This window comes from Corvus cornix, chromosome 3 (assembly GCF_000738735.6).
Source record: "Corvus cornix cornix isolate S_Up_H32 chromosome 3, ASM73873v5, whole genome shotgun sequence".
Lineage (NCBI taxonomy): Eukaryota > Metazoa > Chordata > Aves > Passeriformes > Corvidae > Corvus > Corvus cornix.
Window position 1 is genome coordinate 80,048,106 of NC_047056.1, and position 134,213 is coordinate 80,182,318.

The 134,213-nt window shown below is 39.8% G+C and overlaps 2 protein-coding genes across 17 annotated transcripts; one reads left to right on the forward strand and one right to left on the reverse strand.

Annotated features, from left to right (window-relative positions):
- Positions 1-47,158: 47,158 nt before the first annotated feature.
- Positions 47,159-91,426, forward strand: CEP162 (centrosomal protein 162). 9 transcript variants are annotated; one of them, XM_039568802.1, is made up of 31 exons: positions 47,164-47,420; positions 47,516-47,580; positions 48,078-48,163; positions 49,010-49,114; positions 53,773-53,911; positions 57,307-57,417; positions 59,907-60,056; positions 62,722-62,874; positions 63,138-63,324; positions 64,269-64,321; positions 65,536-65,651; positions 66,640-66,670; positions 67,044-67,166; positions 67,839-68,030; positions 68,197-68,278; positions 69,125-69,389; positions 70,561-70,828; positions 72,490-72,629; positions 73,424-73,651; positions 74,244-74,381; positions 75,287-75,399; positions 76,179-76,284; positions 76,582-76,708; positions 77,599-77,762; positions 79,170-79,274; positions 80,317-80,541; positions 81,649-82,319; positions 83,134-83,275; positions 84,269-84,367; positions 87,202-87,336; positions 89,030-91,426. In XM_039568802.1, the coding sequence occupies exons 4-31, from the start codon at positions 49,055-49,057 to the stop codon at positions 89,246-89,248; spliced, it is 4,542 nt and encodes a 1,513-aa protein (XP_039424736.1). In that variant the 5' UTR covers positions 47,164-47,420; positions 47,516-47,580; positions 48,078-48,163; positions 49,010-49,054; the 3' UTR covers positions 89,249-91,426. The 9 variants fall into 9 exon arrangements, with proteins under 9 accessions (XP_020439254.2, XP_020439249.2, XP_039424736.1 ...); XM_020583660.2 differs by having other exon boundaries at positions 47,163-47,580; positions 70,561-70,810; XM_020583659.2 differs by having other exon boundaries at positions 47,164-47,580.
- Positions 91,427-91,848: 422 nt separating this feature from the next.
- MRAP2 (melanocortin 2 receptor accessory protein 2) lies at positions 91,849-115,872 on the reverse strand. 8 transcript variants are annotated; one of them, XM_039568805.1, is made up of 7 exons: positions 115,756-115,872; positions 110,717-110,811; positions 109,906-110,064; positions 107,059-107,163; positions 106,510-106,659; positions 101,512-101,611; positions 91,849-96,722 (listed from the first exon to the last, which is right to left on the reverse strand). In XM_039568805.1, the coding sequence occupies exons 5-7, from the start codon at positions 106,634-106,636 to the stop codon at positions 96,329-96,331; spliced, it is 621 nt and encodes a 206-aa protein (XP_039424739.1). In that variant the 5' UTR covers positions 106,637-106,659; positions 107,059-107,163; positions 109,906-110,064; positions 110,717-110,811; positions 115,756-115,872; the 3' UTR covers positions 91,849-96,328. The 8 variants fall into 8 exon arrangements, with proteins under 8 accessions (XP_039424739.1, XP_039424738.1, XP_010402981.1 ...); XM_039568804.1 differs by having other exon boundaries at positions 110,717-114,596; XM_010404679.4 differs by having other exon boundaries at positions 114,597-115,872.
- Positions 115,873-134,213: the final 18,341 nt, after the last annotated feature.

The following is a 134,213-nucleotide window of genomic DNA, read 5'->3' on the forward strand; positions in this document are numbered from 1 at the left end:
GTATCTCATGTTGAAAAAAGCAGGATTTTCTCAGTCTTAGAAAAAGCAGGATCTTCTCAGTCCTCCTATGTTTCTTGACTCCTGTGTCACTTTATTTTCTTTTTTTTTCACATAGTTTAAGCCATTCCAGAATGGCCAAGCATCGACAAGAAGACAGAAGAAAAGATGGACAAGAGATATGTCTGTCCTTAGGAACTGAACTGAGCTATGTTTAACATCCTTAAGCAAACACAGCTGACATGCTCACAGTTTGTTTATGCATTTCAGCATTCACCACAGAAACCAAGCTAATGTGCACTGATCTCACTTCTCACATTGTAATATGTAACAAAAAGCTAAAATTTAAGATATGTGTGCACAGTCCTGACATCTCCAAACCATGGCACAGGGGCAAAGTAAATATTGCCCAAAAAAAAGTCTTTTCTTGTGAGGCCACCATAGTATCTTTCAACAAGTTACTTAGAAGTGTAAATCCTGAGGCTGCAGGGATGAGGGCCTGCCTCTGTATGCTGACCAGCTTCATTGGACTGTTTACCAAAAAATTCTGTTATAGAGGACTCAAGGAGAAAGGAATTTTCTGCTTTTACATATTGTTAAAATAAGGAAACGCAAGGTTTCCACCCTCTTTCTTCTGAAGAGTACAAAAAGAGCTTGAACCCTGTATTTTCCTGCCCTCAGTGCCTGAGGATGGTCAGTTTAATTTGCTAATAGTGACATAGTTTGGGATGCTGCTACCTGCTGGCAGCCAACCATGAGGAGGGCTTAGGGGAAGGAGAAGGGACAAGAACCAAGATGCTTTTGCTAATTAACTCACTGTGCTGGAAGAGATAGAACAGAGTTCCCTTGTACTTACTGTCAGAAACTGTTATCTTAATCATACACATACACTGTTGCTGGTCCTCTCCACCATTAACAAAATCCTTTCATTTCATACCAGAGCAGTGGAGAGACCAGACTTTGCACAGGTGCCAGGCTAAAGTACTCTCTGTTCTTAGATATGCTGGTTCACATGGCTGGCTGCTTTTAAGACGATATGTTCAAGCTGTGCTGGGAATCCCTGCCAGATCTCTGTTGGTAGAGATTGGCTCACATCCCAACTGCCACTCCAGGGTAAGTGACATGAGCCATTTTCTTCTCTGTCTTGCAGCTGATTTTTGCAGAAGATTGTGGCGGTGCAAGTGGCTGCAGCCACCCTGACCCTGGAAGAAACTCCAGAACCCACAGCTTGGTGGTCAGGCACCAAGGTTTCATAACTTAGGGTGAGAACCCATAATCCTCCAATTCTGTGATCTATATGTTTTTGTATGATTGGTTCATGTTTTCCCCTCTCACTTTTATGTATGGCATTATAAATATTCATTTGCCTTAGTTAATATGTATAAGTTCTAGAACAGTCTGTGTTACTTGACACCCCATTGGTCCCTTCCTTAAGTCCCTCCTATGTGTTAATCCCATTGGTTCCCTCAACCTCAACTCCACCTCCTTCCCTTTATCTCATTGGCTGTATCCCTTATCCCCGCCTTTCCTATCCCCACTATAAGCTCCCTGAACACCCTCGGATTTTTGCCTTTCCTTTCCTGGTACCTTCACAATAAACCTTTTCTGTGGAATCCATACGAGGAGTCCCCTCCCTCCTTCTTCGTCTCTGCTGGCGTGCCTTCCATCCAGTTCAAAGACAGCTCCCTCGGGTGAGGAGCTCATCCCTTCTGCGTACAGTTTGTGAGTAAGCTGCCTTGAACCAGAGGGGTGCGGCTAGACCTCCGGGCTCTTTTTTGGCTAGTGTGCACACCTCTCAGAAGATGGTTTGGTTTGTTGCACAGTTGAGCCCCAGAGGAAGTTACAGGTTATACAGAAACACTGCAACTAAAAGAGTAAGAACAAAGCTGATGGAGCCATCACACCCAATTTGGACTGCCCCAGCTGCTTGGACCCTGCCCTTGTTACTACTTTACAACCCCCGACAGAAGGATTAGGCAGAGTTGCTTTAACTGGCAAGAATGAAATAAGGTTGTAAGGGAACATTACCAATGCACGATGAAAAATGAAGATGGATGGTCACATTAAAAATACAGCGGTCACGACATAACTGTTAATAACCTCAGTGAATGTGATCACATTTCTATAACCACCTCTGCTGCCTGAGCATCTGTACTACTCATTTCTTTCCCTGGTGCTTGAAGGCCCAAGTAGCTGGGATCAATATCCGGCCTTTGCTGAGAACTGCAGTACATGCATCTGCTCAGCTGATCGATCACAGGTCGGATCCACCACTTGAGTACCCAGGAATATTTGCTTTAGAAACATTAATTTGCTACTGAAGTAAATGCTTTGCCAAGGTATTCATTCCCAGATGAAACTCACATCAGCTGGAAATGCCAGGCTCTCTGACCTGTTGCTCTGAATGGAGCGTCCCTCCAACTCTTCTGGGAAGGCACAAACAGAGGTAAAACAGATGCCCTTCTTCTCCTGCTTTGTATCTTCTGCATGGCTGAGGTTCCCACATAATTTCTAGTCCTTAGTTCCCACATCTTTATTAGTACTGAGTTTTGGATCAAGACCCCTAGTCTTCCTGCAGCTGTAACAACAGCAGCAACTTAGTGGTAAATTCTGTGAGAAGGATTATGAAATTCATTGATAAATGTTCCTGTATAGTGTGTCAGATTTGAAGTATAACTGAATGGGAAAAAAATATTTTTACTCCAAAAAGAGTTTTTAAAAAATGTGCAGTGTGTTGCGTGGCTATTTGCTCATTTTTGTTGCCCAAGGAACCAGTTTTAGTTATATTCATATTTCTTTTGTCACAGGTTTGTTGGACCAGGTCTGGTGGTGGCTGATGGATCTGTTTTTATGACATCGCCAAGTCCAGAGTCAAGAAGTGTGAGGTGGGAGTTCTGGCACTGTGGTCTAATAAAGAGGGGAGAAATACATTCAAAAAGTGAATGTAGAAGTTTGAAAGAGAAATAAGAGTTTGAGAGATGCAGTGGGGGAACTTTTCTCCTTCTCCCTAAGTAACTTTCATCTATCATGCCCCTCAGGATGGCAAACAGCCCTAGCCAAGTGATTGTATCCTTTCTCTTTGTGACTAAAACTTTGGTGTTTTGCTGTATTTGTGACCAGCAACGGTTGATTTTTTTAAAAAAAAAATTTTAAAATAGAAAGAAAAAAATAACAAAACTACTCATTCTTTAACTCATGGAATCTGGCTGTGCCTGCCACTGAAGTGGGAAGAAGGAGTAGAGAGTATTTCTCTGCATGAAGGAAGAACAGTAGCCTTCTCAGTATGTTGCCAGAGTAGAACCTACAGAAACTGTTAAGTTCAACAGCATGTTCAAGAAACTATACTTTTTTTGCTTATCCATTTTTAGGATTTTTTTTTAATGGTCAGATTTGGCTTGAATCTAATACCACTGACTTCAAAAAGAACAGAAATAATCCACTGGTGAGTTCTGCAAACCTCGCTTTTAATTGTCATCAAGAAGGGAAAATGCAGCCCTAGAAGAGCAATGGGTTGAAGTTGAAATCAAGGATATCTGGAGTCCTAGGTTCTTGTTCAAAAAGCCCTTGGATGAAGTGGTGACTCAGAGGCATTACAGCAGCAGGGCCTGGTATCATGCACACATTAGAGATGCCAACCAGTTCTCAGGGTAAACTGGGAATAACTAAGAATTCTTAGTTGGCAAAGAGAGATCAAGGACTCGGGAGCAGCTCATATTTCACAGATTGGAAATACGCACTTCTGGAAGTAGGCTGCTGGGTTTTTACTGCAGGCAGCTAAATAAAACAGTGGAAAAAGAAATAGAAGTGGCCACTCATTGACTCTTGAATTTTTTCTTCAGCTGACTCTGCTCTAGATGAACGGCAGCAGCAGTGTTTTGGTGGGTAACTGGGATGTCCAGGGACAGGAAGAAGGGGCCAGTCAGAGGTTGCTGCAGCTGGTAGCTGGTGGTTACCAGGTCTCCCAGGATCCTGGTTGCTTCCTTGCCAGTGGAACAGTTGGACACCTGCATGTTGCAGTATTCTTTCTCCCCTTGACTTTTAGAGTTACGTGGTACATACACTGGAGTTTTCAACTAGGTGAGGAGCTTCATATACTCAGTGAGAAATCAGGGATGGTTGGAGACTTCAGTTTGTCATAAATCCACTCTCCTTGTGGGAGCAGTGGACACAGTAACACCCAGCTGATCCCCCACTCACTGTATGAAAGACAATAGCTCCTGCTCTACTCACCGTCTACTGACTCAGATGTCTCCTTGGTGAAAATGGTTGTGGCAATACAGGATTTCCACACAGGGAGGAAAGGCTAGTGGACAGGCTGGCAGACTTAACCCCTGCAGGTACCTATTGTCCAATTCTTGGGAGAGAAGTCTCCTAGAGTAGGATACTTCAGCTTTGTCTTCAACTGCAGGACAGATGGAGAATCCTGAAGAAGTGCTTCAAAGAAGCCAAGTACAGGTCTTTCCCTATTCCATCCTACACATTAGATAAACTGACCCTAATATACTGCCTCCCATCTCTGGTTTCTTCTTAAACAAGTATAATCCAGATGGATAAAATTTGGAACAGGTATTTGGATCAATATGGATTGCAGAGTCAAGCCCACTGTCTCACTTCCTTGATACATTGTCGTATGTTTTACACCTCCAATGACCCTCAGAAGATTTACTGAACCATGCAGTTGGTGTCAGTAAACTTACTAAGTGAAAACCCTGAGAATTTAGAAAGAAAATAATCAAAATCTTCTTCAGAAAAGCATTCTTCTAGGGCTGTGTTAAGTTATGTTTGTGAATTGTCATTGAATTCAATGAATTGTGATTGATATCAATGGGGCTTTGGATGGGATGAAGAGACAAACTGCAAATTGTGCAAGCTGACCCAATTCATCAGAAAATACAATTAAGCCTGGTCCTCAGTTGTACCAGCTGTGACTGGGGACATTACAGGATGTTCCCTGTCTCAGCTGCTTCTAAGTGTTCCCTGGGGGTCTGGGGAGTCATGTTGTTTACTACTGTCAGTGTGTAGAGATGCATCAGAAACTGACATTGCATTATAAGTCATTTATCCATGAGTCTTCTGAACTGAATTGTTATTACCGTACCCTTCCTGTTTCACTTATGAAGCCCCTAAAAGAGCAAACAGAAGCACTTTGTCACCTCCTCCAGGAAGCATATTCCCATCCCATCCAGCAAGCTGCTGCCAATCTTGACACCTACCCCCATGTACAATTGGTGTTTTTTATAAATGTTGTCCACTTTATCTTTTGATAGCTACAGCCCTGCTTTGTGTATCACAAATGCTTAAGTAAATAAATTGACCTCAGATCTGTAACTTCACAAAGCCTCATTATAGTCTGTAAGCTTCACTGAAACCTTACCCCGTAGTACTTAACATCTGTGATTCAGGGTGTCAAAGTGTTAATCGGCTGGCATGATCAAGATTAAACAAGTAGATTATTTTGATATTCTTCTGTAATATATTAAAAGTGAAATCTGATCCGCTGGCCCTTGAGGTTCAAATCTCAGCACATGCAATTATACAAGGAGTTCCCTGTAAAAGTGATCTGGAGAACTGAAAAAAGCAAGTCCTTCCCAGATGTGGTCTTAGCAGTGGACCATAATACATGACATCAATGAGTTAAACTAAGGAAACTAGTGAAGGCAAACATGTTGGTTTTAAGTTTCAGATGAGGATTTTGCTTATGCCCACCTCAGGAAATGAATATTGCATTCATAAATTGTTTTTCTTATCCAGGAGATGAACCTTAACATTTTTCATTCAGCCCCAGAGTATTAGATTTCTTTAACACTTTGCCACATTAAAATATGTTTTCCATCTGAATCTGATGATGCAATATCTGAAGAAAAAGTTGGCTGAGTGGCATTCCATAACAAGCAATAAAAGTTTATGATGCACAGAGTATGATAATTGGCACAAAATGAATTGAATGCTTCCTCATGGATAATATTTGATAAGATATAGCATGTGTAGCTATCATAACATTTCAATCAACCCATGATTGCTACTTTAAACTGTATTTATTTTATTGTCTCCATAATGGATTTTACAGTGCCAAAAATTGGTCTGACTTCACTGGAAAGATGAAAAATCAGTGTGTTGTTTTCCCTGGTGAATTTATTTCCCACTGAAATCCTTTTCTCTTATTTTCTTCTCATTTTTTTCAACCCACCTCCTTGCCGTGAGCTGTTGACGTATGATTTGTTGAAAGTCGAAGCTAGTGGACACCAGCATTTTATTTTTTCCCTCCATTCTGGCATTATATTTGCATAGGGGCTTTTACAAGGTTAATTAAACTATAATGGGGAAATCATTCATGGACAATGTGCTTTCCCGGTTTCCAGATTTTATAAACCTCACACCTGTTTTTCTTAGGTTTTTGTGCTACGTCAGCCTATAAATCCTCGTATTTCCCAGTGTAGTTTCTTATGAAATAAAACTTTTTTCCCTCCATTTGCTCAACTGTTTTCAATACTTGCAGTCAAGCCTGAAGTTGTCAATCAAGGAACAGCTTATCAGTCTGAGCTTTTCCTTTTCAAGCTTATACTCAGTGACTTTTGAGACCTGTCAACACCCAGTTGATTTTAGCCTTAACAATAAAGTCACACTCTATCTCCCACCTAGTAGCTTTAGATTAAATTCTGATGTCATATACGTCATATTTACATAGTTAAAACTCATAACAAAGCAACCCACAGGCAATAGGATGTAATAACCATGCAACAGAGCCATTTCCTGTCCCCTTTTTTCTCTCACACTATGTTTCGTGTAGTTTATTGGATGTGAATGTTTTGAAAATGAAAATCGTCTGGGAGAAAACTGCTAGCCAGGCGTGAGGTTTAGAAGAATTCAACTAAAAGAATATATAGAGTTGTAAATGCATGGCCACCTCTGGTATTGTAAAATAGAAACTCTTTCAATATTCCTTTCATTTCCACAAGAAGAATAGATGGGAGGCCACAATTATGTGCTCCAGCAGTCGATTTTTAATATCTTTAATTCTGCTCATATTAAAGGAAAACAATTAACTTGGAGTCAGAAAGCCTTAAACACCAAAAGTTTTACAGTTTTCATTTTAAAGCACAAAGGACCTACTTCAAATACAATGCAATGGGAACTTTAACCACGGGCTATGTTTAAAAGACAAATCCACCATGGTACTTTAAACAATCAATTAAGGCAAGTTTAACAATTTTTTTTCAGCCTCGCAAAATAGCCCTATTAAAAGTAAGAAAATAAAAACCACTATGTGCTTCTCTCTCTCTCTCACACACACACAGAGTATTCTTTAACCAGAGTATTCTTTAATTCATATCAAGAGATTGTCTCTTATCTAAAACTAAAGAAAAGAGTAAGCCTTAAGCTTATGTGGACTTCATGTAGAGCAGTGCAGTACTTTCTGCAAACTGTTTTTCCAAACAGAACAATTGAAATGCTGCAATTTGATTATTGCTAGGACTCTGTTTGAAAGCAAAATATCACTTCAAACTATTTATTGAGAGAGGTTTGTTTTTCACTATATTGATTTATTTTAGAATTTGAACTGAATGCCCAAATAAGAGACTACAAATAGTGAAGGAAAAAAGCATCAGTTTCTACCAGAAAGCCGAAGAGTCTTCCATTCTGATGGGAAGAAAGACCCTGTGTCTCTTCCCTTATACCCTTGCTGTGCCCTTCTCCATGATGTTCCAGCATAGAAATGAATGGTCTCTTAATGCTGAAGAGGGCCACTCCAGGGGATCCAGTTGCTAAAAGCTTACATGTAGGCTGGACTAAAATGCACATGTCTGTTTGCATCGTGCAAGGCTTGCATCACAGGTTGTGTGCAGTGGGCTTGCCCAGATGTATGGCCGACATCCAGATCCTACAAACCTCGCTGCTTCTGTTTTCCTTGCTGCTGCAACTTCTACTATTGTTCCAGCAGCTTTCTTTGCAGAGGCTAAATTAAACTGGTTTTGGGCTCAGACAGCTCTCCATGGACTTGGGAGAACAGTTTTATTTGTGCTGAGTTCCCCGGTTCTTGCTCAGTAAATAATGGTTCATTTCAAAATGAATCATGTGTCAAAGCCCTGGCTTTCTAGTTTGTTCTGAGTGCTTTATTCCTCAGCAATTGGCAGCCTAAATTCTTCAGGAGGGACAGCTTGTTACACGGCAGGCCCCACAGAAAGAGGACTGGATGGGTGACTCTGCCTTAGACATCAAATGTGAGCTGTTGGTGCTGGGAACTGCAGAAAATGGGAATGGTGGGGGTATAAATAGGAGTGACACTTGTGAGACACCCTTTGGCATGATTGGAGGACTTCTGCTGAAGTACTGAATCTGGTCTTGGATGCAGCATTTCAAAATTATGTGAAGGGAGGGACTCAGAGAAAGACAATAAGAACAAGCAGAGATTGAAAAATAAGGGATGAGAAGAAATTTCATAATGCTTAGCAAAAAAAATAAAAAAAGAAAAACTGAGATGAAAAATGGTAATAGGCTTTGAAGGCTTTGAACGGCAGCTGCCAAAAGAGAAAAACCTATTCTTGCTTTTTTCACTTCTGTTTAGATGTGGCAAGCAGTAACATGCTTAAATTGGAGCAGGGAAGAATGAGGCCAGGCATTAGGAAAACCCATAAGGATCTTTAAACACTGGAAGGTGTTTCTGAAGGAGGTTGTGCAATTTCTAGTACTGGCAGCATTTGTAAGAAGCAATGCATTTGTAAGATACAGTTTCAGCACAGAAGATCCTGTCTTGAGTCAAAAAGATGGATAATGTCCTCCCACAGCTTCTCACACCTTTGCTATCTCTAAGTCTATGCTTGGCCTTTGTCTCTCTTCCTAACTCCATATCAACACCTGTTCCTTCTCCTAAACCATCCTGCTCAACCCCGCCGACCCTCCTAAGGTGAAGTTAATTGTCAGCAGGCAGTAGCACTCATTGGAAAAAGCTACCTCTATTCCCCCAGCTCCTTCTGGTGTTTCCTGAAAGGAGCTTACAACTGCAGGGAACAGATTTACCAACAGCAGTAGCAGAGAAGGAAACTCACCCAAGGTCAATCTACTGGTCAGCAGCTCAGCAGTTATCTTGGGCCTTCTGTGCCCATAGACTTGTGAATCCAGTGGATCTTGTTATGTCTGTCAGTCAACTGGCCTTCAGTACCAGGGCTTGGCTATCTCTACAGAAGGAAAAAATACAGGGGTATAGTTAACATGTGTAACTCTAATGCATAACACATGTAGCCATGTATGTAGCCAGAAGGTGTTCATTGTGCTTGCTGGAGTGATGATTGCCTCAGCTTGCACCACATTTTTTTGTGCCACTGCTGCATTTCCTCCATCAATTGCCTGTTTGGCCACAGAGCATGAGTGCTTCTTTCTTCCCACATATGAAACAACTGGTCTCATGCCAGCATCAAACCCACTGTGGACCTCCCTGTACCACAGGAGACTTCAGGATGTCACGCAGCCAGTCTGACATTCAGACTTGCTGAGCTCTTGCTGAGCTTTTGCACAGCGCGCTGAAATCGGCAAGAACAACAGATGTTCAGCAACTTTGGAAATCAAGCCAAGAGCATTTGCTGGGGTTGGTCTGATGGCAGAAGGATCCTATTCTGTGTATGTGATTTAAAGCCTAAGCTGTAGACTCCTTGCTCCTCAAAATGGACATGCCGTGTACACTGAAATTGCAATCTAAGTTTCCTGACTGCTTTAGTTCATAAGCAAGGAGGTTGATATGAAGCCTCTAGAGAAGATATGAAGCCTACATAATGAAAGACTTGACTGAGTTGACACAGACTGCTTAGGCCTGCAGCAGGCAAACTTCTATGGGCAATGAGGTTTTTCTTTCATAGAAATTATGCGTTCCCATAGAAATACATGAGCTGCTGCTCATTAGAGAAGCACAGGGCCACTGAGCAGCCTCTGTCTCCAGACTTGTCATGGGCTGACATTAATGAAGGTGGGGCACAGGACCTGGTGCCTCTCATAGACAACCCTTTCACAATACGGTGGTTCCCATCTTCAGACCGTGTACTAATCCTGCTGTACGTCAGCTGCAGCATGCTGGGTGGCAACCTTGGCTCTGGGGTGGATGGTGTTGACTACCTGGTGTGAGCTACCCACAGGATACCAAATCCTTAAGGACCCAGTGGGAGAGCTTTTCTGCTAACCTGAAGTAGAATATGCATATATGTGAGAAACAGCATCTTCCCTTCTTGGTTTTTAATCTTTTGAGCTGACAAAATAGCTGAGCAAGAGCTCATGTTAATACCTTGTGTATTTCAGTCCATAGTGGCAATCAGCCATCTCAGCTTTGCACACAGAATGATGCTGAGGAATGAAGTCCCTGCTACCCTCTCTGCTAACAGTGACCTGGGTGTGCCAGGGCTTGTCTCCAGCAGGTGGGGGACACTGGCCACATCTCTGCAGCCTTGACGCTTAGCTCTCAAAAGCCTTCCGTACCGCCTTCTTACTAACAAAGCTTTGTCACAAAATTTCAGAGAAAGTATGTGTTTCTTCTCCACTTTCCTTACTTTCTTGTTTATTTAATCAGAAGATTTCCTTATCTCATCTACCAAGATTTTAATTTGTCTATGATAGAGGGACTTTCTTTTAATGTATCATTTGTACCGTGGCTGAGAAAACAGTGGTCTGAACCACTAGTATTCTTTAAATATTAAAAGTAGGTGTTGATGATAAGAATAATAAACCCTTAAGGCTTTATATTTCAGGAAATCACGAATTGGGTGTTCCATGCTTGCAGGAAATATTGGGAAAAGGAAGGCTAGAGGTGACTTGCTTAGGAAAGAGATCTCTACATTTTCTTCATGAGTGTTGCATCATGCATTAGGCTTTCTGATTCCTTGGAGAATGAGGTGTAGCATGTACAGTGTGGAAAAGAGACATTGTACATGAGAAGTTTATGATGATTACAAGGGCAGAAGCCAGGGTGCAGTGCGACTTTCCTTCAGATAGTCTTCTACCAGGCAGCCTAGTAAGGAAGACACACAGGGTTAATAAAGCAAGTAAAAGAGAGGAGTAACTGAAACAGTTGGAGGAATGAGGCAGATTCACATTCAGCATGCCCAGTTTGTCTTTATCAGATGTGCAAGTGATAAAATGATCAGGATAACAGAATAGCCTCAGACATGGCAAACTGTTACACAAGTCAACTCCGTGTGTCACGTTATTGAGTATTTATGAAAATTAATGTGAAACAATGGAAAAATTCCATTGTTAAAAAATGACCTGTCAATTGCTTCTACCATTGTTTTCACTACATCACATGAAACAAAGAACATTTGGAGTCCAGGCCTCTGCTTCATTTTCAGCTTGTCCCAAGCTTGTGATATGTTTTTGCAAATTTATCAAGATGAAACAAAATGGTGGTTGCTTCTACAACCAGCATCTTCCAGCACACTCTACAAGGACGCTGGAGTGAACTGTCTCTTCTCAGAAGAGCATTGCTTTCTCTGTTGTGGAGATAAGGATGTTCTCCTGTCCTCAGTTATATAAGGCAAGTCCTGGTTTCTTTTCCACTAGGATCTAGGCCCACAGACACGCTATAAAACAGCAGAGCAAATGGTTGCAAGCCAGAATTGGGGCTAAAGCTCCATTTCTCTACTGAAGCCAATCAGACCTAAAGACCTCCCTTGGCATCATCAGCATTTATCACGGATCTAGAATTCACACACAAGGATATCTGAGATTAGTATGTTTTTTCTCTACACTTTGGGTAGAAGATATCAGTGGTTACAATGAGGTAATGACTGGCCAACACTGATTTTCCAGTGACCTGTAAGGACGCTTGCTCTTGATCTCAATTCAGCACTCCTGCTGCTATGTTTTCATACCCTTTTTTAACTTACAGTCTTGGACTGGATCCCACACATCCACACTTAATTCTCTTAGGCTACATGTAGAAAATGCTGTACCCTTTCTGAAAAAGCCCTTTTTTCTAAATTACATTTTAGTCTTCAACATGTTTTACTCCCTTTTTGTTCACTTTCTTTCTCCCCTCCATAAATTAGCTTTCCCTACAGAACACACACGTCTCAACAGACACATTTAGCCTTCATTTGCACCTTGGGCTTTCTGCACGTTATGCTCTGCCACTCCTTGCCTTTGTCTGGGGGCCTCCTCTCTCCTTCACCATGCCTGTTCAGGGCCACAAAAGGAAACCTCTGACCAGTGTCAATTCCTCCATACCTGCTCTTTCACTGTTTCACATCCCATCCCTCCTACTTTCCGGAGCAAAGGATAAAAAACAATGTTACAAATCATACTCTTGACTTGGGGTTTTTCCCTCTTTGATCCTGGCACCTTCCAATCTCCTTTAATCTTATCAATACCTCCTCCATATGCCATTTCAGAAGTCAAACAAAATATGCAGTGTATAATCATAGAATCATAGAATGGTTGGTTAGACAGGACCTTAAAATCATCTAGTTCCATCCGCCGTGTAATTGGCAGGGACACCTTTCACTAGACCACATTGCTCAAATGCACTTTTTCCTTGCTTCCTGCTTTTGACAGCTTCCTTGCTCTCGGAATTTAAGTTGCCAGGGCTCTTTTTTAGTGTCTGAATATAATTTTTCTTGGTTCCCCTCTTGGCTTCAAAAGTTTTGGGTGTGCTTCTGCCCTTTGCCTATGCAATTTATCTTACAACTTAAGATATAACTGAGATGAATGAAGACCTGGGCAACTGTGACCGAGTGAGAAAACTGATCATTTGAGGAAAATAATGCCACAGACTTCTAGGAACATCTGAGGAAAAAAGTTCCTTTGCTATTTACATAGCTCTTCCTTCCAAAGACAGCTGCAAAAGATAGCTGTAAAGACAGTGGGGGTTTTTTGTTTGTTTCCCAGGCTCAAATGGTAGATTTATACAGCAATCTGAAAAGAGTTCATCTTGGCTCTAGATACATTCAGTTGTCACCTACTGTTATCTCCAGAGATAAACCAGTGACACAAGCACAGTTCTGAACACAGATGGAGTCTGAACATAAGTCAGACTATGCCCAACAGTCCCAGAACAAGTTCTCCCCCATCCTGGGGTCCCACTGGCATGCCCAGCACAGGCAATGCATGGGTTTAAACAAAACCAGGAGGGTTGGAGCCAGCCTGGATATTTCAAGTACCTGTTCATATTGCTTTGTCCAAGCTCATTGTCCTTCATAATTGCCATCACATGTTTCTACGTGCAAGGTGACTGAAAGATAGCTTTATATCCGTTCTGCTATTTGCTTAAGCTGCATCACAGTATATATAGCACAAGCCCCTCACAGCTGCACAAAAGTGGGAACCAAAGTGTTCAAAACCAAGCACAATCAGTAGCTTGGACTAATTTTCACGAGCAGTTATATTCTAGTTGTGTGTTTTGTGAGGGAAAGTAGTTAAAATCAGCTCTCTACTACTACTTATATTAACTATAATGTTTTCCCTGCTGCAATTGTGTCTCTTCATTTAGGTATTGTTTCATTAAAGCAAAAATGGATTATATCACATTTTAAAGTAACATTTCTTTATTTTTTTCCCCCAAATGTAGCAATAACACTACCTCAACATGGCAGAAGAAAATACATTATTTAATTCTTTAAAAGTTTAGAATGGAATTCAAGCTATGTACATAATTTGTCTCAGATTGTTTCTCACTTTAATGATAACACTACTTCTTTTTCACGTGTTTGTTACTTTCATTTTTAACACTCTAATTTCAAACTTGCCACAAGGAAACTTTCACAATTCTTGTACTCAAGGGAAGTTGATGTTACTTCACCAGAGACATTTCTATTTCAAAGTTAAGATGAAACAATTCTGAATAGATAGCAGGATGAAGTTATAAAATGAAAGACACTGCTGCAAACTTCACAGCACCGCTATAAATCAGGATTTTTCAATCTCTACATCACATGACCACCGTGGTTCCCTACTTCCTCAACGAATTAAGAATATCTATCAAACAACAAATCTTTCCATTGATAGGGAATATTGTATCCAGGCTCAGTGAATTTATATCCAGATGCTAAAATGCAGTAATATCAAGATCCTGAACACAAATAGAGTTTAAAAGTATCCTACATTTTTTTCATAATTTTACCCAACATCACCCAGACAAAACAAAATTACTGCCTGAAATCAAAGGACTTGAATTTTGCATGACTAGTGCCAAGAGTAATTCATTCAGCAGGAGGACTGGGGACTTTGGTAGCCATTGAAATAGCTCTAATGCCCACTACCTTGTGCATGGCTAATTATTGCTATAGTGCTCCACTAGGAAGATATTTTAATGGGTTAAACAATTCTGGAGGACTAGACAAACATGTCTACACAGATCTCCATCTGCCTCTCTTGGTCGCCTCTTTCTAGTTTTCAATAGAACTGTGTTTTCTTTCTGCATCAAACCATCAAAGGAGGCTAAACACAGTCAGGGAATCCATTAGAAACCTCAAACCATGGTCCAACCTGCTAAATATTTATTGAATTTGGAAAAATGTGAGACAAATTTAGACTGAACTTGGGCTGATTTATTGTGTTTGGCAAAAGGTTGTTTTGTATGATTATGACTCTCAAACCAGACAAAGCTACGTGGTTTAATTTGAATGAAACTAAAGCTTAAATCAAAGCTGGAGAGACATAACTGGAACAAAAGTTGTTGGATTTTTCTTTTCTTTTTTTGTTCTTTTTTCTTTTTTTCACAGGAACAAAAGTTGTTTTGGTTTGGTTCTTTCTTCATCTTGAGCCAAACTCTATAAAATATTTTATCTGTGCTTTTTGTCTGCTTGCACATATGAAAATGGAAAATCATGCTGATTTTTAGTACAAGGTTTTTCCTGATAATTATTTACCTATTTTCACCAGAATGTAAGAAGTCCTACAATTTTGTCAATGTTGATTTCTTCATAGCAAACAGATTCTTCCAGAGCAGAGAACTAAAATATACAGTCTTTCAACCAAAAAGACAGAGGGAAACTCTTATGCTTTTATTGAAGTGGTTAAAACAAATTACCATTCCAAATGTTAAATTACAGGGAATAGGCACGTGAAAGCAGCAATAAAATAGCAACAGAAAGATTTAAAAAAGGCTAATTCTGCTATTCTGGAATTCACTTGCATTGCAAAATTTATAGCACTTCCTTTTTTCATCATCATCGTTATTACTTGGAATGATCAAGTGGAATGTTGTTTTCCAGACAGAGGTTTTGTAGAAAGTAAGTTGCAAAGAGTTTTATTTTCATTTCATTAATACTTTTGCATAGACTTAATTTTCTCCTAGAGAAATAAATAATCTGAAATTTAAATATATTCATACCTTGAAGCTAATGCAGATACATAGCCAACTACTCACAAAAACGGACCTGAAATAGCAACATATGAAGAACTTGGGCAGGTAGCACTACATTTTTTCCTCACATGTTTGCACAAACTAATTTCTTTTTGGGGTTGAATTGTAAAATTCACCAAAACAAACACAATTTTGCTTTGAATTGCAGATGTTTTCCTTGACAGAAAACTGCATTTAATTTAATTTAATTTGATTTAATTTAATTTATAATGCAGTTGATGCTGGAGTAAATATAATTGTACTTCAATTTGTCTTAAGAGACAATTAAAATATATTTAATATTTTCATCACTGGAGGCTAAAGAAGAACATATTGGCATCACCATGGCCACATAAAGCAGAATACAGTGTAGTTACGAATTCATTTTCATGACTGGATGTAGAATGAGGACCTTTTTGGTGTCATTCAAAAAAATCTAGTGATTATGTTTGAGTTTAAAATCAACAGGGTTTTTATGCAGATAATAAGACTATGTAAAAATGCAATGCAAAATGCTTAGGAAAGAGATGGTGAGAAAAATGTACCTCAGAGCTTCATCCTGGCCTTGTTTCTCCCTCTAATCCCATTACCAGAGCATGCCCCTGGTGGAGTTGGATGCTTGTGTACAAGCTGGCTGTCCTGCCCAAACCTTCCTGTGTTCCCCTGCAAGGCTGATGGGGACACTGGCAAGGCATTCTGCTGGGGCAGGGGCCATAGCAGCTGCTCAGTGTCAACAAATCCAAGACATGGCATGGCAGCATGGCCACGTGAAGCCCAGTGTAAAGAAAAACCCTGCAAAGTTTCAGTACAACTGATGCAACAACTGCATCTGCTTGGCAGGCAGCTGCTGGCCAACACCCAGCCGAGCCAGGGTCTCCCCCTCGCCTCCGAGCGATGTCCTGCTGCTCACGGGAGTGACGCTTCACAGCCTCGCCTTTTGCAAGGTCCCCCCAAATTAAGTGTTTGCAGAATAAGAGCAGAAAGGTAAAGCAAGGCGATTTTATGCTCCACCACAAGTATATCTAAAATAATACCCACTCCCACTGCAGCAGGAGAGGAAGGCTAGCTGTAATTAAGCTGCTGAAGTATAGCGCTTTCATTCATTAAACACAATTCTTTGATTTAGCGCTCAACACAAAACACCCACAGACCACAGGAAATCTCTGGGCTAATTCTGCTGCCCTTTCACCTCTCACACATTCGAGCTTTCTGCTTTCTTCCTCCTGTCCATCTGCTTTAATCATTAGCAACAGCCTTGTGCAACACCTCTAACAAGTAAAGTCAGCTGTCATCAGAGCATATTTAAACTCTGACTGTTAGTTTCCACTAAATCAGCTCTATGCCCACAGGCCTCATTAAGCACAGAGAAGGGCAGTAGTTGCAGGTCCCAAAAAGCTCTAGGGGCAGCCAGCCTTCCCCAGGCAAAATTGTGGTCCATGCAGTCCACGGACCATGTTTATCCTTTCCTGAGCTTTCCAATAGCTTTGAAGTGGAAATGCAGTTGCTGCGGAAAACAGTTGCTGCATGACCGGCATGCTGGGGCTAGGCCTGAGGATGGAGGATTTGCACTGCAGGCATTTCACTGCCAAAATATACTATCGTTGGGAGGGAGAAACAAGGGCAGCCCTTGACAGTGGTCTAATAGGTTAAGTACAGAGAGGACTGTAGCACAAGACCTGGAGAGGCTTTGATTTTACTTGGGAAATGAGCTTCCCTTTCATAACGTGCTTGCTCTTCACAGCACGGTGACTGTAGGAAGAGAATGAAGGCAATGACAGGGGAAGCTCTTGATGTTCAACCAGAAGAGACTGATGGGAGAAGAGGTTTGGAAAAGTCACAATGCTTATCCTTAAAAACAGCACTCAGAGCACATAATGTGAAGATGCAGTCCTGCATTGTGAAAACCTTTACACACTTGGATTAGCTCTGCTGGAGAACAACAGATGAAATTTAGAGATGTCATGGAAACTACTGAGTTAACCCAAAAAAAAAAACCTGGCATCAGGTAACCAGGCAAGCTTGAAGGGATACCAGGGCACTTCAGTTTCCATTGTCTTAGAAGAACCTTTGGATTTTTCTGCCTGTACTCCTAAGTGTACACATATTATCTGCTTTGCACATATCCTAGAGTGTTGAGTCAACCATTGGGTAGGCCTAGAGAAAATATATCAATGGAAAAAAGTCAGGCATTGATCCTGTATATTAATTTTAAGGGTATGTGTAGGTACACATCTTTGGACCAGATCCTCAAATGCTGGGAATCTATATACTAAAATTTGAGAAAATGCCAAGACAGGCAACCTAGACAACCACACATAGAATCATCAGAATAGTTTGGGTTGTAAGAGACCTTTAAAAGTGATCTAGCCCAACTCCCCTGCAATAGCAGGGACATCTTCAACTAGATCATGTTGCTCCAAGCCCTGTGCAATCTGATCTTGAATGTTTCTAGGGATGGGGCTTTCAGTGTTTTGCCATCTTCATGGTAAAAAATTTCTTCCTTATATCTAGTCTAAATCTACCCCCTTTTAGATTGAAACCTTACTTCTTGTCTTACCACTAAAGACACTACTGAAAGTCTATTTTCACAGCTTTTTTAGAAATGCTCTTTAAGTATTGAAAGGCCACAGTAATGTCTCCCCAGAGCCTTCTCTTCTCCAGGTTGAACAAATCCAGCTCTCCCAGCCTTCCTTCATTTGAAGGGTGCTCCAGCCCTCTGATCATCATCCTGGCCCTCCTGTGGACCTTCCCCAGCCAGGTCTGTGACTTTACTGGGTTGAGGACCCCAGAGCCAGATGCAGTACTCCATAATCTCTTCCCTTGGCCTGTTGGCCACTGTCCTTGTCATGCAGCCCAGGATACACCTGGCTTTCTGGGCTGCAAGCGCCAGTTTACATCCATTTTTTTCATCCACCAGCACCCCCAAGTCCTTCCTGGCAGGGCTGGTCTCAATCCCTTCATTCTCCAGCCTGTGTTGATACCAGGAGTTGCTCTGACACAGGTGCAGCACCTTGAGCTTGGCCTTGTGAACCTCAACAGGTTCACATGAGCCCACTTCTCAAGCTTGTGCAAGTCCCTCTGAATGGCATCCCATCCCTCAGGCATGTCAGCTGCATCACTGACATAGCACCTGCCATTCAAGAGAATACATGGGTTGGGTGTCCTCAGTTTGGAAAAACAGCAGCAGAAAACTGGTATTACAGAGCAACAGACAGCATTGTAAGTGGCATGGCAAAGAAAAATAAGAAATTATTATTTACTGCTTGGATGTAGCCACACACTGTCTTTGAACCTACTTTTTGCCCTGTGCCACCTGTGAAATTTTCAGATGGTTAAAATGCCTGCACAGAAGTAGTTTTTAACACTACATGTGGGTAAGCTATGGAGTCCAAAAAGAATCAAACAGATTTATGGGAAGTAGGTCTATCTCAGGTTATTGATTGCAGTGGGTGACAGTGTAGGGCATCACTAAGGCACTGATAACTAAAGACTAGGAAGATGGGTTAAGCTCTACATGCCTTGCATTAGTATTCTGTCCCTTCATGCCTGCTGCCAACAACTGTTAGAAACAAGATACTGTGTCTGAGTGATCTTCAGCTTTTTGCAGTGCCAACACCACGTTTATGTTCTCCTGAGAGTTTAACAACTCATAGGACATCTTGCCAGGTATTGAATTCAAACATTAAAGTTATAGACTGAAACAGTACAAAGCAAACAAATGAATAAGCAGTGAAAACTTATGTTCCCATCACAGGATTGCCAAATTATCACCTGATATCTTGAATAGTACTTTTAATCTCCAGCATACTTTACTTATTAGCTGGTGGAAAGGTGGCAAGTCTACGAAGGAAATTACCCTGAGCTTCAGAAAATAAGGTATGCTTCCCTTAGGGCAGCAACAGATTCAGGTTACCCTGACTATACACTCTATAAATGGGTATATTGAATGAAATAAGTTTGAGTGTTTCAATTAAGTTGAATCACTAGCATTAATACAAGCATAATTAAAGTTATATCAGCACCTCTGTTCTGAAACTGCATCTTAGCAGGTCAGTTTCAAAAGTGTGTTTTGGACAGAAGTTCCATCAAGTAAAAAAAAATCTGTGCTGAGGATGGTCCTAGAGGTGCTCCAGAAGGTGCAGCTACACTCAGAGCTCCTGACTTCAGATGCCAGGCTCCTTCCCTCCACCTCCCTCTGGAAAAGCCTGGAGCTCTGGACCAGCCTCCCAGTAAAGGCACTCTTCCATATATCTGCTGAAATGAATCTGACTGGATTCTGCTTTCTTACACCTCTCTAAATGGCCACATTTTAAAATACACACATACACAGTGCACATGATAACATCTCACATTTGGTTTTTGCAATGTAATGGTTTTGCTTGCTCTGTTATGGTTTCTTGCACCAGATGTAGGAATGTTGAGACATATGGAAAACAAAATCAGCTACAGCAGGAATGAGCTTCCAGTCGTCATTGTAGGTTCCTCAGAGATAGGTGAATAAGATTAAAGACAACATCAACCAACTGGCAGAATGATTCTATGGAGCACCAGCGTTTCTTCTTTCCTTGTCAGCTCCCACAGCCAGTAACACTGTAATGCTGCACAATGCTTGCTCAGTTCTTCAAAAGAAGCAATTCCAGAAGAAATCCTATGGTGACAGTCAGTAACTATATAAAATCTGTTGTGAAAGTTGCAAGATAGCAATTAAAAGAAATTTAAGGCTCTTCACAGCCCAGTTTGGGTCTCTTCACCAAACACTTAGGGAGGTTAAGCTGACCTCTTATGAGCATTCCAGCCTTAGAGGTGCTACATAGAACAAATATCAGCAGACAAAGTTTGACACTCTATACTGAGGGAAAATTTGGACACAGGGTGAAAAAACTAGTGATGATCTGCTTAGTCCTAGTTTACAGCTTAGCACAGTACCCTACACTGCACCCCCCAGCCTTACCAAATACCATCAGTTCCTCACCTCTGTCTGCCTGGGAGCTTCAGTGCAAACATGGACACCCTTGAACTAGCTTTAATCCCACCAGCCTGCCAGTCTGTGGCTATGGACCAGCACAGGCACAGTAATGGCTGCAGAGAGCCCCTTGGGGGGCAGAAAACACCCACTGCTCTGACATCTGCTCTGCTTGGCTGCTGCCATCCCTGAGGTGGACACATGTGGAGCAATGCCTCTGGCTCAAACAGCTGGCCAGAGCCTTTCTGAGAACTCCCCTGTTCCTCCACCCTGAGCTCTGTGCGGCAGCCTTAGCAAGCGGTGCTGCTGAGAAGCTTGGAGGTGGCAGGATGCGTACAAGTGGCTGTGGCAGTGCAGAGAGCAAGGTGGCTGCCTGCCCGAGGGCTGAGCCAGCCTCTCAGTTGGGTTTCACAGCCCCAGCCTCAGCCTCCTCTCAATACCTCAGCCACCTTGTTCAAAACTGGCTTAAGTATGTCTGCATCATGCTGCCAGCTACACTCACCATCCCAAACACACCGCAAGCACTCTTGGCTCCAGAGATAACCCACTGCCTGTGGTCATGCACAGAAAACTCTGGTTTTCAAAAGCATTGACTCAACCCTTCAGGCAGGCATTAGGATCACTTACAGAAGCATACAGAATACTTTGTTTCAGTGCTCAATGGTCTGTTTGTGTGTTTACCAACTGGAGGGGATTGTAGCATGCAATTTTGCCAAGGCAAAAAGGTGTTCCAAGAAGACCAGCAGCAGCTGTAAGCAGGCTCTGGGAATTAAATAATGGCATCTTATAAAACTTCACAAATTGAGCCAATAAGTGTGCAATAAGTCAGTTTTGAAATTACTGTCTTATATCAAGTTTTTCTAATAAAAGTCAAATTTGTGCTTAGAAAAGCTTAAAGCCCATATGTAGGAAAACTTTACAACTCTAATGGGAGCCATGATAGAGCAGCATGTTAGTAAATACATGTGTAAGCAGCACAGTACAAAGAGAAAAGTAGCAATATGTTAATTATCTCCCTCCTGTATTATTTTTAGTTGTCACTGTGGATGCAACTGCAGGGAAACACATGCACATTCTGACAGTTGCTCTGTTCCACAAGGAATAAAATGTGAAAGAGAGAAAACAGAGACTTTTCTTCTATAAGAATTCGTTACATGTCGGTTCAGAGATAGAAATAACCTTTTTATGTTCTCAGAGATTGATCCAGAAGCAACTTTTTTTAAAGGAGATATATGGGTTGGAAAAGAAAGCTGTCTCATGCTGGAGAACTAGTCCCTAGGGATAGGTTCCTTACTAACAGCCACAGGTTCTCACTTAACTTGGATGTGTTGCAAGCAGTTGTGCTTGCATTGACAGAGGGGTAGTCTCTCACATTCCAAAGGCCTCTGGCAGGCTCACCCAGCAAGCTTGGGGCCAGCCTGGAATCGAGGTCTCCACCAGATGAAAGGAGAGCAATGCTGCTGTTGCTTTGCAGGTGTGAGACTTGGACACTGTGCAGAAGATCTGTCCTGCTGCTGGAGGGGTTCCAGCCATTCCATATGGAGCACCGCCGAGTAATGACAACCCATCCACTGGCTAACTGCATTTCCCAAATGAGCAAACTTTCCATGGCCTGAAACAGAAGTGAGCAAACTCGTTTTGCTTGCGTTTTTCCTTAGCCACAGTACAGTACAAGGCAGCACCACTCTGTGCTGTCTGAATGAGGTAACCACTACTCTGTTGGTTGAGGTATAATAATAAAAGTTCATCTGAAAGGATCTAGGCAAGCTCTTTGAGGCCCTCTCATCTGAGCTTTTAGAGAAAAAAAACATCTAATAGAGCACCAAGATAAAGGACACTGTAGGCTTTTTTCCACTGAAAGACCATACCCTTAAATTGGAAAGGTGGAAAGACAAAGAACTGAGCAGTTTACAAGGTTTCAGATGCTGAGTTAATCTAGCAAATGATGGGATAAGTGGAGCCCATTACCCATGCAGTCATCCCTACATCCACCAAACCTCATCAAACTACTGCAGGATAGAATCACCTTCTCACCTAGAAAACATTAAACACAGTAGGCAAATAAACAGAAATGTTTCCCCAAAGTTGTGCATAACTAAACTGGAGATGTTGCATAAAAAGGGTGATGAAGGACCTAACACCAAAAGGACATTCAAGGGTACAAGTCTTAACAAGTCCAGAGTTAATAATCTAAGTTCCACACTAGGATGAGCCTTTAAGATATAGCTTCATCATTTCTTAGTTTATATGACTCCAACTCAGCCTATTGGATTTTTGTAATTTTGATTCTTAGGCACTTGAACCATGCATCACAGTGCATAAGCACCAATCCTAATATTGTTATATAGATAATGTCTAGAAGCTGGGCATTACAATGCCTAATTCTTTTTAAGGAACTACACTTGGACTTAATGTAGTGGACCTGGTCAACAGTACATTATATATATATATATATTTAATAATTTTGAGTTACTAGACAAGGCCATTTCAAATATTTCCTTTGCCTTTGAGGTCAAAAAAAGAAAAAAAAGGTAACTTACGTAACCTTTCCTTATCACCAGGTCTTCTTTAGACCTACTGTTCTGCTTATAGTAATGGACAAATTATATCCTCTTCCTGTGATATGGTGACTAAAACTGTATAAACAAGTGTTTCAGGTAGTAACATGTAAACAACAGATCAGGTCCTCCCACTCTGCAAATATAACAGGACCCTAACATTTCCTGGGCCACAGTGAGGATGTTAGCAAACTAACTCCTCAAACAGACTAGAAAAAATCACTTTACCTGTTATATTCCACATCACTTTGGTCATCACAAGACTATGCAAGTATGGAAGCCTCTTTCCTTAGCACAGTATCTGTCATATATGGCCCATTGTCTGGATGAGAGTTGGGGATGTGACAGTGCTTTATTTTCATTGTTGGGCTCTTCCTTTGCTTTGCTTTTGAGTACAACAGAGAGCTTGGATGTGTTGGAAAGACACATACCCTCACCTTCTGTCAGGTGCAGATGGTCCTCTGTTCTTCTAGTGGGTTATTCCACAGGTATAGAAGGTCCCTGTCTCAGCAAGTCTTCAAGGTGAAGACCAGCAGTCATTCATAATATTTCCTCCCTGACATTTTGGCAAGTTCTCTGGAAAACCTGAGGTCAGGTCCTGCCTGTTTTCTGAAGACAAGAGTCAGCACCTCAAACCTGGTTCATAATTCACGGGAAAAACTGTTTTCCTGCACATCCTTAAGATGGAAGACCTCCCTACAGCTCCTTGGACCAGGTTTTGGGTAGCCTAATTTCATATAAATCCCTGTGCTTAGGGTTTCCTGTGGTAGGCTGTAGGCCTTTGGGCATCCAAGGCAATACAGAAACACTTAAAAATGGGTTTTGGAGACAAATGGGGCTTACTGACCCTAGGCCTGTAGATTTCCACTCCTAAAAGTGTGGGGTTTTTTCGATGTTTTATTCTACAGCATGACCAAGATTGGCAGGAAGTGTCCTGGCTGACAGCAAATTACACAACGACCTGCTGCAACTAGCTTGAGCTAAAGTACTTGACTTTCAGTGGGATTTTTCAGCTCTAGCACTCTCGATCCAGCTGCTGCTCTTCCATTTTGGCTGCAATACCGCGGCAGAAAGCTGCAGCCTCCACTGCGTGCAACAAGAGGAGCATCTGGGGATATTTTTGTCAGATGAAGTGAGAGGGGCTAAGATAAATAAGAATCCCAAAATCCAGTACCTGAAATAGCAACCCTTGATTACACCTTTGCAGAATTTTATCTATGACATTGCAGATTTTTCACTCTTTCCCTTGATTTTTTTGTGTGTGTATATACAACATGAAATGGAAGGAGGTTCTGGAGCAAATAGCACAGTTTGGTTTTGTATAATAATTCACACAAATCTGTGAAGCTGTAGTAGAATTTGATTTGCATTCTGTTAGTACAATAAATACATAGTGTTTTCAAAAATATTTTTATTTTTCCATGAAAATATTATACTGTCTACCCCTACCTTTAGAAGCTGTTTTGCCTTTGAGATGCTAAGGCTCCACAAATGTGTAACCCAGAGGTTTCTTCCTAGAATGTCACAGCATGCTCTGCTCCTAAAATGGAAAATATCACTGTCTGCATATTTCATGATATTCTGGGGAATATGAAGTGAGCTCTTTTATGGACTAGGACAGAGGGGCATTGGAACAGCATGTGCAGGAAGTCACAGTGCAACCACTGGGGATATGGTGAAATACAAAAAAACTCAGATTTCTACTTAAAGTGCTATCTGGGAAGCAATTTCCCAATAATGTAAGAAGATATATGGATAGTCTGACCTAGTTTTTTGTAGAGACTCACTGCAGCTGAGTATTTCCTGTACTGACCTGGATCCAATATCATAGAACCTAATAAATCAGTCAATATTTCAGGTAACTAAAATATTAAAAGATGCCTTAAAGATTTAAAATTTTTCCACACATCATACTCCAGCTTAACAAACAAAGGTAATGTGAAACATGTAAAAAGTCCTCTCCTTTTATTAATTTTTCATTCTTTTTTTTTTTTCCTTGAAAGCTATCCAACTAAGCAAGGAAGCCATGGCCTTAGAAAGTGCTCTTCTCTTTACCAGAGTGTTCAGAGACAATGTGTGTGGCACATTTAAGTGATACATAATCCCCAGTTCTTTCCCTCAGTCTCTAAGGAATAAAAACATAATCTCTTGTTGTGGTAAGAACTATTCCCCAGAATACAGATTTCATCTATACAGTGTATCTAATGTTGCTCCAGTGATTAAGCATCCTGTTAAGTTCTTATCTGTTCCCAAATATAGGATTTTCTTCTGTGGTTTGACTCAAGAATCCAAATTTTCATTTGTGTCACATAGGCTCCATGATGACCCCTCAGTTTTCCTATGTGTGGTGACTTTATGAAAGCACCCAGGAATAAATACACTTGGAACAGAACCAACTAATTTCACTTTGTTAGGCTTTGCTGACCATGGTGTAACTGCACAGGCATCATGGTGCTTAGCCCAGGAGAATCTGTCCATTTAAAAAAAAAACTAAAAAAAAAAAAAAAAAAGCCTTCCTATTGTTTTCCTAAAACAAAAGGATCCCAGCTTCATAGAGCAAAGGCTTTTGTAATAATCCAGCCACTACATTTCTTGGAAGTTCAAGAAACAGTTAATTCAACATGATCTCTTATAAAAAGCCTAGTAGCAGAAGGCCTTTTGCTTTACTCTGGGTTTTAGTTAATTTTATACATGACAAAGGATGACATGCTATTATGGAAAATGTCATAATTCATTCCAGCCCATTTGCAAGCCAAGAATTCCAGGATTTGTATAATTCTTTTGTAAAATGGCCAATTTCATGCAGAGCATGCAAACATTCAGAATTGCAACTGTCAGGAGACAAAATTTGCCAACAGCCAAATGAAAATAAATTCAAAAACATTTCAATCACTGTCTTTATATTAGGTAAGCACAAAACAAAAATTTTATGAAAAGAAATGGTTGTGACACCAAAATAATATTTTGTCATTGGTCCACAGATATTAATTCAATCCCAAATCCTTAAAACTCAAGGCATTTTTCATGAAACTCTGATGGAGTCTTCTATGCTTTCCAGGTTTACTCCCAGCCCTTCAGAGAAACAGGCAAATGAAAAGCCCTTGGTATAGCCATAGCCAACAGCCTAGTTACAGATTTTAGGCTTGGCGGGTTTTTTCTATTTATAAATATCCTAAGAACAAGCTGTAATTTGACCGCTTATTTCTTTAGTGTAAAGTAATTTCATTTTCAGGTTGCAGACTAGACACAGAATATTCACTGCAAGTATCAAGCAAAATCCATCTAAGATTTGAGCTAAGATTTCAGGTCATCACTGACAAAGCAGCAGACTAAAGCCTAACTGTGCTTCCATGAAATTTAACTATATAATATTGCTATGCTTATGGATGTACTCAATGCTAGAAGATAAGTAGTTAAGCTTTCAGCTGGATCAAGGAACTTGTCACATGAGGAACATCAAAATGTTCCTTGGCATTGTTTTTACTTTAGAATAACAAATAAAAGGAGTTTTTATTGCATTCATTTGTGCTGTTGCTTTTTTAAAATGAATTCAGACTTGACAGCATAAGGTTTATGAACACATCAGGTTTACAAACACACAGTTTATGAACACATTTTGCTTTAAACAAATCACTTATATACTAGGAAATCTTAAAAAAATGCCAATTGTTCACAGTGACATTTTATAAAAATATTTTTATTTCCTAATTAAAATAGGATATTTTATTTCAAAATATCTTTCTATTTGTTTTTTATAAAAAAGGGTTAGAAAGTCCACAGATCAATAGGCATTTCTACTGGTTTAGGATTTTAACTGTGCTATCCACCAAAACTGTCTGAATGGTTTAGGTTTGGGGTAACTTCATCCCCACCCTGTTACTCCATCCCTGCCACTGAAGTCCAAACAAATCATCTGTTCTGGAAGAGCTCAACTGAAAAACAAGACAGTCACAATCTCCAGTGTGAAATTAGCTGGAATTTCAGCCCACCTCAGTGCCACTAGTGCTGCGGTGATGCCCATGGGATGGTGGTGGTACCATAAGGTACCACCCTTCAGCCAGCCAGAGCACACAGCTGGGGGCAGAACACCTTCAGCCACTCAGTAATATTCTGTTGCCACAGGTGAGTCAGAGCCTGAAGACTCCTCAGGGCAGAATTGCCACTTCAACCCAACCTTGCTCTGAATCTGGCCAAGTCAAGCAGCTGCAACCCTACATTACTCATTTGACAGGCAGGTCGATCCTGTAAGTTGTTGAGCACATATAGCAGTCCATTAAACAAACCTTGATGCATGTGAAGAGTCCTCAAAGTCAATGGGAATACTGCAGCAACTGAGAGATTTTGGTGTCAAGGATCCCATCCTTCCTAGTACTGGTCCATTCCCAGTACGTGGGAATTTTGCCACTGAATTCCACTGGTGTTGGGGGGATACACCAGGGTCAGGTCAACGCTGTAACAACCTGGAGGAAAACATGCTTTTAACCACACCATCTGTGGTTTAACCCAGCACTGATGTTCTGCTACAGAAAAGTTTCCTGCATGCAAAATCTGTATTTTCACTTTGTAATATTGCAATTACAGTCTGCAAGTGTCTGCTTGGATCCACTATGAAAGTGGGATAAAACTGGAACTACTTGAATGAAAGGTGCTGCATGTTTGCAATGGTTTAAAATGCCTTTTTCTCCTAACTCCTCACAATATGCATCCTCCTGGCTAATCCTGTGAATCCAGGGAACAAAAAGCCACTTCACAGTCTGTTTCATCTGGATAATGAAATATCCAGAGGAATTAGTTTGGGCAAATGCTTTGATTTGGAGTTCTTTGAAGGCAGGACAAGTTAATAGTGTCACTGGTGAAGATAATCCAAGGAATTTGAGATAAACAGGAGCTGAAATGTCTCTGGTTTAATGGATAGCTGATATTACACCTTGGTTTTCTTTGTAAAAGTCTTCACTTACAGAGACTGTCAACAACAATGGATATAGCAGACTGGAGCTTCCTCATATCCAGCAGACAATCCTGCTCTTTCCCAGCTATCACATATTTGACTTGCAGCTACTTTGCAATGTCTGCTGCCACACACGAGGGCCGACCTACCTAAATTTCAGTGCATGTGGCTAGTGCTGTTCCATGAGCAGTGAGAGCTGGCTGAAGGCTCTACTGTGGAGCAGAAGGAAAGGTCACTACTGAAATAGCTTTCCAACTACAGGCCCTGTCTACAGGGGCAGATGCATCTTCTCACACACACTCTGCATCCCTCTGTGATCAGGGGGCTCCAGGAGGAGCAGCTGGGTCCACCTATATGTAGAAACAGAAAAAAAGTGCAGACACACCCCCACCCCTATAGGTAGAAGAGATGGGTGAAGAGAAGGGGAAATGAAAATGGATTGGGAGAAGCCATGCTCATTACAAGGGTCTGAAAGCCAGTTTGGGTGATTTTTTCCTCTGGTTTAAAAATGCCTTTTTGAAAAGAACACATACAAGTCATTTAGGAAAAGTGTCTTTCAAGGTAGTGATTAAAAGAGAAGGATATGAAAGCAAAGCCAGACAGTGACTCCAGGCAAAGGAGCACGTATGTATCAACGTTGTTTTATCTGCAGAAAAAAACAATGCAATATTGGTCAAGTGATTTCTCTCTGCTGAAGACCGCAAAAATATTAATTGAACAACTTACTTGGCAAAAAACTCCGGCTATTATTTAGTCAGCTGTAGTTACAGCCTAATTTGTGCCTGTTTCCATTCTCATTGTTATGAGAGCTTCCCTCAGGAGCTAACAGTGTGACATAGTACAAAAATGCTTTTATTTATTTTATATTATTGCCTACACCCAAATGCTTGATAATTGTACTAGGTTTTTTCAACATGACAAGAGGAACATGCCGAGTGAGAATTTCAATGGTAAAAATTATTTAAGAAGAAAAAAATCTTGTTTTCCCCAAATCCCAGCTTCTTGGACACCAGCAAATAACTGAGTAGAAAAACATCAGCCAGAAAGAAGCATTTGTGACCTTGACAGTGCATTAACTGGCTTTAATGAGATGACAAAGTACTCCGAATCCAGCTGTCTACAGCAAATCTTCCAGATCATCAAGTTGAGGGTACTTCCAAGTCATAAAACTGGCTGAGTCTCCATACCGCCCTGAGATCCCCATTTCAAAGCATCCCTACAATGTCCTCTTTTCACATACACATAAGGCACACATGACATTTTTTAAAGGCCCAGAAAAGTAACCAGAGTGTGAAACAAAAAATGCAATAACGTCCATGGGTATTCAGGGCCACTGGAGTATTTCCTCCCTTTATTTTTTTGCTTTTTCCTTCTGCTTTTATCCTCCTCCTGGCAGCAGCCCTTTCTTGCTCTCGACCCTTAGCTATGCTACCTCTCTGCTGCAGCCCTCCTCCCACCCCCCAAACATCCCCACACATCCCTGCACATCCCTGTACATCCCTGTACATTCCCACACATTCTGTGGCAGCCAGCAAACAGTCAGCAGCTGGCCATGGCCTGCGTACCCAAAAGGGAGCAGCTGAAATATTCCCTCCAGGGTTTCCCTTCAGCATTGCCATCAGGAAACTTGCTGCTGACAAAGGCTCCGTGCCGGCCCCAGGAATCAAACAGTGGCCAAAGAGCAGGGGCTCTCCCTGTAGCCCAAACAAACACAACTTATTGTAATCCCTTGCTGCCTCCTGTGCTTATACAGTACAGACCTTCTTGGGTTACAAGACACTTTGAAGATCTCACCTTCTCCCATTACTTGTCTTTTATATAAAATGTCCACAGATGTGAGTCTGCTAGTGTGTCAGAGGGCTGCGGTTAATAATTTATAAACCATTACTTCCTATCGGGCACATTGTTTAACGCAGGGCTGTATGGCAGCACTGCCTTGCTGCAGGAGCACCCTCTGCTGACTCCCACGAGGGGCCGCAGCCATGAGGCCAGTGGTGGCCACCTTGGGCACCTGCTGGGGGACAGCCCCTGACTGCAGGGAGGCTGCATCTCAGCTTCTCCAGGGTCACAGAGACTGTTAAAACCCTTGCTCTGCAGCAAATAGCAAAGCTTAATGTCCCAGCAAAGATCAAATGAAAAGGACTCAAGCGGGAATTCATTCACCTGTTACCCACAGAAATGCCAAGCAATGCAACTCCAACTCATGAAGCATCCCCTGCAGAAAACCCAGCATATCTTCTGTGTGCACGCTCCAGCAATCACACTGAGAAGATTAGTGATTACAAACACAAAACATTAATGGCTCTCTAGGCATACCCTTACTGATCGGAGGAAGAGTTTGTCTGTTGAAATCTTGTCTGCTTTTTCAGACTTGTGTAATAGAAGATATTTCCCTCCCTCAAAAAAATGATGAAAATGTTATTACCAGCAATCCTTTATTATACAGATTAGAAGGGCAGGTTAAAAAACCTCAGCTAGAGGCATGTCCTCTTTTAGTTAGAAACCAAACTGACCTTGTCCTGCCTGAAACCTTTGGCTGCTTATCTCCAGTCTGTGGTACAGGAGCCCCTTTTTGCACCAGCAGAAACCATGAACAGTTGCTGGACACCCTTCATGATAGGATAGAGGCCAAGGCTTCAAGACCCTGGCTAGGCTATCTCTCCCTCCACACTGCTGCTTGTGAGCCCCAGATTTCCCTTTCCTGCTGTCCTCATGCTGGGGATGCAGCTGGTTGATGCAGAGTGGGAAGCATTGCTGGGCAGCCTTGGCAAGTGGCATGACACGTGAAAGCTGCTGTGCTGATGCTCACACACTGTCACAGACTCTGTGAGATAAAGCACAGCACCTGAGATAAAGGCTGCTGCACAACCAGGAATACCTGCAGGGACTGCTGTTACCAAATTTCATTACACTCGGCTTTCTCAGATTATCATACGACAGGGGGAATGGCTTCAAAGTGAAAGCAGATAGGTTTAGATCAGGTATTAGAGGAAATTCTTTACAGTGAGGATGGTGAGGCACTGGAACAGGTTGCCCAGAGAAGCTGTGGATGCTCCAGCCCTGGAAGTGTTACACACCAGACTCAGTGGAGCTTTGAGTAACCTGGTCTAGTGGAAAGTGTCCCTGCCCATTGTAGGCAGGGTGGAACTAGATCATCTTTAAGGTCTCTTCCAACTCCAGACATTCTATTATTCTATTATAGAATTTGTCTAGGTGGTCTGCTGTTAACAGGGCAGGGATACAGGAAGATTTGTGACAAATGCTGAATTCTTTCCCATTCACTCATCCAGGGAGAACCAACACTTTCACAGAGGACAGACTTGAACCACTGCAAGGACAGACAGTAAGCCAAGACCAACCACTATAAGAAATACTGTGAGTGTTACACTGCATGGAGAGGCAATTTATGGATCCCTGCTTCTGTGTATCATGATATTTTATATTTTTAATGGAGGTGGAAAGCATACTGACAGCTTTCTTCTGCCAAAAAGTACCTGTTAAGAGACCTTGGGTTATACTTAATTGGAAAAATGTTCTGGTTGATCCAGCTTTCAGATTTTAATTACAATTCTGTTAGTGAGTGTATCAAAACCACACATACCATCTCTCATCCACATCTATTGTGAACAGCCAGTCATCAGGTAGGGACAAAGGGCTGTTTTAAATACACCTTGTTTCACTAGAGCTTGTTCCAAAGCAGCATCTAACAAACTCCCTGACTCACTCAGGCCAGCATCCACAGAGAATGAGGCTCTCTGACAGAACAACCCCCTTGCAACAGCAGTAAGAGGATTAGTTCTGAAGGTCTTTTATTTAAGAAGAACAGTAAAATGTTAAGAAGTGCCAAGATTTTTCTTTTGCATATAAATCCCCTCACTTTTTTATTTCAGGGGTCATGCACCGCTGAGGTATGTGGTAAGGAAATAGCATCTTGGACTTGCCTTATACTGAAAAATGAAACAGATCTTCAATATTCCATGGAGAAGAGCGTGTGCATCGTTTCTTGAGAATAAGCCCTTTGTGTCTCTATTATTTTTACAATGCACTTTAATGACCTGAAAGCATGTGTGTGCCTTCTTAAATCATCACATACAAAACTACATTTTGACTGTAAAATATATTAAGAATCTTATAGAGGAAGTTATGCCATGTGTGGGGGGTTTTTCTCCCTTTTCAAAGATAGGATGAGTTTTGTCTATATTACAAGGACAAGCTCCAAAAATGAAAGAAAACTAAAGTGGGAAGGGGAAGATGGTTGGTTTGGTTTTTTTTTTTAAAGAATAAATCCTAGCTCTAGACACCAGTGTTAGAAAAGTCACCCTTACCAGATGGCTAATACAGACTAGGGAAAATAGCCAACTTGATTTCAAATGTGAGAGTGATTTTTAAAATGAATGATAGAAACTACTTCAGATTCATTATTTTAAGGAGGGAAACTCATGTGTTTAGCTTATGGGTCTGGTTTGAATAAAAGTTTGTCTTTCGTGAATAGAAATCATATGTGATTCAGGCAGTGGCCTGGACCATTTGCTAATACTAATTGTTGAGGGTTGAAAGTAGGGTAGAAGATTGTTAAAGTCTTCCCTGGCAGTAACTTGATCTGTGGAAATGTACTTTACAGGAACTGTGATGAGGTTTACAGCTGGCAAAAGCTTGTGATAGGATGGCCACATGACTTCACATCTCCCTTTTAATAATGGAATAAAAGCTCCATGACACGAGTCTGGTAGGTAAAGGATGGCAGGGTTTGTATAAACTGAAACAGGAATATATATTTTTATAAATATTTCACATCTTGAAAGATACTTGGTGATGTGGCTATTTTGAAATAATATTATCACAATATGCTGAAGTAAATCTGGCAACTTAGAAAACCACCAGCTGAGGCCAGATAGGCTGCTGAAGTTCTCACATGAAACATTGGTGGTGAAAAAAAAAAGGTGTGAGATTTTAATCACATCAGTTTGCCCTTGCCCAGTCTCAACAGAAACCTGGTCAGTTGGTAAACACTTCATTTGCCGATAAGGAAGAGCTCTAAGCTTAGTTAAAAAGACAAAATGTGATTATTCCACCTAATTTACATGTTAGCACCAGTACCCTGGTAAATTCTGGAGTGAAACCTTATCTTCTGTTTCTGAAATGCCAGTGTTGCACTATATTCAACCTTCAGCCTCAGCCCATAGTGTAGTGTTGGTATTCACATTCACATCCAAGCTTGCTGGAGCTTACTGCTGTGTGAAACACCTAGGGCATGACTCAGCTGCCCAAAACCAGGTTTTGGTGCCCTTCAAAATGCCCTTCTGTGTCTGAGAGATCCCCAGTGGGCTGGCAGACATGGTACACAACCCACTGCGCTTCATGTCCCTGCCTCCCCTTCCAGAGTGGCACCCAGCTGCCTCGGGGAGGCACACACAAACAGAGGAGCATCACAAACAGAGCCAGACACCAAGGGCTGAAGCACTGAATCAAATCCTCTACATGGTGTAAACCTGCTAAGTGCCCTTGGCGTCAGGCATTACAGGGACCTGTAACAGAATTGTGGCTGGAGGGCAGAACGGAGCTGTGGGTTTGATGCCCATGTGGAATGCCACAGCTCCTTGCCCATGGAGAGCAAGAAAAGTTTAGCCCCAGTCAAAGGGATGAGTGGCTTTTGGTTAGTGTTCATACCAACAATATGTCATTCGTGAGCTTGTCCAGAACAATTTCAGCCTGCAGTTCCAGTCAGAGAATCACACACTTATTTTCACTGCACATCCAATCCGTATCACTGTGTTTCCTGAAGCTTTGTCATGCTTGGGTAGACAGAAACTATTGTTTTCACTAGTATTTGTATTGTTTCACATCTGGTTCATAATAATTCTCATGCTATTGTCAGTGGAATTGCTCTGCCATTTCCTTTCATGATGTGCTTGATGGCTGCTCTGGAAAACAGTTTATTTACAGGTTCAAGAAGATGCCGTTGGGTGTATTTTCCATTTGGCAAACTACAAAAGTAACATTTACAGTTATAAACACCTGCATAGACTAACACATATGTTGTATAACTTTCTTCACAGAGAGGTATACAGCATAAATGTCATGTAAACAGCCTTCCACAAATCAAAACGAACACAGAAAAAACCCGACTCTTAGGGAAATAAAAACCACAGAACTGCGAGTTTTTCAAACTTCACTTCCATTCCTTCCCAGTCCTAGCCATGGTTACTTCAGATTTTCTCCACTGACTCTCTTTTGAAAGTAGTGAATATTGTGTACTCATTTTATATGCTATTGAAAAACTCCAAAATTTCAAAAACACTGATTTTTTTTTTTAATTAATGACTTTATTTCTTTATCTATTTGCAGAGTAGCAGCTGACTGAAAATACTCTGTGTTGTGTCCTGCTCTGTGTGGCCCTACAAGAAATTTCAGTGTGCTCTTCTTTGGAGGAAGCTGAGCTCCTTGGTTGAGTCATGTCCACAGCTAAGGCTGGCACTAAGTTCTTTTACCTTTTGCTGGTTCTCACCTGAACGTGCTCTGGCATTTTTAGGCAGAATAGTGTCCTGGCCCTAAACACAGCTAATCAGTTTTCAGACCTATTGTTCAGCTGGAGAGCAGATATAAATGGAGTCGGATATGTAATAGTTACTTGTGAATAAAGACTGCAGCACCCCTGACTGTGGGGTTTCCAGAAGATTGTAACAAACTCACAGTTGCCCACAGCAAAAATGCCACATTAGTGACTGAAATCCACCTCTTTTCTGCATATCTCTCAAAAGGGATGGAGATGGCTGTGGGACAGACCTTTCCTGCTCTAATTCAAAGACCAACATCTCACTTCTTTTCCTGGCCCTCACATTCCCATAGAAACACATCTTTTTATTCCTGCTCATTGTATGTCCTTCAGTCCTCTTCCATTGACATCCCCAAGGGAAACTGGCACAAAAGGTCCAAAAAACCTCATATCCCTGCCTGTGGAGGGTGGGGTCCTACCCTGTAGAACTGTCCTGCCTCTGCTCCTGCACACTTCCAGGAGGTGCTAAGTAACTCCAGTGGTATGGAGAAACAGATCAAAGGACTAGCAGTTCATAGCTGTTCATTACGGACAAGGCTGCAGCATGGACCTCTGGGCAAGGTCTTGGAAAGAACTGATTTAACTTAACTGGGTCTCCAGAACTGCCAAGATTACAGAGAAGAGCACCAAGACCACCGAAAAAGAACAAGACAGAACAAGCCACCTGAGCGCCACACTTCCTAAGCCATGCCTGTCTGCACGTGTCAGCCTTTCACAGGCAGTTGGGTACAAATGCTGAGCAAGGAATGTTGGCCTTTGCCGGGAATATGCTTTAGAGAACAGCATGGACAAAGGCTATGAAAAGCTTTCACGAACAGCACAGAAAACAGGAATTAGTGAAATTCCTTTCCCAGCTGTAATTCGCATGTGTTTTAAGCACTATTAACACAGACAAAAACAAATTTTCAGATAGTTTCTGTAATAGCAAAAGAGGTTGCTCTTGTAACAGGTTAGGATTCAGTGTTTCATTTCTTCTGTGCACTATGACTTACATCCAGCCATCTTTTAGCTGGCTCTGTCAGCAAGTCCTAACTCCCTTTTAAGCCTCAACCCCTGGCACTCGTAACTAAAGCAGTGAGACCAAGTCCTTAAACTTATCCACTAAAGGTGTTGGCTTTGAGAGCTTTCTCCAGAATTATGTCAACCCTCCACTTATCACCTGTCTTCCTACCTCCTGCAAGTGCCCCTATTCACCACACTTTGTATATAGCCTGGGACTTTCAGAGATCATCATGCAACGTATTAATACCATTCTAATCTGCTTCTTCACACATAACCCCTCAATCACAGCTTGTGATTCCAACCATCAGGCTTCATAATCTTTGCAGCACATTACCAAAAAAAAAAAAAAAAAAAAAAAAAAAAAAAAATTCATTTTCATTCTATCTTATCCACAACATGTGCAAATATTACCTCATCCATTCTTGAGCTGGCTCCAGAGATTAACTCAAAGTTGACATGACAGATGTCTAATTTAAAAAATAGTCCATTTCCTGGCAGTTGATTTTGTTGTCAGCTTTGTTTTAAACTTCAACTTCGGGTGTGACATTGCTACCAGAATTTCATATTTTTAAATACCATTTCACTTTCAAAGGCTGAAGCCAAGGATGATGTCATGTGTGCTTGTAGCTTAGCACATATCTGCAGTGGGAGCTTAAAGATTAAAAAAAAAAAATTCCTTCCAAAAACAAGAGCAGGATACATAGGAAAAAGATTTTTGTAGGAAAGCAACATGACACTATTTAACCTTCTGATTAGGTAAAGCATTACACGAGTCTGCTAATTGAGGGAACATCACTTAAGCAGTTTACTAGGCAGGAAGCAGCTGCTGACGCCTGTGGAAAGCAGGCTGCATGAGGTTTGAAGCAGCTTCCTTTGAAGTGAATGGAAAGAGTTTTACTGAGCTCAGTGGAGGTACTCTGCATTTGTACTAACGCAATTCCAAGTACAATTTGACCCATGGGGATGAAGGGCACTGGCTAAATGAAAAAATAGCATGAATCCTTTGTTTATGTTACAGAAAAGCTCTTATTGTATGCAATATTACTAAGAAATAAAACATCCTTTGCAGTGAAAGAGTTTGTTCTTCCTAATCCAGTATTATTGTTATGCATGTGTTAAATCATAGGATACACATGGTTATAAAAGCTGATTTATTAACTAACTAAAAATCAGAGGCATCCACCCAAGCTCCATGCAGCATCTGCTGGGACTAATGTCCCTCAAAAACATCCCATATGTCAAGGAGGGTATAGGTTCAGAAAAACACTAATCCCAGCTTGTCAAAAGGAGTGAAAGAAAAACAGGTTTACCTTTATAGACTACAGTATTTTGTTTGTTTTCATTAAACACTCTTACTGATTTTTAACATCTGTATTTGTTAACTTGTCTAGTTCTTTCAAACGTAAGAGTACAAACAGTGCCATATGTGCTCGCTGCTGGCATTTCTGTTCCCGCTCCTAACATTTGCTTCTAGAGACAGGCTTATCTCTGACAACTCAGTAAACATGGCTCATGATGAAATCTGAACTATGCAAGGTAGTTTGCTGCCTAGAGAAGGCAGAAGGGACACGTGGAAATCTCTCTCTTAAAACCTACGGCAGCCCCTGTGGCAACGTCGGTTCAGCTGAAGCCGAGCTGACAGATGGGGGGGGACTGCGTGTGGCCAGCTCTGTTGTCGCTGGTCATTAACTTTCTCATCGCTTGCATTTGCTGCTCAGAGCCCGCACAAGCAGGTGGGAAGGTAAACTCCAGTGACTTGCACATCCTGATGCTCTATTATCATATAAGCTGGTTTAAAATGAAATCAGTAGCTCCCCACAGCAAGTTTGCCGACCTCAAGTCACAGCTGGTCAAGAAGAAGTGGTTTGGCTTCAATATATTAGTACTGCCACAGAAAAGAGTGCACTTCTGAGCTCTTTAATCTAACAGAGGGGGTCTCACAAGTTGGAAGGCTCAAGTCAAACACATTTAAGTGCTGAATTAGATGGGTTTTTATCAAAAGAAGTAATCATTATTACTGACCAGAACCAGTTACTAGGGAAAGCAATGTCTTTATGGCTGCTTTCCTGGAGGGCAATTCATGGTCACAGAAGTTATCAGTTCCAGTACCACAGTACTTCCAATAGACGGGACATCAGACTTATCTACTCTGGGAAACCACCAAGCTGTAGATACATAACTCACACTCCCCAGAAGTGTAGGGAAATGATAGTCATGCTTCTTCTTTCACTATGGGACCAATTGAGAAAACAAATTCCTTAAATTCTGCTCATTTTTGGCAATTTGAACAGTCTGCTCAGAAAAAAAAAAAGACTCATTTAAGGCATTTCCCATAGACTGCGCTCATTTTGAAAATTCAGGCCACTTTTTGCAACTATTAATCTAATTTCAGGCTGATCTCTTTTCCAAAATATTTTGACTTAAACATTTTTTCTCCTGTGATCAGCTTGTCATATCTAATTTCAATTTCTAATGTATGCCCCCCTGGTAGGCATGTAATCTTGGAACCTGGCCTGGAATTATCCAACCTAATTCTTGGCAGAAAATTTCCAGCAGCATGAAAATGGGTACCTAATTAGAAATTATTCTTAGCTTCTTTTCTTAGGTAGTTTGCACCTTCACACATAGATACTGACATTAAACATTTGTCTATATTTAGAATTATGGGAACATATGTGCCTTTTGTCCTCAAAGTCTGTCCCCTTTGCATTCAAGATCTATATTTCATACTATGTCTCTTATAAACTGTGTCCATGTTATAGAGACATGTTCACCTCTTCTGCTTCATTCTCCATGACCCAGGGAAGCACTCACTCCACCTGTACATCAGAGCATGTGTGTGCACGTGTGTGTTCACGCTCACACACTCACTCTTTAAAGACATGCAGCAATTCTGCCTCCCTCTCTCCAGCAGATGCCACAGGAAATAGTGATCCTGTAAAAAGGCTGGGGAAGCAGAGGTAGAGAGAAGGGGTGGTAGGTTCATGTATGCATACATGTCTTCAAAGGAAAAGAGGAATGGTTAATGGAATATACATAGGTTTTTAAATGGAAAACGAGAAAGGAAAAATAAAGGAATGCAAAAGTTTACTTGTCAGAGGCAGAGGACACAGACAAATTAGGTTTGTGAATATAGAACTGGGGACAGATTCTGCTGTTCGCATGCAAGTGTTTATATATGTTGGGGTAAGAGAGAACCATGCTGCAAATAGAGAAAAACCTCTCCTGATCATCTCTGGACCTATCCCGTGTGAATCTAACAGCAGCTGGATGAGGCAGCTAACAGAAGATGAGGTCAGGCAAGACCTATGATACAGTCTTGGCTGAGTGAACACTTCCCAAAGACAGGAATCCAGTGTTAGGTGAGGTGCTTTACAGTCCTTCAGAAGTTGAGTAAACAATCTGTCAGAGACACTGAGCATCACCACTACTCCTGGAGACTTTCTGAAGCCTTGTTCAACATTTCATTAATAAAAGTGTATGAAATTATCCCTTCTGCCCTGGTACACTTCACTACAGGAGGCACCAGCAACATGAGCTGATCAGAGAATGCACAGGTTCATGTACATGTAGTCAATATCTTTTTCTTGTTCCTCTTTTTCCTGCAACATGCCTTTCACTCCATTCTTCATTAGCCTCCATGACAGTTAACTTTTGGCACATCAGTAAGAATGTGTATGTTAATCTGATTAGACTCAAAGTCCCCTAAAGTGGAAAAACAGCACCTGATGAGATTGTCAAAAGATTCTAGGCAATGAAACATCTCCTGGGTGTGGACTGTGGCTTGTGTAAGTTTCTGAAATGAGGGGCAGGTGTCTGGGAATGCTACTGCAAAAAAATATATGCAGGGGATTCTAATTCATATCACTTTTCTGAATTTGGACCTGTTTCCAAGTCCAGCTATTGGGTGGGTTTTATCATTTATTACATTTTGAACTCGACACTGTGAAGATCAAATAAGCAGCCAGTCATCAATTAACTTACCAGAGCAAATACTTCAATATTCACCACACATATGCATTGCAGGCATAAAGGGGGGTGGTGAGGGGTGGTGGTGTGGGGGGTGTTGAGGGGTGTGCGCACATGTAGAAGGAACCAGGGAACGGGCTGCTCAGTGAACACACGTTTTCAAACATGTGGATTATACACGCTTCTTCTACTTATTTTCCCCACATCTTTCACTCCAAATGTAGGCAGATACACATACACACAGATGCTCACCTTTGATATAAAATTGGGCCTGGCCCTTGCTGTGAATGTAATTTTCTTCTACTCAGTGGCTCTCTTAAACGCTCTTCTGTAAATGGTCTGAGGGGGCCACCAGGTAAGGGAATTTTGGCCCACCATGTTTTAAACCGCATCACACATTAGAGCCAGAAGCAGCAATAGCTTCTCATTGTAAATTGTGCCTGTTATTGTAATTTATCAGGATCAAACAGTTGCTGGCAGCCCTTTCCATAATATCCAGTTTCAGTGTCTATATCAGCATCGAGCAAAATCAAACATGGCTTGCGAACAGAGGTTTAGCGATAAATAAATCACTCAGGGAGCTTTAAAGAAACAACTCTTCACACACACCAATGTTATGATACTTGTCTTTATTTCTCTTCCAGCTTTCCTTTCTTTTCTTTGTCTTTTTTTTTTTTTTAATTTGATTCACAGTGTTCAGATGACATGTGTTTTGCCTTATGTAGCCATTTGGAGTACAGGTGCATGACTGTGTTTTTGATGGAGTGTTGCTATTCTGGAGTGCTCCATCCAAAACACAATCCCACACATGTAATCCAAACTGCAGAAGATGAGCCAACCATCTTCCCTTTTCCATGATAATTAGACATTTTTTTTCATTTAAAGTTACATAGTTATTAGTTGCAGATGCTATGCTTGAACAATATTGTTGAATCTTAAAAGGCTTTCACACCATGCTATTTCATCCCTCAGAATGGAGGAAATGAACAAAAAGTCCAAGCTTATCCAACTTTAAATTAAATAAATTCAAATATTATTACACTGTGAGACAATTGTGACACTTAAATACCTTTAGTATACATGTAAAAATCATAGCCTAATATTCAACTAAATATATATAGCAGCTTGCCAGGGAAGGTTTGTTGTAATTAATGGATTCGTGGAAAAGCAGCTTCCAGTTTTACTAATCCAGGCAGGCCACACATCTAAGTGTCTTTTCTTTGAAAACATTTCAGTTTCTTATCACATTAAGAAAATGACCATTCCCAGAAGTCTGAAACAACAAGAAAGAAACCTCAATAGGTTTTAAATCCTTAAGCTAGGTATTATTTTCCAGACAAATGCTTGCAAAAGACTGTTTTCACAGGTCTTAATATACACTGTCTGAACCTTGGGACTGCTGGTGTTTATTTCTGGTACGTTAGGAGCTAATAGGTGATTAGTGGAGTAGATATGGAGAGAAAGAGAAGACACAGGAGAGCAGGTGTCATAGTCCTTTGAGGCTAAGCTTTAAGGACTGTTTTAGTCCCACGACAAGCCGATTTCTTGGTGGCATTTTTGGTACTAGGTGGGTGGTAGACAGACACCAAAGGTTCCACTGCTGGAAATCTCTAAGTAATGACAGGTCATATCCCTAAAGCACTGTTTATGGGGAAAAAAAAATAAATCTGCCTGCCCACATTTGAATTCCAGAGCAGTGAGGTTTTCTATTCCATAGTACCTATCTGGCTGGCTCTTGTTTCATGTACACAGAACATCAGTTTGGATTATCTTTTTTTCGAGGTAAGGAAACATTAAACCAAAAAGCAGGACACGTGCTGGCTGCAGAAAGCTTGCTTCACTTGGTGCAGAATGGAACCTCCTTATGCCAGCACAAGGCAACAGAGGTGTTGTGCTAAAAATGTGCTCCAGGTGAGAGGCCTGCACATACCTGAAATGTCCCCGAGCAGAGCTGGGGATGTGGCCACAGAGGAGACCTCAGATTTCCCTGACTTCCTCATCCCCCGTCTCTGTACTAACAGCATCTGTACAAACAGCATGGGACTGGGCCCTCTGTCTCCACGAGTGAGAGGATGATGAGTGAGACAGCTACATTAAATTGACAAAACATGTAAACTTGCTTCTCACAGAGAACAAACTTGTAATAGCCACCCTGTTCCCCCCCACCAATACTGGTTAACACATCCCAGGGTTTTTGTTATTACATGTGAACCTGGTTTTGAGAGGGTTATTCCTTCACTGGCCAAAGACAAAAAGGGGTATCCATGTGCACTAATCTACTCTTTTTCCATTCATCAGGGGAAGAAGGCTTCCTATACATTCACCTGTGAAGTCCATGGATCAGCTGGTGGAGCATAACTTGTATAGGCAACAATTCCTGGCAAGAATCTGAATTTGCCCCCCCAAGCTTTTAAGACCTGATGCTCAGTTCCCTGTGATGGAATGTAAGACTGAACTTCACAGAGAGATTTCAAAGAAAATTAAAAAATGTGGAGCAGTTATCTTCTGATGAAATTACAATGAGAAAAAACTTAAGGAGAAAGGTAAAACAGATAAATATCACACTCCAGATCTCCTGCCCAAATGTACACTGTAACTATCTTTAGCCTGATGAAAAATACCACTTACAAGCCACTTAGTTCACAGACATACACACATGAACATGCTCAGCCTGGCATGGGGGCTGAACCTCTGGAACAGTGCAAACTGGTGTTAGATTAGCATTAGTTATCACACCTGTATGCATCTCCTGTTCCATGCCACATCTGCCCCATGGGAGACAGACCTGGAGTTACCAGAGAAATGCCACAGCTACACACAGGGAAAGAGCAGTTTAGAGGGACTTTCCTCATATGCCTCCAATATGAGGAACAAGCACCACATTCCTCAACTGCAGGGCTAGCTTGGAGCACACTTAGCAGTGGGCTTCAAACAGATAACACTCCCAGCCTCTGATGTAGACGAAGTTCAACACTGTGGATGCACAGTAACTTCAAAAACATTTCGACTGATTTTCCTGAGGAAATGCACAAATCTCTCTTTCGATCTCTTCCAACCCAAAATAAGCACTCTACACTGAACGAAGGAAAGCACAATCCTTGGCCAAGCGGGTGTTTCAGGCTTCCACCTCTCCAATAACAGATCATTTTTAAATTAACCCCCCCAAAAAACTTAAGACCTCCGAGTTGCATTAAACACAATAGTTTGATTCTTTTTCTGGACAGTAGGATAAAATGCCATGTTATGACTAGCTGTATTTTAGGGGAGAAATCTCCTGTGTCCATCCCTAAGCGACCTAACTTTCTGAGGAAAATGTTGAAAATTGCAAATCAGTCCTTTAAGATCTTACACTGTTTCTGTACCAACAAAGCTAATTGCACTTGCCACACTGTACTTTTTCAGATACGTATCTCTAGAGAAACGATGTCCCCCTAAATCAGCTTTTTAATATAAACACACATGCATGTGCTGTTTGTTGTACTTTAAAAATACAAAAAACAAAAAAAAAGTGGAGCACACAGAAAGTTCTTCAAACTGCATTTGGAGAGTGACCTAAGATGTGGGAAAGTTGTCTATTGCTTATGTTATTTTTTCACCCACTTTTGAGTGCTTTGAGGCTACATTTCCCCTGAGTTATGACAGATATTGCCACCCACCTTAGTTCTTCCTGCCTCTGCCCTAACAGAACCTCTTTGTTGTTTTATCTAATCAGATTCAGAGGCCCTGCTAGAGTTGGCTCTTTCAGACTGTTCAAAGCGGTTATATTTCTTATTTCCCAGGCTTCAGAAGAACTAAAAATAACTAAGTGAAAATCTGAAATGCAAAGCTAATATTCCTGCCAGTGTTAAGCAGATATGTGGTGAGGATAAATGAAAGATGTTACAGATCTGAAAAATTTTAATAAATCAGAACACTTAATTTTTCTCTGCAGAATTCTCTGAGTTTGATCTTTCCTAAGCCACCAAGAAATTTTTATAAAAATATTTACCCTAACTTTTTCTGAACAGAACACATGCAGCGTGTTTTCACACAAAGACAAAAACTTATTACAAAATTTTCTATATGCAAAGGAGAATATTCAAGGCAGATGAGGCTTTGCAGTTCAAATGATCTGAGGTGGAAGCGACCCAAGTTGTTTCTCCAGTCCCACAGAGTAGGAATTTGCAAGCATGTTGCCTGATGCCAAGAACTGAGAATTTTCACTGGCAAAGAAGGACCTACAATAGGCACAGGGCAGCATCACTAGAGTAGTTCAAAAGTGCTACAGTTGATCAAACCTGCCATATTTGTATCTATCTTTGCACAGTATTTTTCCCAGGATTTCTCAAAAGCAACAGAAGGGATCTTGCTCCACTAGCTGGATTACACAGTGGAGCAATGTTTTCCAACACATTTATAGAGAATCAGGAAATTAAAGAAAAAGCGGTGTTAAATGTTGGCAAATGCACTTTAATCTGAGAGTGATAAGCACCTTTAATTATTGACTGAAAACAATCACCTTCTTGAAGGAATTTTTAATTATTTATAGTTGCTGGCGATAGCAGAGTTTCCTCTATGATGGTGAAGGATTTATTCCTGCAGCCACTAATTACAGCAACTTTGCACTCTTCCAGAGAAACGGAAAACTTGGCAGTACAGGGCACAACATTAAGGCAATTAAACATTTACACAAATAAGCCAGAGGGAGGATCCGTTTTCAAAAAGCATGAGAAACAGTGCATGTCTGCTAACTTCCAGAAAACGGGAAATGGCCAGCAACAGCCCAGCTTCCAAACTCTGAACTTTGCAGCTCCCTTCCAGGGATGCAAGCAAAAATAAGATTTGTGACCAGTCTGAGTCTCTGGAATAATTTGAAACATGACACAGAACTTAGTTTCTCAGTGGAGAAAATTCCTGATGGAAAAAACCCCTAGGGTGAGACGCTGAGTTCAGGCTAGCTACTGTAACTGAATCAACCAAAAATCCAACCCTTGGGATCTGAGGACTTGTTATCAGTGATGGACCAAAATGAGACCTGCAGTGAACCAAAAGTGAAAGTATTAAAAATGTTCTTTTAAACTAAAATTATAGTTATGTGAACTATTTTATAACTAATCCTAATTTGACTATCATTTCTCCCACATGGAATACAGTTCCACATGATTCTGTTCGTTTTCTATGCAATTTGTAGTTATGGAAAGCTTTTCTTTTTTCTGATGTGCATACTGGAAAGGGCTTTTATTGCATTGTCACTTAAGGAAGTCTCATCACAGTGAGCATACACAGAGAATGCAATTTTAACTTCTTAGTCCACTACTGTTTGTTTGCTTTTGATTCAGTAGGAAACTGTTAACCCTTAAAAAAACATAGCCAAGAATATGGTGAAATATTTATTATCATAATCTCATATTTCACATATTTGCAAGTTCAGTACTGAAATACTATCTGATGCAATGCTTCAGCCAAAGTGAATGTGGCAGAAGTTTTTGGTTTTTATTCGATATCTTTTTTCCATTGACTTTTATGGATGATACAAAACTGAAATCAGACAACAGAATAAAAGTGTGGATATTTCATTCCTTTTAATTTTGCCATTAATCTTTTGAAATCATTACACTAATCCATTAAGCCTCATATTTGTGCTGTTTAGCAAGAAAAAACATATGTGTTATGTGTGCACATGCCACACATTTAAATGAGAAGCCAATGACTACAGCGGCAAAATCTGATTTTATAGAAGTCAACAAAAGCTTCCCACCCATGTCAGCAGAGCCTGAAATCTACCTTATAATTTGGGGCTCTGTCCAGCAGGATCTATTTTAGAATTTGCATCCATCCTTTGCTTTATTAGCACTGGTGCCCAAATTGCCATGTTCCTGGCTGAAATTCATGGCTCTCCCATTTTTTAAGTTCTGCTGTTTAGAGCACTTGAGAAAACTGCTCCAACTGGTTGGCATTAGAAGGAAATGAAAATCTTTTAAGTGGCTATTGTGCATGTTATTTGAATGCACTGGATGACATTTCAACACCAGGCAATGCCTCCTCTCCACCACAGTCATCAAGAGTGGTTTATGTTTTTTTCTTTCCCATATGGGCACTGAGGTTTCCAACAGCATTGATCCCTCTGCACATTTTTCTATACTTTGTACAAGGCTCTTTGAACATATTTCTGCAAGCAGAAAAGCTTCTATGTGCAATGGGGTTTTAGCAGCTTGAAGGACTGAGCGCTTGATGTGATTATTTGATCATATATGAAGTAACTCTCATGATCAATGAATGATGTCACAGCTATCACTTTGAAGTTAATAGTAAAATTTGCATTGGCTTAAATCCGAGCAGGATCAAGGCATGAAGTATGACTGACATTCTTTTAATTAATTTCCATATTTCTTTTTAAATTCTCGTGCCTCACTCCATCCTTCTTCATGCGACAAGAGAAAAGAGTAAATGTTGGAAACTGACGTTTTCACCATCAGTAGGCTGTCATGTGTAACACATTGTTCTAGTATATTAGTTTATGTGGGCATTCTGTCCTTGATCAGCTCCCACGTTTCCCACAGACAGCAGCAGAAGTTGCACACAAAGACGAAAAAAATACTTTGCAAATGGAAACATAATACTCCATCTGCAGACAATAGGCCTGACTGAAAGAAGTGCTGCAGCACCTATAGCAAAGTAATTCCTCTAGACTTGTGTGGAAAATACAGAGCCCATATTTCTTTGCTTCTTTGAATTTAATCTGTAATTTATACTTGCGTTAAAAAAATCTGGGACACATAAAGGCCATATTGGAAGCACTGTCTTTATCTCTCAAGCTAACAGGAAATGAGAGACAGTAATAGGACTTTAACTGGTTTCTCACTTGCAGTAAGTATCCAACACTCGTCAAAGAAAACTTCCTTTCAAAATCTTTTCGTTCCAAGTCTGCTGAACAGGGAAACAAAATGTGTTTGTGTGTGTGTGCGCGTGTGTGAACAATGTCCATTTGTATTCTTAACTGAACTTGTTTTATTTTGCCATTTACTAAATGCTGGCATAAAAATTCCTAAAGCAACGTGACTCTCACAACAAACACAACTGACAGACCCTTGCTGGAGAGCACATGCAAGCACAGACTGCAATTGTTCTGTGGTTATTTGAGAGGCAGTGGTCAGGGAAACAGGGGTCATTAATTTCTCTGCGTATTTTAAACATTTCCAGAGATGTGCTAAAATGTATTAAAAGCACAACGGCCGACATCTGAGGATGAAACATTAGGAAAACTTTAGAAGGGGATTTCTGTGAAAAAGCGAGAAGGGATACTTTGAGTTTGACCCTTGCCTTAGGGAATGCAACCCACTTTTAACTCTTTCCTTCTTGCTTTTCCGAAAGATCAGCTGAAGGATTTCAGAGAATTGCGTGAGGTCGAGCTGCAAGGAAACCTGCTCTGACCGTGTGACTGTGGGGTGTTCTAGCTGCTAAGGGGCTTCGGTCGCAGCTCAGCCGGTGCGACTGTGACACCAGGATGGCTCCTGAATGCTCGGAAAAGCCAATTCCCTGAACCCCGTCCGGCCCTGACCGCGCACGGACCACGACCACTACCCCGCACCCGCCAGGGGGCGCCGCTCCGCACGCCCGGCCACTTCCGCAACTGCCGCCCGTCGGCACCGCCCGGGCCCGGCCCGGCCCGCGTGTCCCGCGGCGGGATTGAGTAGCACCGGGGCCCGTCCCCTCCCGCCCCTCGTGCCCGCCGGGACCCGCTCCCTCCCGTCACGTGTGTCCCACGGCGGGGCGGGCAGAGCAGAGGGAAGCCGGTGGATTTGGCGGAATCACGTGGCGCGGTCCCTCCTGGCGGGCGGGACGGTGGCCGGGAGGGTTTCCCAGGCAACCGCGCCGCCGGCGAGCGGCGCGGCTGTGGCGGAGCGGGCCCCGGCGCGGTGCAGGTGCGCGCCCAGCGCCCGGGGCTGCGCTCGGCTCCGAGTCGCGTCCTTCCCTCCCCCGCCGCTCCCAGGAGCTCCCGTCGGGCCTTGGAGCCGAGCCCTGCCCGCCCGTCCCCGAGTCCCCGCGCTGCCGTGCGCCAGCCGTGCGCCAGCCGTGCGTGTGCTCCACGGAAAGGAGAAGGAGGATCAGGTCACGGCTGGGTTGATTAAAAGGTTACTTGAAACGTGTTAGGCTGTTTAAGCTTTCCCCCATCCCCGTGGTTTAGCCATACCTCCTCAAAACTTCCGCTTTTTGCGCTGTGTTGTAGCATATATACCAGCAAGTGCCGCCTTTGTTTCGTGCACAGTCATTTGTGAGCCTCCAGGTCTGAAGGTATGGCTGAAAAGTGTATTTGCTAATGTTAACGTTTGCCTATGATCTTCTGTTACGGAAATTGTCAACATATTTGCTGTCCTTTGAGTTACATATTGTTAGTTTTTGTAAAAGTTGTAATTTTAAGGTAGGCAGAAGAAAGCCGTCATTCTAATGTAGGTAGAAGTATGGATAATGTCAGAAGAAGCACTTTGTTTTTCTGGCAAGGCTAGAATTAAATATTCCCCACTTGCTGAAGTAGCTGGCACAGTTAGTAAATTACTAAAGCATCTTGCGTTTAACATCAAGTGTTCTTTGATGTGAAAGTATAAAAGGATACTGGATTATGTGTGCCCTGAGAGGTAACATTCCTAATCTCCTTACCATGTTTTCAGAGATATTGTCCAAATGCTTACATAAGGACATCGTGCTCTATCCAACGCCTGGGCCGTCTGCTATATAACTTTTTTCTTCTTTTTTTTTTTTCTTTCTTTTTTTTTCTTTTTTAACTGCCGAAGCCCAAGTGTCGGGTGGTCTATGGATGGATAAGGAGTGAAAGCAGGAAACAGTTGTCACAACTCACCTGTCAGAATCAATTTACTAGGTAGGTAACAGTCCTGTGTACTGAGTGGGCTCCATACTGGGAGAAGTTTTATTTAGTGGTAAAAGCACTTTTGCAAATGTTCAGCCCTTTTATGTTTACATCGTGCTTCTCAGCCTAGAAGATGCTGGTGCAGTTTAATGCTGCCATACATATGCAGTTTTGAAGGCAGCCATATGTGCTGAGCAGGGTGATACACGAAAGCTTTGCAGCCTTTTGGTTGTGGGGCATATTTCATACCTGAGAAGTTGATGCAGACTTAGGGGAAGGGGAGGGGGACAAGTGTCATTGGCTTTCTGTGTCAGGGCAGATCAAACCAAACGCCATTCTCTAACCTGAAAAAGATTTACATGTATTTATTGTTTACTAAATCCAAAGCACAGCAGAGATGATGAAACAAAACTAATAATGGCAGATGTCCCCAGTGTTGGAGAAGAAACATAGAAAGGAATTAAAAGCCCTTAAAATTAATTGGAAATACTACTGCAGTGCAGTAGATTCTCATTTTATTATTAACAAAATGCTTAATTGTGGGTTGCTAAGAGGGCTGTTTTTGAAGAAAAATGTAGAGATGCTGAAGTGAATCACATTTTATTTATCCCTCCAAGTTTAAATGCTGGAGCTGGTGTTTAGGAAATAAGTATTTTGCTTATAAGGAATTTGTGTGATCTAGATATGTTTGTACTGATGGTTGCAATCAGTAAAAAATTTCAGTAAGGGATGGGAGAATGGTGTTTGTCATCTCTCAAGATTTGGAATGGGTTTTTTTTGCTTATAGCTCTATTCAAGCAAATCATTAGGTTACATCAATTTCAGAATGCATTTAATTAACTTTATTTTAAATTTTAGTCTTTTGGACTCAGTTGTTTGGAAGGTAAAATCCATTTGCAAATTATGGCTCATCGATTTTCAAAGGAAGAATTAGATCAGCAGTTTGAAGAGTTTCTGAAAGAGGTATGTTTGAGACCAAGGTCACATCCCTATTCTCTCTTTAAAAGTGGGGAAAATTTAATATGGAAGAATATGAAATGTAAGATTCAGCTGTGCTTTTATCACATAATTAATGTAGCTGTCTTATGTATGGGTCTTTGCAAGGTCGTAGTTGCTAAGCTTAATTCATACTATTTTGCTGTATTGAAATCAAGAGAACAGTTTTGTAAATAAATAAATATTTTGTCATTGCTAGGTTGTATCTTCAGAAAGAGCCCTTGGTTCTTGATTTTTGTTTCAATTTTATTGTTGCTGCTACTTAGTACCAGAAGCTTCAAATTGATGTATAATTGAAAATTAGGAAAAAAAACCTCTGCCTGTATATAAACACAAGCTACATTTTTAAAATTTCTTATTTTTCTGTGCAATGCTTACTTTCACTGAATTATGTTTTAAAATTCTTGTATAAAATGAAGCATGCTGTAGTGATTAGAAAATTTGAATTAGATTCCTTTAGTTCCTCGTGGTGCTTCATGATTTTGAGTACTGGCAAAATCATGCAAGTCAGTGGGTTCTGACTTAAGCTCAGAATTATCAGACACAATCTAAATGCCCCAACTAGGTATGTTTTTTTCACTGAAAATAGACCTGTAATTTCAGAACTTGCCCTCTGGTCTATCAGACACACAGTGTGGTGACCCTAAAACATAAATACTGCCTACATAAGGACTTCACTGCATTTTAATTCTGTATATGAGCATAGCTAGTGATGGCAGATAATATTTCTGGAGTCTCTGTTATACATAGTGTATGCTTGAAATTTTTTTGATGTAGAGACTGTTACAATTTAATGGCTTGTGAAAAGTAATTTAATTTGATGATGTAATAAGCACTTTGAATTCACTGAAATTATTAATGTTAGTAAAATTAGAAAAATAGTCTTTGCATTTCCTTCAAAAGTTCTTAACTTACTGTTGTTACAAAGGGAGTTGCTCTGGGGAAGAGAGAGGAGTTTTATTCTTTTATTTGTTATGCACAGCTGTCAAAACTCTGCATGTGATTCCTTCTAGTATTTTATTCCTCATTTGACATACTCTTCTTCCTTCTCAGCTATTGCCCACATTGAGAGTGCTCGTTAAAAAAAAATTGAAATACCTGTATTGAATTATTCTAAGTGGCATTTGGAGTGTCCCAGAGAATGCAACTTTAACAATTCATGTCTTAATTGTTTTTTATCATTTCAATCCAAAACTGTTTTCAAACTGCTAATCCAGTTATTAAAAATATGCAGTGTTTTTTGCCAGCTGGATACAGACCCAAATAACAATGACGTTATCTACTCTCTGTTACTTTTACACGTGTCTTCTGCTATGTCCTTCTTCTTGCTTTTGTTTTTTATAGAAAGTGTGTGGCCTTTTAATATTAGAAAGATGAGAAACTGGTGTGCTCCATTGCTTGAAATCTCTCTGTAAGTGATGGTTGAGAGTGTAACAGCAGGTGGGGAATAGTAAAAACAGTTTCACAGTAGTTTGGGGAAGACTTAATATTGTTTAAGCAAGTTTTTCAAAGAGAAAATGGAGCAGGATTTTTCCCTTTTAAATAACTTAATAAATCTGTGTTTGGGGTGAGGGTGTGTATATATGTTTGTGATTAAAACACATGAAGTTAAAAGAGAGACTGTATATACAGCTGATGATGCAGGTCTAATATGAGGATTAAACTAAGTCTTTTAGCATATACACTGAACTTTAAAAGCTATCAGTGGATTTTCTAGACTATTATCATTATACAGAGGGAAACACAGTTGTGTAATAACAGTGACTGCATGTAGGATAAATCCTTTAATGATTCCCTCTGCCTGGTTATGCTTATTCCCAGCCTCTTGCCAAGACAACCCGTTGTTATCTATAATTCTTCCCATAATCCTTCCTCCTCCACTGTCTGTGTTCCTGTGGTCCATCCACTCCTCACCATCAGTATCTTGTTTTGGTGTGCTTCACCTGTTGTCACTTGGATTTCCCTTAAGCATCGTCTGTCATACTGTTTTAGCTTCAGGTTTTCAGAGTGTTTGCTGTGTTGGCTCTGAAGTTCTCTTGGGACATGCAGCATGAGGAAGTCTTTCTAACACACAGTACTTCAGTTAATTGAATTAATTGCCTTTTATTGATGACCCAAAGCAATGTTGTGGAAAAGCCATTGTCTGCTTCTAGTATTTTCAGTTGACTTTTGTTCTATTTGATATTCATGGATACTTGAGAAGGAGGACTTTCAAAAGGAAAGGCTGTATCATTTTTATTAGAATATCTGTAGAATAGTATCTGGAAGAAAAACACCACACATTAAGCCATGTTTGAGAAACATTTTAAGTTTTTATTAAAAGATTGAATGTATTAACATATTATTGTGCGATAAAAGCATGTTTTGGAGTAGACTTATTTAATTGAAAAATACTTGTTTCATTAATTAATTAGGACAACTGGTCATGAAAGTCTGAGTGTTTTAGATCAAATTCTGTATTACCTATCTTTTTTAAGTTACTTCACATGCAAAGGAGATGGTAAGCTGATGATGTGCCATATAGTTGTTCTAGTTCTTAAAACAGTCTCTTTTGGCTTTTATTTATGTTGAGATTAAACAACTGACACTTTTTGTGTGTTTGTGTGTGTCTGTGTTCCTGGAAGGCTGACAGGCTGTCTTACAGAGGAGGGGAAGGAAGAAATTGGTGCCACTTACTGGTGCTGAGAAGTCATTACGGGTCCAAAAAGCTGGATTGATTGATTTACCTTTTTTTCAAAGGAAGGAAATAAAATCTGGAAGTTTTGCTGTTGAGACAACTGACGTGTTGGGAAAAACGCACCAGAATTTTTGTGTCGGCATTTCTTTCCCAGCTGCTGCAGCCTTACTGTCTGCGGTTGACAAGATGGCTGGACATAGAAAGTTTCCAGAACTTGAGCAGAACCTGTGGGAGTTGCAGGTTATTTGGTTACAATGCACTAAGGAGTATGAGTGTCATTGAAGTTCTGTTTGCAGAGCAGAGGATACTATCAGTTGTAAAAGAAACAGCAAGTGATAACAGAGCTTGCATCAAGCACCTGTCAGTGCTTCCAGCTAGCAGGAGGCAGTCTGATGTTTGGGGACAATGGCACTAGTACTTGTGTTGTGACTAGTGTGAGGAAGTTGTTATTTATGGGGTACTTTTTAGGAATCTAAACCTAAAAGATGGTTAAACCTAAAGAATCACTTAAAGAGCCAACTTAAGGAAATTGCAATACATCTTGTTGTCTAGCAGTTTCATAATTTATTAAAATTGTGTTTTATTAAAGTGCAAGGCTCTTTTATTAAAGTGCAAGTGCAAAGCACCTCTTTCTTTCTGAGACATATGACAGGCATTTAGTTTTCTCAAGTGAAACTGTAAACTCTAAAGATGTTCTTGATCAGAGATATTATTAGGAATACTTTATTACAATTATTTTTGCTTAAATTACAGTTTTATGTGATTGGCATTTGATTTTTAAATGTTCTTGTTAAGCCTAGAGAAGCTGAAGCATTAGTCATATAGTAAAGGTAGGCTTTTATGGCAGTGTTTTTAATGAAATAGGAGGCAGTGGATTGCAGAGGCTTGTTTTAATAAAACATACCCTTGTGTTTTACATGTTAAGTATCCACAATCCTGTTTCCTGTAATATTCGGTTTATACTATCACCTTTTCTTATTTATGACTATTACAAAAGTGAAGTTTTTGAAATTTTCCCATGTGATGCATTTCATATGGGAATTCTTTCTTTTGTACCATTTGCTAACTCTGTGCACTGTGTTCTTTAAGACACTTTAGGACAGTTGGCTTTAACAGATGTAGCTAAAAATTTAGATAAAAAGTATTGGTTTCCCCTTAACCTCAGTTTGCTTCATGAAGAATACGTAGCACATAAGGTTGCAGTGCACTATTTTAATGAATATTTTCTTGTTCAGTGTGTGGATAGCTAATTGTGGCTCTGAGCCTGCTGTAGGCCACAAAGAGCTTTTTTAAAGGAAAAGAGCAGAGGTTCGTTGTCTTTTCCTTCCTGTTACTTTTCAGTAACTTAAATTCATATGGTGTCCGTACTCATAGACTTTTTTTCCATTTATTTAAGCCATCAGTCAAAATCAGCATGGATGACTAACACATATGGAAGTTTAATACACAGTTGGGTAGGAATGGCTCTGGCATATCTATTATATTCAATGAATACGAAATGTACAATTAGTTCTGAACTTTGATTTGCTGACAGCTAGAGTGTTGCTAATACACATTTATTTTTCGAGTATTAATAATAATGTTCACATACAAAGCAAGGACAAGGCAAAATTGTTTCTGCTCTACTTTATTATCTTCAGGAAGGTAGTCAGAGTTTTGGTTCTTATGTGTTGTAACAAATGGAACAAGATCTGATTACGCTGTTTATTGGAACATACATTCTCTGAAGTAGTCAACTTTTCATATATCCAAATGGGATTATTAAAATATGCACTATTATGCCACATGAATATAGTTATTGTTTCCTAATCAATTTTGTCATGCATATACAAAAAGACAAACAGTGGGGAATAATGAGAGGCATCTGGACTCAGAAGTCCAGAACTGAGTGGCTGAAACAATGTAAAAATGTAAAAGCTCTCTTTAATCTTGTATGCAACTGATTCAGTCTCTTTCAGATGATTCGCTTGGAAATTCAAAGAAAAAGTCCAGCATTCTTGAGAGATTGGGACAGCCCAGGAAAAAAGAGAAGAAGAAAAAGGATTCAGTGCCATGGTGGTTATCTGAGGAAGATTCGGATGATGGTGGTAAATTTACAGTTTTACAATGTTTTGGCCACAGGGGGTCAGACTAGTTCTTTCTCATAATGTCTGTTAGGCCTGGTTTCAGATCAAGCTGATGCCACTCAAGTGTTTTAGAATGCTACAGTGCAGGTTTGTAAAGCATAGAAGTCAAATAGAATTGTATATTTTTAAATGGTTCATGTTCAAGCTGTATGCAAGCTTTCTGCAGGTTTTTTCTGTAGCTTTTCATTTAATAAAACTTGTAAAGAATAAGCACGTTATAAATAGTAAAATAATTAGAAAATATAACTTAGGAATTCTGCGGAAATATTGGTATGTGTGTTTTGTAGTTAGCCTGTTCTTTATACTGACTTTTCGTAGCTTTCTGTTTTCGAAACTGTAGTGGAAAAAGACTGATTTATATAAACTTATGCTAACTGCAACATTTGTAATAGGTTGGAAAAGCACAGAAAACCCTTTCAACACCAGCTGAATCCAAGGTGTATGTCTTCAGTATTCTCATCATTTTCCTTGCCAAGAACCATGGCTTAAGGCTAAATGGGCTGTGATGACATGATTGCTGGTTCAATATTGACACGGTCACATACTTCTGGAAGAAAATATATTATTGTTTGCAAGCTTTCCACCTCTATTTTTTTAATTTCTACATTGTCTTCTTGTTGCGTAGTAAAGCCTATGAGTAGGGAGTTTCCACAGGCTGATGGCCTCTCCTTCTTGTAGTAACTGGTGGTTTCTTAATTGTCATGATTTGTATTAATTGCAAGTGGACCTTAACAGAAAGTTACAAAAATCAGTTTTTCATCTGACAGAGTTAAAATACTGCTGGTAGTCTCAGATTTTAAGACTAACTGTATCCTGTCAGTGTTGTCTTAGTGGGGAGTCAAATCCTAGTCAGCAGTTGTGTCATTTTAGGCTTAACCCTAATAGGTGGTAGGTGGACTTCTTATCTGTCTTTGGCCTTTTAAAATGTTGCTGTAAAACTCAGATGGATATGAGAAAGTTCTTATCAGGTAGTTGTGAGATACGATGATTTCCTTAGAGCTTTTCAAATAATGTAAGGACAGAGTGTTCTTGCTGGGAAATGGGAGAATTAAGAGGTTAGCATGACCTTGTTTATCTAGATACTATCAAAGAAAATTTTCTGGTGACTTTAGAAGTTCAGCATGTTTTCATGGTTTTTCTGAGATGCTTGAGGCAACCCAACTTTGATACTTCTCATGGTACAAAACACACTGGAATAGGTTCTTAAAGGGCAGGGTGATTACAAGTTTTAGAGAACAGTGCTTGTATGGATTAAGTAAAATTCAAAACAGAATCACAAGAAGCAATGTGATTGTATCAAGATGTTCCATCCAAATGATTTCTACCACTGTTATTTTTAAGATTAAGAATGTCTTACCTGCTATGCAGGTTAACTAGAGGTAAAGCTATTAGAACTGAAACAAACCTGATCTACAATTTACTGATGTATGAAATATCTGGTAAACTTTTTCAAGTTTCTCTTAAAAAAAACCTTCTTATTTAATAGAAAAACATTCAGAAGGTGAGCCTACCCAGTTTTGCCAGTATGGAATCAATTTACATGCAAAAGAAGTTAGCCTGTCCATACTGTTGATGAGAGGCTGGATTTCTTTTTTTTTTGGAGGGAGTTGAAGGTAATCTGTGTGCAATGCATTTTGGCTCCAAGATCTAACATCTTGGCAGTTGGACATAAAAAACCTGAGAATACAGTAGTGTACGCCAACTGTGCCAGATCTGTGCACAGAATTCTTCCCTGAACACCATTTTTGCCAGGCAGATTAGCTGTATTTCATTTACTTCTCTGTCACCACTCTGTGTAGAATACCACGCTCATGGAGCATATGCAGAAAGCCATCTCCTACCTAGTACTTTAATATTGCCTTTAATTCCTGCTAGAGGGCTTTCCATTTTCTGTCTTGGCAAGAAGGGGGTAAGTCTGTGGCATGAAGTGGTTGTGTCATCCCATGAGGAAAGAGCTGTATTTGTCACACTGGACACTCGCAAATGGTAGCAGTTGCAGAATGTGTACCATGATGAATGCCTTTCTGCAAGATAGGGTCTAGTTTTAGGACAATTAACCTAGAGTCATAAAAGAGCCATTTGCAGAGGCCAACTTGGCCCCCTTTGGGATAAACTGAGTCTTCCTCTGCAGTTTTATGTGGCTGTAATTTTAGTTTGTGTAGATGTACTTGTGTTGTAAAATGACAGGTCAGGTGACTGTAAGGAATTCAGTGTGGGTAGACTTCCAGAACTGCTCGTATTTTCTTCTGTGTATCTGTCTTGCATGCTTCCAAGTACTTTGTCAAATACCATTTTGCCATGTCTAATGTTCTCAGCATGTGTATGTTGTGTGGTGTGTTGCTCAGACCTCTTAAAAGTGGATGATGGCACAGCAGCATTGCAATGTAAGTTACTGCACTGGATGTCTGAGAAGATGATGATTTAGACTTGCGGTTCTTTGTAAGGTTATATGTAGATGTCCCCTAAATAGCAAAATAATTTCCTATGGGAGAAAATAATAATATTGCTGTGATGCTAAAAAACATGAAAATAAGCTGAATTTAATTTCTGGATAGTGTAATGTCAGCATGCTTCAAAATTTTGTGGAGATCCTTGTGTGTCCTTCTGGGCTTGAACCTTCATGTTGGTTGCAGATAGGACATAACCAATATACTCTCAGCTAATAGCAATAGTATTTTTTAAGTTGTTTTATCATCATGAATCATATAAATGCATAAATCTTACTTTCACTCACAGTGTGGCACTGCATTCATTACAAATACATGCTCCATATGTATAAGTTTATGTCTTTGGGTGTGACTGCATAGAGATAATGTTATCTGAAGAAAACCTGGATAATTAGCTTGTGTAATACACCAAGCTGATATGTTGCTTCCCGTTTGAGGTTTTGATTTTGAGTTACTTTGTTACCTATATCATGCTTTCTTGAAAGAGAAGATGATTAATATGGGCTCTACACCTTTTTATTGTCTTGTTCTTTTTTTTTTCCCAAGGCTTGTTACAGAAGTGCCAGGAAATAAGTAGAGAGTTAAACTAATAGCCTGTTTTTACTTGGTTTTGTAGATTAATGGTAACAGTGTAGACTACTTCTGTTTGTTTGGCTGAGAAGTATAAAGGACATTTTAAAGTAACTCTACTAGTTATTCTAGGCATGTTTAAACTATTTGTTCTTCAGCTTTAAACTGAAATGTGCAAATTATGATTCAAGACACTGTCTTCCATATTGGACAGGTTAGAGACCTGAGTAATGTCCTTTCTACTTGCTTTTGTCGTTTAAATGATAAAAAGAAATTGGATACTAAGAATTCCTGTCCTGTCTTGCTTGCCTGTCTGTTCCTGCTGTTTGTCTTTTCAAGATTTTCAAATAAAATTTGTTAAAGTGAGAAAAGAGAAGAAACTGACAGAAAGCCATGCAGAAGCAGTGGAAAATACTGAACAAAAGAGTCCCAGTTCAGATTCCCAGTCTGGTATTTGATTAAATATGTTTTGATGTATTTATTCAGTATCAGTCTTGTGTTACTAGTGTGTTTGCTGTAGAAAATCCTTAGCAAATTGTCCATTAGACCAAGCTGCCACATACTTCTTTTGTCATTTTCAGAAGAAACTAGTAACTGTGTAAACTTTTGCTGAATTGTCTTAGCATCATATATAACTACGTATAATGATGTAGTAGGACAGACAGTATTGAATGTCAGCCTGGGGAAAGGGGGGAATAACTTCAAAAGTCTGAACAAAAAGCTCTCACCTGTTGTAAGTACCTGTTTAGTAAATAGAAAGTCTCTTGCACTTCCTGCATCTCATACTCAAGAAATATTAATATTCATTGTTCTACTTGTTTAATTTCAAAGACAGCAGTCAGATAAGCATTTTATTTATTTTCTGTTGATGTGTTCTTTTCTCTTTATTGATCACTGTGCTGCTTTATGCATGCTGCCCCTGGAATGGAAGCAGCAGTTGGTACAAATGAAAAACTTAAATTTTTTAATCTGCAGTATTATTTTAGTCAGTGTAACTTTAGATTCAGCCTTTTATGTGAAGTCACTTTTTATATTATAAAGAAAAAGAAAAGAAATTCCAGGAAATAAGTAGGAATCATAAGCATTGATCCATTAAATACTTCTGTGTGAAAGACAGTAGCAATTAATTTGTACTAAACGTGGCATTGGTGTTAAATTCAAGCAGATTGGTAATATTTTGGAGAACCATGACAATGAAATACTTGGCACTTGGTCTTTGGATCATGTTGGTGATCTAGTATGTAGCCTATAGAACATCTCCCTGTGTTAGCTTTCTAGAGTGTATATGGAGCTCTGTTTTCATAAGCCTCATTTGCATATATGGCTATAAAGCATCTTGGTCTGGGAGAGAAACACTAAAAATTAATTTATTTCTCAAATTAGGATTAGTGTTTGAAATATGAGCACTAGCAGGACCTTGGTAGTTATTTCAGATTACTGTTTTAAAATGGATCAGGTGTTTGCGTTATTTACAATGGACGGTATACTGTCAACACTTCTGGTTTCCCTGTTAATGTGGGAGAATATAGATCTAGAGAAGTAGTGCCTTGCTAGTGAACTTACACATCAGTTGAGAGAATAAAGGACCTATGCATTGTATCAGAATAGATTTAATACCATTTCTCTCCTTGCTGCACCAGCTTCTTGTAGTTATCTTGGATGTTTCAGTTGTGTTAACTTCTGGTCACATATCCCTATACTCCTGTTCTAAATAGCAGAAGTATTTTGCTTGGTGTCCTAGACTACTCTCTCTTGTGTCAAGGTAAACTGAAAAGACCCATAACTAAGAGTTTTGTCTGAATGACTTAATTTTGAAGCCTCTTCAATGTGACAATTTAAACATGGAAAAACCTAACACAGGCCATCTGGCTAGCCTAAGGTGTATAAAGGCTGTGGTGTGGCTGTCATTTAGGAGTCCAGAGGAGGCCACCAAGATGGTGGAGCACCTCTTGTATAAGGAAAGGATGCGAGAATTGGGTTTGTTAAGCCTAGAAAAGAGAAGACTTCAGGGTGACCTAACTGTGGCCTTGCAGTACGTGAAGGGAGCCTGCAAGAAAGATGGAGAGAGACTTTTTACAAGAGCATGTAGTGACAGGATAAGGGGGAATGGTATCAAACTAAAAAGAGAGTAGGTTTAGATTAGGTATTAGGAGGAAGTTCTTTGCTGTGAGGGTGGTGAGGCACTGAACAGGTTGCTCAGAGATCTTGTGGATGCCCCATCCCTAGAAGTGTTCGAGGCCGGGTTGGATGGGGCTCTGAGCAGCCTGGTGTAGTGAAAGGTGTCCCTGCCCATGGCAGGGGCATTGGAACTGGATGATCTTTAAGATCCCTTCCAACCCAAACTGTTCTATGATTCTTTGATCATTACAGCACAGTTTTCAGCATAGGTGCTATTATCTAAAACTTAATTTTGCTAATGTGAATGGAAGGCATTTGTTGTATTTGCTGCTGAGCAAGTCCTCACAAGGGTTTGAGCAAACAAATGCTGTTCTTATACCTGACAGTGGTAAAGACAGTAGTAATTTATACTTATGTACCTACATTTTTCCACTTTCTTTGAACCAGTCTGGATGCTTTCTTTCAAACCTCATAGTAAATGTTTTACTGTTGAGATAGTTTTACTAGTTTTCTTTGTTTTCAGGTCATTTATTGAGGTCTTAGAACAGTGTATTTGAATGCAAAGTATACATGGATCGAGAAGGAATTTATCCTTTTTAAAAATAAAAAAAAAAGATGGAGAAGAGTAGTTATATTTTCAGAAGTTATAAGTATTAACTTTAGTTTTTATTTTTAGGTAGAAAATTAGAGGTAATTCAATGTACAAGAAATTGAACTGTATTACTTTTTCAGAAGTGTCACTTTGAAGTCTCACATCTCATTCTTCTCTTTATTCCCTGTCCATTATGTATTAAAATTTATAAATGTTTACGTACACTTAGGAGTAGTTCCCTCTAAATCTTACAGTGCATCTCACAGCAAGGCTTTGTCTAAATCCAAAATGTTGGAAAAATTTCATAAGGACAAGAAAGACTCTTACTTAAACAAAGAAGAAGGAACCCTCGCTTCTGACAGTCCAGACAATTCCGAGGGTAACAAATTTACTGTATTTTATATGATACTAAAAAGGTAAAATGACTCAATCTTGACAGTCTTGGTCAGATTAGAAGAAGGAAGTTACTTTTTGAAATAGATGTTTTGTCATTATCGGTTTGAGTCCTTTGTATTTATGTTTTTAAATGTTTATCTACAAGTGTGGTAGTTAGAAATATTCTTCAAAGTGAAACTCAGATTCTTATTTTAATTAATTTCAAGTGGCTGGGCTTTAAAAAGAAGTACTGTATATTATTAGCCTTACAAAATGTTGCATGTAAACCTACACATAACGACATCTTTGGCATTCAAGATAACTATTTAAGAAGCTTTTACAAGAAGTAACCAATACCCACCCTCCAAAAACAAATGACTCGTGCTAGCCTCACAGAAATCAGTGGGACTGTTCAAACAGCCAAAAACATGATGAAAAGACTGTTAAATCCATATGAGTTGATATTTTTTCCAAGTTTGATAGGTTTCTCAGAGTTCAGATTGTGTAGGGCAAGAGAAAACAAATATTCTTGCCTTCACTAGCTATGGTGAGTGTGTCTGGGGGTTGTGAGTGGCTAAATTGCAAAGTTTAATGGCTGCAGAAACAGTATTTGATTTTCACATTATTATGGAAGGTGCTTTTTTAAAAAAACTCTGATTTCACTCAAACCCTGAATGGCAAAATATTATTAGACAGCTTACATAAATCTTGTGAAGCCTTCAAGATCAATGTACATCTGCTGAGAAATTTCACTGGATATGAGATTATTTAAATGAAAAAAAAACACAGGAAAGTGTTTTTCTTTAAAATTTTGTTCTATTAAGCACTCTAATTGGTTTTTTTATTGATGTATAATCCCTTCTTCTTTCTTGCAACTCTCTACATAGGAGGTCAATTGCAGTTAGCATTTGATTCTGCTAATACATTCTCATTCAAAAATAGGGTGTTGGAGGTCTGGTGAGATTATTAAAGCTCTGCAAAAAGCTTGTGACCCAGCTGCAAGCAGACTCCTATTTGCTGTCTTGATAACTAGAATAGAGTGCCATCTGAGTAAATTACTTTAAATTACTGCATTTGGCTATCTGAGAAATGGGCTATTTGTAGTTTTTTACTTCTGTTCAGCACTTTGAGCTTTCCGTTTTCTACTTTTCAATGTAGCAATATGTATTTATTGAGGCATTAACTTTCTGTACATGCGGAGCTTGACCTTTAGACAACGCCTCTGACATTTAGTTGTTGTGTGCAAGGCAAGTCAGTCAGAGCTCTGTATTGAGGACAGAGCTGAGATTAGATACAGGAATGTGTATTTCCAAGATATGGAATCTTATGCACTTAGCATCCCAACAAAACATGCAAGGGGACTTTGTCATTAAAATCAAGAAAATAAACCTATTCTACTTTTTAATAGGGAGGCTCTTACAATCAGAATGAATGTGCTGAGGGCTGCCCAGTCGGGAGGGAAAAGGTGTTGAGACTCCTATTTTCCCACCCTCCCTCACCATAAGTACATTTTCAGTACTAAAGGGAAAGGATTCTCCATTGTCATGATGTAGGCAAATGTGGCATTTTTTAAATGGGACTTCCATGGGCCTGTGTAGAGAACAGAAGAGCCCAGAGCCGAAGCACTTGGTCAGCACATGGAAGACTGATTTAGTGTTATTGATGTATGGATCTCCTCCAGTCTCCTGCAGCAGGAAATGAGCTGTTGTCAGTGTCTTCACCCCTCCTGGTGTGTTCAGTACAAGGACACAGCTACAGTCCAAACATCATGTGGCCAGGCAGAACAAAAAATTCTGAGTGCTACCAGCTGACAATTCATGTTGGAAAAGACAGTTTCTGTTCCCTTCTGTGAGAACTGTTAAATAATTTCATACATCATTTGATAAAATGCATAAGCAGCTTTTCTACTATCCCTTCTCCAGCAAGAACTTACTCAGAATCTAAGTATAAACGTGTGTGTTTTGCAGACAGACAGAAGGGAGTTTTTGAACTAGGAATGTCCTGCAATATCTGGCTTTTAGTCTTCCATAAGGAAGTAGATAAGGCAGCGTTCTGCCTGAGAGCCAGCATAAAGTTTTTAAGGTGATGTTGAACCCTCACAACAGTGAAATTACAATAAGGAGAGCAACTGCAAGTTGTAATTGCATAAATATATAGAATGGGAGAACTGAGTGTTTATCAGTGACTTTTAAGAAACTTTGATTACTATTTTTTTCCTTAAACCCTTTAAGCAACAAATTAAGTGTAGCTGCTAAGCCAATGGCTCAGCAAGTTTAAAAAATCTGTGGTGATCTGAGGTAGTAGATCAAACAAAATAAACTGACTTTTATGTCAATTTCGGTGTAGGGTCTGTGTGTGTGTGATCATCTTTCCTGAGTAATATGACGGTACCTCAATTTTTGCAGTTGTTACATTTAACTCATGCTGAGCTTTAGGTATGTGTGCAAATACGAAGGATAGGAAGATAATGTTTATAGTAGCTTAATTAATTAAACAAGATTTATACATAGAATCAGTGGAAATTAGGTGAATGCGACTCGTGAGACTGCTTATCTTTGCAATTGCAATGTGAGATTAAAATTGGTGGTTCTGGAAGGAGACTAGAAGACTGATATGTCATACAAATAGCATTTAGATGGTAGTCAAGTATATCACAACTTTTTCCCTAGGAATGCTTGCAGCCAGTGGAAGCTTTGTCAAGATACAGAACACTTCACAGCCTGTGGGAGAAAGTCATGAAAATATGGATGTTGGAAAGATGCAGCTTCAGAAAAGTAATGGAGATGCTGTCTCTTTGAGTAGAGACAGCCTGGAAACAAATGGTGAGAACTGAGAGCCCAACCATTTCATGAAGTTAGCTAGATCTAAGTAAATTACTATTAAAAGCAGTTTACCTTAATTAATTTCAAGATGGGATTCTTCACTTCTGTCAGCTGCACCTTGTGAACTGAAGGCTCCTAGTACTAGTTTGTGATGATTTGATGCCATTAATATTTTATGAGTATGTCTGTAGTGGTTAAGTGTTGTGGCTATTCTGTGTAGACATACAGCACAGGCACAGTTTATTCTCTTTTTTGAAATTTAGATTCAGTTTTAGCTTCTGGGCCTAATCAAAGTATTGTGGGAGTTGGATTGGATACCTTGGAAGAACAAGAAGAAAAAGAGATCTTCTTTGCCAAGCTTGAACGAGAAGCTTCCTCTACTATTGATTATTCAAGATTAAATAAAGAGCTGGATTCCAATGATTCTGTCATACTTGCACCATTTGTACGGTAATTTAGAGGGAAGAAAAGTTGTGGGCTGGATCAGTGGGCACACGTGGCTTGGGTATGGCCACTGAGATTTTGTTGGATGATATCCTGTATATTATTCAGTCAGTTTTTTGTTGGTTTATTGTGGTTTGGCTTTTTTTCTTCAAGACAAGGACAGAAATGAGCTTAATAAATTAAAGTGGGAGCATGACTTACTGATGAGTGGATGTAGCTCCACAGTCTTGTGCATAACTCAACAGGAACAAGTCAATTTAACATTCATAATTGTAAGGTGTAACTAAATGAAGAGGTAACAACTGATAATAACAAGGAAATAGATCAGGAAAGATTCTGTGTCCCTTTAGATGTGGTACTACCAATGAATCTAGACAAAAGATACTTAATAGACATGGGCAACCCATTTATAATCAGTTTTGTGAAAATAAGTTCAAACATCTGTGAGAGAAATGGATGAAGGGGAAGTTCAGGCTGCTGTTGCTGAAAATGCTGAGTTCAAAGGCAACTTCTGATATGAAAACAGTTGGAGGGGCAGAATTCTGGAGAGCTTTACATAAGGACAGAACTTTAATTTTATGGAAAAAGGGGGAAGAAAGGAGAGGCGGGTGGTTTTTAAATTTATTTTGTTACTCCAGAATGACAGGGTCAGAACAGGAGGCAAACCTTAATGATAAAAATATTTTTGAGAAGTTAGCGTAGATGTTGAAGAGAATGCAGAAAGGGAGTGATTTTAAGAGTTAGATTGCGAATTTTAGCTGGGAAATACTTTATTTTAATAATTGCTGACACTTTTCCACTTTCCTTACCTTTGATTTGGTTTGTTGGACAAATTCAGATTCATTCTTTTATTACTAATTGTAAGAAGTGTCAGAGTGTAGAGTTCCAAGAAAAAAAGTCTATTTATTTGCTGTCCAAATAAAGAGTAGAATTTTCATTTTATTTCTCAGAAATGAAAATACTGAAAAAGAGGAAGAAGGATCTGCACGTGAAGAGAAATCTGGTAATACAGTCTTTTCTCTCACCTGTAGTTCTTACATCAGCCTTTTAGGCTGTCTTTGCATTATGACTGTGCAGCTGTTACTCAGAGGGGTTTAGGGGTTTACTTTTGTTTCTGTGCTTTTTTTTTAAAAGTGGATTTTTAATCTATTGTGAACCAAAAGACAAAAAGAAAAGGAAAAAAAGTAGTAAAAACCCTCTATCAATCATAACTGAAAAAAAGACTCTGATGTTGAAATTTGATTTGATGTTTGATTTATTTTGGTGTCTTAACTGTCATCTGTATTTTTGTGCCATCTTCTCATGCCTGAGTTTCATCTCTGTAATCTGCAGTATTACTCTTACCTGATTTCCCCCCCAAATTTCCATGCTACATTTCTTGTTTATTTGTCTTTCACTTGTCATGTCTCTTTACTTCATGCTTTATTGCTGGCGTATAATAGAGTGTATTCCTGTAACTTAACAGATTGTATTTTCAAATTTATATATTTAGCTGAACTTTCGAGAGGTCCTGTTGTCGGGCTTGAATTTCCCTAGCATAAAGAGGATATATTTGTAAACCATAAACACAGAAAGAACACATTATGAACCAGTGTTTTTCAAGGCTTCCAGGTTTAAGTGTTACAGATAATGCAGACACTGGAGGCGGTAACCACAGGAGCTAAGTGGGAGAGATACAGCAAAAGAGAACTGAAACTTGTGGAAGGATCTAGGTAACTGAAGGAAAAGCCTTTGGCTTGCTTGTGTCGTTCATTCTCTAACACGCTTGTATTTAAATAATGCTTACTCTTGAGAGTGGCTTTTGGCCCACCAAAGCAGGTCATAAGAAGCCAAATTACAGATTCTGAGCCTCAAAACCGCTGAAGTTGTCAAAGTGGATGTACAGAGTACTTTATCTACTGGGTAGGAATTGCATCATTTCACCCTAAGTGAGAGAAAGTAATTGAGTAGAAGGGGTCAATTCAAGTACACCTTGAGGAGACAAAGCATATCTGATCACAAGGCAAGCTTTCTTTGAATTTAGAGATATTATGTGTGACTTTCACTGTAGCTTTAGTACCACACTCAGTTTTGGAAACTTTCTGTTGCCTTTTGAAAGGAGTAATACTAGCAATAGCTGTTCTTAGACGAGGCATTGGGGAAAAGGAAATAGCTGTCTCTTACTGCTTTATCTTCCTTGAGTGTTCATTCTATTTGATGTTTATTTTACTCTTTTAGGTAGCTACAGTGAAGATTTTGAAGAAGAAACAGATACTAATCCCGCCCTTAAAACCGAGGGAGATCAGGTGAATCAAAACATCATATCAGAAGTTGATTTAAGTCCTCAAGAACAGGTATAGCTTGCCAAATGTTTCTATTAGTTGCAGGAATTTTAAAAACTGTACAGTGTGTAACTGTAAATATAGTAAACCTTTGTATGGTAGGTACTGTCTGAAAGAACATAGTGGCCCTCAGACTACATCTTTCTGTTAAGGATATGCACTTTCCTGTGATAGATCATAGAAAGGGTTAAGTGCTTCACAGGGTTTCCTGTTTACTCCTCTTTTAAGTTACAAAATGTCAATGGAAGTGCACAAATAATGAGCTGAAGTGGAGACAGCCTCAGAACTGCGTAGTGTTTAATCTCTCAGAGCTATTGAGGTACAAGTGACACAGACTGGTGGAAGTAATTCTGTACAGAGAAACCCTTTGGACAGAGGACCCAAAAATCTTCACTGTATGAGCTTTGGGGGCACTGCTGTCCACTAGCTTAGTCAGGTCTTTTGATGTGTAGCACATGTGGTTGGAGCACATAGGTGCATCCCTGGAGCACGTATTCAGATTTGGGGTTTTTTCTGAAGTCTATAGAGGACCATGTATTCATTTTCACTAAGTAAACTTATTTGGGTTTTAGTTCTTTTTAAATAAATTTATTAGAGTGGTATTTCTAATAAATGTTTGAAAAGAAAAGTTAGAATGGAACTGTCATAATGTGCTTACTGCTACTTAATTTTCTTTTCTCAAATTACAATAAAAGAAATCAGGAAGGTGCAAAAATGCTTCTTTATGCAGAGGAACTTTTAATTCCTGTTCACTTGTCAGAGGGTTTGTAGAGTACATAATGTTGAGAACTTTTGGCATCATAAGGAGGGTTTTAGAGAAGTGCATATTCTTGGAGAATGAATAACTGCTTAGTTCTAAGTTCTGAAAACTGTTTTTAGGTATTGGACCAACTTCTAAAGTTTGTCCAGTTTTTTTTCCCCTGATATTCAATAAGTAATTCTCTCTCTCTTTCTCTCTCTCTCTTTCTCTCTCTCTCTTTCTCTCTCTCTTTCTTGTTAGGAAGAAGCAAACACCGGGATGCTGGCTAAAGGTAAAATATAAGCTTTGATCAGTGGAAGAAGACTAAATGTAACTTTTTGAAACTTGCTTACCTGCTTTTTAGTATTTTGATATTTTTCACCTGATTTTATTGTGTTCTCCTGAAAATATGCTGGATCAAAATAGTTAAAAATAATCTACATATTAGCAATTCAAGGTCATAGATGTATTTTTGTATTTATTACACCTACTCAGAACTCAGATTTGTAATCAGAGTTCATCAGTTTACCATTAATGGCATTAAAATAATCTGTATAGTACTTTTTGTATGCTTAAGACATCAAGATAAGCTCTGGTATACTTCTAATTCCAGTGTGACAAAGTATAAATAAGAGAATTGTTTTGTTTAACATTTATCTTCTTAGTTGTCTTACTTGATTCACAAGATTCTACTGCAGAACTTCAGAAGGCCGTTGAAACATCGGGTGTAGCTCCAGGTGAACATGATCAGCCTGAAGAAGTCAGTGCAGTTGAAATGAATGAAGCAGGTAAGGGGTGCTTTAAAAAAAGAGAAAAAAAAACCAAAAAAACCCACCACACAAGAAAACTTAAAATCTTACTGTACTAGAATAGGTGACTCCGATGTCTTCATTCGTTCTTAGATTATTGGGGAACATGAAGCCCTCGGCTTTTACCAACAGATTTCGAAAGCAGAAGGAAATATTTCAGGAAAAAGTAATGTTTCTACTAAGAAGACACTTTTATCTACTTGGTTACTGTAAAGTAGCTTTTGATGTTGCAATTTCATATTTAAATACCATCTCCTGTGGTTATTCCTCGTGTCTAAAATTCTTCTTTGACAACACTGAGCTCAATTATTAAATACATTCTCTTATCAAATAGGCTAGTTATAACTGTGATGGCACCTGTTAAAATAGTCATACAATATATGCTATTAATTTTAGTACTGTTAAAATATTGAGCTGGGCAGGATTGAGGAGAGGAATGCAAACTGTAGGTGAGACAATTTAGTAGACACTAATTAACTTGGCACCTGTTTATAGGAAAAACAAGGTTTTTGATTATTTTTTTAATGTAACTGAAGTCACTGTTTTCCCCATGTAGTAGACCAAGATAGTAACTGAAACACAGGCTCCAGTGGGATGTTTCCCAAACCAGAAAATCCAGTAGTGTCTCTTACAAGCCTGCTTTTTTCCCAGGTACTTCCTATGGACAAACCACCAGTGACATGGAAGCGCTACACCAGGCATATCATCACATTGATCAGTCTTTGGGGGACACTGACAAGCAGAAACTGCACAGTTCTGCAGTGGCAGTCTCAGAAGTCTTAGGGCAAAGCATTTCACAGAATAATGACATCTATGCAAAAAACATGTCAACTGTTGATTCAGGTAAAGAGCTCAAAGGAAGGCATATATTGTACAAGCTTGTAAAATGAGTGAGCTAGTAATATCCGTAATACGCCATTTATGACACATTTTTAAATGTTGTCCTTGTAACAGATACTTTTTCTAGATTGTTTTTTAATTTATTGTATATTTATTTCTCATTATTTAGATTTACCTACTGTGGAAGAATTGATGAAAACAATTAAAGGACATTTATGTAATATCAGAAATTTTGATGTGGACTCTGAAAGGTATTTATTTCAAGATGCATTTTAAGAATTGTAGTAACTTAAAGCTACTATTTGTGAAAAACACCTTACTAAATAACTCATCTGTCTCTTTCCCTGATTAAATACTGAAATTTTGTTATATCCTGCACTGGCATTATGACATTTGCAGTGAACTGTTAAATGAATTATACAATGTTAATAGGTTTAGACCAGGGATTCCCATACTTACTTTGGGTAATAAGCAGCAATGTTTGTCAGATCATTTGGAGGGGTGTTCCTCCACAGCTAGGATCTCTACCTTCCCAGTTTTCTCCTCTTTCCCCTTCTCCATACATGGATTTCAGCCCACATCCTATCCTGGCTCTCCAGCCTCCATAATCTTAAGTTCAAATCCTTTTAAGATCAAAGCCTACTGTTGTGATTCTTACTAACCTGTGCTCCATACCTCCTCCTTGTTTGCTGCAACTGTTCTGTCTAGAGCAGACAGCACAGGCCTTGGAACTGTCAGAAATACAGGTTATGCTTAGCAGATGAGTTTTGGGAGCTTATCATATAGCTGCACCCAGCAGAAACTACCACTAATTTTTTATTAGTGTTAATTGCAGGCTTACAGGTGTTTATCTTGTAGCCAATTTTGGTACCTCCACAAAAACAGTCGCTACTGGTAAGCAGCTCTTGTTCCACAGCGTGGGAGAGAATCTGTGTGACTAAATCTGCAAGATGGGTCTTAAAAGAGGCTTAATAGCTCTTTGAAATTCAGGCAGTCTTTACAGCTGATACCTAAAGAAAAAATGCCCTGCTTTTTCCAGAGTGATAGAAAAGCAAAGGGCAAGTGTTTTATTATGTATGGTTTCTTTTTTCTTGTAGTCCTGTGAAACTGGTAGGCAGCACAGAAAATGACCTCATTAGCCACTCGCCCTTTGAAGACCCCGAGAGTAATACAGTTTGGGAGAAAAACTCAGTTGAAAAGTTTACCAGAGAAGAAAGCATCTTTCTACAGACAAGTGTGAATGATGATAACTTTCAGAGGATCACTGAGAAAGAAATTCAGACCAGTGAAGTACAGCCTGATATACTAAGAGAAAAAATAGGACAAGACTCTCTGCTTTCACAAGGAAGCAAAACTAAAAGAGTAAGTATTACCAACCAAATTTTTGTTACATGGAAATAATTTTTAAAGGTATATCTTTTTAGACTGCCTGTCACTTGATTATGCTCTGATGTTTAGAAATTGAGAGACTGTTGTTCTTTTTCTTGAAATTCTCATGTTGCCATTGCTACTGTTAGAGGTCACCAAATCCAGTGGACATTGGGGCCAGTGAGATTCTTCTTGTCCCAGCCCAACCTATGCAAGGCTGCTGGAGTCTCCAGCTCAAGATAGTGATGTCTCTGAGCATGTGAGGATTGGAGGGACACATATGAACACACAACAGGCTAAGAACAGGGAACATTTTTACAGAGAGAACAGTTAGAAATACAGTTCAGTAAGAATATAGGAGAGACTGTAATGGTCAGTGTCCAGCTGAGTCAGACAAGTGTGCTGACCAGCAACCTGGTCACGTCACCAGCTTTTTAAATCTGATTTTTCCTTCTCTTTCCCAGACTTGTTTCTTTACCTATTTTTTGTTTTTGTTCTTTCCCAAAAGATCCTGTAAATTTTGCACATTCTTACAATCATCTCAAATATTCCAGAACAAGATTTATGTAATCCCAAATCTTCTCCCTGGATCCCTAAATTCTTTTCTCCTTGCATCCCCTAAGTTAGCTTCACACTCCTTTTCATACTCTCTTGTGTATGCAAGGCATTATAGGGACAGAGGTTTGGCTGATTTATCCTGGTGAATTTACCACCTGGGCAAACAGGCTAAACTTTTTCGTTTACTGGTTTTGGGAATTGTGTGCTTTGTTTTTTGATGATCAAGTGTAGCAAGGTTCCTCTGCCTGCCACTGTTCCTTTCTTCATGGCTGGTTTTCTACATTCACTGTGTTCATTAGCCTTTAGTCATGACCGACCTGATTTGGTAAGCAGAAGATCCTGTAATGTACAGTACAATTAAAATAAAAATACAATTTCGCAGATCAAGTACAGAACCAGTACAAAATACTTGCCCTATGTAGTTCTGAAGTAGTACAATTCTGCAAATTTACTTCCTACTAATTTGGTTAAAAATAATGCTTGCCATCACCCTGAGTCTTACAGTTGTGTAGTTTTGGTAACTGGTTCTGTGTTTTTCACTGGTAAAGTTACCTTCAGTTTACAGCAGAGCCTAAAACTTGTTTTAAACAAATGTGTTCTGTCACAGGCTCTTCGGTTTTGTTCCTTGAAGAATGAAAGATCAGAATCAATGACAAACAAACCAGTGTCATACAAGAATATCAGAAGTCCAGCACCCTTACATAAAAAGAAACCTTCACATGGTACTCATGGACTGGTTAGAAGTTCTGGCTATGGGAAACCCAGTTTACTTTTAAAGCAGTCTTTTCCAGTTAGTGAAAAGAGAACATCAAAAGAAACTTTCAAAAAGACCTGTCTGAAAGCCAAAAGTCCTGCAGGTAGAGCAAAATCTAAAGGTAATTCTAAGTTTTAAGAGTTTTAATTCTGAGTTTTAAGAGCCAGAGAGATTTGCTCCTTATGCTTCACATTTAAAAAAACCCAAATATCATAGAGAAATCTAAACTCAAATGCAGTTAAGTACTGATTTTTTTCTGTATTATCATGAAATTGCTGTGAGAGACTTTTATATGTATCTTTGTAGTCGTGTTTCATTTCCACTCACATATACCACCACTATGTTTGAGACTTACCTATTCTTCACCAGTAGGACCAAAAGAATAGAAAAAGCTGGTGTTCAAAAATAAATATCTACCAGTTGACTTTTCATTACAGTAAATGCAAAGACACACTAACATGCTGACACACTAACTGCTATGTTTGAGGCTGAATTTCTTTTTCAGCTGCTTCTTTTGATCTTTGCTTTCCTGGAGTACAAAAAAAGTACTAAAAAGAAAGTCCTATTTTCTGTTCATGTCTGGAAAGAAATGTCTATGGAAAGAAGAATACCAATATAGTCCTGTGAAAACTGAGTTGCAAGTAAAGGACTGAACCTTTTTATTTTGGGGTGAAGCCTGAAGAGTTTCATGACATAATTCAGCTTAGTGTCTTTGCAAACAACGTTTGCTGCTGTCCCTGAGGCAGGCTTTAGTGCACTTCTAGCATGCAGTGCTTTTAAAAACCCTGCAGGTAGTGTCAGGAAAAGCAGTTTAGGATTATGTTACCTGCCTTAGGGAGATGCTTCAGTGGCAGCTGTTGAACTGAAGGGACCTCAGTTCATTGTTGTGTCTCTGCCTGTGGAAGAAAAGCTTGTACAGCCTGGTGAAGGTGGTAAAGTGAATGAGAAGTACTGAGAAAATGGCCACTGGCCTCATGCAAACTTGCTCTTCCCTCTAGCTATAACCATTCACCATAGCAATTTTAGGTGATTTCAGAAGTTAATCTCACACAGCCACATTCTGCAGAGGCCTCTATAGCTGGGAGGAGAATAGCCTTGAATCAAAGAATTCCCTAGTCATCACTGCTAAGGGAGCACCTTTCTGAGGGGTGTATGACTCTAAAAAGGCATGAAATTTGGAAAAGAATCATTGTCTGGTGGGGTTTTTTTTCAGGTGTAACGTTCCTAAGCAGGAGCAGTCAAAATGGCAATTATAGTTGCTATCTGTATTTCAGAAGACTGAGATGTGAACAGCTCCATGTATGTTAGTGACTCTAGGGGGAAGTTTCCTGCCTTTTTATTCCAGTCAAGTTATTTGATGCAACAAATAAATGTTGCATTTCTTTCTATGATGTCTGCACTCCAAAGTCCATTTTGAAAATTGCTGTTTCTTATCTTCCCCATAGCTTGCAATATGTTGTGTTTCTGTATACTTAGATAACTGGCAACTTCTCAAGCAGAGGAGTGAGGTTAACCTTGTTTCATGGAGGATTTATTATCCAGCTACTTGTTTCATTTGTTCTCTTGGGTTTTGTTTTATCTTGTCATCAGTTCCTTACTGAAAAAAAAACCAAAACAAATCCTCCAGTTTTTCATTGTTCTCGAGTTTCTATATTTAATTCAAAATTCAGATTGTAGAATACTTTACATACCTACAGGTTGGATCACATGAATACGTTTTTTTCTTAAAAACATAAAATTCTGAATTTAATTTGTTCTATTTTACTTTCTGCCTAAATGAAGAAGCCTTATTTGCTACTAGGATAATAAGATCTGCAACAAATGAACCAACTTTGGAGGGGAGTATTAACAGAGTTTTGTCTGGCCAATCAGTTGTTAGTAATCTTCGACACCAGGCTGTGGATTACAACAGGCAATATCATGTGAGTAATAATCAGTGATGCTCCTAGTTATAGTATGTACAGCTTGGTTTGCAAGCCTATTTTGTCAGGTCTTTTAACAATTATCACAAGAATGGCAAATACTGAAATGTTGAACAAAGACTTCCCTTCGGTCAAACACTAGTTATTGCTTTTAAAATATGCAAGTACAATCATACTGCTTTTCAGTTGCTTGGATAATGCTGTTGCTTTGGTGGTTCTATGTAATTAAAGTTGCTTATTAAATTCTAAAAATTACTATTTTGTTGTAAAAGAAGGTTAAATTGAACTTCTACTTATAATATTCTGCTGTGAATGTTGAAACAGTACTACTGTTCAGGGATCTTTCCTATTTGCATTGCATTAAATATTTAAGAGTATCTTCTGACTTCTCCAAGATGACTGTATTTGCAGTACCATAATGGTTTTTCCTTCTCCCTTATCAGCTGCATAATAAAGCTATTCATTGAATACCTAAAGCATTGCTGCTTTTCTAAAAATAAGATGCTTAGCAATATAATAGCAATATAGTGGCTGTCATATATGATGTAGTTGTTTCTTGTTGGGCTTTTTTGGCTTGTTTTCCTCATATATATTTTGCAAATGAGAAGGTAGCTCATTAAAATAAATGCAGGATGTTTTGCTATTACAATGTTGGGTATTTGTGTTTTGGGTTGTTTTTTCAAGTGCCTTATATTGTTGCTGAGAGCCAGACAAACCAGTTAAATAAAACTGATGAGCAGAGTTCTGGTAAACAATCAGCTCAGTGTAATGTTTCCCTGAATTGTCTTCTCTAGGACTTACCATTTTCCCCTATCAAAAGTCGTGATAGGGAGCTATATTTGTTAAAACGAGTACAAGCAGCAGAGGAGGACCTGAACACAGCTCGGGATTTGATTCAGCAGCTGGCCAGCAAGCTTTCACAAGAAGAGAAGGAGATGGAGGCAAAGGTAGTAGAACTGAAAACGCAGCATGAAAAGGAGCTTTCTCGTCTGGGTCAGGAAAACTATGTTCTTCAGAGTAAGGTACTGTATCCTGTGCCTATAGAAGAGAAGAAACATTGTTTCTGAAAATTGAATTAGTGTTACTTTACATGAGTTGTTGAGCAGAAAATCCGAATTTACACGGACAGCACAACTTTATACATGCATACCTGCTGTTACATTTATTGCCTGTAAGACATGATTTTTTTTTCCTAGAGATATGTTATCCTGAGTTCCCTTACTTTGCTATTTTGTGAGTGCTGCAGCTAGTTTTTTGCAAATATTTAAATCACTCTCACAGAGATTAACAGATACCATTTGTTACAGATAAGTACTTTATGTTGAGATACTGTTTATTGTTCTTGATGCATTTTTCAATGTTGTGTTTTGTCTGTATATCTATTCCCAGAGTTATTCCGCGATACCCTCCTGTCTAGACACATAAGAACAGAAACTTACAGCTTTTCTCAAACATTTTGCTTTTTTTTGTTTCATAATGCTTCTGTAAAACTCCAATAAGACCCACTCATTGGTCTGCTCTCATACTCTAATTAAGAGATTGGACTGTAGTCTTGTAGAAAATTCCATATTGTTAACAAAACTTTCTTATTGCTTGTGTGCCTTTTTCTGAAAGCTAAGAAATATGGAAGAGATGGCCAAAGAAAAGAGGTGGACCTACCATGCAGCAACAGTTCCTGTAAGTGAGGAAAAACTGGCACAAATACAAAAAGAAATTGAAGATCAAGAGGTCATTATTCAAGGTTATCAACAGGTAACACCACGCAGCTGTGTGTTCTAGCCAGCTTCAGAAACAAAACTGTTTCATGCTTACTACTTTTTTGTTGAAAACAGGTATCTTGTTTTCTAAAAAGTGGATGAAATTTGGGTGTGAAGGGCAAACATAGTGCAGGTTTAAAAAGTATTTCACACGTGTCTGGTTTGGGCTAAGTTTTTCCACAATTCCATGTAACTGATCTAAACTGTAAAAATTGGTAACTTGTCAACAGTTGAGAACTGGGAAAATACTTTATGGTCAATGAAGTACCACAAACATTTTGCCCAGATGTAGTTGAAAATTAGTACTTTTAAGCAGCATTAGCAATCTGAAAAATTCTGGTTTTTAAAATGTTTTTCTCAAGATCTGAGCAGCAGATTTCAAGGTAACCTTATTAGCATGCCGGATTTTATTACTTAGTCAAGTGGAGAAATAGAGAGTTCATGCTTAATAATACTTCTGAACACTTGCAGCTGTAAAATCCAGTAGGTAGCTTAACCAGTGTCCAGCTGGTGCTCAGCATAATTTCTTGATATAAACACAATACCTTTCCAATATGGCTGTGAGCATCCCAAACAATGATGATTTTTGTCCCCAGGAATGGAGCCTGGGCAGGCTGGGCTCTGATCTATCAGCACCCACCCATGAACATGCTTTTAGATTGTAGTCGGGATAGCTTTGGGGAGGATCTGGCTTAGCTCCTTCCTGCAAAGTGAGCAGACACTTGGATGAGAATGTGGATAATGAAAGTAGATACCAATTTTAGAAGCTTAGTAATTAAATATTTAGTGTTTTCTTCCACTGTTTCAGCAGGAAAACTATGTGATTCATAGAAAATTGTTTTATGACTGTAAAAAACAGTAATTTATGAACATTCTTTAACTTTGTCTGTCTCAACTTAGGAAAATGAGAGGTTATACAAACAAATGAAAGAGCTACAAATCCAAAACAAAAAAAACGAGGAACGAATGTTTAAGGAGAATCAGTGCTTAAAGTCTGAATTAATAAACTTAAGGTAGGCTCATATCTGACCTAAAATCTCTGGAGTTTTCTACTGTTTATTTTGTTTTTATGAAGAACCATTGCAGAGTCTATCAGGTGCATGTTTTCTAGAGTTTCTCAGGTTTGTGGTTTTGTTTCTTCTTTTGAGACTTGATTTGTGTTGTTTATGGGCACTTAATTCTTTGTTTGCTTGATGGTGCTGCAAACCCGAGGGAAGACTAGAGACTTGCATGTGGGGAACACTTCAATGTTCTTATTCATATCAGAATGCATAATACATTATACTGCACTTGTTCTGGTATTGTGGCTCTGCTGATGTGTTCAGATGTTTTGATGCTGTTGTAAGATATGCAGCAGATCAGGGGGCACAAGAGGTTCTGCTTGTGGAGAAACCATTCTATTCACTGCACTGTAGGTCCTGTGAGATTTGCATCCAGTGCTAGTAATGAGGAAAAACAACCTAGCAATTGTGTGTACTCCTAGTTTACAAATCCTTGCTTTGGAGAGGCCTGCAGATGAGTTCCACTGATGCAGAGTAGATTTTTCTTTCCCTCCCTTGTGTAGTCCAAATAAACAAGTTCACGCGAGGTGAGAAGATTTCACCTTACAGTGAATTTTGTTTGTATATAAATGTTGTGTATATTTGCTTCTTTTTTTGGTTTGAACCAGCACACATTGACTTCGTGGTACCATTTGGGGGGCAGGGGGTTGTGTTTGCTTTTCAGTAGCCACTGTTAGTATGCTGAGTCACCACATTGCATAACTGTTGTTGCTGTTGCTGTTGCTGTTTAGAGAAAAAATAGAGAAGACTAATAACCAGTCACGAATCATGCAGGATTCTGAACCAGCCAGAAATCACAGTTTCACAGAACTGATTTCAGAGCTTCGAGCAGCACAGGTAGGTATATATCAAGCCTTATTTTCATGTGTTCTTGCAAAAACAGCATGACCATCCATACTGTAGACTAATAATGGGGTTTGGGTTTTAATTTTTTTTAATGTTTAACTTACGTTTTCCCATGCTCTGCTATAGCAGGGCCTGAGAATAAAACCAAACTTTAAAGACCTTATTGTTGCTGTGATCTGATACAACTGTTGTGATTTAATCATTGTATGATGAAAAGGCATGTTCAGGATTTTTGTGTGATATTATGTGTTTAGTTTTTAATGTTTTACTGTTTTCTTTAAAAACCAGAAAGAAGAAGCTAAATTACTAGAAGAGATAAGACGTCTCAAACAAGATAAGCAAGCTCTTGAGGTAGACTTGGTACAAGCCAAGAAAGAGAGAGATTTAGCAAAAGTCCAGATTGCGTCTGCATCAAGTAAAGCACCTTCATTTTGTTGAATAATTTTGCTTACTTTGCATTTCACTAAGCAAATATGTAACAAAGACTTTATTAAAGTATTACTTAGTGAAATGCATTTAGACCATTTCCAAATATTGTCTCAACTTCTAACAGAAGCATACAGTGAAGGGCATGTTACAGTACTTTTGGTACTCTATTAGAAAGTATCTTCTGTATCCAAACAAACTCTTTGTGGCCTACTAAGTTTGATTTCTCACCAATGTTTCACTGGACATGGAAAACAGATGATTTCTATTATGTGACAACTCTGTTCATAAGAAAAGATTTACTATGTTACATCTTAGTCTCCTATTTAGATCTTGTCCATTTTTTACCTATAACTTATGCCTTGGGACTTTCTTCAGCATTCTTATCAGAGCTTTTTCCAGTTTGAATTAATGAGAGTGGGCTAAAAATTGGTCTGTCTCATTTCCGGTGTCAGGCACAGTAATGCTAAGCACAGTAATATTTACCTCCATGTCTCTTCTCAAAATGCTTGATCCCTAAATGGGAGGAGTATGATCAATACACATCTAAACACGCATTCAATGTTGTCATTCCTCTTGGTGCTGAAGGTCTGTTTACTAAAGCATGATCAAGAATAGATCTCCCTGAGATTCTGTTTTAAGTACTTTCCATAGTAAACTGTTAGCCATTGACTGCTATGTATGAGAGAAATAAAGGGTGGTTTTCAAATATTGTTGCTTTTAAAATCCTAATTAGGATCTAGGTTTAAAACTACTGCAGTAACAGTATTGTCAAAATGGTAAATGTATGAAATATGCTGAGGAGGATAGTGTTGACTAATTACTCCTTCAATACATAATTACTAATAAAACAATTCTAAGAATGTTTTATTCTTGTAGGTGAGAAGTCTTATGAATTTAAAGTTATGGAAGAATCATACAAACAGGAAATTACTCATTTAAAAAAAAGACTTCAGTGGTATGCAGAAAATCAAGATCTTCTGGATAAAGATGCAGCCCGTCTTAAAGATGCAAGAGAAGAAATTGAGAAACTAAGACTAGAGGTGATAATATCTAGCTTTATATAAGAAGTTGGAACTGGAAGTTGTTTCTTTTTCCAGTGATGAGTGTAATGTAATTCTTTCCTTCATAATAATCCCATTTTTTTGGTATATTAGATTGGTTCTATTGGACATCTTGGTTATGCTTCTGGGAGCAAAAGTAACGTGCTTCCCTAGAACCTTCAAATTTCTTGACCTGAGGGAAAGAGGTATATTGTTACATTAACAACTAGGAACACCCCTCTTGTCATTCTCTTTTCCTCCTTTTTGATCCACAGTAACTTAGGCAACACATTTATTTTCTCTTAAGTACCAGTTCTAAATTCTTTCTTTGGGAAAAATCTCTGGTTACTATAGTAGAGAGGAAAAACCCAAAACACTCAAAATATAAACCAAACAAACTAATACATGAATCTTGAATACTGCCAAGATTTGCATTGTCTACAGTCAGTACATTGGACTTAGGATTCACAGAAACAAAAAATTTTACTGGTGCTAAAATACAAGTGATCTTGGAATTTTTCCATGGTATTTTCTTAGAGAGATCGCAGATGAAAGGAGGTGCTTCCGAAGGAGCAGCCAGGGAAGGAGATCCCTTAAACACCACCATATCAAACTTTGATCAAGATAATATTGCCGTGAAAGAAAATATTTTTATTGGCATTTTCTCTGGGCTGGATTGGTGCCTAAAAATCCTGGTGCCTAGAGCTCTGACTTCATAGAAATAATCAAATCAGTCAAACTATGCTGGCATGAAAGCATTACTTATGCTAATATTGCCAGTGTGGGAGAGAAATCAAGATAGGAATACTTTTAAATATCCAGGGTGTAATATCCCTGTAATAGAGATCATAGTGGCTGATAAAGGTAGGAAATTCAATCTTAGATTATAGCATTGAGTCCTCATGGCCAGACTTCACGGGAGTGCAGGAGCATGAGTTATGCAGTTCCTTCCCTGATTCTGGAACTCAGCTTTTATTTAGGCACAACATAACATTGCCTTTTGGCTGTTTCTATATCTCATCACAAGGTGTAGCATTGCAAATCACAAACCATTTCCTAAACTCATCCTGAAGTCATGGAATGCACTGTAGTGCTTTATATAATAGCTTATTAATCAAGCCTGCATACTGGAAGTATGAGAGAAAGAAACAGTTTTACTGGTACGAAGGCAAGAGTGTCTGAACTGAAATTCTCCTCTAGATTTCCATAGCTAGTTTCAGCTGCTTTGGAGGAGGAAGCTGTCATGTGGGCTAAGAACCTGAAGAATCATTTAGTACAGAAATTACCATTACCAGTTTTTAAGTGGCAGAATATATATATTATATTATGTGTGTTTGAAATGCTTTTTTACTACAGGACAGTGTCTCTGAATACATAATTCAATTTGTCTTCTCGTAAATTGAGCAGGTTGAGAAGCTCAGAGCTGAAGCAGGAGATCAGTGTGTGCAACAGAAAAAACGTCTGCGAGACAGAGCAGCAGATGCTAAAAGAATTCAGGATCTTGAGCGACAAGTATGCAATAAAAGAATTGTCTTTCACATTTAACCTTTGTTTCAGATAAGGTCTCTTAAAACATCAGTGCTTTCATAAGGATAAAGCGTAGCATGAAGTTGTATGATAAAGTAACTTGTGTTATTGAACACTCATAAACACAAAAAGCTGCAATTATTTACTTAGAGCTCTTCTTGCTACTGTGCTCTAACAAGCTGATATCCCTTTTAAATCTTTTAAAATACTGTTTAGAGTTTCTTTGAAAGGGGCAAGAGGGCAAAAGCCAAAGGTTGCTGTTTATCTTCTAAGACTCCTGTCCATGTTCAGTAATTCCTTAAAAGTATCAACCAAGTTGATTCAAAAGTAGAGGTTTAAATTCCATTGGATTCCTACAAGATTCATGAAAACTGGGGGAGTGGAGACCTTAAAATCCATGTTTCTACTAAAACATCAAGTGGAAGTGGGACTTCCTGAATTATAGGAGATGGCAGCTGCATTAGTTAGGGATGTGGGACTCATGGGCAAGAGCCTTTCAGAATTCTGATGAGAAAAATATCCATAGATAAGAGAGGGGCTTGTTATGATGTTGCATGCAAGGTGTTAGTTTTACATTATTGCAGACTACAAAATAAAAGGCATATAATCTGTTATTGGGAGAATAATTCCAATATCACTATGAAATATCTTTAACAGTTGGAAAAGTAGAATGTGAATGCAAATACAGAAGAAAAGCAAACATACTCACAGCATTAAAAGCCGTATTCAACTTGAAGACCTTTTTTTTTTGACTTTCTTAGGACTGTTGACATAAGGCAGTCTAAAGACCAGAGCAGTATTTTAAGATCATGTGTAAGTCAGTCAGTAAAAGATTATGAGTCTTGCTTTTCTGTAAACAATAACAAGAATGGGAAAAATGTAAAATAATTCTCAATATATGCATCTATAGTTTTCATTCTTCCACCTTAAGGGGATGAAATGTGTTAACATTCTGTCACTTATTTCTGTTCACTTTTCAGTAGAACTTTATTATTTTTGACCTTTGACTTAATTTTCTTATGAATAGATTAGAGAAATGGAAGGAATTCTAAAAAGAAGGTATCCAAATTCTTTGCCTGCTTTGATTTATGCTGCTGCTGCTGCTGAGAAAACTAATGATCTTTCAGCTAAAAAAAACACAGTTGAATTTTTGGAGAGAAGAATAAAGAAATTAGAAACAGAACTTGAAGGTAAAGATGATGAAGCTAAGAAAAGCCTCCGTGCCATGGAACAACAATTTCAAAAAATAAAGGTAAAAGTTGAATAGTCCACTTTGCAAGTAACAGTCACAAGGCAACTGGAGTCTAACACAGGTTAGTGGTTAAAACAGAAGGCAAACACCACATTCAAAGGAAAAAAATACTCAAAGAATTTATAACCAGAATTTCAGTACCTTCAGCACCTAAGATAAAAATAGCATCGAAATTGCTAGGGTGGGATTGAAACGAAGAGGACAAGTTCTTGAGGCATAATAATTTAATTCTTACAACTAAGGTAAGTGGTTTTCGCCCTGTGGGTCAGAGTAGCTGCTTATTTAATTCCTTGCTGTACCAAAGGCTGTGTTCTCCAAAGGTCTGCTGACAGAGCATATCTGCAGGAACCATTGGGAAGCACAAACATGCTGTCCAAAAATTACGTGATAGTGAGCCTAAAGACTCGTGTTAGGAAGCATGGAAGTCTGGCATTTTAATTCAAGGAAAAGGTGAACTGCACAGGTGCTTAATGAGCAAGAAAGGAAAGCATTGGCCAGTTGTTCCACCTTTTCTCCACGAGTCACTCATCATGCTTTCCTCGAAGGAAAATAATGGCCATCCAGGCTATTAAGAAGGTTAGGTTTCCTCAGCTCATTAGGAAGAAAGATTCTGTGTCTGCCTGAATTCATACTTCTATCTTTGTACTTATAAATAAATAAAATAAAGGTCTGTTCTGTTAAAATTTAAGATGTTTTGAAAAATGCAAAGTACAGTTTTGAGCATGTGACCAGAATGTTTGTCAGCTGGCCAATAGCAAGTACATAATGACAAAATTAACATTGGTAGCATCTGAAGAGAACTCAATTACATAAAAATTAAATATTTTCTTGTCAATGTAATTTTCTATCCCATTGTTACCGCATCCATTGTGGTTAGATTATTTTGTAGTAAATGTTTCAAGTAATTCTGTTTTAAAGCAGACTTAATTATTTCACTCACTAATTTCTGAACTGATTGAGTGGTTTGTTAGTAATCCTGACTTGTATCCTGTCTTCTGAAATCTTGCTTCAGATGGGCAGTAACTTTAAAGAATAACAGGAAGAGATAATAATAACAGTACACTTATGAAACTGCTTTTTTCTTCCTGCTTTCTACTCCCCTCCTAGATACAGTATGAGCAAAGACTTGCAGAGCTCGAGCAACTCCTTGCCTATGAATTTATGAATGAAGCACCAAAACTGAATGGTGATAAAGCCAGTTCTACAGAACTTGAACAGCAGCTTCAGAATCTAAAGAAGACCCATGAGATCACTGTTGGAAACCTCCAGACAGAAATTGAAAATCTTAAAAGTCAAAATTCCCAATTAAAACTCAGAAGTAAAAATGATAATAAAGACTTAGAGTCCATGGACTCTAAGATGAAACAAGGTAGCACAAAAGACAGGTTGTTAAAACTAAATGAAGAACTGGTCACTAAAAATAGAGAAATACAAGACCTTACAAAAACTGTAGAGAAACTTCAAAAAGAAAGGATGGTGATGTTGTCTGATAATAATTTGAGAAATAACACAAACACTAATGGAAACTCTGCAGAGGTCTTGAAAAAGAATACCTCAGCAACAGATAGAAGGAATTCCAACAACACTGAACCCTGTCTAAGCATGTTTGATGATGACAAAATACATCAACTACGTATTTTTTCTGATTCTCATCTCTCGGAAGTTCTGCAAGAAAATGCACATCTGAAAGAGGAGCTAGAGAGGTTGTCTCTAGAAATGGGCCAGCAGCGAGTGGAGTCTCAAGCAGCACTGGCTTATTCTGAAAATAACATACGAAGGTAAATGCTCAACATACTCCTTTAAAAACCTTCTTAAAGTGTTAGCAGATACAGGATTGAACTGGCGCATTAACATGTCAGCTATGTGTGAAAGGTTGCTTATACCTTCATTTGTACTGTTTGTTTTCTGGCTTTGGGGGGTTTTGGGGGGTTTTTTGCAGTTTTGGGGGGGTTTTTTAAGCAGTGCACTGTCACAGTTCTTTCTATGGGCAAACCTGTATTAATGCTTTTATTAATACTACAATTTCTTAGTAAAATACCTCAGTTTAAATCGTCCTATCTTAGATGCTTTGTGTTGTATGGCATTAATATTTGGTACATGTACTTTCCTTCAAATCTGGGGTATGCTTGCAGTGGGATTTACTTGGCCAGCTGTAGAAACCTTATACTTCACCTAGTCTCCCTCACATCCCTTCATAGTCAAAGTAGAAGAAATTGACGTATTTAGATTGCAACACATTCTTTTCTAAAACAGATACCTAAAAGAAGATAGATGCATTATGATTTAAAAGCATGAGTTTTCTCACCATGGTTTTAATAAGAGGAGCCAACAAAGATGATTGACTGAATTTTCTGTATCCTAACTAGTTAAATGATACACAGACCAAGCATTGTGGATTTCCCACCTTTTCATCCCTCCAGAGCAGTAGAATTAATGGTGGTCCTGTCTTGCAAGGTTTTTTTATGAAATATCAAAGACATGCTACATTTAACATTTTTGATATTTTGTATGTTCAAGTGAGAAGCTGCGGCATTTTTGAAGAGCTGTCTGCAGCTGCGTTACTATATCCCACTTTCCTCTTGCTCTGTTCAGGATGCAGGAAGACACAGCAGAATACATTGCATCTCTGAAAGCTTCCCACCAGAGGGAAGTCGAGAAGATTGTTTGCCAGCATGCAAAGGAGCATTCTACTTCTAAAGTAGCTGAACTAAAGAACAGAATTTCAACACAGGAGGTAAGATACAGTAGATGCATTAGTTACATATAGCTATATCTTAGGGTTATTTCTTTCTGTATTACTATAAACTTACTTGCTTTGAAGTAGGACCTCTTGTTTTAAAAATCATCTTGCGCCACAGCATTCACAGAATCCCAGAATAGCTGAGGTTGGAAGGGACCTCTGAAGGTCTTGTCCAACCACCCTGCTCAGGAGGGTCATCCTGGACCATGTCCAGGTTGCTTTTGAGTATCTCTAAGGAGCACGATTCCACCACTTCTCTGGGCTGTTTTACGCATGATATAAAGGGTAGAAAGAGCTATTGCATTCAGATTATTTAAGAACATTTTAAAATGAGGAAAGTAACTTGAAGATTGAGACTTGTTTTCATATACATATGTACCTGTGTGCTATTTGACAGCCCATGCAGAGCACTATTCACTAGCGCACACACACACGTGTTAGAGGCAGTGTTGTTACTGCACGCATCACTTACACCTGTACTACTACGATCACAGAGATGTTAAAGGGTTGGAATGCACCTCAAAGATCATCTAGTCCCAACCCTCCTTGCCATGTCCCCTCTTGTAGGACAGGGACACCTCCTACTAGACCAGGTTGTTCAAGACCTTATCCAACCTGTCTTTGAACACTGCCACGGTTGGGGCATCCACAGCCTCCCTGGGAAACCTGTTCCAGTGCCTCTCCACCCTCACAGTAACGAATTTCTTCACAACATTTAACCTAAACTTCCCGGCTTCCAATTTTTACCCATTACTCCTTGTGCTATCACAACTGTTCCTGATGATGAGTCTCTCTGGCTTCCCAGTAGGCCCCCTTCAGATACTGGGAGTTTGCTATGAGGTCTCCACACAACCTTGTCTTCTCCAGAATTAACAGCCCCAACTTTCTCAGTGCTGCTTGTATTTTTCTGTACTTCTCCTGCAGAGGTTTTCACATGTTGTCATGGGTGTATGTGCTAATGACAAAATATTTTTAAACTTTTTGTAGATATTAATAAAACATCTTCAAGAACAACTTGGTGAACAAGAGAGACGTCAAGAAGCTCTTTTAGTTTCACAGATAAGAGAGCAACTTCTACAAAAAGAGGTATATCTAAATTTCAATTGGGGTACCTTAGTCTAATAAGAGTTTTCATCCTAATTCATGTCAAGCCTCAAATAATATATAGTAAAATAAGTCTTAGAAACAAAATTTTTGTCAGTTGCTTCTACATCAATTATACCTGAGAATGCAAGGTTTTTCTAGTGTGACCAGGAGAACAACGCAGAACAGGACACAGAACTTTGACCTTTTTTGATTTTAATCTTTTAATTATTTTTTTTATTTGGTTTGAAATGTCTGACATCTGTGTGAAATTTGATCAGCAGGTTAATCCAGTCTTTCATATTCTCTGAGAGTTATGGTGGATAATGGTAAATAGACCACAGGACTTTTTCTTTATTTCTCTTTATTAAGAGGATTTTTTATTACTGTTTTCAAAAGCTTTTCTTTTTTCATCCTCCATTGCCATAAAACTGACTTAGGCAATTATATTCTTGGTTTTCTCCTCTGCTATCTCTGAAACTTAAGGTGTCTTAAGAAGGGAGAGTTAGCTATAAAAGTTCTGAAATTCAGTTGGTTTTGAGAGACGTATATAGTTTTTTTTTAATCTTCTACTTCTATTAATAACATATAATCTGAAAATTACACTTGTTCTTATCTTTACTTTTGGGTTAATGTTGTGTCAAGTTGCTGTCCATCTTTTAGCTCAAGCTTTTAGAATCATTGGCTATGCTTTTGTAGTTCTTGAAGTACTGCGAGTCTTTCTGTTACCACCTCCTGTTCAGGAGGATGTAGCCTGTCTCAGCACTGTGCCTCTGCTTCATTCACCATCTCCTTGATGTATGAACATCACTAATATTAACTTAATTTTGATAATACTCTTACTTGCAAGAGTTATTGAAAGCAATTAATCTTAATCTCGCTAAACTCAGATTTATCTGGGTATTTATCTTACATGTGCAAAATTCCACCTCTGTTGTGATGTATTTGTATACAAGTGTGGGTTTATAGGGGGAGGAAAACATGTCCTGTTAAGCAAGTTTGGTGTTTGCAGAATAGAGGCTGAGACTTCGGGTTCATACTCTGAATCTAACGATAGATGTTGCCTTTCTTTACAAAGCTTGTTTCATTCCAGTGGTCTCAGTATATATAATACTTCTTCCGGGAAAAACAGGGCAAGAGTACAATGAGAAAATGTTATTCATTTGTTTCCTCTATGACTGCTTTACAGATTATTGACAGTGATGGTTTAAGAGAATGATCATCCAATCTGACCCACGTTAGCCAACTTCAAGGTGCTGGCATTTAAGAAAATGTAAAGGAGTGTCTTTGTTACAGAAATTATTGCAAGACTATACAGAGAGAAATATCTATGTAAAGCCTTGCTTTTGCCCTCCAGCATGGTTGCTATGCTGCTTATAAAATACATCTTAAGCATTAAATGGTTAAACAAGTTTTGCTGAGAAAAGAAGACAACCAAACCTGCAAATGGAATTAGTAGTGATAGGGGAAGGCACCTCACTGGTAATAGGATTGAGTCCTCTGTCTAAAATGATGGTACCTCAAAAAAGGCAAAGTTTTTCCTGAGGCTTCTTGGAAGATTGTTATTTGAACACTAATCTCAGAAATGCTGTTCATGGATGTTTTCCATTAACTGAGTACTTCTTTTCCTTAACAGCTTGCACGTAGCACTGCATTGTATTTGACGTGGTTCTGTTGCTCGCAAAATACACAGAGCCCATTTTCTCCTGGGGCTTTTTCCCCTCATAAGATGTTTCCACTATGATATTTTTATTGTATTTAATTATATACTTGAGACTACACATCAGCCCTTCCCTTCAGTGGGGCAGTTTAGCAGCAGCCAGGCAGCAGGCACTCAGTGGCACAGACCTTTTGAAACTAAGATTTCTGCTCCTCTGACAAACGTGGCTGAACAGGTTCAAAGCTGCTGGAGTAATGGACAGGCAAAAATGTGTGTGCATAGGCCTTGTCATTTTAGCCACCTTAAAATATGGAAATAATAGTGAGCTGCCTTCGAATCACTTCTCAGTAAGAGTGACAACATCTTATGAAGACACAATTGCTTCCAGCAACTTGAATTCACAGCAGAGAGCCAAGGATGGCTGAGTGCTTGTAGAGGGTTAGCAGCTCTTCAATACACTGGGTAAAGGGAGCTAAGGACTATCATAAAGGATAAAGACTTGAAAGTTTTCACTTTAGTTTACTTACACACATCAAGAGTGACCAAAATACTTAGGATGTTAAATGAAGGAATATAAAGTTATTTAAAATAGGCAAAGATTGAGAATAAACCAGAAGGGCTTTATGAGAAAACTTCCCTGAATTTCTGGAGGATTAGGAAATCAGTTTTAAGTCATTGGCAAGTTGATTTTGCCTGGTAATTATTAAACTTACATGGAGCTTGTAATCATCTCTTTAGACATTAAATTAGCATGTCTTTAATTAATTTAGTCCTTAGAAATACACTGGTATCTTTTATATTTGGTCTTATTTCAGGGTGTGAGAAAGGATTGTGTAAGAACATCTAATCATAATATTCTCTGTTAACTTTTGTTGTATGAAGTATAAAATTAGACAGAACACAATTACTTCATAACATTATTAACAGGATGGGATTTTTTATCAGAGAGGACTAGACTTTCATGTCCTCAGGCTACTTCTTAGAAATGAAAAATCCTAATATAAGTCCCTGAGTCTCTGTTAAAGCTTTTGAACAAAGGAGATTTCTCTTTTATGTCTTCCTTTCTACAGCTTTTGAATGGAATGATTAAACAATGCAAATACATTTTTAAAGGACCCTGTTTTATACACTGCTTAACACAGTGATAACAATTTTTGTCAATTCTCTTTGGCTGTAGGTGACAAAATTGTTGGAAGAACTGAGAGAGGCTAGGGAGAGCCAGAGTCCTGAAATGAAACATTTCTTGTGCCTGGAAAAGAAAATCAAGCATATAGAGAGCAGACATGCAGAAAGAGAGCATGAAATTCAAAAGGTACACCAGTGCATAACTGCATTTACTTCTTAAGAGCAATTTATTGGTTTAACTGTAATTTTATGGTATTTATTCATGCTTATTTAGCTCGTGCTGCAGGAGGGAAGTAGTTTTTACACAGCTGTTTTGTCTTTGCCTGCTAATGCAAGTGAATGTAGGTGCAGGCTTGGTCAGCTTGGCCTTGCTGTGATAATTAAGATTACTTGTGTAACTTCCTTGCAGCCTGGTGTAAGAAGGCCTTGCTGTTGCAGAGCGTTGGACTGTGTGACCTCTGGAGGTCCCTTGTTTCATTTGGTTATTTCGTATTTCAGTTACACAACGAAAGCAAGCTACTGAAAAATGACAAGAGTTTGGAATGCGGAGTCTGAGCTATGATATATTCCTCAATTGAACTGTAATTATCTAGTCCTAGCAGCCCTATTCAGAAAAGCTGCATTAAAAGTATAGAAACATCTTATTTTATTTTAAATTTTAAAACCAGATTTCAAGGAATATAATTTTAATGTACAGATTTTTTTGTTGTAGAAGGATTTCTTATACATTTCTGTAGTGGATACTTATTTGCTTTCAAAAAAGACCTGTGCATAAAACAAGTCATTGGATTAAAAACAAATCCTGTTGCCTCTGATGTTTTCATTCTGTCCTGCTAAAGGTGACTGTAATACAGTTCTTTTTTTGAAAATAATTTGGTTTTATATAATGTGAGGATGTCTTTACCATTTCTTTGAAGTGCTTGCTGATGCCTACTCTGTGATCTATGTCTAGTATTTGCTAAGATGTTTTGTAATGTTTTGGGGTTTTTTAAAATAAATAATAGTATACATAATTAGTACTAAATAATTCAGTCTTTTTGTGGTGCTCCTGCTCTTTTTATGTATTAAGCTTTAGGTTTTGTTTTATCCTAATTTTGCTCCTTTAACCATCAGCACTGGGGCATTGAAGAGTTGCCCAAATGAATTGTATCAAAATGAATAGTGGAGGAAAGGAAATTGCTGAGCATGAAATTAACAGGTTATCCTTAGTATCCAACTGCAAATATCATAATTATGGCCTTTAAGTGATAGGCTTTCTTTAAAAAAATCTATTACAATTAATTGTGGTGTGGAGATTTTGACATCCGATGACACTTCTTATGTTGTGTAATTTAATAGGATGATGTCAGGGATTCAAGTTAAAGTTATTCAGACCTTTATCTGCAGCAGCATCAGATCTTTGGGACTACAGGACATTTTCTGATAATTCATAGAACTTGTGGCTTTTAGAAGTAGAGTAGTAGGCTACAACATGTCATTCAGATTTGGTTTGTTTTGCAGAGTGTTACTTTAATTATCACATTTAAGTGGCAATTTAAAAAGTTTATTTTGATTTATAGAGGGTTTTATATTATATGCTCAGCTTTGTCTTAAATATTCAAATGTAATTGCTGCTTTGGAGAGGATAAGTTAAATTCTCCTGGGGCTCATTAGGCAATAATCAATTCTACCCTTCTGTCATTAATGCAAATATTTAAAGGAATTCACTGCTATGAGAAGGATTTTTGTAATATTCAGAATAAATTGTTTCCACTTAATGTGAGCATTCGGCTTTGAGACTGAGCATCAGATAAAATGATGTGGCAGATTTGTGCAAAGGGGCAGCACTGGCTGGGTATTGGAGTAGGAAGTCACAGTGCTGACTTTATTCTAATTTGCAGGCAGCCCAGCTAACACAGCACATTACTGAAGCAAGGCAAGCCCAGGAGGTTGAGAAGTGGCGGAGGCTGGCACAGCAGAAGAATCAGGAACTGGAGAAATTTCGAATGGAATTGGATTCAATATTAGATGTTTTACGTGAACTGCAGAAACAAGGGGTTGTTATTCCTGCACCTGATTCCAGTGGTTTCAGAGTGACAGACAGCTGTTGGAAGACATGATTAGGTAGTAGTTAAGTAGAGAAGCAGAATTTTAATACTCAAAGTTACGTACAGAAAATGTTACTGAAAATCATTATTGTAATGCACATAAATTGCACTGCATTCTGATCTTCTCTGGAATCTGTCATGTCCAGAGGCAGATTTGCATTGAGCAATACTCTAGTCATACTCTATGTCTTTTATTAGTAATAAATTTACATATTTTTTTATAATGGTTTAAAATATTGAGGTTATTCCAGAAATTCAACTATCATTGAAAAATTCCCTTTTTCACATACTGTAGAACATGCCTGAATATTTTTAACTTTGGTTTCTAACTTGTCTTATAGTGATTCCTTTGTGAAAAATTTGAGTAATAAGCTGTTTGGTTTGTATGTTTAGTGTATGGCATTAATGTATTTCATTCCATAGGGCAGGAAAATCATCTTTTTTTGATTTTGCTTCTCTCCCTCCAATTCATATAATATCCCTTCCCTTATCTTTAAGACCCCTTCCAACTTAGTGAATGATTGGAGGGCTGGAGGAGAGCAGGCATTCCCTGGTGGTGCTCAAATTCAAGCTGTACTTTGGTTACTTTTCAGATAATCCCAACTGTGCTGGTAAGACTGATGGCAGAGTGGGTCTAGCTGAATTTGTACAGGGCAGATACAGAAAAAGGCTATACAATACAGTGTGAGAGTAGTTATTGGTGTCCCTTTTAAAAAGGAAGGCTGCACTGATAAGGTTGTCACAATGGGCTGTTCAGGACTGACATAGTAAGAACCTCTCTAGGTGATCTTGACAGACAGAGAGACCAGTCAAATGTGAAGACATTGTGCTAAAGCTCAGACTTCAGGGGTGTGTAGATGGGGAAATTTAGAGTTAAAATATTGAGCAAGTTAGGAAAGGGGCCAGGAAACGAAACAAAACAAAAAAACAAACCAAAAACCAGACCAAAAAAAATCCCTGTACTACCATCCTCAGGAGTGACAAAGGAGACTAGTTTGCTTAAGCAGGAATAATCCACTACCCAAATACCAAATGTGGAGGTAACATTCTGCTGAACTGACAGGCCTCAGGGCAGGTAACACACTGAATGTTAGAGGCTGTTGCCTTCTGCCTCTCCTCAGGCCCTGCCAGAGTTACACACCTGTGCTGGAGAGCAGGTACACAGGAGCAATTCCTACTGTGTCACAAATGTGTACCTCGGCGTGCTACGCTTTTGGTCTCTTCTTTCAAGAAAGAGATAGACCCAGTGGAGGGAAAGAAGAATCATCACTCCAGGAAATGCAGCCCTTGGAACTGCTGAAGCCATAGAAACTGCACTGCCCCAGAGAGGAGACTAGGGGGGATGGTGAGCATGGCTATTACACTTAACATATCTGAAAAACTTGCTGCTAAAAGCAAGAAGCAGCAATTAAAAATAAACAAAATTCAAAAAAGGTGATGATAGCTATTCCATGGTTGGAAGGAATGCTTTCCCAACAAATCAGTACATTATTAGTTTGAAGTTTCAGTGGCTGCAAGTCCTTAAGAATTCTGTAGCACATATACTGAGGTTGTATCTCAATCAACTATACTTGTTTAGAGCAAAGAGAAGATAAAAGCTAGAATGTACTACGTAGGTCCCTGAGGACCTGTAGTAGTGGTTGAGCCTAGCATTTAAATCAGATGTGAAATAGTTCAGGTCTGTGCATGTGTGTTTATGTATCATGTTCTTCAGGGACCAGCAGTAAACATGCATTTTCTCTCATACAAGCATGAGGCTGAACATGCATAAAAAACAAAAGAGTATAACAAGTTAGACCATATAGACATAGACAATGCTTAAGTGCAAGGGTTTTTCTTTTTGGCACATACACAAACATAAAATGAGCCTGTATACAGATATATATAGACATTAAAAAAGGAAGGTGGGTTGCCAGTTAGTGTGGTAATCTTGGTTGTTTCATGTTCAGATATTTTCAGTATTTCTATTTTGTTCCCATCTAAGAAAGTATTAGTCCATATTCATAAAATGTGTAAATATGAAACTGCTTTGTATATAAAATATCAGTTATATGTAAATATGGTGCATTTTCTTGATTTGGTTCTGTTTTGCAAATGAAAAGGATAAAAATTGTATCATTTCAACTTATTTATTTCCTGTACAATTTGCTGTATGTGTGACACTGTATTAAAATGTGTGACCTGAAGTGAGAGAATTTTTTTCAACTGCTGCAACCCTTGTGTTCCCAGAGGGGCCAGGTCCTGGATGGAGGTTCCTAGGACAGGAATCCTAGAGGAAGAGTTTCTGGTTACTGGAAACCCTCTCACATATATTTTGCTTAAGTCATCAAGGGGAGATTGCCTTAATGTTCATGCAGTTCATTCAAGCACTTTTTACAATTTTTACAGTCAGTTCTTAGCAAATGCTGGTATCTCACATAGTTGGAATTAAATTCTCTCTCTGAGTCCATTTTACTGAGCAGGGACAGTATTATTTACCATTACTGTATCATAATGTTTATGCCATGTTCTCACACGTATTTATGCAGCTGTGCACTCACTGAAGCATGGTCTTCAGATTTTGGGCATTTACCATGCAGTGGACACTCTACACAGTAACAGACTGTCTCTGGGCTTGAATGGCTGCAGTTAGGGTGTTCCTTTTAGAGAACTCAGGTGCTAGTTTTAAGTTCTCTGTTAAAGTTGTTACTGACTCTGTGTGGATTTCAGTGTGATCTTTTAAGGAGTTATATAAATTATATACTCCTCACATATATTTTTCCTCTCCTTGTGCCCTCCTGTTTCATCATGCATTTCCAGGAGACATAATGGATGGATTAAAAGAATGAAACACCATGTCTTTAAATCATTGCCTAATGCTTAGCTGGACTTCATCTGTTTACAGCAAAGCAGCTGGAATATAATAATTTGATTTGTCATGTTTGAAGCTTTTAAGAAATCATGTGAACAGCTGGCTAGGTGACTCAGTGACCTAGATTGCTTCAAGAGAGAAAAACAGGATGTGCAGAAAAGGATGAGATTTCATCAGGGCAGTTAGGGCAGAGACAGCAGCAGTGTTCCATTTCTCTGAAGTACATGTCAAAATTGTTCGTGTAACAAATGAAATAGGTTATGGTGAATGAAGACTTTAGTTGATAGCACATAATACATTTTGAAGTCTGCCTCTCTATCCCATATTTAACCTGTTCTGGAAAATATAAGGAAAAGGACAGGTATAGCAGCACTAGCTGTGCAAATCCACTTCTGCAGGGAATGGGGGGGGAAGGGGGGTTCATACATCAAGTGCTGCCCTGACTCTTGACCAGAAATCCAGTGATATCTCTGAATAAAAACTAGCCTTTCATACAGCTGACTACATACCTCTCCTCCAAAAATAAGAAAGCACAGGCCTCCAACTCTTGCTCTTGTTGGAGAACGTGGGGTAGAAGGTTCTTCTCTGCTGTCCTTGCTGCCTGTCAATATCCAAAGCTAAAAAGTGACAAAAAATGTCAGTGTTACAGTATTCAAGATTGAGGGCTCAGGTGCATAAATACTTAATTTCATGACAAATATACCTCATTTACTTCACCTTGTAGTCTCAGAGACTGTATAGCACTGGAGTGTAGTAGAGATGTTGACAGTTTTACCATTTGCTTTCTTTTCTCTATGAGCAGGCATTTACTGATTATACATTATAGGTTTTGGGGTTTTGCCTTTTTTTTGTTAAAGGTACACAACTAAAACTTGTTTACACACAAGAACATTTTGCAAGTATTTACATCTTTGAAAACTGAAATACATGACTTGACCTATTAAGTTCTTACACAAGATATGTTTAGGCAAACAAACATATGTAGCTGGGTTAGAGGAGCTGTGTCTCTGCAGTTAAATCTGCTGCAGATGATGCATTTATACTGAGTTTTGAGAAGGGGTTTGAAGCCAAGCAGTAAGAAAACTCACAAAAATTCCATTTCTAAACACCATTAAATTCCAAGTACTCCTTTTGAAGCATTACTCTGGTCAGAACACTTTCTATTCTGTTTCTAGTGGACCAGTGCGTTCATTTTCTGAGAAAAGATGAATTTTTTTTAAACAGATTATATATTGCCCTTTCCCCTGAGGCAAAATATGTCTGTTATTCTTAAAAAGGAAAAAAAAAGGAAGGACAGCTTTAAAACAGCTGCTTTTGAAGACTGCAGAACGTTTTTGCGTTTGGCTCTGCTTTAAGGCAGAGGCAGAGCAAAAATCTGAATCAGACTTGCTGCCACAGTGTCTCTGAAGTGGTGTGGGAGCTCTGCAGTGGGGACTGACAGGTTATTTTTCTAGGAAAAGCAGCATGAAGGACTTTAAATACAGAAGGGAGATAAGATGAAAAATGTAGAACCACCATCACGAAAGAACAGAAGCAGGAACCAAACACTTAAATAGCTTTACAGGATTAATACATGCTTCAGAGGGACATGAACAATGCAATTCAAAGGTTTTGTAAGTTAAGTTGGAATTATCTCTTGGTTCTTTTATTAAGTACCTTTCATCTAGGCATCATCACCAATATCCATATACAAAATGCTTCCTTTTTCTCCCCAAAGTAGCAGTTAGGTACCCAAAGAAAAGCCACTAAGATTTAAGGTGGCAGAAGAGCAGCGTAGGCTAGCCTACAGGGAATAGCAGCATCTTCTTTTTCTAAAACCACATCTGCATTATTTTGAAACTTCTGAAACTTTTGAGATTTCTTTCCCCAAAGGGGTTGTTGAGCACTGGAACAAACTGCCCAGGGAAGCAGTGGAGTCACCGTCCCTGGGGGCTCTACAACGCCATGTAGATGTGGCATGGGGGGAGGTGGTTTAGAAGGGAACTTGGCAGTGCTGAGTTAATGGTTGGACTTCATGATCCTAAAGGTCTTTGTCCAATCTCAATGATCTATGAAACATAGTTTTAAATGCCTTAAAGGCAACCTTCATTTCTCAGTTGCAGAGGAGATGGATTTCGCATAGATTTTCCCTTCCTTCATGCAGCATTTCTGTTTTCAAGCACAGCAAAGGAAAAAATAAAGTAAAAGTAATAGCTCAAACATTACTGAAGGCAGCTCACTCATCCAGAAATCAGCTCTGAAAGCCCTGTTTAGTACAAGTCCCACCACGTGTTAACAAGAACAATATTGAGCTTAGAAGTCTAACCATGAGATAGCTTAACATCATTGAGGTGCCTCGGCAGGAAGTAGATGCCGCATTCAGAGACAGATTTCCCAAATTTCCTAACTTTTGGAAAAGGAAAGTCCACACCTACAGCCTTCGTACTTACAGTTATGTACTTCCTGTGAAAAGAGGCCTTTTCTGCACCTGAAAAGTTGTACTGGAGATGTGCATTGCAGCCCTTGGAGCTATGCTCATTTAGAGCAGGGTTCATTTCAGTCTTCTCTGGGAACTATTTTCAGCAACAACCTGCTAGTTTTAAACAGTCTCTGCTTTGTTTTAAGTATAATCCTGTTACTTTAAACACTAGCACGTCATGCAGGAATTACATTTGAAAACAAGAAATTTATCTATAAGTGGTATGTAATAAGGGCACGGGAGATAAAAACAAAGGATGTTTCCTGCACTCTTCCTACACAATTTGTATTCTTTAAATGCTCAACCCATTCACTCTTTCCTGTTTGTAAGGTGAAGAAGGGATGAATTAATCAGCATTTAATTGGCTGAAGGATGTATCAGCAGGTCTCTAAACTCTTAACACACCTGTGTTGTATACAAAGCATGTTAATTTTAAGAAAACCCAGTGAGGCACAGTCTCTAGAATCCACTCTTTTAATTTCAGTTAAGAACTTCCTGCAGAGCATACTCAAAATCTAGCAAAGGGTTTGAACCTGGTACGTCTGCATCCTATATGCTTGCTCTAAAACCATTCACTCACTAATTACCATCTTTTGAAGAAAGCTGAAATACAATTTTAAGTACTCTCAAAGGTTCAGAACTTTATTCCGCCTCTAAAAAAATAAAGGTTGAAACTACACCTATTCAAATCCTTACCAAATCTTTCACTGGGAGAACAGCTGAGGTTGCGACTCTATCCCAGCTGAGTACAAAAAGAAGATGGAGCAAGCACAGCTTAGCTACATTTTTGGAGTTGGTCCTCTCAACAACTCAAAGCCTGCTAGCACTTCACTGGCCAATGAGTAAAGAAATGGCCATGTATAAAGCCAAAAAGCACAGGAAGGTTCAACCTATAGGCAACACATAACACCAGCTTAACATACCACCACCATTTGCATGTAGTAACTTTATTGGAAAAAGAAAAATAGGTTTTTTCTTATATCCTGTGATTTAGCAACTGAATCCTGTACTTACTAAATTGGAAATTCACATCAGCAATTAACAGGGGAAAAAAAAAAAAAAGAGTCAAATCACAGCTTGTGCTGTGTGTAGATGACTAATTCCATGTCATCATGGGGCAGCTGCTGCAGTGTCACTCTGGAGTATAATTACAGGCACCGATTTGCCTTTACTCAGCAGCAGGTGGTGATAGCATTTTGTAAACACTGCAACCAAACAATTTAATTTGCAAGGTATTCCCTCTGGAAGCTTTGTAAATTGGGTTTAACCTGCACAGAAAAGCAGTTAGGAATCAGAAATTGAAGTTAATCCCAAGCAGATATTTATTGTGCTGCTCAGCTTCAGGCATCCTGATTGGGAGTAGCAGAAACTACAGAACTTCCCCAGGGGCTGTTTATTCCTTTCTTCAGTCTTCTTTGAGATTTACACTTTTCTTGGCCAAGGAATTTTCATACACCTCCCAATGCCAGGCTCCAGCCTTCACAGTCCTTGTAAATTACTATCCTTCAGAAGCTGGTCATAAGCAGTCATTTAAAAATGAAGAACAAAACAAGAAACAAACAAAAAAAAAATCAAATAATGCTGGGCAAAAGTTTTAGACCACAGAAGGCATCATAATAAAGCATTCAGTGTCTTACTTCTTGTCTAAACTGAGTTCTATCAGTACAGCCAGTCTTACATCCAGTAAAAAGCACACGTCTGAAATACCTTCTGTCAAAAGAGTGGGAGGCCAAGAAAGGCTTCAAGCTGGACAATAACGGGAATGTTTACCTTAAAGACTTTTTCAGTCAAGGATCCGATGGGAAGATTGCATAACCAATTTGCTTTCTAAAATGATTGGTGGCTCTGAAATGAGGAGATCCTCCTCACCTAATGAAGGGTTCTGCTCAGTGTTCACAAAGTTAGGAATGTTAAATTTTGTAAGACAATGTAGGTCTTCCTCAAACACTCCACAGCTTCTGGGAACCTCCTGGAAGTGGGTATTACTCTCCGGACTTGGACCTTTCTGACTGTCTTTTGCTTTGTTCATATGGTCCACTTCATTAATATGGAAATGGAAAAGTGACTGGGATTCTTCAGCCATTTGATGAGAAAAATCTCTCTCAGACTCCAAAGGTCTCCCAAAATCCGCCACAAAGCTGTTCATACGGAATCTTTTTTCAGAAGGTTCTGCATTGCTATGGAGGGAAAAGAAAAATACAGTAAAAAATACAGTAAAAGTGGAACTATTTGTGATCTTATCAACAAGCTTTTTTTCAGCAACCATTATGATCAGGAGAAAAGGAAACCCTACCGTTTATCTACCACAGACCTGTAAGCCAGCACTATTTATTATTTTCTGCTGAACAATTGTAAGTCTTCATTTGTCATGATAATTTTCCATGGAAATAAGTTAATGCCAGCACTCTTAAATGGCACTTCTAGTAATCAGTATACTGTAATAATCATCTTACTGAACGGGTTTAGAAATACTCTTGATTTCAAGTAGTATCAAGTAGTAACAATTTTTTTAAATGGCTTACAAGAACAGTTTGAGAGAAGTCCTTGATAGACAAAATGTTCCTGAGGCACAGCCAGCTCTGCTCTTGCTAAAGGCATTGAGTGCTTGGTTGTCCAGACATCAAACCATCTTTTCCACTGACTTCAATCAATGACATTCAGATTTCCAAATTAGGAGAGCTGGAACTAAAGACTGCTTTAAAGGCTGGAAGTCTTAACAGTCCAGGCAGCCCAGGAAGGATAGTTTAACATCTTTTTTGGCAGTTTTCTCTATAAATCTTATCTCAAACCAGCACCAATCTGCATGGACTTGTGCAAGAGCCATTTGGAGCTGAGAAAAGATTCATTCTTTGTCAGGCTGAATTTATATGCTGTAATCACAAAACGTAGGTTATTTGCATCTGAAAAGCAGTGGAGGTATTCAGAGAAAGAGCAATGAAAATCTAAACATGTTCCTAGAATATGGATTTTGTTAGGAATTAATAAACCATACTGTTTACATCTGAAGATGTAGTAAATGACACTGGAGTCAGATAATTGGACACCTAAAGGTCCACCCAGCACTTAAGAGTTTTTCAGTCTAATTGTAGTTCCTCAAGCCTGCAGTAGGAGATTAAGTGCCCACAAGCTTTTGAAAGCCTCAGATGACACCTTCAGAAATCTACCCACTAAAACTTTCAAGTTCACAGGATACCTACCATTAGTCTTTCAGGTGCAGTTAATCTTCCCTTCTTCCCTTCTTCTCAAAAGCTAATTTACTTCCATTACATGAAGGGAGCATTCTGTCCTAACATCACTTCCACTAGCCTAGAAATCAAAGCAGTTCTCTAGTTTGTCAAGACTGTATTGGCTCATTCTGCATTTCAAAGTGAACCAGGTAGAAGAATAACATTTAAATTGATGTAAGACTGACAGGTAACTAACTACTAATCTACTGTATACACAGCAGGGGGCAAACAGCCTGGAATAATTCTGAACTGAGATTTATGTATTTATAATGCAGTGAAAAGCTCCACTTTAAGTTTCGTATATCGTTTGGCAAGTCTGTCCCAAGAGTTTCTAGGTAGCGTTATGTCACAGACAGTGGATGTGGCAAATAAGCACAAGAAAGAAGAACAAGCACTGTAAGGCCAGGAAGAAGTTGATGCCTTTTCCTGGTCTTAAAATCAAGAGTCATACATGGTTAGAAGGGGAAAAGGGATTTTACCTTGGTATTTCTTTTAAGGATCCTTAGGTGTACACGTCCAGGTCATATGCATCGAGATGCACCCTGCCGAGTTTATCTCTGTGTCCCCCCCCCAACATTGGGTATAACATTATAGGCTTTACTAATTAGCGTATCTATCAAAGATTCCCCAATGAGAGGTTCAAGTGAGCCCCCCTCCCCAAGGAACCTTCCCCTGGATGGTTCTATCTTAGTTTACAGAATGTATTCTGGAGAGGACCTTGGGGTCTGGGGCACACTGATCCCTGGCTACGAAGCTTCTAAAATGTTTAGTCTCTTAGCTTGACAAACAAGTTCAAGAATGTAGGCAAAAAGCATTAGGAATACAGAAGTTTTAAAAAGGTATAACAGGGGTATAAAAGAAAAGGCAAAAATCTTCATGGCATCAAAGTGACTACAGAAGAAAGCTTAAAACACATCCTCTAGAGGAGTAGAATTACTGCATAGACGTGGCAAGTGCTTCATAATCCAGTGAGCTGTGAAGGAGCAAAGGCTGATCATGCAGAGGGGCACACGAGACTGGCAGTGGCCACCTAATCTTAATGGACAAATAGAAGATGCAAATAAATTTTACAGTGACCCGAATGTTGAGGACATATGATGAAGCATAATCCTATGTTCATGAGCAGGGAACACACAATCTAATATACAGTGATATTTTTGGATTGTGAAATTCACAAACACCATCTTTGTATTTTGGAGAGGAATTTTGTTTTCTTAAAACTAGAGTATAAACTTGCATAGTCTTGCTCATTACAATACTCAAGAACACCTCAGCAGGTATCTTTTCAGAACACTCAAAAAAAGTAGCCTCAAAGATCCCAGTTTTACTTAACCAAGGTCAACTGACTTCTAAAAAAAAAAAAAAATCAGTTATTTAATGTTTACTGCTTTAAGATCACATCAGCCAATATTTTGTACAGATAGGTTGCATGAACTCTTGCATTTGTTGCACAAATGAGCTCTTAAAGACATTTTCAAATGCAGAAGCAAATATAGCATGCTTTCCTCTCCTGAATGATGAACAAGAGCGTTTTTTGGACAGAAATTCAGAGATTGCCAACAGTTTTTTTTTGGTTGCACAAGCTAATATATATGCAAGCAAACAAAGGAGAAATGCAGCAGACATAATTTCTGTAGCTGATTAAATTTCTGCCTGTCCCTATCCATATCCTGACCCTTCTGGTCTGAGAACGTACCTAACTCTGAACATCTTGTGTAATTTTGAAAAGTACATCCTATCATGCCCCTTTATACTGAGCCAAGAAAAGCATACTACTAGAAAAAAATCAGACTATTCTACGTTGGATCCATCCATCTGAGCCCATATACACTTAATCTCTCACATTAATGGTACTTTAAAGAACAGCCAAAGAGCCTTACTGAAGTTGGAGACTTCAGAGACTTCATCCATCAATCAAGCTGGCTTTCTCCCAAGACCTAGGAATCCCATTAACATCTATTTCTAAAGGAGGTCTCAAGACAGCCCACTAATGAAACGCCAAGTCATGAAGAGTCCAGTCAGGTATAAAAATAGAAGATGCAGGCAAACCAAAACCAGTCTGCTCTGGCTTTACAGGAAGCTATTGTCCAGTTTTTATATACATGTAAAAAAGTAAGAGGACACAACTGTATTCACTGCACTTAGTGTATCCCTGGAGGATCCATGTTCAGTACCATGCACATTTCGTTACCAAATGGCAAAAAAATAGTGCTCAGATTTGTTAAAGGTGCCAACTCAGCATGCATAGCAAGTGGGCAAGCACTCAGGCACACAGCTCCCAAAGCTGCGAAGAGGTTTATAGCAAATACAGAAAGGAATAATTGGTCTCTTTCCAGCAACTAAAGAAAAATTACATTAAGGTTTAGGACAGAAGGGACTTCTGGAGGTCTCAAGCCTAATGATGAAGGCAAGGGCAACTCTGCATTCTGATGTGGATGTAGAAGTTGACCAAAGGTGGACATTTCACAAACTCTCTAGGACAATGTTCTGAGAAAATTGGTGAAAAAGGCAGAAAAAAGTGGGAGATATCAAGCAGGCCTCTGCTACCTGAAAGGAAATTTTTACAAGCGTAAAAATTTTTGACAAATAGCCATATGAAATTCTCTCTATATATGTAATTTTTACTTTTTCCCCTTTCAAATTATCCACATGGGATCCAGCCTCATGCTCAGCTAATAAATTAGGTCTTTGTGAAAAAGAGGCAGCACACCAAAAATTACAGGGATTTAAAATCTGTTCGGGGGAAATGTCTGGCTACTTCTTAACAGTCTGTAGGGGAAGCAAAACTACCAGTAAGTCAGTTCTGGTAAGCTGGATTCTTTTGCCACTATTTGCTTCTTTAGGATCACAGAAGAGACTCAAGACATACATCTGACCCTGTCTCTAGAGTTGCGCTATTACAAGGAGTTTCAGAGCCACTTTACATGTGATTAAATAGCAAAGGGACTCCAGGAGGCAGAGATAGGCTGCTTTAGGAAGCGATAAGCACCAGCAATTGCCTTTTACAATCAGCTTCTCATCACTGCTACCTGCCTGCAAGCAATCTCACGCTCCAGAGAGGCTTTTTATTTCCACTTTATGGCACAGAAGCCTGAGAGGAGATGTGGGTTCAAACTTTCTCAGAGGAAGGGACACTGACAGCCTGTGTCCCATGCAAATGCAGATAGAGCATTGAGGCAAGGCATGGTCTGCACATATTTATCAGCCAGAAAGAATAAAAAATAGAGGACTTTCAAGGGACCCTGGCTTTAGAGAAATGTCGAGCTGATCTGTACTTCAGCATCTATTGCAATTTCTCAGCAGAAACTAAGACGCTCTGAGACCTCGGGGGTTAAGGGAAGATTTTGCAAATACTACCCTTATCTGTCTTTTGGAGTTGAACACACAAACATTTGGAAACCAGCCAGGCTTCAGCTTCCTTAATTCAACAGCTGCACTGCATTTTATTTGTATATACTCTGTTGATATTCACACTTTCACTCCATGAAAACTTGAGCCTACCTAGAACCATCCCACCCGTTGCCAAAACAGTAATCTAAAGGCACCTGTTTGGCAGCCTACCCAAAACATCCTTTCAGAATGAAAATGCTAAAATTACTTGAAATGAAGACAGACTGCAGTGTTTCATAAGAACAGACCAGACTAAGATGAGGCTGAGCCAGTACAATGTCAGCACTCTCACTGCTTGTTTGGGGGCTGCATAGTAGGCTGCATTTCTTATTCCCGTTTTCAGACTCACTCTTGATGTGGTGCTCCTGTCTTCGTCAGCAGGGTCAGGACAAAAAACATGAAGATGACAAAAACTGCAAGACCAACCCAAAATCCAATCACAATGGAATCTGGTGGGGAAAAAAAAGAGAAAACAAGATGATCAATATTTTACTTGCACTTGCAAAAAGTTGCCTTCCACACGCAGCATGAGTGCAAACCCAAAACAATTTGCAGCTTGTTTCTGGGTGACAAAGAGAAAGGATAATCAAATTTATCTTCATGTATTTTTAAACAGAAAGCTGCCATTGAAAATCGCATTTTAAGACCAAATTTTACTGATATCTAGAAAAACCAGACAGTAGATAAAAGAGGGAAGACAATTCTCTTGGCTAGTAAAGTAAGAGGAGATCCCTATGTGATGCCAGGCCCATTTCCAAGCATTGCTGTGGAAAAAACTTCAGTGCTAGAACTAGGAAGAGAGGATTATTTATTTTCCACATAATCCTCTGTCTCTGTAGAACTGGACTCCTGCTATTTTAAGTTATTTCTGCCCCAGACCATTAAGTTTCTGGATTTAAATGGATTTCTTTGATGCAATATGTTTAGGAAGACCTTTTAGTGGCAAGACAGAGCGTTCTGCAAGAAACAGGACCACAGATAAAAAACTATTTGCTGCTTCACTAAATATCAATAACCAACAGATACAAGATGTTTTTGAATAATTTTCAATTTGGGTTTCCAACTTAAGTACAGACAGCCACAATACACTGTCAGAGGAGCGCAACAGATTTGGGCAAAAAAAGTCAACCAACCAGTTAATCAATAGAAAAACATCAGTGCAATAACCAAATATAGCAGTCATTGGGAAGAGCATGGGTTTCTACCTGTGTGCATAAACTGTACCTACTGTTTCCAGGAACTTGATTTAGAGGGGTTCAAGTGGGACAAACATATTTCCAGACAACAATCAACTGATTAGCATGGACCAAAGTTACAGAGCACCAACACACAATATCACCTGGTCCAGGACCCATCAGCACACAGGTATTTTTTCACATCATTTCAGTTCGTTATTCTTTGCTTATGCAAGTATTCAAAACTTCCACTATAGAAGTTCAAAAACATTACATACAAACGTGCAAGAGGGAAGGCTTGGTCAGGACAGGAGTCCTTTCTACCCTTAACCTCTCACACAGCCACTACCAAACCTCAGAGATCCTCACTGGCTGTAATGTGTGACCCAGTGCAGCAGGCACAGCACAGAACCGCTGAATTTCCTACAGGGCTAACTAAAGACACTGAAAAAAAAGGAATCAGCTATCCTGCCTGGTGCTTGACCCCAGCTGTTAATCATGCTCCCACTGTGAAATATCTGAATATCTTTCCATGCTGAAAGGCAGACGTGGAAACTGGTAATCAGCTCAAACCATTCTCTCTTTAGCTGCAAAGTCAAAATGCCTGCTGCAACTTGAGATTTTCTCCCTGTGAAAATACTTTATCACAATGAAGTTCCTCCATAATCCCTTTCTCAGGTAAACTAAGGAGGTTAAGTTTCCAGTCTCCCACTGCAATATTTATTCCATCTCTCCTGTGCCATATCCTCCCCTCTCAACACCCTGTGTAAAATAACTGGAATGTGGTTTGAGCATAGGTCTCTGTGATGGAGGGGGAGGAGTTTTTAATACTCCTTTCTGCTTAAAGCATTCTGCCACGAGTTTATTTCTGTAATTCCATATATTATGTGCCCTAAATTACTTTCAGAATCATTCTGTAAGCACAGCCTGTATTAGGTGGTTCAAGATACACCTTATGGTTGACCTTCTAATACGCAATAGCTCATCCTGCTGGACTTCGTAGTACCTGCAGATTTCATCTGAGAAGAAATAATCCCTTTAAAAAATTTACCACTTAGCCATTTATAGCTACTAGTACCTTCCAATTAGTCAGACGTGCTTGGATGATATGCAGCTGCATTAACAACCAGAATGTAAAATGCGTTTAATATGACTAAAATAGACACGCATAGATTATATCAATCAAGCTGAAAAACTTAACTAAAAGGAAACAAAAGAAAAAGAAAAAAAGAAAATCAAGGCTCTGATAAACTACTACTCCCCACAAAAATCACACCTGCTAGCACTGTGTGCTGAATAACAAGCCTGTTTTGTGGTTGGTTTGCTGTTCCTGCTCCCAACAGAATTCTTACGTTTACTGAGCCTAACACTACATCTTCCTTGTTTTATTGTGCCTCCTGACACACTTCCAACCCTCCGCTGTATAAATTCCAACTCTCTGCTGTATAAATCACATTATTTGAATTTGTTTAAAATTCAAGCAGGTGACCTGAGTTCTCTTCAATATTTCATTTAGATCTCACTCACTTAAGTGGAAATTATTCAAACCTACTAAATTCTAAATATTTGTTTGAAATTAACAGTACATAACACAAATTTTGTTCAAAAAATACAGTATGAGGGACATTAATACTGCCCAAAGTTACAAATAGATAGTCATGGGATACTTTTACATTTTCAAGTTGCAGTTTCAGCCTTCCTTTTCTTCATAACACAGACTCATACTATCCTGGCAGCAGTTTTAACTCCTCTTATCATTCCTACCTATTTTGCCTCTCACTAACATTCCTGAGGCTTCCCCATTTTCAAAGGAACAAAAAGTGATTTTGTTCTTATCTCTGCCACTTACAAGTATCTTCTGGCTATCTTTGTCTATTTGCTTTCTAAAGCTTTAATGTACAAAATATCTGGTCCCTACTTTTCCAGATTTTTTGATTTCTAGTTCCTGCCTTCACTTTTCCTCCAGCAGAACATATTTTTTGCTTTTTTTTTTTCCTTTTTTGCAGGCATATATTTGAAACATCACTGTGGCATCTTTTTTTTTTTTTTTTTAAGAAAACTATTTTTGTGTGGTAGATTATTTTGTCAATCCTTTTTCTCATGACTCACTTCGAATAAATTTTTCTCTGCTTTCAGAAAACAGGTTTCTGAATTCCTTTATATTTAAATCAAATCACCTAAACTGGAGTCCATTCCCTGTTGAACTCTTCAACATAAGTTACAGGCATTCATTGACACCTCTTCTTTGTAAGTATTCAAGGTCTTGCTCCTCATGTAACCCTTGTTTAATCTCCTCTCCTTCTCCTCAGTTTAGGATTTCGGAGAAGTTCATATCTGATCACACTGCCTCCACATTTCACAACAATCTCATCTCTGCTGGCAACAGCTGGAACAAGAACACACCATGTCAAGAAATATCATCCCAGACACAACACAGACTGTTCCTTTAGTAGATTAAACTCTGCCCTCTGGGCAATGCATGTAATAACAATGAATTAAACAGAGACAACTCTAATCTATCAGTTAAAACAAACAAACAAACAAAAACTAAAGAAAATCCACCACAACCAGAAGGGACTTCCTAGATCACTGATTCAAGTACTACTAATGACATTTTTCATCAAGTTCCATCTGAAAAGCACTTGTTACTTCTGTCCCATTCTCTAAGAGTTGTCCAGGACCTTCTGCTCTATGCACAGCACAGCCAGACAGGGAAGTTCAGCTGCCATGCTCAGCATGGCAGTCACTTCGATGGCAATCCAAGATCTGATTTGCAGCTGTGCCTTCTGCAATCCAGAGGCAGCTGTCATTTATACCTTTTGTCCCATCATGCTGTTTGAGAGGCCGAGCTGAAACGAAGGTGTGTACATAACATTTCAGCTGATCTTTGCAACCAGTAATCCTTGCTATCAGGTTTGACCTCTGATTAGGTGGAAGAATGGAAGATAAATTAAAAACATGATAAAAGCTAACCCACATTTTTCAAGTGCCTATAATTTGTAAAAATACAGACAGCAATCAGCAGAGTTTTTGGAGGGAAAAAAATAAAAAGCAAATTCTACTCTATTTTTTTTCAGAAGTGTTAATAACTTCAGCAAGTTTGTTCTGTCCCTTGCAGAGCCTCCCCAAAAGCTGCTGTGTAGAAGCAAGGGAGACTCAGCCTTTCTGAGCTGCTGTTTGCCAGTGCAGGCACTACTTTTTCCCAATCTGAACGCTCATCGTGACAAATGAGACAGAAAGTATGTAATCCAACCTGGACCAGTGCTCCAGCACCGGATGGAGACCCTTCCCAAAAGCTTTGAAGACTGGGGATCAAATCCTTTCACTTTGTATCTAGCTCAGAAACAAAGAAACAGGATGGCTTCTTTTCTCTTCAGCAGTTCTTGCAAGACCCATCAGGCAATTGAGTTGGTTTCTGTTTTTTCTCCCCTCTTTTATTGTTCTCGCCTCACAATCATCTCCTCTAAAAGGAAAGATCATCAAATCCGTTGTCTAGTTTTTAGAAAAATGTTGGTCCAGCTGTATTAGCTTGTCCTAGTTACATTTTCTCCCAATTCCAATCCATATTTTTCATCTCTCTGGTCCTTATCCTTCATTTGTTGCTTCTACTGTAAAACAGCTCCAGTATTAACAGAATGCTGAATTTAGCACACTCCTCCTATGAAGAAAGTACCAATGGCAAGTTTGTTCAGAAGGAGGAAATTCTTCTCTTATTTTCAAACCTAAAATTTATTTTCTATCAGCAGAACTGAACACAAGTAACACAGAACTGAACAAGTAACCACTGCCTTTTTACCATTAATAGAAACAAATACAAACAAATAGAAACAAAAACAAAGAAACACTGATTGTACAAAGCAGTCACCAGAAGCAGCAGTATATCTGAACTTGTTGTTGATAATGTTTCCTGACAGTCAATTCGTCAGTATTGACAAATTTCTACCACAGCCAATAAATCCATGGTTCTCTCATGCACAAGAAGAACAGCCACCAAAAGGATACAGAATAATAAACAATAATGAAGATCTAATAAATAGAGAGATACTGCTAATTGCAGAGAATCCTAGGAATTAGGAGAGAGGTCTTTTTGTACAATATTCAGTCTCAAGTGAAGAATAGAACACGTAGACAGGAAGCTCAGCCGCAATGAAGCATGTCTCTACTGAACTTACACTTATGAGCCTTCAGCCCTTCAAATGACACTGGTCCATACTCATAGTACTCATAGTCCCAGGTGTAATCCGAGTTAGACAAGGCCTGGTGGGAGGTTCTGTTAGAGATCAGCCTCAGGGCAGACATCTTGCACCTCAGCAAATACAGACCTGTGGATATGAAATGCATTAATGGAGACTACACCTAGCACTGCTTTTGGGCTTTTATTCTTTCTCATCTATTGGATCACCTCCTCGTCACTGTTCCAGGCAGCCACTGCCTCATCAGACAAGGCTATCACATCCCCTCCCATTCCTTCCCCTAATTATAGACTCAGACACTGGAGCTCAGTGAAAGGCAACCAAGATGTTTAGGGAGCTGAAGCACAGGAGGCACAAGAGCCTAAGGGTTTGTTCAGCCTGGAGAAGAGACAGCTCCAGGGAGGCCTTAGTGCTGTCTACACTTAGAGGGTGCAGAGATGATGCTGGAGGTGCACAGGAAGAGGACAAGAAGCAATGGACAAAAATTGGGGAACAGGAAATTCAAATTAGATACAAGGAAATATTTACCTGATCTAGTTGAACATGCTTTGAGTAGGAGGTTGGACCAGATGACCACCAGGGGTCCCTTCCAACCTAAATTTCTCTATGCTGATAAACGGGCTCAATATGCCACTACAGAAGGAAAATAAAACAGGAGTGATTTTGCTCAAAGATAACAAAAACTGCAAAGCAACACTGAGCATCATGAAATTACCTTGATAGATATCTCTGTCATTACCACCATTCTGTGCCAGAGCTTTGCATCTTGCAGAGTAATTTTTTCAGAATATAAGACAGTTTTATGCACACCAAAAGAAAGCACATCTCTGCACAAAACGTCTGCTACAGTAGCTGGAGTCAGGAAATCCAAATTGTAACATATTACAAAATAGTTTTCGTGAAAGTAAGCTGAGCTTTGGGTAATTTTGCATTCAATTAAAATCCAGCAGGACTGGATAAGGCGTCAAGTGCTAGAAGGGCCATAGGCAAAGAACAAAAATCAGGCACAAAATAAGAAACACTTTCACTCAGGGAATATGAACAGCATTTCAAATTTGTGAAATAGTTCTTTCTGCAACTATTTTACCATTAACAAATGCTGGCAGTAATGCCTCAAAGCAATTTTAAATAAACAGTAGGCCTGAAAAAGTAAACTTCACTCTTAGTTACAATGTTCAGAATTTTAAACATACACCAAAAAACTTAACTGGCAAGTTATAAATCTTTTAAAACAAAATGGATCTATTTTTCAACCCAAACCCATTTAGCTTTCACAATGAGCAACCTAACAGCAGCAAAGGTGAGGGGGTGGGCTGGGGAGAGAAGTGACCAACCCCATTCTTGGGACAGGATAAGAAGCTTCACCACATTACCCTCACCCTCCCTTGGCCATTCAGAAAGCCTCCAGCATGAATAAATAGCCTGAAGCACAGTAGAGAAGGAAAAAAAAAACATGACCATAAATGGACAACCCAGCTCATGGCTGAGGATGTTTCCCATCTTGTACTTCCACCCCTTTAAGAATGGACAGAGAGAAAGAGATAAGGCTAACTAAAAGTGCCTGTGTTGACAGTAAAGTTCCTCCTTGGCTTTTCCATTTCCTCAAATTAAAGAGAGAATGTCTAATTAAGCTTCAGACAGAAGTTTTCATATTTTTAATCAACTAAAGCCACTGCTGCCGAGGAGGAAGAAGTGGCAGAGAGAAAACCCTAGGATCCCTGTCCTAGTTTGCTCCCATCTCAGCTCTGTCAGCTGTTTATTACAAGACTTGGGGTTTCATTTTGTGACTGTGCTCCAGGAGACTACATGGTGCTACACAGGGTTCCTGCCATCCTTTTTCCCCCTTCTCCTCAATGTTTTTTTGGTAACATGTCTCTTGACAACATTTATTAGTCCTGCTTAAAGGTTGTTTTTCTCTTTTATAGCTTTCCAGAGAAGCCTTTCATTTAAATAGTCCACATATGGCATCACTAATGGCCATTGTCATCTCTGTCCATTTAGTATTGCAAAAAGAGCCGAAATCCACTTGCAGAAAACTTCAGAATGGGGTATAGGAGCCATCTGAAAAATGTTGTTTCTTCCACGTCAAGGGTTTCTTCCCACCCTCAAAGCAGATGGGATTCATTGGGCTGCATGCAGAGCTCTCTCCCAGTCTAGTCACTAGTGTCCATTTATGATTTATGGAGAGGATAGCCCCTTCCAGGACACAAGGATCTGTCCCAGTTTAGTATTAGGTTAGGATAGAAGCTCCAGCCTTTCACCACTGACTGCATGCATGTGGAGACTTTCTCTCACTGTAGACAAACCACTATCAGAGGGAGAGGTGCTAATGAAAAGATGAGTCACCAGCTCTCAGGCTAATCTGTGCTTTGAGGGACATAGAAAATATGCCTCTAAAACAACCAGTAGGGCTAAGCATAAGCACTGCTCCAAACCAACTTTCAGCTCACTTGTAAGCTTTTTCTGTCCAAATACCTCCAAAAACACAGCCTCAAACACGCAAAAACCTTCTTTTCTACTTAAAAAGCCAGTCCAGCATGGTGGTACAAGGACCAGCATAGTGAAAGTAGTGACTATTTAGACCTTGCATCTCCTAAGGAAGAGCAAAGCAGGCTGAGCTGGCATGGTAGCAGCCTGTCAGGTGCATTTGCCTGGCCACAGCACATCATGCAGGGATTAAGGTAAGAGGTAAGCACTTCTAAGAAGGAATTCCTCCAGGAGATGCTCTCAAACACTCTTTCTGTCAGACACGGAGAGCCATGATTCATCCCACAGCTCCAAAGCTTCACAGGGAGCTCCTCTAACTGACTTTGCTGAGGCTTTTTAAGGAAGGTACAGGAGCCTTTTGAGGCAAACATGAAAGCCTCTCTATTGATTTTGATGTGTATGGATGCAGACAGGCTTTCCTCACTCCAGCTCTCTTCTTCCAGGAGTTCCAAGTAAGTCAGGAACAAAAAGCTTCATTTTGATTATTGAAGAAAGGACTGTGTTCAGTGCTGGCAACCAGAAATTTAGGCAGGTCGGTATCCTGGAAACTAAAAAGAGCAAATGCTCAGGGCCTTCTTCTGGAGCACTGGGTTGCTCCCTGCAGATAAATGTAACCAGATGTTCCCCTTGAAGACCCAACTGCAACTCCTGGAGTTGAATTATACCTTCATGAGAACTTGTTTGTAACCTATGTGAAAGTCTGTAAGGTCTCAGCTGGCCTGACAGCTGCCAGTGGCACCTGAGCAAGCTAGCTTGGCTGTTGGGTTATGTTTGCATAAAATCCATGCCCTTAAGTGGCAGCAGGAGGACATCAAACACTGTGCAGCTGGGCTATTTTCTCCAATCTGGACATCAGTGATACATTGCACGAGGCTCTCAGCCACTTACCTTTCAAAATGAGTCACTGTTAAAGCAAAACTGAACGCACACCACATCTGCAACACAACTTCATGGCTTATACCACCACTGGAGCCACAAAGGCATATCTGGTTTTGTGTATGTCTGAAACTGTCCTTGTAAGCAGCAACAACTACCTCCGAAGCTGACCTGCATGCACAAAGAGAAAACCATGTGGATTGTTCATGCACTATTTGTTTCTGGAGCAATATGGTAGACACAAGGAGCTTGGTGAATTTTCAGTCAAGAACTACATCTGTTTTCCACATACTCCTATTCTGCTTAGTGCCACAGAATCTAAGCGCTCAGTGGTCTTCTAAAAGAATAAATGATTAATCCAGTGCCCCAACCTCTGAAGATCCCAGAGCCAGACAGGTGAAAAGAGAAGGAACATTTCAAACTGTGAGACGTCCCAGCCTAAGAAAGCTTAGCACTACACCCTGGTACATCAGCTCCATCAGCTGGGCAGTACCATCAACCCAGAAGTTGTTGGCTATGAGAAGTTAACAACTCAGGCTGTTCCCACATCTTCTAAGTCCCCATAGCAGCACCAATATTTTGCATGAGGAAAGAGGGAGCCAGCCACCCCCACATTCCTTTTTACTCCATCCTAAAGACTAGGAGGTGAAGTCAGAGAAAAAAACAAATGAAAAAAACAAGCATAAACTTATTTACTCTGCTGCACTGCATCAGCTGAAAAGCAATATGGACCCCATCTTTCTGCAGCCCTGCCACATGGCTTTGAATAAGCTGTGCCACTCCCAAGCACAGACAGGAAAGTAGTCTGCAGGAAATACTTCACCTAACAGTTCTTGCTTCTTTCTAATTCTCGATATCCTAGATGGGCAGGGTTTGAGTTCAAATTTGTGGTCTTTTCAGGGGAATACCCAATCCCACCTGCAATAAAAGAGAGGAAAGCAGACAATAAAAATCAGTTAAATTTAACAAAAAAAAAAAAAAAAAAGAAGAAAAGAAAGAAAGATAGCTGAAAACTGATTTTAAAATTAAAAATCAATCATAAATGCCAACTCTGATAACTAGGTTTTTCCTTGGAGAGAAAAGAAAGTCCTATGTTAATCATGGTCATGTTTGTTACTGATGTTCACAAACAGCATTGTCTGAGCTGTTGCACTAAAGTAACAAGAATAACATTGGATTCATCACAAAAGGAATTTATAACAAAAGAAAGGAAAAAAGCTGGTTTAGTCATTGCTTAAGCTGTGAACTAAGGATGAGAGGTTACAGTTACAGACATCTTTGCCTCATGCCACCATATTACACATCATATAATATACATTTTATTATCCTTATAACTGTGCAATGCAAAATAGACTCCAAAAACAAACTACTTATACACCCCACACCATATATATAATTTGCATACTAATTGTATAGCTACTGTTTGTACCTAGTTAAAAAGCAATGACATTATGACTTGAAAGTAAAACTTTAAAAAGGCAAAAAAGGTTTGCCAACTATTTTCCTACAGGCAATAACAATATAAGCAGACAATAATGCCCACTTAGCAGTCCAACTCAGTAGGTGCCACCTGGAAGTTAAGGCAGAAGCCAATATGAAATGACACCATACACTGACAACTGTATAGTTCTAAAAATAAATAAAGCAAATCCTACAAGAGCGCACTCACTAGCCTTGTCTGAGAAGACAGATGAGTTATACCTAACATGGTATCACAGAAGGCCTGCATTCCTCTTAAAAAGTTTCAGGCCCACACTGACGGTAAACGGACATGGATCAGTTAGTAGGGAGCTACTGGGACTTGTTCCCAAAACACACTGAAGCTGAGCTGAACTCCAGTACCAAAAGCTTTAGATATTACAGCCAGAACATACAGTCTGAAGAGACAGCATTATCTAAAAGTAATAAAGATTAGCTATAATTCCATTTATTTCTTGCATCTAGGGCAGGATTACCCAATCAGTACTGAGCCCATCTTCCTAAAAGCCAACCTCCTCTTAGATGTGCAGGTATGGCAGCTGCAAACCCAAGTTTCCTCAAGACCAACCAGACTAGAAGAAGCCCTATTAGTGAGCATTAAAGTACTGAGATTTTCAGTCCTATAATGTTATAAATGCTGACATCAATGCTATGTATACATATATTCAACACTTCCCCAAAGAAAGGCTGCTTTTCCCTCACCTATTTATAATATTGCCTATTTTAACCTTTCTCACTACAAATTTTTAACCTCTGGGGCTGATTTGTTCTAGAAAACCCTGAACTGAAAGAGCCCTGGCATATCTACTAATGAGGTAAGATTCAACCGTAAAGCAAGTTTTAGTAAATGTTTTTCTTTATTAGCTTTATTCTCACAGAAATCTCAGTGTTGAGATGAGGATGTTCTGAATTCTCTTCTAGCCCTGAAGTCTGTCATTCTGGCGCCTTATTCTGAGCAGAGAGAAAGGAAAGCTTCCTTCCTCCACTCTTACTGATCAGCACGCTGCAGGTTAACTGGAATGGCTCCATCAGAATATGACCTACCCTTAAGAGCTGCTTTTAAAACACCTTCTATTTGTGCTACCATGTAAGAACATATTAAAAAAAAAAAAAAAGCAGCTTCCACAGAAGAGACAGCAGAAACATTGCCATTTTTTTGTAACTAAAAGATGGCAATTCAATTTGAAAGCAAAAAAACCTCACTGAGAAATTATGTCAATGCATATGGTTACCTGACTAGACTGACTCAAATTGGCTGGTCTGCAAGCCATGAAGACACACTGGAAGCACAGTGTTCAGCGCAGCCAGAAAACACAACCAAATCCAAGAACAGAGGCACCCAGGTGTGTTTCAAATAACCACACCTAAACCAACCATTTGTAACAGGGGCAAGGCTGAAAGAGAGAACTACTCTTGTGTGATTGTTCCTGGGAAACTCAGCACTGATTTGCAGCTGAAATTACCTGGGCTCCCTTTGTGTCAGTGACCCGGGCCCGGCGATGCCCCGTGCCCGGCGATGCCCCGTGCCCCACAGCGGGGCTGCTGCTGCACAGGCGGCCTTACCAACCTGCAGTGTGCCAGGCTCCAGGTTTAAATGCAGGTGCTCGTAGGGTTGCACAGCCCAGAAAATGGATGAGTGTGTTCAGGCCTTGTTTCATAGCTCTGTGTCAGCTTTGCATCAGTGAAAAAGTCACCACAGAGCTGAGGCTGACAAGAAGAGTGGAAGCCAAAGACAATTTCCTCTCGCCCATTACAAAATAATTCTCTAATCTTCACACAGTGTTCATCTGGTCTGAAGCATGCTTCCCATAGCACCTCTTCACTTCTCAGTGGTTCTCCCTGCAGAAATGGTTCTGTTCCCAGCTTCTGCTGAAGCCAGAGCAAGATAAACCAGCTGGCAGGGATGAAAGAAACCCAAGCAAAATAGGTATGATAGAGCATTTATCAGAGCTACTCCCACACTTTGGTATCTCACAGCTGGGGTTTGACAATGCTACGGTGGAAAAATCTTCAGCTTGTGCTCTCACCCACACAGGGTCTGTAAGCCACAATCTCTCAGATGCAAAATAACACGTGAGCTTTTCAATTTGAATCACGTATTACATTTCCTCAGGAGCTAATAAAATAAAATTATAGAGATTTTCTTTAAAATTTCCACACCTATATGACAAATATATTCTCAACTTCTGTAGTTGTCCTACAACACAGTGCAGAAATATTGCCTTAATCGGTTCAGTGACAATTTTAAGCACTCACTGAAATGGAGCTGTTCATTCAGAGTCAAACTGGTCTGGGACTGTTTCAAACAAGAACTGAGGGATTTTTTTTCCCCATCTTCAAATCTAAGTCTTCCCTCCAGCACTGTCGAGGAAGCAAACAATTTATTGTAGTGCCTCAAATACAAATTTCTCCTCATGTAAATCAGACAGCAGTACCCAACTCACAGGCACACATCTAAATTTTCCCATTCTTATCCCTACCATGTGTCTGTGTAACACCAGGCTATAAATAAGTAACTAGATGCCAAGAAAACATCACTAAACCTGTATAACCACAGCCCATTGCAGTGAGTACACAGAATAAAGCCTTAATTTATTTGTAATAAGATTTGCGGTATAATTTTGCCAGTAATAGCTGCTATTATAGGTTCACAGACTTTAAATTTGATTTAAATTGCTGAACAAGCTGCAAGAGTATCATCTGTGCTTCACTCTAAACCTTTACCATCACAAAGTCTACATGGACAACCAGGGAAAGAGTAGGCAGTAAATTACTTTGTCCAGCTCTTAATATTGTGAGGTTCTTTTTCCTTAAAAAAAAAATAAAATTACTTGCAATAGCTTGATTTATTTTATATAAATTTGGTTGTGATTGATACAGCCAGAACATCTCATTATTTTTTACAAGAATGGAGCCAGGCTGTCCTCAGTCAGTGGAGACCTGCCATTCCCCTGGCATCTTTCCAGGCATTTACTCCTGTGATCAAAATTGTCTTGACTCTGACTGAGAATCTGAATAGAAAGCCACAAATGGAGAAGGAAAACAACCAGAATTGGAGACTGTTACCTGATTATCTCTAAGTAGAAACCAAAACATCTGTTTGTTTCCACAGCGATTACATACATCTGCACCCCTGTGTGCACAGCCTCCGGGAAGCTCAAATGAGAGGAACAAACCAAAATAGGGAGACACTCCAAGACAGAGCAGTGGGCTGGGAAACACACCTGGAAATAGAAGCACCTCAGTGCTCTCTCCAACAAGGTCCAACCAGCCCTGCTGAGGCAGTTTGAGGCAGCACTGCCACTGCTGTCCCATCTCTCTATGAGCTATGTGTGTCACAGGAGAAATGCCAAACCAGTGCTGTGTCTATGCCTCCAGTCACTGTCCAGCTTTATGTACCAAACAAGGCTATACGACAGGATGAAAAGGCAAATGTCAGGGAACAGTGACTGCTCAGAGAGAAGTTTTGCAAGCTTATCATTGAGGTGATCATTTCCAGCAAAAATAAAAGAATGGCAGACAGCTCAGGAGAGGGACCTGAACTTACACACCAGTCACTGTCAACAGAGGCTGAGGCCAGAGGAAGAGACCACTGAGATGACAACTGTTTAAACTAGAGACTGTTAAGGGAGAAGGAAGGGAGGGAGGGGGCAGGGGGAAAGTATGAGTCAACAGGAGATTAGAAAGAGCACATGGAGAAAGAGAAGACGGCAAGACAGAACAGGAGAAGTAATCTAAGGCTGCATGGAGGAGATGTTCATCCCTTCAGTCTGAAAGCACAAAGGAAGAGAGATGTTACCTGGCGGGGAGAAAAAAAGGCAAAAAAACCCGACAACAAACACACAACAAACTTGTCGTGGCTTTCTTTTTTTCCCCGCACATTTTTTTTTGAAACATTTTTGATTCAATTGTTAAGTTCATTCAAATGCTCAGCAGTCAGTGCTTTTTAGCTGTTTTGCTTTTGAATGCAGAAGGAATCGCTCCGTTACAAATTCAGAAAGGAGACACAAGCTTTTCTACAGCTGGCATTCCCCACGTCACCCAAATAACAATGCCACTTCATGCATTTATTATTATTATTATTATTATTATTATTATTATTATTTAAAATAAAAGAAAAATTGGCGGAGCGCTTTGGATCTTAATGCTTGCGGGAGCCGCCTGGTCTCTGTTCCGAGCAGCCTCGGCCACCTGTTAACCTCAGGCTGAACTGCAGGCGCTCGGGTGTCCCCGCGCCGCCCAGCCGGGAGCACCCACCCCCGGGAAGGGACGGGCAGGGACACGGCGGGGCAGGGACACGGCGGGGCAGGGACACGGCGGGGCAGGGCCGTCCCTTTCTCTCCTCCGCTCGCTCACCCCCCGCCCGCTGCGCCGGCCCCTTACCGCGCCGGGCACGTCCGCCCGGCCAGATCCCGAAGAGCCTCTTGGTCCCGGCCGAAAGGCGCAGCCCTCCCGGAACGCCCTGGCCCCGGCCAGCCGAGCCGAGCCGAGCCGAGCCGAGCCGAGCGGAGCGGAGCGGAGCGGAGCGGAGCGGAGCGGAGCCAGCGCTGCGGGCGGGACGGAGCGGGCGGAACGCTGCGGGCTCGCTCCCCGGCAGAGCCAATGAATGAGGAGCGGGCGCGCTGCCCCGGCCCGCGGGCGGCAGGGATCGGCCGCGTGACGCTCCCGCTCCAATGGGCAGCTCCAATGGGCCGCAGGTGCGGACAGGGCGCGGGGCCGGCGGCGGGCTCGGGTCTGGCCGTGGCCGTCGAGGGGCAGGGAGCGGCGAGCTCCAGGCAGAGCATCAGCTGGGGGCAAGCCCCGCTTGGCGCTTGCCGGCCAGGAGCTCACACATCCCAAGGGGAAACATCGGTTTGGAGGGGGAGGGATGGCCTGTTCCCACTTGGAGGCTGAGGGGCCAGCGCACTTGCACGTGGGAAGTCATTGTGAGTGGGACCTGGTGGGGAGCAGTGAAGGTTGTTAGAGTTGCTGTCTCAGCCGCCAGGAGGTGAAGGGCAGTGCCCTAAATCTACAGGGATTTGGCTCAGGTCTCTTGAACCATATCACAGGATGGGTCAGGTTAGAAAGGACCACAATGAATGATGTGATCCAATATCCCTGTTAAAGCTGGGTCACCCCAGAGCACATTGCACAGGATTGCATCCAGGTGGTGCTTGAATATCTCCAGTGAGGGAGATTCCACAACATCTCTGGGTGACCTGTTCCAGTACACAGTCACCAGCACAGTAAAATTCTTCCTCATGTTCAGATGAAACTTCCTGTGCATCACTTTCTGCCTGTTGAAGAGCCTGGCTCCATCATCTTGTCACCCCCTTTAGTTGCTTATATATACTGTAATCAGTACCCATCTTCTGAATTTCCAAACCTATGAATTGTATCTTCTTAAAACAAAGAAACCTTTTGGAATATGTGATATCTGTAGCTTGCTCTGACAGACTTGCTGGGGGTTGGTAGGACATCTGGAGATCATCTAGGCCTATGAGTCAGCTACGGTGTTTTGCTCAGGACATGAGTTGGGTCTTCAGTAACTCCAAGGATGGAGACTCCAGATCCTGTCTGGGAAACCCTGATCACCCTCACTGCAAAAAAAAAAAAAAAAAAAAAACCAACCAAAAAATTCTCATGTTTAATGGAAGTGTCTATTATTCCAATTCACGTCCATTTCCTCTTGGCCTGTCACTGGACACCACTGAGAACAATCCCACTCCACCTTCCTTTACTCCCACCATCAGTCTTCATCCACATTGGTAAGAGCACCCTGAGCCTTCTCTAGGCTAAGCAATCACAGATCCCTTAGACAATTCTCATACATCACATGCCCAGGCTCTTCACCATCTTCATGGCTTCTAACTGTCTTCATGGCAACCAGGTGTTGTAAGGAATGACATGGCTTAATTATTCAATCCAGTACTAGGAAACAAGTCTCAGACACCACCAATCCAAAAAGCAACCAGCCCCCTGCAGTACCCCCCCTCTAATGTTACAGTGGATCTTTGCCAGTGCTCTGACACTGTCTTCATCTTTCTTTATAGGCAGGACCTGGGTCTTAGACAGTACTGTCCCTTTCCAGCAATGGTCATAAAAGCTACAAATACTGTCATCTTCATCTCAAAAATATAGCACTGATGCTTATGCACATTCATGATTGTAATCAGAAATGTGGATAAGCACAGTGGCAAGTCAGGAACTTCCCATCTCCTGCTATTTGCACTGCTGTTGAAAAGGCAAAATGACTCATGCTTTTGCTCATATTTCTGAGCCTTAAAAAAAAAATTAGCATTCAAATTCTCTCTAAAAGGAAGAAGCCTCATGTAGCCAGTACTCTACTTCCAACATATCTCTGCTTTGTCCTTCAAGAAAATATTTTAGAGCTTTTGTACCAAATATCAAAGAAGCCAAACAAAAACAAACCACAGACTAATTTACCAGAATTGTAGCATTTTCCCAAGATGCTAAATTTTGTTTCTAATAGTTCTTATTAGTGAAAATGCAGAATTAATGACTGTTCAGTAATAGCAATGTGGCTGAGATTGCAGCAGAAGAAGCACAATATTCTTGCCTGATGAGATGTGGAACTGCGGATGCACAACTGCAAGTGTAGTAGATAAGAGTGCTACACAATCTTTTTTCCATTCCTCCCGTCATTTAGTTTTCTGACTCTTCATGCTCATCATTACTGTCTCTTCCTCTTAATAGGGACAGCACTGGGAATTTTTAAAATGCAAAGGAATTCAGCTGAGGGAAGAGGAGAGGTAGCACAGGCATTCACATTGTGGCTGACCAGAATGAGGATGGAGCTCCATCTGCAGCAGCTGCCCTCTTATGGCTCGGCAGCTGCGGCGTCAGCCCCAGGTTTAGTGACACAGAGCCAGAAACTGCATTTACAATTAGAGCACAAATTCTGCAGAAATTCATTCTACCAGTCCTTCTCACTTGCCAGATCTTTAGATTTGTGTGTAGTTAGCAGCTGCTTGGGGTTTAACAGACACCTAGAAAGCAACAGCAAAGGAAAGTAAACAACCCTTCTCACTGTAGCTTAGAATTGCAAACAAACAACAACAAAACAACAACAGAAAAACATTCTTGAAAGGAACATTATTACAGAGTGAAAAGCTTTGAATTCCTTCCAGATCTGTGGTGATTCAAACAGAAAGGAAGAGAGGAGCTTTCCTGCACCACTTACGACAATTATGACTATGTTACAAGAATAAATTTGTGTGGTTGCATTTGTATGTTAATCAAAATTATATAAAGAAACAAACTTCTGAATTTTTGTCATTTTTTTCTGTACTACACTCTCAAAAAAACTTCTCAGGGTTTCAGATCTACAAACTTGCTGCCCAAGCTGAATTTCCAGTGTTGTTGATACACAATTATACTTACAAATTCAGGGTTCAAAGTTGCCAAAAATTGGTTCTGATTTTCCTTCAAACTCTGTTGAATTCCTCTGTTTGTCATGTTTTAAAAGAAACAATATTTTAGGGGAAAGCATAATTTACCTTTCAACATGAAACTAAATTAGAAGCTAAGACTAAAATGTTCATGAACGCAGAATGAAGAAGCCACCCCTTCAGGTTAGATGCAAATCTACAGATATAAATAATTAATAAAAAGTGGATTACTCACCCACTGTGTTCATATCCTGTAGCTATTTCACTTTCACAAGTGATAACTTTAAGATGGAATTAGTACTAAGTTGAGGCTGCAGAAAAGCTATGGGGAAATGGTATGTTGTGCCAGTGGAATAGCTTCTGAGGCACCCTCCTTGCCCACAGTTTGTGTTCTTTTGTCCACCTGTGGCAACCTATCTAGGTTGTCCCTGTACAGATCCTCCCATTTGGTCCTTTTGGTAATGCCTTAGAACAGCATTCTTTTTCCTTTGTGTTTTGATCATAGAAAAAATTATTTTGAGTTGTCATATTACACCCTACTTTATGAAGTGTCTTGTTCCTGGAGCAGCTCCTATTTCTGTGAGGAATTGAGGGGGAAAAAATCCTCAGAGGTTTCCAGGTCAATCTTGTAAGCCACACAAGGAGGGAGGGACGGGCAGACTCCATTCCGATAAATTCCAGGTATTGTTTTCTAAATATTGTGTTGGATATGAAGCAGCTTTATTCCAACAAAACTACTCATGAGTCACAGGCATTATATCCTAGTTTATCCTGCAGATTACAGTTCTGTCATAATTTAGCAAAATAACCTGCAGTGCCTGCCAAGCCCAGCATCAGTAAGTAATAAAACAGAAATGTGCTCCATGTCACTGAGATTTGATAAGCTACATCACACAAAGCTTTATCAGAAAGTCATGTTCACCCACTGTAACTGGTAAGCCATGCCAACTGGTGGAAATCATGAGTGTGCCTTACTGCCCAAAGCTCTTCCAGGTTATGTTTGTTTTATTTTGCAGTCCAAGAAACAGGTAAACCTAATTTTGCTTTTACTGCACAGATTTTGCTGTGCTGTGTAGAAGAGCACTTCTGCAGTGGAAGACAAGGCAGTTGTGTCTTTCCATAGACTATTGGAAGGGAAGGAGGAAGCCTAAGTTCCATTCTGCCTTCAGAAATCAGGCTCAAAAGTGCTCACAGACCCCTGCACTGAAATTCAGTTGTCCTGAAGCTGTCTGTGAGGAACTGGCTGCTCTGAGACTGGAGGAAAGGAAATGTTTCACTGCAAGTATTCCCAGGCCTCCTAGCAAGGGCAGCTGTCTCTGCAGCTCATCTGTTCTGTTTTCACAGATCCATATCCTTCTCTAGGCAGGAACGACCTGCCAAGCATATTAATACTGGTGTGCCTTGCAGGTATTGATGCAGATGTTTAGGTTATGATAGGCTTTACTGCACCTACTGCCCTGCTCAGTCCGTGTTCTCCTTCTTGTAGCTCAAATCATAGCTCTGATGGGCCTGTGAGTGGGCCATTCTTTCCTGCAGGGGATAAATGGGATAAATGGGATGTGTGTGCTCAGATAGCTGGAGACCACAAAAGCGGGACATCAATATGATTCCACATTCCCTTAGATACGAGAGAGAGGACATTCAGATATTCATTCTCTGGTCCTGTACAAAGGCTGTCATCTTACGCTGAACCCTTAGGGCAGGCTGTGTCCAGTCTAGCCTCAAACTTGTAGTATTTTCCTTCCTGCTGTCTCCTCCATAGTAGGGGGGGATACTGGCAGTGGGGATCACCCTCTGCCAGAAGTGTGCTTGCTTGCAGAAGATTTACAGTCACATAAATCACTGCTGTAGAGAGGATCTTGATCAACCAGGTCTACACCTCTTGAGAAATCATGTTGTTAAAGTACCAGGCAACACACCATAAAAAATTATTGCACTACCTTCTTGGGGGCATTGTTTGCTGTGAGCCAATTTCTTCTATCAGATAAACCAGGAGAAACTAACATAATCAGACAGGCAAACTAATGTGCACACAGTCCTTCTTCTGGTCTAAAGGAGAAGCTACATCCTCAAAGCAATTTGAATGAGATTTTAACTTTTTATGTTAACCTGTTAAATGGTTTGAAGGAATATGTGATTGCAACCTGTAAAGCAGAGGTTGGTATTAGAGAGACATATAGCTGTAAGACTGGTAGCTCCAAAAAAAAAGAGAGAGAAGTCGTTTACTCCTTACAGAGTAGATTTGTAAGGGATAAATCAAGGATGTGAAGTAGGCAGAAGCAGTATGTGCTACAAACCCAACAATTTTTTTCAGTCTGTGGTTTTCAGTATGCAGTACAGTTATCGACTATGCTTGCCAGACTCTTCTGGTTAAGGTAAACAACTTGAGGGTCATGAGAGAGGTTAAAGGAGCATTTTCTCTGAAAATGCTGACAATATGACTGTAAGGAGGTGTTTGCTCTGTGGTACTGCACAGCAGCAGTTTGGTTTCTTCAAAATTCCTAGATCAACATATCCACTTCTACAAAAAACAGCTACAGTCCAACATATCAAGTTCAGATACTTGTAATGACAATATTCATTTAAGAAGGATGCTCCTTCTTAAAACATCATGGGTTTGGGGGGCCCCTTAAATACACCTTACTATGTTATAGAAACAAACCCAGGTTTATAAAACATGCACAGTTGTCACAGAGCACTGCTGAGTGTATGGAAGAAATGCACACTCAAGAGTGACCTGCCCTCTAGAGAGAAAGAAAAATCCTTGGTGGGAAGGAATTGCCTCTTTTCTTCAAGGTGGTCAGCAGAGACTCCTAAAATTTTAACAGCTTCCATTTTTATTAGGCACTTTAAATACTAAACACCACTTTAAAACTCAGCTCTCATTTAACTTCCAATTAAAATTTCGCTCTTTAAAGGGTTTGCTGTTTTAAAAAATTCGTTTTGGATCCACAGTTTGTATAAAACCACAGCTCCCTGAAGTCTGCATGAAAAATACTGGCTTTTAGCCATCTTCAGCTTTGAAAAGTTTCCTTTGATAAAGCAAGATATTCTTGCACTCTGATCAAGTTTTTTAGCCTCTAATCTTTGAAAGTCTTATTTCTTCAAAGAAATAAGCTTTCCTCTCGGACTAGGATAGAGCTCAGAAATAGCTATTAATATTTAAGTATATGCTATTTGTATAGTGAAATACCTTTCATCTGGAGGTCTCAAGACTTTAGGCCAGCTTCAGTTCTGACTCTTGAGTTCAACAGAGTTATTTAAGCTGCCTCCTGTGTCAGAGAAAAGGCCACAGGCTCCTTTATTTTCTGCATGATCAGATTTAAAGTGCTCCAGAGGCCAAATAATCTCAGTGGCTGGAGAGCATGGAGAACAAGGATGATCGATACAGGAATCCTTCTGGCCAGCACGAGGACAGGAGGTCAGAACTTTTCACCAGCAACTAGGTGAGGTGTATTCATTCCTGCACCTTTGAATGAGGCTGCCCCCATCACAAAGGGCTTGCTAGTAAATTGAAAAGGCTGAACTTGCTGACCTGCAGGCCTTCCTTCCCTGAGGGTCTGGCAGTTGCACTTTCCAACAGTTCAAAGATTATTTCATAGTGTGGAAAAGTTTTTCTCTACAGCATTGAAAACCTTGATAGGTAGCATGCCGCCTTTCTTCAGTGAAAGACTCTTGTGTGAGAGGCTGTGTGAGTGTGGAATTTTTAAGTCTGTTCTCAATAAGGAATTTTTGTATCCATCCACAGTCTTTCTTAGGCAGAGAAAAACCACCTCTTTTCAGCTCACTTAGGTCAAAATCTCAGTCCAACGACTCTGCCAGGCCTAATCCAAACCACACTATTTCCAAGTCCGCATGGTTCCTGAAATCCCCATTGGCCACTTGTTCTCAAATGGAACTCAGTGGGACAGAAAAGGGAAGGGCAGAGGTGAGTGCCACCAGCTTCAAGCACCATTCAGCCCTCTGCGTACTCTGGGCAAACACATGGCACACCCATTCACCAAAAAGAGCAAAAAAACCTGCTACAAGAACATGCTATAGTTAAGAATGGTTTAGAAAGCTCAGCTAAAATGAGACCACCAGGTATGTTTAAACTGACAAACATTAATTGCCCTTCAGTGACAATTGCCTGTTATGCTAGTTCTCTTGTTAGGGTGGTGTTTGAGAATGAAGTTCTAAAAGCTCAGTAATATAAATAACAGGCAGCTTTATGCAATCATACTATATACCTCATAATGGAACTACCAGGCCTTGTCTGTACAGATCCAAACAAGATAAGATTTTAGTATTTAAAAAGAACATAACAGTCATAAATTGGCATCAGCTTGATATGGATACAAATGTGAAACAATTCACAGTACTGGTTTTATGATCAGTGTGAGTGGAAGTGATATGCCTGAAGCCTCCTCATGAGAGACACAATTAATGCTGAGGTGCTTCTCTCCAGCAACTTCTTGCTGCTTTTCCATGTCTTCAAGATCAATTTTTGGATTACATGGGATGGAATGAAAATGAAACTTATAATATCCATATATCTTTCTTGTAACTCAAGTTCCTAGTAAGCATGTTATCATATATTTTGGTAAGTCCATTATGATAATGAAAAGAGCCCAATGTCCTCTGAGCTTGTAGGATACAACAGTCTTCATATCTAATTTAGAAGTTTTTTATAATGAGGGTGGTAAAACCCTGGAAAATTTCAAGGCCAGTTTGGATCTGAGCAACATGATCTAGTTGAAGATGTCCCTGCTTACTGCATGGGGGTTGGACTAGAGAGCATTTAAAGGTCATTTCCAACCCAGACTGTTCTACATTTCTATGATTTTAAGATCCAGAAAAAAACCCTTGATATACAAGAGAGCTAAGGATCTCCAGATGAAGCTGAAGAACTTCAGTTCTTAATTTCCCTTTTTTTTTCTTTAACATAGCCCTTGGCAGTGGCTCCAGATATTGAAGTTACATAGTAGGAAGCAGAGTACAAGTCTACATAATGGGGGCAGCGCTGTCCTGAGGCATGTAGAGGTTAAATGGAAGTGGGGGATGTTACAGCAAGATGCCCAAAAGGAGATTTGAGAAACACAAAGCATAAAAATATAGTCACACATTGTGTCCAGGGAAGACACCCCAGCTATCTGTCCCAAGGGGGAAATATAAAAATGCACTAGAAAGCTTGTTCCCAACTCTTACCTTTGTGACTGTGATTAAATCCTCCATCATGAGCAGTGAGAAAGTAAACTCTGGTGAATTGTTGATGGAGTATCCTGTAACTGTGCTACATTGATTGGTTTCAAATATTTCTCTGACTTTCCAGGAGGATAAAGAAAACAACCAGCAAGTCAGTTATAGGAATAAAATATAATTGAACTTAATTTTCTTACCATCTTCACAGAAGCAAAAAGGACACTAAAGCAAGGTAATGTTGGGAGAACATAAGGCTGGAGATACCAGCACAATCTCATGGTTTAAAACACCTCTCTCAGATTTTCAAAAACTTACATTTGGTATCAGAAAAGAAACAAATGTGGTGGCTGAACTAGTCACAGTGCTACTAGCTAGTACTGAAACTTGCAGGACTGGTGGCTCAAGCTGCTTCTTTGCTGAGAAGCTGACTCAAAGGTTTCCAATGTTGATGGATAGCAATAGGAAGAATTTATGTCCTGAAAACTACTCATAAGCAAAATACTGGACAACAGCCAAGGAAGATGGAGAAAATATTGCCAAAGCTGGGAAATAAAATGTGTACTAAGTATTAAACTGTAGGAGAGTGAAGGGAGCTAGGGAGTCAGACAATAAACAAGTGACAACCAGAGCCCTAAATTAATTTAATCAGACAGTAAAAATCATAACAAATTTTGAAGAAGAGTGAAAGGAAAATGCCAAGAGGCTGAAAATTAAATAAAGGTACAGAGAAAGCACAATGGATTTAAATTGCTTTAATTTAAAAATGAAACCATAGGAGGAACATTTATCACTGTAAGGGGAAAAAGAGACAAAGAGTGCTCTGTCATCCTCCCTTCGGCTTCAATTTGGGCAAGTCAGCTTCAAAGCATGGGAGAAAGCTTCTTGCAGCCACAGTGTGTATGGTTATTTGAGCCTGATAGCAAGCTTTTCTACTCCAGTACTGGAGTAGATGGTGTGGAGCCATGGCAGAGATTTGAAGGGTCTTGCCCAAGCAGTCCATGGCTAAGCCAGGAACCGAAAGCAGATGGTGCTTGAAAAACCATGAGTCAGAAGCAGCTGGTACTTGAGACCATTCTTTCTTGCTCATGCATGAGTCTGGCCTACATATTGGCATGGCTAGACTGGTCATCCCCAAGCAGCACTAGAAGACAACCAGGGCTTTGTAAGTCATTGTTTACAGCAGTGGAGAAGACCCAGACTCCTGCATATGTTCCCAGATCCTCATGCCTGTGTATCTTCAGAAGCTCTCTGGCTTTAACCAAACACAGTTTATTACTGTATTCACTGTTAAGATCCATCCTATAAGAGTTGCTTGGCTTCAGTGGCTTCAGAGACCTGCCATATATAAATATGCTATTACTATTCCAACCAAGGCTTCAGAAACTCACACGACTTGACTGGAAGTGGAGCTGTCTTCTCAGTGCAGCAATGTTGTGTTATGGGTTAGCTGGGCAGGCAACTGACCACCACATAACTGCTCACTTGCATCCCCCTCCAATCAACAGTGGAGCAGGGGAGGAGGAAAGGAAGAGCAAAAGCAAGATAAAAGTTGTTTAATAAGAAAAGGAGAAGTGGAAGAAGAGAGAAAGAAAACAAATTGAACCAAACCAAAACAATCACTCGCCGCCCCCCACAAGTGGACTGATGCCCAGCCATGAGCAAAAAAAGGATGGCTCATTTCCCTAAACACCCTCCTGTCTATTTTGTTGCTGAACATGACATTATATGGCATGGAATATCCTTTTGCTTAGTTCGTGACATCTGCCTGATTGTCCCCTCCCCACCCTCAATCTATTCCCCGTTGAGGGTGGACATGAAGAGTGAGAAACCAAGGCCTTGCTGCTGTGCAGACACTGCTCATCTATAGCTAAAACATCAGCATGTTATCGCCACTCTTTGGTCACAAACCCAAGGAAAGCACCATATGAGCTGCCATGAAGAAAATAAAGTGCATTCCAGCCAGGATCAGTACAGGGGAAAGTGGAGGGGAAGATGGGAATCATTGCCTAGTGGAAACGTGTCTGTCTGCAATTAAGTGACACATCCACTGTAGGAGCCCTTTCCTGTCCTTCTCCCCCTGACTATAAGCAGGAGTGAGCTGAACAGCCTACACTTGATTTCTGGGTAGTCAAGGAAGGTGAATCATGCATCTCACTTTTCTGTCACCCCCATTACATGTAAAGGTAGAACACCTTCCTGTTAATGCTTTTGTTTGAAGGCGAGGAACAGCGGCAATTACTGAAAAAACAAATGCATGGAGTGGAAGGAAATGCATTTCCTACAGCATGCTTGGTGAGGATTGCCCCAGTTTTGAGACACTCATAATCAGAAGATGAAAGAAATATTCAGGCTCACACATCATGTGATAGCAAGCAAATTACATTGCTATGCAACTCCTGAAGAAGTGTTTAAGTTCAAATCTTACCCTCCCAAAAGGGGAGAGTAATATCAGGTTTACTTCTAGATGAGCCCTGCTGTTACGGATGTCATAACTTAAAAAGGAACATGGTATGTTGCACAGCTTACAATTTTCCCATCCCCACCTCAGGCTTTTCAGTTACTAGAACAATACACAAAGATTTTCTATCCAGTTTAACAGCAAACTGCATTTGTCCACGTTTGATTGCTGAATATGATCACTTATCTACCAACTTAATGGACAGTGTTTGGGTACTGCTTAACATATGAAGAATGTCAGATTCATAAGTGTCAGAAATAACTACAGGGTACAGCCCACAGCAAAAAAGAAAAGTCTTGATGGGGGTGTGGATCTAGATGATCTTTAAGGTTGCTTCCAACCCAAACCATTCTATGATTCTATATAAAACCAGCTGATAAAAAGCTGTGTCTTGGCACATTTTCACTTCTTCAGCCTTTTTTTGCACACATCCCATCTTCTGTCCAGACTGGTCTGTTCTGTACTTACCCTTTTCACTCTGGAGAAGATTGTTAAGATTACAGCTAGGAAGGGAACACGGAAATCAGAGTAATTAGCAGTAAGTCCTGGAAAAATCATGACAGCTGAGGATCTGCGCCAAGCTAAGGTTCACCTTGTCACTGAAGGCTCACTGAGAAACAGACTGACAGAACAGTGAGCTCCAGGTCAGGAAGACTCAATAAAGACACTTCAAGTATTCCACACTACAGGACAGTGATCACTTTGGAAAAAAATATCTTGTTTCTAAAGAGGACAGAAAAAGATAGCTAAAAGGTAGCTGCTTGATGATGCCACTCTTCAGTGCCAGCCTACCAGAGTACGGTTTAAAAGAGTATCATGCTGCATGGGAGATAAAATAACAATTGAAATATCAAGCTGGTGGGTTTTTTAACAGAACTAATGGCAATACCAGCCAAGTAGTTTGTTTTACCAGATATTTCAGAAAGTGACTTGCACAGACAGGATAGGTCCATAGTGTCAGGATAACTCTGATGGTAGGCTGTAGAAGCAAAGGACAGCGTAAACAAGTCTTGACACATTTGCTCTGTTGTGTAAAGTACCTTACCAGGAGTGAGAAGCATGGGAGACAGAGGGAGTAATTGGAATAAATAAAAGATGGCTTGCCAGGAAATGTAGTCATTAGGCAAAATAAAGATGTTTTGGATCCTTGCAGAGACAAAGAGGCCAATGACCAGGAAGGTAGGACAAACAAGAAGCTCAACACAGACTTCCAGGTCCTTTGAACAGATCAGAATTTCTTGTCAGTGGCGATAAAATAATATATCCATGAATATGTCTGAAGGGAAGATGGGACATATTTTGTAAATAAGTCTTCTATCTGTCAGCCTAAACATGCCTCACCAGCAGCACTGGCTGCCAATGATCCAGGAGAACATGGTTTACTCTCATCTCAGAGTACTAGCAGAGACTCTTCTTTAGAAGATGATGTGCACAGAGACCTTTTTCTGCAAATTCAATGTATACATTCAGATCCCTGCACTTACCTAACACAAAAGCTGAAACAAAGGCCCCACACCCACATCTCCCTGGGGTTCACACAGACAAGCCTTGCAGTGCTCCTTGGGATGAGACACGTCACCTGCCACCAATGGACTGAATTTCTTTCAAGAATCTTGCTCTTTATAAATAATGGGAATCCTTGTAATAATTAGTTCCTTTTCTTCCATGGGTTAAAGGATTTAAATTATGCAATTCTGACAGTGACTGTGGTAATTATACCCCTGCAATTACATAACAGATTATTTTCACAGATGAGGTAGATTTTATTAAAAAACAGTTTCAGGTTTTGTTTTCAACAGCAATCTAGACTTGAAAAAACCACCATGTTTACAGAAGAATCAGGGGAAACCCGAAACAAATTAGCACTTTGATTAAATTCTGTCTGGGCCAAACATATTTTTTGCCCAATGTGAAGCAAGGAAGGAGAAGATATTTACTGCTTATGTTCATCAGAAGGGTCCCCTGCAAGCCCTGCAAAATTACAGCAGGAGAATGTGGATTCAGGGCCTGACCTTGGGCTCACTGAAACCAAAGAAAAAAAGGTAACACTTTGCACCTTGGCATCACCCCTAGATTTCTGCAGGCACATTACAGAATTTCATGCTGGTTTAATTTTCTAACACTTCTTTAGCCATCACATTCCCATCTCTAAGCACCCTTGTGAACATGTCAGTAAAATAACACCCACTGGTCAAAACATTTACATTTAGCTCCTCTGTTTTCCCTGGTTATTTATCTTGGCATTTTTTCAAGAAATGCTCTGAGGCACTCTGAAATTGCTGGTTGCGTCAAGTTCATGTTCTCCTCAACACCTGTGTTTCTCTATTATGCAGCCATTTCTTCTCTTCAGTGAAGGCTGAGGTGAGGAAGAGAGAAGGAATAAAGTGTTTGCTGCCTTTCACCTCGACCAACACATGAAATCATCCCAAGCTAGTAATAAGACAGCAGGCACTATTTTCAAGTCCACATTTTCATAAGTGACAGATACTGAAGAGCCCAGGTCAACTTTAGAAAACAAACTGCAGTTCTCATTGTTGCTTCATTCCAGTTTTAACTACCACCCAGGCTAGGCAGTACATTCAGTCCCAGCACAGACATCTATATGGTCAGTTGTGTGCTAAAACAGGCACTATCACAGGATCAGTCAGAAGTGGGGTTTTTTTCTGTGCCTAGGAGCTCACACTCTAGTTGCTGGTGACAAAACTACTGCTGAAACTATTTTCAGCACTTTGCAACACACAAACCTAGGTTGGAAAGAAGAGTTCACTCACTAGACCTTATGATCAGGAGCATCTTTTAGTTCCAAAGGGAAGGATGAACAGTGGACATAGAAGCAGGCTAAGCCCATTGTACCTCAGTTTGCTTTTCCAAGGGTCTGATGCCAAAGCATCTGCCGAGGTACATAACACATAGATTGCATCCATATTTGGCCAGGCCCATCCCTTGCTGAAACAGTGTCAAAGAAGCATGGGCCAGACATACCTTCCATCATACACAGCAACGAGTACAACAGATGCTCTACACAAGTACTGAGAAACGTTTGCTTCCAGCAGAAACAGCACAGGCAGCTTTGCTGAGCAACAGCATTACCTGTCTCATTTGGGGTAATGGGAGCAGTCTTTAACAAGCCTTAGAGAAGGACCTTCTCTACAACAGGGCTTTGAGGATGCTCTTCCCAAGAGATCACCCATCTTCCTTTTACTAAAACCTTTGACTTGCGCTTGGTTCGAGAGCTGTTTGTGCCAGTTCACTGACAGGGTGCAGGTCCCACCCTGCAGGACTAGGGGCATAGAAATAGACCAAGCCAGTTGTTCCCTGCATGCTTTTTACATTGTTGGCTTCCTGGCAAAGCTCCTCAGAAATTGCTGGGCAAGGGATGGCCAGAAGTTTTTCATTTTGTGGAAACAATTAGACAATTTGATGAGAGAAATATGAGAAGACTGAAGCATCTTCACTATACCAAATTTTCAACCTAGACTAAAATCTGAGATGAGAGCAGTCTGTCAGGATGGAGGATGAAAGACGAATGTCCCGCTGATGCTGTACCCTCACAAAAGACCAGCAAGGTCAGGAAACCCCATCAGAGCGGGAGTGACCCTGCTTCCTAAAGCCAACATGCATTGAGCTGAATGTGCATAGAACCCCAACCTACACAAGGGGTGTTTGCAGTTGCTGGATCAGTCACCTCCAATGTCTAACAGAAAAGAAGTAATCCTTGTGCCTGAATGATGGATTTATCCTGCTCTCCTGTCAAGCAGCACACATTAAGAGATACTTCCAGATAACCCCACTTCTCGGGGTCATGATCTGTCAACAACTTTTTCAAGTGTTCAGGTTGTGTGAGCATCCCAATACTCAATTCATAAGCATTGCTGCCATGCTTAGAATTTGATTAAGAGCTTTACCAAGAGGAAATCCCACTGCATTAAAAAATGTATATAATCATCATTTATTAAGTATTTTTTTTCATACTTATATCATTATTATTTACTGAGTAAAATTCCACTATCTTTGGGTCTCACTGTACACAGCCTAACAGGATACAAATTCTGAATTTGCCTCGCACTCATTCTCCCTTGAGTACATAAAATTTATTTGTAAAGAGTGCCACGATACCAGTCTATTTGAAAGGGGAAATAAAAGCAAACATGCTTTCACTTAGGAAGCTGTTTGGACTGCCAAAACTGCTGCCTGCCATTAAAAATAGAACTGTGCATGGAATACAAACAAAAATTGCATCCTGTGCCTTTTTCTGTGGAATTTATTCACCTGAGACATACTCTGGTGTTGTTATTTTCCTGTTTTATTAAATATGACATTTTTCAGCTTTATTCCCCGTGAATGGAATCTGAACTAAGTGTTGTTCCAAACCACCCATGGCATGGTCCATCAGTCCAGCTAACTTCTCTCTTATGCTGAGCAACATTTTCATTGCTATGGTAACTATACAGTTGTTATAGGACAAGGGTAGCAAATCAGTTTAGGTAATTATTTCTCAATTCCTCAGATCCAAGGGAACTCCTGCTTATTCTGCTATATCTACGTATGTTTTGGGGAGCACAGATATTCACTGATTACAGAACCTCTTTATAGCCACATCTGCAAATGGAAAAAACCACTCCTGCCATTGTCAAGAAGACCACACTTCATGCAGTCAAAGGGATCTCAGCCATTTGCAGAGACGCAAGGTTATGTGCATTTTCCATGTTCATGCCATAAGATAGTTTTCAGAGTTGGACTAGAGAAACTAATACAGAGAATCAAAGCCAGGCACCTGAAAGAAAAAAAGTTCTGGTGCTTTCAGCTTGTGTGTCAGATCAGGACACCTCAGTGCCTTGCCCTAAGACATTGTTTGGCTTTTTAATAGATTAAACTGTTCCAGCACAATCTAAGCTGTCCATCAGTCTCAGTTTATGGCTTCTGGTGTAACAACTATGGTTCAAAGGTACCACAAAACCAACCACTATGATGCAGCACAGCCAGACCAGGAGCATTAAATCTGCTGCACGATTTTGCTGGAGGATTTATTTTAATCATTTATAATAATTTTTAATCATTTATAATTTTTTAATCATCCTTAGCTTGGAGAATATAAATTCAATTTATTTTTCTGCTGCCTGAAAGAATATACAAAAGTATAATTTCTAGTTGAAGCAAACTAAGCAGTTATGCACAGGATTCATGAGTTTTCTTGGCTTCTGGCAAAGGATGAAAAAGGAAAGGAGCTGCACTCAATTTTTCTTTGTAGACGTTTTGAAGTAGTCATATCAATAATCAGTAGTCATACTAATAATCAAACTAATAAAAGTTTGGCCATTACTTGCAAGTTTTGTTGCCAGATCTTTATTTGCTATTAATGTTTTACAAACTATTTTCCAAAGCAATTATTTGCTGGGCTGGGAGAAGCTCTTTTGTAGCTATAGATACATCGACATTTTATTACTAAATTATTCTTATTTTACTAAGAGAATGCCAGGGAGTGCTACACAGATTTAAATGCTCACTGAGATAAGGAACACCTTAGCACAAGGCCTTATCAAGAGAGATTGGCAAATGTCTCCCTTACATATGCAAGACACCATTTTCTTATGTCCCTCAACATATGCTAAAGGAGTGTTGAGGTTTTCTAATCTTAACAAGATGTGTTTTGCTGGGAGACGCTATTTCTTGTCTTAGACAAACTGAAATAAGAAAAAAAAAAGGAGGGCACACAAACAGCAAGAAGAGACTTCCAGCTGAAATTTGAGATGGTTGATCTGAACTTGATTCTGTTCCTCAGTTACTCAGCTTAAGGGGAAAGGAAAGAGAGCAGCACGGAGCAGAGGAGAGTGCTCCTGAGGAGAATGGTGAGCACAGTGTTAGGCACAGGGGACAGACACACACACACACCAGTCATGAGTGCTGTGGAGTATATAAAGTATATAGGTTCATGCATATGAGGTGGTTTGAGACCTTAAATTGGAGGGAGTAGGGTAGAGAGACATTTTGAGACAACAGCATTGAATAAGGCAAGCTAAGCTAGAGATTAGTTGCACTGGACAAACTGATGTATAAACAACAAGTCTGAAAAATAATACACCAAACATCCTGTATAAGCAGAAGCTGGTGTATTATCAGTGTAGAATTCCCTCCCTTGCCCTTACTCCCTGACCATCTGTGCTTCTGCAGGACACCATTGCAAAGGCCTGATCGAAGGTCTCTTGAGTGGAGTTTTTGAGAGGCTATGTCTCAAATATAAATAGAGCCTAGGAGATGAGTTCAAAAGGTAACCAAAGCCTCATAGGTTCACATTTAAAACAACTGATTTATTTATTTATTTATTTAAATATGAATAAAATATCTGATAAGGCTTTGGTAGCCATTTGCATCATCAACTGAGAGAAATGCAAGAACAAGCTGACTCTAATTAGGGGAAGACCAAAATTGTATAACTGAATATCCACTCAGGCCTATGGTGCACCAAACTCCTGCTCTCCAAAATGGCTCTCTGCAGGAGCTGGAACACTCCCCATGTTCTCCAGTATGCACCAGTCCACAGCCTCCAAGGTGTGCGAGACAAGCCCTTCAGCCTCTACTTCTCTTCAGTAGAGGCATGGTGAGGTGCAAGGTTTGCAAAAACGCTTGGCAGGGTCCATCTGTACTGTACTCACAAAGCCCAAAGCTAGGGGAGTACCAGTCCTATGGTAGCCATCTCTCTCACACTGGGAGCCGGAACAGACACAATGCAGCCTATGCCAAGCTGCGTGGTTCCAGGATGCCAGCTTGGGAGGGCTGGTCAAGTCCCTGACTTTTCTAAGAAGAGGACATAGCAGTAACTCAGCATGTAAACATTGCTGGCAAGTTTCCTAAAGTTCATGAAAATACGGAAGGGAAGATATTAAGTCATTAAAATTGCGTCACTTATTTTGAAATATGCAGAGGAATCTCTGCATATAAGTATTATTTATCCAGACCATTTCTTATTTAAGATTTCCCTATTCAGTATTCTTTATAGAAAAATAATTGCACAGAAATTTCTGCACCAAGAAAGAATAATGTTCATTTGACTAGTGTACTGAATTTCAGTTAATTTATTTTTCCAGAGAGGAATGATGCAGAGTCTTGAAGCGACAATAGATGGATTTAAGATGGTTATTTAAACACATTTTTAGACTTAAAACATGCTGCCATAAAGAATCTACTCTGCTTTTATTTATTCATCTTGTTGAATGGCTACAGGGTGGCAGCAGGTGAAGATGACCTTACTTAAAACTCACATAGTGTTATTTAGGAGCAAACTCCACTGCTCCAAACAGAATGAGCTACCAGAGGCACTGGATGCACTTTTTAACAGTGACTCAGCCTGCTGTGGAGGTAGGAGATAGCTCTTCCTTAAGAGACACATGACAACTGCTCACATTGGTGAGCACTGAGGTACTCAGCTGCTCTTTGTGCCACCTGGAGTTAGTTTTTGTGCCCCTGCATTTAGGTATCTACCTTCAAGTTCCTAATTTTTAGAAGTCTTCCCCACAAAATTTAGGTTACACTCTAGATACCGTCCTTTCTCTCTCCTCCCCATGGTCTAAAAATACCTGTAAAGGCCTTTCACCACTTAGACCAGTGACATATGAATGGATCACTCAAGACAAGAAGGCCATTTTTAATTTCATAGTGGGCAGAAGCCCCTAAATTATCACCTTCCTGGACATCATTTCTTTCACCTCTCAAGCAGCTGATGTTTAGACCTGTCACTTGTATCTCCCATATTGCCATTTTGGAGCATGCAGCAGAGCAGGACCTCCCTGCCTTCTCCATGAACACCATTCATGGTG

What these genes read in the sequence shown, in the direction of transcription:
- MRAP2 (XM_039568805.1), bottom strand. Translation starts at nt 106,636, where the DNA reads ATGTCTGCCCTGAGGCTGATCTCTAACAGAACCTCCCACCAGGCCTTG. An exon ending in AGGGCTGAAGGCTCATAAGT is followed by an intron (nt 101,612 to 106,509) that starts GTAAGTTCAGTA and finishes TTTCCCCACCAG; the next exon opens with ATTCCATTGTGATTGGATTT. An exon ending in ACAGGAGCACCACATCAAGA is followed by an intron (nt 96,723 to 101,511) that starts GTGAGTCTGAAA and finishes TTCCCTCCATAG; the next exon opens with CAATGCAGAACCTTCTGAAA.
- CEP162 (XM_020583659.2), top strand. Translation starts at nt 49,055, where the DNA reads ATGGCTCATCGATTTTCAAAGGAAGAATTAGATCAGCAGTTTGAAGAG. An exon ending in GGAAGATTCGGATGATGGTG is followed by an intron (nt 53,912 to 57,306) that starts GTAAATTTACAG and finishes TGTCTTTTCAAG; the next exon opens with ATTTTCAAATAAAATTTGTT. An exon ending in ATTACAACAGGCAATATCAT is followed by an intron (nt 72,630 to 73,423) that starts GTGAGTAATAAT and finishes TGTCTTCTCTAG; the next exon opens with GACTTACCATTTTCCCCTAT.